Here is a 144,179-nt window from a genome sequence, read left to right as displayed (position 1 = left end):
TTGGGTCACCGTTATTAGTGGGATACCACAGGGGTCAGTATTGAGCCTTATTCTTTTCAATATACTGTATTTAATAATGAACTCGTAGAGTGATTGCACAGTAAAATATACATTTTTACTGATAATACTAAATTTTGTAAAGTAAATAACACAAAGGAAGAGATTATTCTATTACAAATGGATTTGGATAAGTTAGAGGTTTGGGCAGAGAAGTGGCAAATGAGGTTTAACACTGATAAATTCAAGATAGTGCACTTGGGAAGGTGAAGTGCATGCCAACATTACTTACTGAATGTCAAAAATTTGTGAAATACTGACATTGAAAAGAATTCAAGAATATTAGTTAACAGTAAACTTAACTGAAACAATCGGTGTCAGGCCAAGGTAAATTAGATCATTGGGGTGCATCAAAAGGGGCATAGATGCAAATGACGAGAACATAGTTCCACCACTTTATAAATCACTAGTCAGACCGCCCATGGAATATAGTGTACAGTTCTGGGCACCAGTTTACAAGAAAGACATAGCAGGGCTTCATGGCAGTAAACGCATCCTAGCATCTCATAGGCTGCAGGTCTAAAGTGGCCGAGGAGGTCTGCAGCTCTATTTGCCGTGAGAATGGAGATAAATGAGTATATCTTTCATTTAATAGGCCATTATTACTGAATGGGGGCACTAAGGGGCTCAATTACTAAGTGAGGACACTAAAATTATTAAGTAGTGGGGTGCACTTAGAGGCATTATAACTGAGAGGGGGCACTAGAAAACATTAATACTGCGTTGGGACACTAAGACACATTATTACTAAGTAGGGGTACTAGGGGGCATTATTACTGAGTGGGAGTACTAGGAGGCATTATTAGTAAATTATGGCACTAGAGGGCATTATTACTTTTGAGGCATTAGGGGGCATTATTACAGAGTGGGGCACTAAGACGCATTATTTCTGAGTATGGGTACTTGGGGGCATTATTACTAAGTGGGAGTACTAGGAGGCATTATTACTGGGACATTATTACTGAGTGGGTAACACTGGGATGCATTATTAGTAAGTGGGGGCACAAGAAGACATTATTACTGAGTAGGTGGCACTCTGAGGCATTATTACTCAGTGGGGGGGCACTTGGAAGGATTCTTACTGCATGGGGGCACTAAGAAACATTTTTACTGAGTGGGAGCACTAACAGGAATTATTACTGTGCCCCCTCTCAGTAATAATGCCCTGTAGTGCTTTCACTCACTAGGAAAAATTACGGAGTGGGGGGTACTAGAAAGCATTATTACTTAGTGGAGGTACTAAAGGGCATTAGTACTGAGTGGGGAGCACTAGGATTTATTAGTACTGAATGGGGGCACTAGGAAGAATTATTACTAAGATTACTGGATGGACTTATGTCTTTTTTCAGCTTCACATACTGTTTTACTATAAATAACATTTAGTAGTAGGGGGATTCTGTTACAGTTTGGCTAAAAAAAAAAATTTAATGTGAAAAAATAAATCATTTAGGCAAAACCCCCACAATTATGAACACTCCAATGCTGGAAGGATGTGGCCAAATGCTAGGTTATTTTCCCCACCCACTCACTGTACAGTGTACACGTCTCTCCGAATAGCATATTATAATGAGTTTATAAGTACAGAAACAAAACCAATATACAACCAAAAGTTTATGGACTCATTCTAATCAGAGGAGTTGCAGCAGATCACATGTAAAAATGACTTCAACACAGTTAATGTAAGGTATTGAGTGTAAGAATCTGCAGATACATAAGCATTATTCATTAGGAGTTTCATGGATTGGGTTTTCACGGTCAAGCAACCGCACACAAGCCAGAGCTCACCATGTGCAATGCCAAATGTTTTGGCATAGTGTTTTGTAAAGAACCTTTAGATTTTGCAGCAGTGAAAATGTATTCTGTAGAATCATGAGCCATGATGATTTGCCATAGGCTGTGCTGTACTCGGCTGTCTCCGTCGGCCCCATAGAAAATAAATGGAGCTGCAGCGCACACGCGTGACCCCCGAGCCGTTCAAAATCCTCCTCATGGAGATTGTGTAGTGAAAAGAATGTGTCACGTAGGGTTCGTGGACCCACTGGGCCGTACCGCCTTGGTGCTATAGCAGCTGGCCAACAGGGCACAGGTCAGAGTCTATAGTTCATATAGGGTATCTGTGGCAGCTCGGACAGTAGCAAGGCAGACTTGGCATGAACTAGGCAGCAGGTAGATGTCAGGCGTGGAGAAGCAGGACAGGCATGGTATACAGCACAGCTACAGCTCAGCACGGCACTAGAACAGGACAGAGGTTACAGGATACAGAAACAGGGAGCAGGAAACACTAGGTGACCATTTGCAAGACAGACTTGGAATATGACAACAACGCTCAGGCGTGGGAGGATGGGGCTGGGACCTTCTTATAGCCCAGGGTGCACTGGAGCAATTAGCTCAATCTCCAACATGCGTGCACTCTGTCTTCTTAAAGAGGCTCTGTCCCCAGATTTTGCAACCCCTATCTGCTATTGCAGCAGATAGGCGCTGCAATGTAGATTACAGTAACGTTTTTATTTTTAAAAAACGAGCATTTTTGGCCAAGTTATGACCATTTTCGTATTTATGCAAATGAGGCTTGCAAAAGTACAACTGGGCGTGTTGAAAAGTAAAAGTACAACTGGGCGTGTATTATGTGCGTACATCGGGGCGTGTTTACAACTTTTACTAGCTGGGCTTTCTGACGAGAAGTATCATCCACTTCTCTTCAGAACGCCCAGCTTCTGGCAGTGCAGATCTGTGACGTCACTCACAGGTCCTGCATCGTGTCGGCACCAGAGGCTACAGTTGATTCTGCAGCAGCATCAGCATTTGCAGGTAAGTAGCTACATCGACTTACCTGCAAACGCCGATGCTGCTGCAGAATCATCTGTAGCCTCTGGTGCCGACACGATGCAGGACCTGTGAGTGACGTCACAGATCTGCACTGCCAGAAGCTGGGCGTTCTGAAGAGAAGTGGATGATACTTCTCATCAGAACGGCCAGATAGTAAAAGTAGTAAACACGCCCCGATGTACGCACATAATACACGCCCACTTGTACTTTTACTTTTCAACACGCCCAGTTGTACTTTTGCAAGCCTCATTTGCATAAATGCGAAAATGGTCATAACTTGGCCAAAAATGCTCGTTTTTTAAAAATAAAAACGTTACTGTAATCTACATTGCAGCGCCTATCTGCTGCAATAGCAGATATGGGTTGCAAAATCTGGTGACAGAGCCTCTTTAAGTCTGGACCGCACCCTGGTGGTCACTGGGGAGCAGGACGGCCGTATGTGCAGACATCTCTTGAAAGAAGGGCGTCGACTGGATGGAAGGAGTTCGTGGTCGGCGACCACGGATGTTACAGAATGGAGGATAGGACTCTTGATCTAGTGATCTGTGGGAGTCCCAGCACATACATTTAGATCAATGTGCTTAGCGGGAGAACAACTTTAATGCTGCAGCATAAAATTACATTCTAAAGTTTTTCTGCACTGGATCGTATTAACTTTAAAACACAGTTATATCATGTTAAACAGGGGCGTAGCTAGGGGGGGAAGGCGGGGCATGTGCCCAGGGCACATATTAGAGCGGGGCGCCAGGGCCACCCCCTCCTGCACTATACTTGTACCTGCGTCTATAGGACACAGGTACAATTAGAAGCAATGAATAGCTGGGTACGTTCCGTGCCCGGCCATTCAGCGTATTCTACGAGTGAAACGACGCGATACTTTGCGCCGCTTGTGTCGTTGAAAGGCGCTGATTGACCGGGAAAGTCATTCTGCCCTGCCAATCAGCGCTTTTCATAGATGCTTCGTTCAACCCCAGGAGACCTGCGCAGAAGAGAGCAGGTCTCCATTGGACGGCGCGGGAACGGGATTAAAGTGAGTTTGTATAGTTGTTTTTTTTTTTATCATTATAAAAAAGTGTCTGCCATTATCTACGGGGGGGGGGAGGCTTTATATATGGGGGGCTTTATCTACGGGGGGCTCTATCTACAGGGTGGGCTATATACAGGTGTGGGCTATATGTGGAGCACTATATACAGGGGTGGGCTATATCTACAGGGGGGCTATATACAGGCGTGGGCTATCTGTGGAGCACTATATACAGAGGTGGGCTATCTGTGGAGCACTATAGGGGGAGCTATAAGTGGGACACTATATACAGTGGTGGGCTATATGGGGGGCACTATCTACAGGGGACTCTATGGGGGGCACTATCTACAGGGGGCTCTATGGCAGACACTATCTACAGGGAGCACGGTGTGTGTGTGTGTGTGGGACACGGTGTATGGTTCTATTATAATTAGAGGTGCAGTGTATGGCGCTATTATATTTAGGGGCGGAGTGTGTGGTATAATGAGAGCTTTATCTTTGTTTATAAGTGTAGAAATGTTTGAAATGTTTGAAAAGTGAGAAGCTGAAGACATCTGAGCGGCAAACTGCAAAAATGGTCTGTGACCGGGAGAAGTCATCATAGAGGTCTGGACCGGATGGAGAAAAATCTGAGACGTCACCGGTGAGTCACTTAATGTAAATGTTTATTCTGCCTCTAATCAGTAATGCAGTCACTGTATGATCTGCAGCGAAATGATGGTGCTATGATTATGATATGATTTTTTTTTTTGTGAAACAGCATCTCCCAGCATATCCTTACTATTGTTCGGGCCATGCTGGGAGCTGGAAACAATTTAGTGCAAACCTATACAGCAGGGGTTGCGCTAAACTGAGCTGTATTTGTGCTGGTGTTGTATATATGTGCTGAGCTTGGTTATGGGGCTGTATTTATGTACTGAGCTTGGTTCTGATGCTGTATTTATGTACTGAGCTTGGTTCTGATGCTATATTTATGTAATGAGTGTGGTTCTGGTGATGTATTTATGTACTGAGCTTGGTTCTGATGCTATATTTATGTAATGAGTGTGGTTCTGATGCTGTATTTAAGTAAAGAGTGTGGTTCTGATGCTATATTTATGTACTGAGCTTTGTTCTGATGCTGTATATACAGTGAAGGAAATAAGTATTTGATCCCTTGCTGATTTTGTAAGTTTGCCCACTGTCAAAGTCATGAACAGTCTAGAATTTTTAGGCTAGGTTAATTTTACCAGTGAGAGATAGATTATATTTACAAAAAAAACTGAAAATCACATAGTCAAAATTATATATATTTATTTGCATTGTGCACAGAGAAATAAGAATTTGATCCCCTCCCAACCATTAAGAGTTCAGCCTCCTCCAGACCAGTTACACGCTCCAAATCAACTTGGTGCCTGCATTAAAGACAGCTGACTTACATGGTCACCTGTATAAAAGACTCCTGTCCACAGACTCAATTAATCAGTCTGACTCTAACCTCTACAACATGGGCAAGACCAAAGAGCTTTCTAAGGATGTCAGGGACAAGATCATAGACCTGCACAAGGCTGAAATGGGCTACAAAACCATAAGTAAGATGCTGGGTGAGAAGGAGACAACTGTTGGTGCAATAGTAAGAAAATGGAAGACATACAAAATGACTGTCAATCGACATCGATCTGGGGCTCCATGCAAAATCTCACCTCGTGGGGTATCCTTTATCCTGAGGAATGTGAGAGCTCAGCCAAAAACTACACGGGGGGAACTTGTTAATGATCTCAAGGCAGCTGGGACCACAGTCACCAAGAAAACCATTGATAACACATTACGCCGTAATGGATTAAAATCATGCAGTGCCCGCAAGGTCCCCCTGCTCAAGAAGGCACATGTACAGGCCCGTCTGAAGTTTGCAAATGAACATCTGGATGATTCTGAGAGTGATTGAGAGAAGGTGCTGTGGTCAGATGAGACTAAAAATGAGCTCTTTGGCATTAACTCAACTCACCATGTTTGGAAGAAGAGAAATGCTGCCTATGACCCAAAGAACACCGTCCCTACTGTCAAGCATGGAGGTGGAAACATTATGTATTGGGGGTGTTTCTCTGCTAAGGGCACAGGACTACTTCACTGCATCAATGGGAGAATGGATGGAGCCATGTACCGTTAAATCCTGAGTGACAACCTCCTTCCCTCCACCAGGACATTAAAAATGGCTCGTGGCTGGGTCTTCCAGCACGACAATGACCCGAAACATACAGCCAAGGCAACATAGGAGTGGCTCAAAAAGAAGCATATTAAAGTCATGGAGTGGCCTAGCCAGTCTCCAGACCTTAATCCCATCGAAAACTTTTGGAGGGAGCTGAAGATCCGAGTTGCCAAGCGACAGCCTCGAAATCTTAATGATTTACAGATGATCTGCAAAGAGGATTGGGCCAAAATTCCATCTAACATGTGTGCAAACCTCATCATCAACTACAAAAAACATCTGACTGCTGTGCTTCCCAACAAGGGTTTTGCCACCAAGTATTAAGTCTTGTTTGCCAAAGGGATCAAATACTTATTTCTCTGTGCACAATGCAAATAAATATATATAATTTTGACTATGTGATTTTTTTATTTTTTTTTTTACATAATCTATCTCTCACTGGTAAAATTAACCTAGCCTAAAAATTCTAGACTGTTCATGTCTTTGACAGTGGGCAAACTTACAAAATCAGCAAGGGATCAAATACTTATTTCCTTCACTGTATGTAATGAGCTTGTTCTGGTGTTGTGTATAGAACTATATTGCTTGTAAAATGTACAAATGTTTTTATGCTCGAGTTACATAAAAAAAATGTGGAAAAGAAATGACACCTCATTGATTGGTAGAGAAAACAAACATGGCGTGTGGGAAGGAGATGTCGGGAAAGAGGTTGGGGGGGGGCACCAAACGGAATCTTTTCCCCGGTTGCTGGGGAACCTAGCTACGCCTCTGTGTTAGATATATTATCATATAGCATGGGTTCTAACCGCCGTGGCATTCATTTATGGGTTGATATTGACAATGTTCAAACAATATGCAGAATAGGGGCACTAGGGGTAATAATCGTTATATGGCATATAACTATACACATGCTATCAGGGCAGATAGTTACCACGTAATAGCAGCCAATGAGGAATAGTACATTAAAATCCTTTTTGTGTATGAACCCTTTTTATTTTATATATTTTATCCACCTACTTTTTTTATTCATTAACCCTATCTTCTCACACACAATGGTGGGCCCAGTGCAATCATTTCAGAATTGTCCCTGCCTGAACAATTGTCTTCCATCCTTTAAAAATGTAACAAAGTGTCATTTTCCCAACCAAGTGCCACTCGTATTGAAGGATATTACTACCGCAACAAAACTTAAAGCAGAACGTTATGTGCTGCAGAATTTTCTTGTTGCCACTATTTAACTTCAATGTTCCCTCAAAGGGATCTCCAAAAATTCTCCTAAACTACAATAATCAGTTAATAGCTGGATTCGGAATCTGTAAGTTGTATCTTTCTGCTCACTTGCATTCCCTCGCTATAAAGCTTGCAAACAGGCCATGCGCTGCATGCTGATGACAAGTCCTAGGAGTCCTCTCTATTACAGTATATCGCCGAGCTAAGTAGTCCTTTCTATGCATCAGCATGCAGCGCACGGTCCATATTCAGGCTTGCGGTGGGCGTATACAAGCGAGTAGAAAGATAATAATCGCAGATTCGGAATCGGTGTCTGTGAAGCAATTTACAGATTACTCTTTTGCTTTTTTCCTATTTCAAATTTCTGCAGGCTTAATAAAATGTTGCCATGTTTTTTAATTGTTTCAAAAAATTCTGAATAATACGGTAAGTAATAGTATACATAGTACAGTGCTATTATTTATATTCATCATTCTGGTGACCCAGACATTTTACATAAATTTTAAAAGGTAAAATAAGAACACTCTTGTATAATGGGCAATTCAGAATTTAACCACAAGGTGTCACCAGTGTCCTTGAAAATACAAAACTCGCTGAAATCACACAAAATATGTTATCCACTATAGGATTAAAGATGATTTATCAGTTCTGGGAAAAAAACTAAATGTGATAGTAGATTAAATTCTAAGAATTATTTCATATACAGTATGTTTTTGATACAAAGGTGTTTTGTATATGCATATTTGCTCAAGGGGTGAACGGCTGTTGATTTATTTTGTAATCTAAGCTTCTCTGATGACCTAATACAGAAGTAAGGTGGATCAGGGAGGGAGGAGGTGTTTCGTATATGGATGCAGGGCCGGCCTTAGGATAGATGGCGCCCCGTGCAAAATTATCTTTCGGCGCCCCACACCCATCATAAAAAATGTATAATGCCCCCAGAGTATAATGCCCTATATAGTGTCCCCAAACAGTATCATGCCCCTTTAGAGCCCCCATACACTATAATAATTAATAATATAATATACTGTACTATAAACCATTCAAGGACACAGTATTTTGTCCTCTAATTGTGCCCACTCAGTATATTGCCCCCTGTAGTACCCCTACATAGTATAATGTCCGCTTAGTGGTCCCCACACAGTATAATGCCCGCCTCCCCTGGCTGCCACCCCCCTTGTAGATAGTACCCCCCTGTAGATTGTGCCACACAGCCTCCCTGTAGACAGTGCCATAATACCCAACCTCCTCCTTGTAGATCGTGCATACAGCTCCCCACCTCCCCTTTGTAGACAGTGCCCCCAAACAAAAACAATAAATTGTACTCACCTAGGCCTCATTCCCACGACGTACTGAGCTGCTCCACGACGGGATCCTTGCGTAGGCTGCAGAGGCGTAGCTAGGGGTTTAGCACGGGGGGGGGGGGGGCAAAACATGAGTGGGCCCCAACCCAGTAGGCCCCCCTCCCCAGTGCAATTTCACTACTGCAGAGGAGCATCCTAATCATAGTGGTTATCATTGTGAATGAGCAGGAGTGCTGTACTGTATACGCTGCTATATTATCCATGATAATGAAAAGTTTGAGAGCAGTATAAAAGGCTGTCTTAAGTACATTACACATGTATAGCCTCGTTTAAATGCTATCTACTACATTATGCAAAACACTAGAAAAGAAGGGGACTATTACATTAAGAATGATTAACAGGAGAAGACACGGCAGCCGTCTCAATATCAGAGACACATCCTAATCTATAGAAGTTTAATAGCCGAATATAATACCAGTTCAGTGTCATATCCAAAGGAGATACACATCCAAACCAACTTGATACTTTAAAGAAGTAAACCAGCTAAATATAAGCAAGGAGAACATCGGCTCTAATCCGTCACATAAACCTCATCATATAAAAATCCCAGAAGCAGAGCAGGTGAGCGGCTACAAGTACATTCACAATCAGTCCCACAGCATGGAACTATTATAATTCAGATAGAAAAACACTTTAATATACTCATAGAAAATACATTTAAAAAACATGCTACTCACCAAGTCGATGTCCACGTTGGCTCAAACTCAAAAATAATCATGTGATTCATTTTTTTAAACTGATACAGGGATGTGGGGGTTATATACAGTTATATACAGGGAAGATGGCTGGTATATAGAGGGATGATAGGGGTTGGGAACAGAGATGATGGGGTTATATACATGGATGATGGCTGCTCCAGCTATCATCCTCATATATAACCCCCATCATCCCTGTATATATATCAACCATCATCCCTGTATATACTAGCCATCATTCCTGTATATATCCTCCATCATCCCTGTATATAACAGCCTGGCTGGTATATACAGGTATTATGGGGGTTATATACAGTGATGATGGGGGTTATATACAGGTATGATATGGGGTTGTGTACAATGATCAGCCCCCCACTCACAGTAAAATAACCTCACTTAGCCGGCCACTCACAGATTCCCCTTGTAGGTAGTGCTGCACAGCCCCTTGTAGGTAGTGCTGCACAGCCCCTTGTAGGTAGTGCTGCAGAGCCCCTTTTAGGTAGTTCTGCACAGCCCCTTGTAGGTAGTGCCGCACAGCGCCCTTGTAGATAGTACCGCACAGCGCCCTTGTAGATAGTGCCGCACAGCGCCCTTGTAGATAGTCCCACACAGCCCCCTTGTAGGTAGTGCCACACAGCCCCCTTGTAGGTAGTGGCACGCAGCCTCCTTGTAGGTATTGCCCACAGCCTCCTTGTAGGTAGTGCTCCACAGCCTCCTTGTAGGTAGTGCCACACAGCCCACTTGAAAGTAGTGCCACACAGCCCCCTTGAAGGTAGTGCCACACAGCCCACAGCCCCCTTGTAGATAGCAGCCCCCTTCCTGCAGATAGTGCCCTGTGGCCAGGGATTCCGCTCCAGGAGCGCTCAGCTTGATGTCTCTGTTTATATATGGACAGTGACATCAGGGGCAACTCCTGAAGCGGAATCCCCGTCCACAGTGTTGCCGACACTGTGACCGGGGATTCTACTCCCCATCAGCTATACCATATGAGGGTGGATTGAGAGCCGTTGAAATACTATTACAACAATCGGATTACTCTATTGAATGTAGATCCTTTATATTATCACTTTTGGAAATTATTCTATCAAAGAATTATTTCCTTTTTCGTGATCAGTTTTTTATCCAATGCCAGGGACCTGCCATGGGCTCCAACATTGCCCCTACATATGCCAACATATATATGCGTTCACTTGAGGAGGATCTCGTCTATGTGTCCCACCATTTTCGGCATGTGCTGCGATGGTGGAGGTACATAGACGATGTCTTCCTCGTCTGGACTGGCAGTTCCTCTGAGCTTACGGATTTCCATAATTTTTTGAATACCATAGATCAGACAGTGAAGTTTACATTGGTCAGTTCCAAAAGTACTTTGCAATTTTTGGATGTGCTAGTGGAACTGAGTGGAACTACATTCTACACTGATTTATTCGTTAAAACTAGGAATAGCTTACTGAGATATGACAGCTCACATCCTAGAAAAATGATTAATTCTTTGCCGGTTAGTCAACTTATGCGAACCAAGAGAATCATAGATAGACCTGACAAACTTTCTGTTGGCCATGATCAGATGATGGATAAGTTCAAAGCCAGAGGATACCCCAAACGTATATTAGAACAGCACAGACGTAGGGTAGATTCTATCCCTAGAGCTGATCTTTTACAGGACAGGATACACAGGGATCAAAAACGTATCCCATTTATTACCACTCATACACAGATGAGTAAACGGATATATGATGTTATACGGTTGCATTGGCCCATGTTGGGTCGATGTTTCCCACATGTAGAACCTTTCAGAAGACCGCCCCTGTTCACTTACCGTAGACCACCCAATTTGAGAGATAAGTTAGTCAAATCTGACTTTGGTCCGTCAAGAATTAAACGACAGACTTTTTTATCTTCCCCCAGGAAGGGCTGTTTCCCTTGTCTCAGTTGTACGAACTGCACGCTTTTGGTCAAGGGCAGTCAGTTTGTGCATCCTGATACTGGTAAACAATTCTTCATCAATTACTTTTTGACATGCAATACTGAATTTATTATCTATGTACTCCAATGCCCTTGCCATCTCCTGTATGTAGGAGAAACGACACTTGATGCTAAAACGAGACTGAACCAACACCGCTATACTATACGAAAAAAGAGACTTGACCTTCCGGTCTCTAAACATTTTTCTGATTTTAAACACGGTGAAAGAGACTTGAAATTTTGGATAGTAGATCATGTACCCCCACTACGCAGGGGTGGTGATAGTGTTAGATTGTTGAAATGCCGCGAGTTGCAGTGGATTTACAGATTGGGTACACTTAAACCAGGTGGCTTAAACGTTGAGTTTCCCCTGGGTACCGTTATTAAATAAATTTTGCATACAGTTACACCTCTTACATTGGATATTCAATCCACGTCTTCCTTGGTATTAGGATTGATTACCATTTCATGTCCTTTTCAAAATTGTATTACATGTTTTTAATACACTTCTCTTTATTCACAGATCACGTATTTCATATTATATCACGGCATTGATCGACTCACCGATACTGGGACTGGCTCATTTATACTAATGAAATATGCTTATTGTATTTTCTGTTGAAAATCTTGACAACTATAATTAGTATTTTCAAATGCATTGAGACGCGCCAATATTTGACATGTGGTTTGAGTTAGACATGTACAACTATGCAATATGTGCAATTTTTGCGCTATATGTGTGTATATATATATATATATATATATATATATATATATATATATGTGTATACACTATCAGGAGTTGATTTATCTTTTCAGAATACCCGTGATTTAGGGTTCTGTATTTAATCCTCTATGTAATAGACTGAGGTTTCTTTATATACACACATACATATTTGACATTCTAGTACATATTGTCTTCCTGTATCAAATAGGAGTGATAAAGGTTTTTTTCCCCTTCACTCCTAAAATTCCATTTCTCATTGTGGATTTTCTTCGCATGTCTATGATTGTCATTTGCCCTCTTCGGGTATGGCTGATTGGCGTTCCCTTCGTGACTGCGCATGCGTGACATGCGCAGCACGAATACTAATGCTTCCAATGCTTCTGACAGCTCCACAATGGTGATTGCAGCACATGTTTTGTGTTTACGTTGGAGCCAGATCCTTACTCTCGGTGAGTCCCTCAAGTGTAGTGATATCTACACATGTGCACGATCCTATCTAATTATATACAATTTAAAGATTGTTAGACTATATAACTTTCTGTAATGTATTATGTTATGTATTACTGTCCTGTTGTGATAGTATCTTTTTAACACATTCCTCACTCAGTTAATGTTACATATATGAATTCACTATGTACCTTTTGGCAACCTTATATGTGTTGTTGCATTTTATTGGCACTACTTTTTTGTAATATTGGTTCTCCTATAAATGTGTGGTCATGACATGAATCTGTTCACTTGAGAAAGGCTCCTGTGTTGAGCTGAAACGTCGTGTGTGTATGGACCAATAAAGCACCTTTTTCTACCTTGCCTATACCTTGGAGTGCTGCCTGATTTTTGGATTCTGTATATATATATATATATATATATATATATATATATATATATATATATATATATATATATATATATATATATATATATATATATATATATACAGTATATATATATATATATATATATATATATATATTTGTGTTTTCCACAAAATGGTTTACTAAAAAGTATGTGATTTAAAAAAAAAAAAAAAAACAAGTACTGGGCATAAATAAGTCTTAATTGATTCATTTTAGTTAATAAGATTCACTCACATGGAGCTTCCACGCTGTGTTCACACTTTACACTGTATGAACGGTCCATGTGAGGACTAAATATTTCTTGCTGAAAGTGGGGACTAATACCATTAGAGGAAAGCAGGGATTATTCATTAATTAAAATTATTCCTTTTAAAAGTAAGTGAAATATTTTATTAATTTAAGAGAACGTTCCGACAAGATGAAGCATTTGCTTCAAAGCTTTCCTTTCAGTTAATTCACAGTCTCTTGAACAGGAATATTGACAATGTATTCCCAGTTGTTGTATCACACAGAACTCACTGTCTAATTATTCCCAGAATAAAGGTCATCATCATCATAGTCTTTTCCTCGAGTTATCTTGTAATTGTTTGGCTCAGAACATTGGTTTGTTTGTTTAGATATAATTACTTATTTCTATTTTCTTTGCAGCTTAGCATAAAAAACATTGATACAATAATGTGTTCTTTTTAAATATTGTTTTTCCAATTAAACACATCTATTATTATTATTGTTAGTATTGGCAATGGTAGACATCTATGGTTTCTTATGCTATATAACTCACTATAAGGCCTACAAAGCACTATGCGGAGTCCATGTAGGGCTGTACTGCGGAGCCATAGGCTCCCTAGAGGCTTTGCTTAGCTATATCTCCATAATACCATATATCCAATTGAGCATGCCATGATTCTTTGTCTGTTGGATTTTGTATGAATCATTCTACATGCCCCCGTTTGAAATTGGGACATACCGAGGTACAGTAGGGCCTTTTAAAAGTCTATATATGTGTAGTGATATATTATAATCACCCAACTGACCTATTAATCATTTTTTAAATGTATTATAATATTATTATTTTACTTGCAGGAAAACATACAGAGAATTAACCCCTTCCCAACATTTGACATAACTGTATGTCATCGCCGGGAAGGGGGAGTATAGTGGGTGTCAGCTATAGGCCACAGCCGACACTTTATTGTAACAGCCTGGATCGGAGATAACTCTGATCCTAGCCATTCAACTACTTAGATGCAGCATCTAAGCCATTAGAAAAAGGGGGTGCCCACTCAGTCATCTCATTGCCCCTCTCCTATGATCGTGGGGTGCTGATGGTTGTCATAAATAAACATAATTGGTATTGTCGCATCAGTAAAGTCCCAAATATTACAATATGACATTATTTATCCCGCAAGGTAAACGGCTTAAAAAAAATAAAATTGCAGAATTGCTCTTTTATTACCATTTAACCTCCGAAGAAAAATGTAATAAAAAGTTACCAAAAAGGCATATACACCCAACAATAGTACCAACTTATGGTAGTCATAAATAAACATAATTGGTATAGTCGTGTCCGTAAAGTCCAAAATATAACAATATGACATTATTTATCGGGCATGATAAACGCCGTAAAAAAAAACCAGAATTGCTGTTTTTTACCATATATTCTCCTCAAAAAAATTGCATGAAAAGTTATTAAAAAGGTGTTTGCACCCCAAAATAATACCAATATAAAAAACTACAGCTCACCCCACAAAAAAACAAGCCCTCACACAGATCCACTGATTGAAAAGTTATGGGCCTCAGAATATAGCAACACAAGACATTTTTTTTTTAACAAATTGTTTTTATTTTGTAAAAGTGGTAAAACATAAAATTATGTAAATTTTGTGGTGCCGCGCCATTTAAAGTCTATCGCGATAATGGAGACAGCCGAACAAAGCACTTGGCTATTTCCGTCAGCCCCATAGATTCTGAATGGAACAGCACAGTGCATGCCCGGCCACTGCTTTATTCAATCTCCTCAGAGCCACCAGCTTGCTGCTGGAGGAAATGGGGGACTGGGTTCCCCCATTCTGGCAATTTGTGGGGGTCCTAAGCAGGGCCGGACTGGCCATCTGGCAGTTCTGGCAAATGCCAGATGGGCCGGTGAACAGTGGGCCGCCTGCTGGCCGACCAAGCAATTAGTGCCGGTGGCCCACTGCCTCTCTGAGGGGGCGGCGGCACCACTGAAACCAGACGCCGCCACCCCCTCCTGCACTAATTGTACCTGCCTTACAATGATGCTGATTGGCAGAGCAGAGTGACTTGCCTCGCTAATCAGCGCCTTTCAACAATGGTAGCGGCGTGATGACGTCATCACACCACTTCCATTGTTGAAAAGCGCTTATTGGTGGGGCAAGTCATTCTGCCCTGCCAATCAGTGCTTTTCAACTAAGCTAGCGGCGGGATGACGTCATCCCGCCACATCCGTTGTTCAAAGGTGCTAATTGACAGGGCAAGTCATTCTGCCCTGCCAATCAGCACCGTGGTTCAGCCACAGCAGACCTGCTCAGAAGAGAGCAGGCTTGCATTGACACAGGATGGCGTGGGAACGGAATCAAGGTGAGTAGGCAAAGTTTGTTTTTTTTCCAGTTAAAAGTGTCAGTAGCATTATCTACAGTGGGGGAGCTGTATGTGGAACACTACAGGGGAGGCTATGTGTGGGCCACTATATACAGGGGGAGCTATATGTGGGGCACAAAGTACAGGGGAGGCTATATGTGGGACACTATCTACAGGGGAGGCTTTATGTGGGGCACAGTCTACAGGGGAGGCTATATGTGGGACACTAAGCGGGGGCTATATGTGGGGCACTATATGCAGGGGGAGCCATATGTGGGACACCTTCTATAGGGGAGGCTATATGTAGGTCACGGTCTACACGGGGGCTATATGTGGGACACCATATACCGGGGGACTATATGTGGGTCACCATATACCGAGGGGCTTTATGTGGGACACCATATACCGGGGGGCTATATGTGGGATACCATATACCGGGGGCTATATGTGGGACACCATATACCGAGGGGCTATATGTGGGACACCATATACCGGGGGGGGCTTTATGTGGGACACCATATACCGGGGGGCTATATGTGGAACAAGATATACAGGGGAGTTATATGTGGGGCACTGTCTACAGGGGAGGCTATATGTGGGGCACTGTCTACAGGGGAGGCTATATGTGGGGCACTATCTACAGGGGAGGCTATATGTGGGACTCAATCTACAGGGGGCTATATGTGGGGCACTATATACAGGGGAGGCTATATGTGAGACATAATCTACAGGGGGGCTATATGTGGGGCACTATATACAGGGGAGGCTATATGTGGGACACTATCTACAGGGGACTTTATGGGGGACACTATCTACGGGGAGCAGTGTGTGTGTGTGTGTGTGTGTGTGTGTGTGACACAGTGTATGATGCTATTATAATCGTGGACACAGTGTATGGTGCTATTATAATTGGGGACACAGTATATGGCGCTATTATAATTGGGAACACAGTGTATGGTGTTATTATAATTAGAGGTGCAGTGTATGGAACTATTATATTTAGGGGTGTGTTTCACATTTACAGTGTGTGTCAAAAATAGAAAAAAGGGGGGAGGAATCCTCCAGCTCACCTGACACAAGGGAATGTGTCGCTAGCAGCGCCCGGATCCTCGTGTCGGCACACGGTAGGAGACAAGGAAGAGGGAAGGATTTGGATCCAGCGCTGAATGGAATGTAAAACGGAAGCAATTTCCAAGTTTAATAGTCCTTTTAAAAGAAGTCCAGTGGTATGAAGTCCCGGTGTGAAGAAAGCGGGTGGAGGTATCCTCAGAGCCTACGCGTTTCGGACGACTTCTGCGTCCTTAGACTTGGCTATGGTATGACCTGGACTTCTTTTAAAAGGACTATTAAACTTGGAAATTGCTTCCGTTTTACATTCCATTCAGCGCTGGATCCAAATCCTTCCCTCTTCCTTGTACAGTGTGTGTCACCATGTTCGTTTATAGGTGCAGAAATGTTTGAATAGTGAGAAGCTGAAGACATCTGAGCGGCAAACTGCCAAAATCTTCAGAAATGGGCCATGGCTGAGAGAAATCCATCATAGAGGTCTGGACCGGATGGAGAAGAAAATAGAAAAAGAACAACTAGAATCTGAGATAGTCACCAGTGAGTCACTTAATGTAAATGTTTATTCTGCCTCTAATCGGTACTGTAGTCACTGCATGATCTGCAGCGAGATGATGGGTGGTATGATATTTTTTTGTAAAACAGCAACTAGCTGTATTTTTACGCTGTACAGACATATATGGCAGGGTTTGCACTAAATTGAGCTGTATTTGTGCTGGTGCTGTATTTATGTACTGAGCTTTGTTCTGGAGATGTATATATGTACTGAGCTTTGTTCTGGTGCTGTATTTTTGTACTGAGCTTGGTTCTGGGTCTGTATATATGTACTGAGCTTGGTTCTGGTATTGCATATATGTGCTGAGCTTGGTTCTGGAGCAGTATATATGTACTGAGCTTGGTTCTGGAGCTGTATATATGTACTGAGCTTGGTTCTGGAGCTGTATATATGTACTGAGATTGGCTCTGGTTTTGCATATTTGTACTGAGATTGGTTCTGATCTTGTATACATGTACTAAGTTCTGTTCTGATGCTGTATTTATGTACTGAGCTCAATTCTAAAGCTGTATTTATGTACTGAGCTCGGTTCTGGTGCTGTATTTATTTACTGAGTTTGGTTCTGACACTGTATTTATGTAATGAGCTTGGTTTTGGAGCTGTATATATGTACCGGGCTTTGTTCTGGTGTTGCATATATGTACTGAGCTTGGTTCTGGTGTTACATATATGTACTGAGCTTGGTTCTGGAGCTGTATATATGTACTGAGCTTGGTTTTGGTGCTGGATGTATGTCAGAGCTCGGTTCTGATGCTGTAATTATATAGGATATATTTATAATAACAAAATTACAGGGCAGATGGAATTGTTTTCAATTCATAGTATATTTAATGGGAACCTGTCTGGTAGTTTTAATCTCTTGAACCGCCACCATGCAGTAATACATGACCTGACAATATTTCCAAACATTCCCCTGTATGTTGTTTTCAGATGCAGAAAAATTTATAAAATCAACTTTTAAATCGGTGCACACTATATGCTAATTACTCAATAAAGGTAGTAAAGAATGGGAGAGATCCTCCAGCTCACCTGATTTTATGTTCACATTGCCTGTAGCGCTCGGGTCCTTGTGTCGGCACATGTATTGGATAAACAGAAAAGATAGAAGGATGGATCCAGCGCTGAGACCAGGTGTGTCTGTTAAAATCGGAAACTTCTTCCAAGTTTTATTCCACAAGCAAAGGTTATTTAAAATAGACAATCCGTGTTTTTTCGAAGTACAATGGCTAATTGAAGAGTATAGGCAGGTGCCTACGCGTTTCAGACGCGGTCTGCGTCCTTAGTCATGGCTAAGGATGCAGACCGCGTCTGAAACGCGTAGGCACCTACCTATACTCTTCAATTAGCCATTGTACTTCGAAAAAACACGGATTGTCTATTTTAAATCATCTTTTCTTGTGGAATAAAACTTGGAAGAAGTTTCCAATTTTAACAGACACACCTGGTTTCAGCGCTGGATCCATCCTTCTATCTTTTCTGTTTACTCAATAAAGGGTCATGGTCCTGCCTCCAAACCCACCTTTTCATACTTGATTGACATCCCCTGGCTGTTATACATCACTACCAGTCTCCTCCAACTTTTTTTGGATGCGCCATTGCCTTGTACTACTTGGGCACACACCGTGCAGCGAGGTGTACTCTTTCCGGCTGCATCACGCATGCCAGTACAAGGCAACGGCACATCCGCAAGAGTCGGAGGAGGCTGCTAGTGATGTAGAACAGCCAGGGGAATGTCAATCAAAATCTGGGGGGCACCATTTCAATTTTCGCCTCAGGCAGCAGAAAAACTAGAATCGGCCCTGCAGACAGTGGTGAACACAAGCACCAATATTATAATAACTGCTGCCTCCTGGTGTTTAAAACCACATCTTTCCAAGATTTATTGCTGTGTGCTCTGCAATGATGGGAAGGAGCACTGCAGAAATGAAGTATAGTGCTTGTTGGCTGAGCCACAGCTAATCAGCTCTAGACTTGTTTTATGCACTGATGCATTGCTCATTAGTGCACGTCTCTGGCGCCGCAGAGGAAAAGGAGAATCAGTACCTGCCCAGTCTGCATGTACAAATCAAACCTAACGCTGGTTGGCTGAGCATCAGCCAATCAGTGATGGGCATGCTCTTTCTACAGCCCCCTGAGCCCAAATATGCTGTGTGAGTTTTGTGTCTTCTTCTAATGTATTAGTGGCATTTGTGTGCGTGTTGTTTTCAGTATGAGTGGTATGTGTGGTATAGGTCTAGTGTGTAAGTGTTATGTGAGGTATGTGTTTAGCATGCGGTATATGTACAGTGTAAGTAATGCATTCGATATGTGTCTAGGGTCTGGTACGTGTCTAGTGTGTGAGTGGTATGTGTCTAGTATGTGAGTGGTGTGTGCAGCATCTGTGCCAGGTGTGAGTAGTGCTTCTGATCTGCATCTGTGCGTCATGTGTCCAGCATGTGAATGTGTGTGTATATGGCTGAATATAAAATATAAATCATACTATTTAGTTACAGTATGGTGCTATTTTAGCATTGTATAATGGTATAATTTGCCATCTTTATACGTCAGTATTAGGCCATGATCACGCAATCAAGATTTGATTAGGGCTAAGTCCCTGATTCCCCGCCTAAATCCCTTATAAATCCACTAACATTCTGCATCTATTCCAAGTGAATTGGCTATTTTAAACCCCATTCACATGCAGCGGAAAGAAGTCTGCTTGCATTTTTTTCCGCTCTGCAAAATATAATCCTCTAGAATAATGAGCATGTTCATTATTCTCGTGGAAGAGCAGTGGATTCTTTGGAGTTGGAGCTATCAGAAACTATTCCTCTTTAATTTACACCTGTTTTAATAAATCTCCCCATGTCTTATATAGCTGATAGGTGGTCCCATGTACTCCAGCCCAACTGCCGGCTGTGAATGGCCTGCAGTGTGCTTAAAAAAGTCAGGACTGATTTTAAGTCCCAGTTCTTGCCCTAGTCCTAAGGGTCGGACCGTTCAAGTATTTATCACCTTCCAGTGGATAGGTAAAAAAATGCTGTAGGTTGGAATACCCCTTTAAAAGCTACAACTCGTCCTGCAGAAAACAAGCAAATAAAAAGTCCTTTCCTAACTGGTAGTGTATACATTTGGCCACAAGGGTTATAAACACTTCTCAGCAGAGAAGCACAGTTTATTAGCATGTTTCACCAATACAAATTGGCAATTTCAAGCAATGTAGCAATGGTGAACACGCACTCCTTTCGGACAGAACTTCAATTCTTCCCTGATGCAGGGGTATGTTCACTTTAAATCCATCCTTTTAAGTGGTTATCCGAATGATCGAGCCACTGAATGCCAAAATGGAAGTGAAAAAACAAAAATGGTTGGAGGAGGAAGGGGTTAACTAGAGAAAGTGGAAGAAAAACTTGTTTACCAACATTTAAAGTTACATACTGCCTGTAAGAAGAGCTTCTCTGCTTCCCCATCGGCAAGTTCCCAAACTGGGGAAATCAGATTAATTTCAGTTCTGTAACTTTTATTATCAATCAAGGTCAGTGTTAAGGCTGGTTTGGACGGAAAGATTTCCGCCCATAACGAGCTCCAATTAATATAACAAGTTGATTGGCGCTTATTTAAAGGCTTTTTTACACGGACCGATGCAAATTGTATGGGGACGAACGACTGGTAATACAATCAATTGGTCCCCATTAAAGGGGGTTTTACACAGGACGATTATCGGCAGACAAGTGTTCATATAACACTCGTTGCCGATAATTGCTCTGTGAAAACAGGGCAGTGATCAGCAGATGAACGAGCAAACGCTCAATCATCTGCTGGTTGTATAGTTTTAAAAAAAAGTGAAATATTATCGTTGTCGGCAGCACATCTCCATGTGTAAACAGGGAGACACGCTGCCAATATGATAATAATGTATGGGGACAAGTGATGGGCGTAACGACCTCGAGGGGTAAGTCGGAATGACGGTCCGCAGCCGTCGAGGGGTAAGTCGGAATGACGATCCGCGTAGTCTGTGTCTACTGTTAATTGACAAGAATATATTTACCATTATTATTTAGTTGCATTAAGCCTTGTGGGAGACGGTTTTGGGAGTTGAACAGTTTAAGGTGGTCTGTACCTCCATGAGTTCATGCCTTGTATCATACTTATAATTTTTAATTATTTTTATATATTGGTGTTTGTATTTCCATTACATGTTGAATAAAATGTCTATTTTTCTTACCTATTGAGTGCTGATTTCCATTTTCTCACTCCGCTTTCTTGTCTGCATACACCATTCCCCTCCAGAGAAATCGGCGAGTGCAGTTGGCTGGAGCCTACCCACAATTAGACTGTGAGAAAGCCGGATGGAAGTTGTTAGGGGCCTCCCTGTGATTGTGTTACAGAGAAAGGCTGGTGAAAATTGCCATGGGCCTCCCCATGATCGTGATTTGCTTAAAGGGCCAAAGACCTAAAGATAAAGAGTGTTAAGTGGTTACGGTCCAGGATATTTTGAGCCTTTAGAACATTGTTAAAGGCTATAACTTTTTTATTTGTTGGACTAGCGATATGATTTTTGCAACATGTTGACGTGCACAATGCAGGTTTATTTTTTCATCATTTTTATACACCAAATTTTTGATTATTTTTATTTTCATAGAAAGTTTTAGGCCTAGAGTTTGAAAAAAAAATATTCTAAAGAAAATGTACTTTTTACCTTTTATAGCAATTTTTTTTCTGGAAATAATAATATATAGCGCTACCTTTTAATTTGTAATCATCCTTGTCTACTGCAAATTTTGATATATAAAATGTCGATTTTAGGGTAATTGGGTCAGGACTAGCATTATGACAATGATTGGCAGGGGAGCAGTTTTTTTGGGTGGGTATTTGATGTGTGTATATTATTAAATTTATTTTTGTTTTTTTACTTTGACTTTTTTTTATTATTATGGTCTGTCCCTCAAAGGTCAGAAAAGGCCTTTCATTTTATTTTTTCTACACTATACCTTTGCACTGTAACTGGGGCTGCACAAAGACCCCCTTTTACAGGGGAAATCAACCCTGCTATAGTGACTACTGTCACTGTTAGGGTATGTTTACACGTGCACGTCCATTACGGCCGAAATTACGGGGCTGTTTTCAGGAGAAAACAGCCCCGTCATGAATAACGGCTCCAATTACGTCCCAAGAAGTGATATGACACTTCTTTGGCGCGGGCGTCTATTTACGCGCCGTCTTTTGACAGCGACGCGTAAATATACGCCTCGTGTGAACAGACAAACGTCAGCCCATTGCTTTCAATGGGCAGATGTTGACCAACGCATTCAAGCCGTAATTTCGGACGTAATTCCAGGCGTAAAACACCCAAATTACGTCCGTAATTTGGCCGTGTGAACATACCCTAAGGGCTGTGCTGGGATTAATTTAGACTCGGCCACAGACTCCTACTACCAGCATCCCAGCAATCATGTGGCCACAGGGACCAATAGAGGTGTAGTAAAAAACACTTCTGTCTTCTCTACAGGGTCCCCGGCAATCTCTGACTTAAGGGCAACCTACATTCAGCACCTCGTATATACTATGGTGCGTCCTCCAATTATATACAGCGGGTAGTCCTCAACCACTTGATGCATATATCACACAAGCCAGTTCCACCGCCCCCACCCGCCCTACTGTTAACCTGCCCCAGCCCTGAGATTGGTAAAGGACAATTACATAGAATAAAATAAAGTAGCCACAATACCCTGTCAACAAGGATATTTATACACAACGAGGAAATATTAATAGTACTTCGGAGGCCAAAATGATATTTTTAACCACTAGAGAAAAATCACATAGGATGGTGCTTATCAAGCAACTATTTTCTTTTTCAGCTTCCCTGTCACATAAAATACCTTGATTAATAAAAAATATCTCAACTTCCTGCCCACTCGAAGATTAGGGTTAGCGGACTGTTCATTTCTCCTGCTACCAAACATAATCCACAATTACAACTTGTCTTTATCTGCATTTTTATGATAATACTTCTAGCCTGTTCTAAAGATAACAAGGCTTATACTTTAGAAAATGTCAAAGGGCTACTAAATTTGCATGTGCATTAATGTAAATGCTATGCTGGTTTGGAATACACATTGCTCAATGGAAGGAAATTGTCTCTGTGGATTGCAATATTTTAAGTCTAAAGAAGCAATGTAGCATTCACATATTCTAAAAAGTTGTGAAAAACGATTCCCCCTGCCAATATCGCACATTTGTCACACTGATTGTTTTCTAATCTCAAAAATTGTAGTATTAGACAAAGGGAAGCTGATTAAACAGATAACTATGAACTATGAAATCCTACTGCATTTATTTATAGAACGTATATATGTATAACGCCTATATGACCCATGTAAAATAATAATTGCTCCCTTAAATGTAAAATCTGCTTTAAGCGGCTCTAACAGTAGTAATTGCAAACAAATGGTTCTTAGAATTTCATACTAGTCTTTCACATTCTTGAGGATTGTAGACATAACTATGTATCATTTTTTTTCCATGAAGTACTCAACACAAATTAACCACAATAACACTAGGCCTTATTAGTAGGTTGGGTGAACAACCTGGAGGTTGCTGTACATTTCCTGGTTGCTGACTTTTTCAAATCAGCTATTTTGCTATATTGCATCTACCTGTATATTTAATCTAACTATCCGCTTGGTATATGTTTGTATCGAGTCCTTATTTTTTGGATTTTATATTAAGATCTACTATAAATATCAAATGTATCTACAAGGAAATAATGGTTTTATTAACCTGTAAAGGATCTGCCAGACACAGCTTCTGTGTCGACGCCCGTGGGTAATCAGTCTGCACCTGCTCCTAAGTCTGAGAGAGTGACTCCATCTTCGACCAGTCAGGCTGGGAGGCTTAGGAGTGGGAGAGCCTATCACAGCCTGGCCAGACGGAGCTAGCTTCCGCCCTCTGTCTATTTATACCTGCATTTCCTGCTCCTCCTTTGCCTGTGATTCTGCCTGTGTCCTGGCTCTGCTGCTGCTGCTGCTTGAACTATTTGTCCTTTGCTTCATTTTGACCCTGGCTTTACTGACTACCCTCCCGCTCTGCGTTTTGTACCTCGTACACCCCTGGTTTGACTCGGCTCGTTCACTACTCTCGTTGCTCACGGTGCTGCCGTGGGCAACTGCCCCATTTCCCTAGCTTCTGTGTACCCTTGTCTGTTTGTCTGTCATGCACTTATTTAGCGTAGGGACCGTCGCACAGTTGTATGCCGTCGCCCAGGACGGGCCGTTGCAAGTAGGCAGGGACTGAGTGGCGGGTAGATTAGGGCTCACCTGTCTTCTCCCTACCCCGTCACTACATATATGTAGTGACGGGGTAGGGAGTAGACAGGTGAGCCCTGTTTTTTACTTTTCTATTATTCCCGCTAGGAGCCTTGAAGCAGCGATCATTGGATCGCTTGCATGATATACTGCAATACTAATGTATTGCAGTACATCGTGATTCTGATAGTCTCCTTTGAAGCCCTGCCGGAGGCAGAGCTTCAAAGGAGTACAAAGATGGCAGATCTGGGCACTTTTGTTCGGCCCCCAGGCTGCCATAGCAGCCGTTGTAACCGGCCGATCATGCCGCGGGGGGGGGGGGGGGGGGCGTGATCGCTTCTTTGACCCCTGATTCTAACACTTTAAATTCCGCGGTCACGATTGATCGCGGCATTTAAGGTGTTAAACGGGCGGACTCAAAGTGAACTTTGATTCCGCTCATTGCAGGGAGGTGTCGGCTGCGCGTAACAGCCGTCACCCGCTGTGTATGGAGCGAGCTCAGCCCGTGAGCTCGCTCCATACTTCCCCTTAACCTTCATCACGTACTTTTTTGTGATTTCGCGTGAAGGGGTTAAAGTTACATAGGTTGAAAAAAGACATAGGTCCATCAAGTTCAACCTTTCTCACTCAATTACACATCTTTCATTGCTAGATTAATTATAACCCTCAATGCCATTTGTCAGTAAATAATCATCTAGTCCTTTTTTTAAATGCTGACATAGTATCTGTCATTACTACCTCTTGGCGTAAGACATTCCATAGTTTGACTACTCTAACTGTAAAGAACCCTTTCCTATATTGATGTCTGAAATGTCTTTCTTCCACACGCAATGAATGTCCCCTGGTCCTTTGTAATGTCCTTGAAAATAACAGATTATGTGCTAGTTCTCTGTAATGACCACACATATACTTGTACATATTAATAAGACGTCTTTTTTCCCATCCCATTTGATAATCTAGTTTCCAGCCTTTTGAACCCTCTCCAGTTCTCCTATATACTTTTAACAATTTCTAGGCCAAAACTAAATTCCATATTCGATATGTGGCCTTACAAGAGATTTATACAGGGGCAATACTACATTTGATTGAATCACAGGTTTTCTTTTCTATTTTTAAACACCCTAAAATCCTATTTACTTTTGAAGCTGCTGCTTAACGTTAAGTAAAGCTGCTTAACCTATTTATAAATGTAATACCCAGGTCTTCCTCTTGTTCCATTATCTACAGTTTTACTTCTTTTCATGTATATTAATTAATACTATTATTGCGTCCTAGTTGCATCACTTTACATTTATCAACATTAAAATTCATCTGCTATGTTTTTGCTCATGCTGCCGGCTTATCTAGGTCTTCTTATAAAATATTACATAATCAAGCTGAGTTTTAAGTATCCTACAAAGTTTTGTCGTTTTGTATCGTCAGTAAAAACAGTCACCTTATTATCAATCCCACCCACAAAGTCATTAATAAAGAGGGTAAAAAGAATTGGACCTAACACCAATCCTAGTTGTACTCCACTCCAGACTTTAGCCTATTTTGAGTAAGTTCCATTTATAACGACTCTTTGTTTTCTATCCCTTAACCAATTCTTCACCCACGTGCATACGTGGTCCCTCAGCCTTCAATATTTTTTAATGCTTTTTGTTTTTGTCTTACTATATTCAGTACTTCCCTAGTCATCATATTGGTCTCATTTTATTCCTAGACATTTTTTTACCAGTGGGTATAAACTTACCACACGATTCATGTAATATATCTTTAAAAGCTCCCAATTTAGTGTCAGTATCTGTATTTACTATTACATGATTCCAGTCAACAAGACTAAGTGTTTCCCTCAGTCAAATTAAATTTGCTTTCCTAAAGTACCAGGTTCCCCTTCATGCTGTTTTCTTAACTATTATTTTGAAACTTAAATTATTGTGGTCACTGTTGCCCAAGTGCCCACGGACCTCCACATCGGATATTGTATCTGGTCTATTAGATAAGATCAGATCCAGCACATTGTCCCCTCTTGTTTGGTGAAATAATTCTCTTGAATTGTGTATAAAAACTTCCAGATTTTAGCACATCCATCAGCTTCTATGTCCCAATCAATGTCAGGATAGCTAAAAATCCCCCATTATAAGGACCCCATTATTATTTGCTGCCTTTTCTATTTATTGCAGCATTTCATCCTCAGCCTGTTCCGCTATGTTCAGTGACTTATAACAAACTCCAATCAGCAGTTTATCGTTATTAACCGTTCCATGAATATTTCCCCATAAAGACTCCACACTGTCAGTCTCCCACAATGTCCTCATTCAGGACTGGTCTTAGGCTAGATTTTATAAACAGACAAACCGATTCCCATTTTTTATCTTTTCTATCCCTTCTAAATATGGAGTAGACTTCCACATTAGTTATCCAGTCATGGTTGTCATCCAGGCAAGTTTCTAATATGCCCACTACGTCATCATCTATTTTGATCATTTCAATTTCCATATACTTCTTGCATTCCTCAGCATACATTTGATCTTACCAACACTTTTATTTTTCTTAGGTCCATATTTATTCCTAGTCACCTTCATACTTTGCTTGCTAAACCCAGTCCGCACTAAATCTCCATTAACCCCTGCTGTATTCCACTCCCTATATATTCTATTTAACCCCGCTTGTGTGTCCCCAACTTCCCTCCCCCAATCCCAGTTTAAAAGCTCCTCCATCTGTCTAACCATTCTTTACCCCAGCACCACTGCAACCTCCCCATTTAGGTGTAACCCTCTCCATTTAGGTGTAACCCGTCCCTACCATAGAGGCTGTAGCCGACAGAAAAGTCAGTCCAGCTCTTTAGGAACCCAAACTCTTCCTTCCTGCACAAATTCTAAGCCACTTATTAAATCCCTAATCTCCCGCTGTCTTTCCAGTGACACTCGTGGCACTGGTGGTAGTTCTGAAAACACTAACTTGGGGTCCGGGACTTGAGCTTCTCTCCTAATTCCCTAAAATAATTTTTAAAGGGGTTGTCCCAAGTTGATAAGTGTAGCTAGTTAGCTCCCCCATGTAAAAATAAGAAGAATTCTAATTACCTGTCCGTCGTCCAGCGATGTCGTTTTCTTGATATCGTTGATTGAAGTTGCGGTCGGTCCCTCTTTGTATCCTGCTCGTTGCCTAGGTTCCCGGCCACCGCTATTTACCTTTAGCGGTGGCCGCGCATGCGTAATGACATCCTCTGCGCGGGTGTGTTTGTGTATATGTGTTTGTGTATAAGTGTTTGTGTGTGTGTGTGTGTGTTTATGTGTGAGTGTATATATCTGTGTATTTGTGTGTATGTGTATATGTTTGTGTATATTTTTGTGTATATGTGTGTGTGTTTGTGTGTGTTTGTGTATATGTTTGTGTGTATATGTTTGTGTGTGTGTTTTTGTATGTGTGGGTTTGTATATATGGGTGTGTTTGTGTACATATGTTTGTGTGTATATGTTTGTGTGTATATGTGTGTGTTTGTGTATATATGGGTGTGTTTGTGCATATGTGTATAGGTTTGTGTGTATGTTTGTGTGTGTTTTTGTATACGTATACGTGTGTGTTTGTGTATATATGGGTGTATTTGTGTATATATGGGCGTGTTTGTGTATATTTGGGTGTGTGTGTATATATGGGTGTGTTTGTGTATATGTTTGTGTGTGTGTGTGTTTTTGTATATGTGTGGGTTTGTGTTTGTGTATATATGGGTGTGTTTGTGTACATATGTTTGTGTGTATATGTGTATATGTTTGTGTGTATATGTGTGTGTTTGTGTATATATGGGTGTGTTTGTGCATATGTGTATAGGTTTGTGTGTGTTTTTGTATACGTGTTTGTGTATATATGTGTGTGTTTGTGTATATATGGGCGTGTTTATGTATATATGGGCGTGTTTGTGTATATATGGGCATGTTTGTGTATATGTTTGTGTGTGTGTGTGTTTTTGTATATGTGTGGGTTTGTGTTTGTGTATATATGGGTGTGTTTGTGTACATATGTTTGTGTGTATATGTGTATATGTTTGTGTGTATATGTGTGTGTTTGTGTATATATGGGTGTGTTTGTGCATATGTGTATAGGTTTGTGTGTATGTTTGTGTGTGTTTTTGTATACGTGTTTCTGTATATATGGGTGTGTTTGTGTATATATGGGCGTGTTTATGTATATATGGGCGTGTTTGTGTATATATGGGCATGTTTGTGTATATGTTTGTGTGTGTGTGTGTGTTTTTGTATATGTGTGGGTTTGTGTTTGTGTATATATGGGTGTGTTTGTGTACATATGTTTGTGTGTGTATGTGTATATGTTTGTGTGTATATGTGTGTGTTTGTGTATATATGGGCGTGTTTGTGTATATATGGGCGTGTTTGTGTATATGTTTGTGTGTGTGTTTTTGTATATGTGTGGGTTTGTGTTTGTGTATATATGGGTGTTTGTGTATATGTGTGTGTTTGTGTATATGTTTGTGTGTATATGTTTGTGTCTTTGTGTATATATGGGTGTTTGTGTTCATGTGTTTGTGTGTGTGTGTGTTTGTGTGTTTTTTGTATATGTTTGTGTGTATGTGTTTATGTAATATATGGGTGTGTGTTTATATGTGTTTGTGTATATGTTTGTGTGTGGTTGTTTGTGTGTGTGTAGGTGAGTATAAGTATCGGTATTGTTCACATTGATAACTTTTTTTTATGTTGTTGCAGATTTTGATGTACCAATTGGACTACGTCTTCGATTCGTTGGACTACTGCGTAGATCGACGTTTTTTGAAAATTTTAATAAAATGGTTAACGAGGGTTTTGTTGGGGATTTCTTATTTCAATAAAAAAAAATTGCCTTTGTATTTTTTTTTCAAACTTTATTAGTGCCTAGATAATGGTAGTTGGCTGATTGACAGCGTCCATTATAAAGGCGGTACTTAGTGTTAGCCGGTGCAGAGGCTAGCACTAACCACCCATTATTACCCCGGTACCCACCACCACCAGGGGTGCCGGGAAGAGCTTGGTACGATCCAGTACCCGACCAGGGCCGCCATCAGGAATTTCAGGGCCCCCTACAGCTAAATTTTCTGGGCCCCCCTACCGTGGCACCGCCTGTTAACGGTACTCCGTCCAGCACTATATCATGGTACCCAGGGCCGCCATCAGGGGGGGTATTATGGGTACTGATGTGAGAGGCCCGGCCAAACCTAATTGAAAGGGGGGGCCGGCAAACTGCCGCGACTTGCCTTTAGTAGAAAAAAAACAGGCCCCTGCAATGGGGCCCGTTTTTTTCACCAAAAGAATGTCATGAGCTGCGGGCCCCCCTTTCAATTAGGTTTGGCCGGGCCTCTCACATCAGTACCCCTAATACCCCCCCCTGATGGTGGCCCTGGGTAGAATGGGGGCCGTCAAACACCGCCGCCCGTGCGACCGATCACGCGCACCCGCAAACTCCCGCGCATGCGCACCCGCGACCGCTTGGAACCGCGCACCGAATTTTGAGGCAGATTTTGACCTGCCCACACTATCTTGCCGCGTTTTTTGCCCGCGGCGATTGAGGACAGCAGACAGAAAACGCAGCGAAAAATGCATTTTCTGCCCCCCATTGATTTCGATGGCAGGTCAGAGGCGGAACCGCGGCAAGAAAGGACGTGCTGCTTTTTCTTTTTTCCACGACTGGCTCCCATTGATTTCAGATTAAATCAATGGGAGGCGGTTTTGGAAGTTTTTTGGTGCTGATTCTGACGCAGTGTCCGAGTCAATATCAAGGCCCAAAAACTCTGTGAACTGGGCCTTATTGTTAGGGCTTATTCAGACGAACGTGTAATACGTCCGTGCAACGTGCGTGATTTTCACGCGCCTCGCACGGTCCTATGTTACTCTATGGGGCCGTTCAGACTGTCAGTGATTTTCACGCGCCTCGCACGGACCTATGTTACTCTATGGGGCCGTGCGGACTGTCAGTGATTTTCATGCAACGTGTGTCCGTTGCGTAAAACTCACATGTCCGATATTTGTGCATTGTTCGAGCATCACGCACCCATTGAAGTCAATGGGTGCGTGAAAATCACGCCCAGCACTTCCGCAGCCGTATAAACTATGAATGAAAACAGAAAAGCACCACGTGCTACAAACATACAAACAGAGTGTCATAATGATGGTGGCTGCGCGAAAATCACGCAGCCACGCATCATACGCTGCTGACACACGGAGCTGTTATGGACCTTTTGCAAGCGCAAAATACCACGTTTTTGCGCACGCAAAAAGCACACGCTCGTGTGAATCCGGCCTTAGGGTAGGAACACACTAGGCATAAACACTGCGGATTTTATGCAACACATTTTATTGTGGATAATCCGCAGCGTATTACTGTCGCAGCAGAGCGGATGAGATTAGAACAAATCTCATCCGCACGCTGCAAAAATAATGGACCTGCAGTGTTGCTTTTTGGCTTTTTAAGCCGCAGCGTGTCAATGTATTCTGTGGAATCGCTGCTCCTCTGTTGCGGAAATGCTGCGGTTCTGCCGCAAAAATCACACATGAGAAGAAAAAAAAAAGGCACTTTTGTAAATTTATAAAAAAGTTTAGACTTACCCCGGCCGTAGTCCTGGTGACGCGATCCTCTATTCTTAGCGCAGCCCCGCCTCCTGTCATGACGTTTCATCCCATGTGACTGCTGCAGCGGTCACATGGTCTACAGCGTCATCCCAGGAGGCGGGGCTACGTTCAGAAGAGAGAGATGCGTCACCTAAACTACGGCCGGGGCAAGTCTAAAAGTTTTTTTCCCTGCAGGATTCCCGCAGCGGACACGCCTCACGAAACCTGCGCCACTATTTGGTGCGGTTTTGCTGGCAGAATTCCCTGTGGCTACCGGGGCGGATAAGCTGTGTAGTTTTACTCCGCATATCCGCCTAGTGTGTCCCTTATGATGTCGCTCCTGGAGCTGCTGCCGGTCTCTAAATAGGCAGTTGGTTCAGTAGAATTTGGAATTATTTTTTTTTGTGAACCAGCTTAAAAAAATCCAAAACTTTTGTGTTAGGGCCGGTTCACATCACCGTTCGCTTCCGCTCCGGGGTTCCGTCTGAGGTTTCTGTCGGGTGAACCCCGCAACGCAAAGTGAAAGTGATAGCACAGCTTCCGTTTCCGTCACCATTAGCGCAGTCGACTGCGCTATTGATTCCGTCCGAAAACCAGCCGGAATTGTGACGAACGGAAACCATTAGCGATGTTTCCGTCACCATTGAGATCAATGGTGACTGAAACGGAAGCTGTGCTGTCACTTTCACTTTCCGTTGCGGGGTTCACCCGACAGAAACCTCAGACGGAACCCCGGAGCGGAAGCGAACGGTGATGTGAACAGGCCCTAACACAAAAGTTTTGTATTTTTTTAAGCTGGTTCACAAAAAAAAAAAATCCAAATTCTACTGAACCAACTGCCTATTTAGAGACCGGCAGCAGCTCCAGGAGCGACATCATAAGGGACACACTAGGCGGATATGCTGAGTAAAACTACACAGCTTATCCGCCCCGGTAGCCGCAGGGAATTCTGCCAGCAAAACCGCACCAAATAGTGCCGCAGGTTTGGTGAGGCGTGTCCGCTGCGGGAATCCTGCAGGGAAAAAAAAGTTTCGACTTGCCCCGGCCGTAGTCCTGGTGACGCATCTCTCTCTTCTGAACGTAGCCCCGCCTCCTGGGATGACGCTGTAGACCATGTGACCGCTGCAGCAGTCACATGGGATGAAACGTCATGACAGGAGGCTGGGCTGCGCTAAGAATAGAGGATCGCGTCACCAGGACTACGGCCGGGGCAAGTCGAAACTTTTTTATCAATTTAAAAGAGTACCTTTTTTTTTTCTCATGTGTGATTTTTGCGGCAGAACCGCAGCATTTCCGCAACAGAGGAGCGGCGATTCCACAGAATACATTGACACGCTGCGGCTTAAAAAGCCAAAAAGCCACACTGCAGGTCCATTTTTTTTGCAGCGTGTGGATGAGATTTGTTCATATCTCATCCACTCTGCTGCGACTGTAATACGCTGCGGATTATCCACAATAAAATGTGTTGCATAAAATCCGCAGTGTTCATGCCTAGTGTGTTCCTACCCTAAGGCCGGATTTACACAAGCGTGTGCTTTTTGCACGCGCAAAAAACGTGGCGTTTTGCGCATGCAAAAGGTCCATAACAGCTCCGTGTGTCAGCAGCGTATGATGCGCGGCTGTGTGATTTTCGCGCAGCCGCCATCATTATGACACTCTGTTTGTGTGCTTGTAGCACGCGGTGCTTTTCTGTTTTCATTCATAGTTTATACTGCTGTGGAAATGCTGGGCGGGATTTTCACGCACCCATTGACTTCAATGGGTGCGTGATGCGCGAACAATGCACAAATATAGGACATGTCGTGAGTTTTACGCAGCGGACACACGGACACACGCTGCGTGAAAATCACTGACAGTCTGAACGGCCCCATAGAGTAACATAGGTCCGTGCGAGGCGTGTGAAAATCTCGCACGTTGCACGGACGTATTACACGTTCGTCTGAATAAGCCCTAACAATAAGGCCCAGTTCAGAGTTTTTGGCCCTTGATATTGACTCGGACACTGCGTCAGAATCAGCACCAAACAACTTCCAAAACCGCCTCCCATTGATTTAATCTGAAATCAATGGCAGCCAGTCGTGGAAAAAAGAAAAAGCAGCACGTCCTTTCTTGCCGCGGTTCCGCCTCTGACTTCCCATCGAAATCAATGGGAGGCAGAAAATGCATTTTTCGCTGCGTTTTTTGTCTGCTGTCCTCAATCGCCGCGGGCCAAAAACGCAGCAAAAAAACGCGGCAAGATAGTGTGGGCAGGTCAAAATCTGCCTCAAAATTCTTTAAGGAATTTTGAGGCTGATTTTTTTTTGCCTGCAAAATACTGTGTGAACAGGGCCATACATGATCAGCACTTTGAGATAATTTACTCACTGTGTCAGAAGAGCTGCTGCCACTCCAGTCCTCTTCCGGCGATGTCTTCCAGGCGAGGTCTTCGGTCCAGACGTCCAGGTAAGTTTTGTCCATGTGTGTCCGCGGCTGCACGCGCTTCGTTCGCGGGTGCGCGCGCGGCCGATCGCGTGGGGGCGCGTTCGCGAGTGCGCACGCGCGGGAGTTTCCTTGTGCGCGCGATCGGGTGCGCGCGCGCGGGCGGACGGTTTGACAGCCCCCCATGACGAGGGGAGGGGACCCGCAGCAGCAGCAGCAGCTCACGACATTCTCTTGGTGAAGAAAACGGGCCCCATTGCAGGGGCCCGTTTTTTCCTACCAAAAGAATGTTGCGGCAGTTGCCGGGCCCCCCTTTCAATTAGGTTTGGCCGGGCCCCTCACACCACTACCCCTAATACCCCCCTGATGGCGGCCCTGTACCCGACCATCTGTTGTGATGGTCGGGTACTGGGGCGGCCGTAGGCTGGTATTATGAGGCTGGGAAGGGCCAAAAACAGTGGACCTTCCCACCCTTGTAATGCTAGGCTGCTGCTGCTGTGTTGTATCGGGCTGGTTATAAAAATGTGGGGGACCCCCACGTCGTTTTTTTTTTAAATGTAACAATAGACGTTGGGTCACCCACATTTTTAATGACCAGCCATATTACAAGGCTGCAGCAGTCTGGCATTACATGGGTGGGAGGGGCCACTGGTTTAGTACATTCCCAGGCTAATAATACTGTGTTTGTGGCTGGTTATGATAAATTGGGTGGAACCCCATGTCTTTTTAATAAAAATAATAAATAATAAAAAAATATGACGTGGGGTCCCCCCCATTTTTATAACCAGCCAGATACAACACAGCAGCAGCAGCCTAGCATTACAAGGGTGGGAAGGTCCACTGTTTTTGGCCCTTCCCAGCCTCATAATACCAGCCTGCGGCCGCCCCAGGGCCCGACCATCACAACAGATGGTCGGGTACTGGATCGTACCAAGCTCCTCCCGGCACCCCTGGTGGTGGTGGGTACCGGGGTAATAATGATGTTTAGTGTTAGCCTCTGTACCGGCTAACACTAAGCCTCCCCTTAGTAATGGACCTTGTCACTCAGACAGCGGCCATTACTAAAGTGATAGTAATAAAACTTGAAAATAAAACACAAAGATATAGATAAAATATTTTATTGAAATAAAGCACCCCCAACACAACCCTCATTAACCATTTTATTGATGAAAAAAAAAGCGTCATCTAAGTAGTCCTCGAAACCGACGTAGTCCAAACACCAAACCTGTAAAAAATCAAAAATATAAAAAAAAATATGAAATAAAACATGTCGTAGGCTTAGTTTCACTTTCATGTGTGATACTGACTGTTATACCATGTATAGAAGCCTGCGGCAAAGTTGGCTTAGATACAGGGCGCCAGCAGACAGTATCATACATGGCCATACAGACATTTATACAAACAAACATACATACATACATGCAAACATACATGCAAACATACATGCACATAGACATACATACAAGCAAACATACATACAAGCAAACATACATGCAAGCAAACATACATGCAAGCAAACATACATGCAAGCAAACATACATACATGCAAGCAAACATACATACATGCAACCATACATACATGCAAACATACATACATGCAAACATACATACATGCAAACATACATACATGAAAACATACATACCTGCAAACATACATGCACATATACACATACAAACATGACAACATACATACAAGAAAACATACATACAAGCAAACATACATACAAGCAAACATACATACAAGCAAACATACATGCAAGCAAACATACATGCAAGCAAACATACATGCAAGCAAACATACATACATGCAAACATACATACATGCAAACATACATACATGCAAACATACATACATGAAAACATACATACCTGCAAACATACATGCACATATACACATACAAACATGACAACATACATACAAGAAAACATACATACAAGCAAACATACATACATGCAAACATACATGCATACATACATGCAAACATACATACATGAAAACATACATGCAAACATACATGCACATATACACATACATGCACATATACACATACAAACATGACAACATACATACAAGTAAACATACATACATACAAGCAAACATACATACATACAAGCAAACATACATACATACATACAAGCAAACATACATACACACATACATACAAGAAAACATACATACATACATACATACAAGAAAACATACATACATACAAGCAAACATACATACATACAAGAAAACATACATACATACAAGCAAACATACATACAAGCAAACCTACATACAAGCAAACATACATACATACATACATGCAAACATACATGCACATATACACACATGCACATATACACATACAAACATGACAACATACATACAAGAAAACATACATACAAACATACATGCAAGCAAACATACATACATGAAAACATACATACATGAAAACATAAATACATGCAAACATACATGCACATATACACATACAAACATGACAACATACATACATGAAAACATACATACATACATACATACAAACATACATGCAAACATACATACATACATACATGCAAACATACATGCAAACATACATACATGCAAACATACATGCACATATACACACATATACACATACAAACCTGACAACATACATACAAGCAAACATACATACAAGCAAACATACATACATACATACAAGCAAACATACATACACATACAAACATGACAACATACATACAAGAAAACATACATATACATACATACATACATACATGCAAATATACACATACATGACAACATACATACAAAAATAAACTCACCTAAGACGTTCCCACGAAGAGCTGAACGGTCCCGTCACTTTTCTTCTTACTGCTCCCATTCACAATAACATAGCGGTGGGCGCAGATGACGTAATAACGTGTGCCTGATATGATTACGTCATCAGCGCCACAACGCATTGTTACTATGAATGCGGGCGGCGCCAAGAAGAAGGAAGATGGCAAGTGACGGGACCGTTCAGAGCGCCGTTAGAACGTCTTAGGTGAGTTTATTTTTTTTATAGATTTTTAGTTGTTCGCCGGGTGCTGATGCAGCACCGATGCGGCGGATACACAAATTACATGTAGTGACAGGGGGGGAGAGAGACGTTGTTTGCCGAAACGGGGTGAATGTAGTGTAGTGTACTGTAGTGTATTGTAGGGTTGATGACATTCACGGTAAGTTCGTCTCAATCGGGCTTACCATGCCCGCTTGAGACGAACATTCTCCCGATGTTGCTAGAACTACAGTATCTAGCAACATCGGGAGCGCGCACACTGCAGAGCAGAGCGGCTTGATTGACATCGAGCCGCTCACGCCCCTTTTTAGAAAAGATAACCAGCACTTGCTGAGTTATCAAGTGTAAAAAAAAGGCACTTAGGAAATGAATTTTTAAATTTTTTTAACAGCAAATGTTTTCAAATTCATTTCCTGCTTAGAATGTTTAAAAAAAAAAATTTGAGTCAACTTGGGACAACCCCTTTAAGGACCTTTCATCTCCCACTGACTCTGTCATTGGTACCAATGTGTACCATGACCGCCAAGGCTTCCTCAGCCCCACCCAGAAATCTATCTACCCAAGCCGCAATATGCCGAATCCAGACAACACACTGTTCGGCATTCACTGTTTCGGCAACAGATGATGCTATTTGTCAACCTAATAATAGAATCTCCTACCACCAGCATCTGTCTGACTTTTACTGCACTCTTATTGCCATCCTTCTCACAGCACTCATTTTCCTGATTGCTAGGAGCAACGCCATGCTGCAGTGATGCTGGCCGTGGACTTGCATCCCTAATATCAGCCAAACAGGCACATTTACTAGGTTGTGCCAGCTCAGGACTAGCCTCTCTGGCACTTTTTCCCCTACCCTTTCTTTTAATTGTTACCCATCTACTGGTCTCTGGGTCATCAACTTGCCCACCTCCACCCACGTCCATCTCATGGCCCCAGCGAGTGCTTGCTAATTGTCCTCTAAATTCTTCTCCCGATTTTGTAATGCTCCTGAGTGTTGCATGCTGCATATTTAGATCAAAAACTTGGGTTTCCAAATACCCAACATGCGTGCATCTAGTGCAGAGATATTCGCCTTCAAACGGCTGTTCAAGGCATGCATACATTGCCCAAGACACACACCTAGTGGCATTGTCCGTGGAGCACATGTTTACATAGTTACATAGTTAGTACGGCTGAAAAAAGACACATGTCCATCAAGTTCAACCAAGGGGCGGGAAAAGAGAAGGGAAAAATTTCTACACATAGGTGCTAATACTTTTTTGTTCTAGGAAATCATCTAACCCTTTTTTAAAGCCATCTACTGTCCCTGCTGTGACCAGCTCCTGCGGTAGACTATTCCATAGATTCACAGTTCTCACAGTAAAGTAGGATTGTCGCCTCTGCAGGTTGAACCTTTTTTTCTCCAGACGGAGGGAGCGCCCCCTTGTTTTTTGAGGGGGTTTTATATTGAACAGGATTTCACCATATTTTTTGTATGTGCCATTAATATATTTATATAAATTAATCATGTCCCCCCCTTAGTCGTCTTTTTTCAAGGCTAAATAGGTTTAATTCTTTTAATCTTTCCTCATAACTTAGATTCTCCATGCCCCTTATTAGCTTTGTTGCTCTTCTTTGTATTTTTTCCAACTCCAGGGCATCCTTTCTATGAACTGGAGCCCAGAACTGAACTGCATATTCTAGATGAGGCCTCACTAATGCTTTGTAAAGTGGCAATATTACATCCCTGTCCCGCGAGTCCATGCCTCTTTTAATACACGACAATATCCTGCTGCCCAATACACAGATGTATAACTTTACATTTATCTACATTAAACTTCATTTGCCAACTGGATGCCCAAACACTTATAACCGGGGACCATTCAGAGTAGGAATCATTGACCACAACTCTCTGGATACGGTACTTGAGCCAATTCTCAATCCAATTACAAACTATATTTTCTAAACCTATAGTCCTTAATTTACCCATTAGACATCTATGAGGGACAGTGTCAAATGCCTTTGCAAAGTCCAAAAACACTATATCCACAGCGGCCCCTCTGTCTAGGCTTCTGCTCACCTCTTCATAAAAACAGATCAGGTTAGTTTGACAACTTCTGTCCTTAGTAAAACCGTGCTGGCTGTCACTTATAATACTATTTTTTGTCACATAATCCTGTATATAGTCCCTCAATAGCCCCTCAAACATTTTCCCCATGATGGATGTTAAGCTTACTGGTCTATAATTACCCGGGGGAAGACCTAGAGCCCTTTTTTAAAATAGGCACCACATTTGCCATGCGCGAGTCCCTTGGCAATATTCCAGTCACTAGAGATTCTCTGAATATTATAAAAAGGGGGACAGAAATAACTGAATTAAGCTCTTTAAGAACTCTAGGGTGTAACCCATCTGGTCCCGGGGCCTTGTGCACATTTATTTTATTTAATTTAGCTTGGACCATATCTACATTCATCCAATTCAGTATATCAACTGATATATTAACAGCACTGGCACCGGCTACATCAGCTGCTCTTTCTTCTGTTGTATATACAGAGCTAAAGAACCCATTTAGTAACTCTGCCTCCTCTTGATCCCCTGTGACCAACTCCCCGTTACCACTATCTAGGGGTCCTACATGTTCAGACCTTGGCTTTTTTGCATTTATATACTTGAAGTATTTTTGGGGATTTGTTTTACTATCCTTGGCCACCTGCCTTTCATTTTGTATTTTTGCAAATTTTATTACATTTTTACAGATTTTATTAAGCTCTTTATATTTTACAAAGGCTACAGCTGTACCCTCAGATTTGTATTTTTTAAATGCCTTTTTTTTTTCATGTATTGCCCCTTTCACAGAAGGTGTAAGCCATGTGGGATTTAATTTTAGTCGTTTATACTTGTTACCTATAGGAATAAATTTTGCACTATAATTACCCAAAGTAGATTTGAAAGTCTCTCATTTATCATTTGCCCATTATTTGACATAAGTTCTTCCCAGTCTATATCCTGAATTGCAGCCCTCATCCTGGGGAAATTGGCTTTCTTAAAATTAAATGTTTTTGCCCTCCCAGCCTGCGTTTGTTTTTTACAGTATAGGTAAAATGTAACTATATTGTGATCACTGTTACCAAGGTTTTCACGAACATTGACATTCCCAACAAGATCTGCATTATTAGAAATGACCAGATCCAACAGAGCTTCACCTCTAGTCGGGTCTTCCACAAACTGGGCCAGAAAATTTTCCTGCAACAGGTTGAGGAAATGTCTCCCCTATGCAGTTGAAGCCGAACCATGACACCAATTAATATCCCAGAAATTAAAATCTCCCATTATCACTACAGTACCCGCCTGTGCAGCCCGCTCCATCTGTTTATATAGCTGACCCTCCATCTCCTCAGTTATATTGGGGGGTCTATAGATTACACCAAAAGTAATTTTTTCAGTGTTTACCTCCCTTTCTAGTTCCACGCACAAGCTCTCAACCTCCTCACAGTATTCACCCACTATTGTCTCTTTCACACTCTCCTTCATATCACTTCTCACATAAACGGGGATAAACAGTATAATAAAATTAATAAATATAGTATATAACAAAATAGTTTTTTCCCTATTTTAAGTTTTAAACTAAAATACAATAACACTGCACAAAGAAAAAATATCAAACCTTAATGTACTTTTGTTAAACTTTGGCCCTGTGTTTAACTATACACGTTACTGCACACTCACAAACCTCACTCCAATCAGCAAATTCTCACTTGCAGTCCCTGCAGCCAGCAGCTCAGATAGTTGTTAAAGTTTTTTACACACAGCTGCAAATGTCCTAAAATAAAAAAACAATTAGTACTTACCTATTCTTTCCCAAGCAATCCAGCAAAGATGCCCCGGTGGTCCTCCTAGTATTTCCTTACATGTGAACAGTTTGTGACTGCTGCAGCCAGTCAGAGGTCTCAGCGGTGACGTATCATATTCTTGGCATCGTGGCGCCCAGCATTAAGTGTTCGTGCCAGAAACACAAGTCATGACCACTGAGGTCACTGCTGGCTGCATGTAAACAAACACAGAGAGGACCACGGCAGCGTCAGTGCCCGATCACCGGGGGAAAGAATATATGAGTACTGATTGTTTTTTTTTATTTTAGGACATTTACATTTGTTATCTGTGGGTGATTAGTTATTGTCCTGCTTTGTTTTAAACTGATGGAGACAGGAGATACTGCTTTTGATCTCCTGTATCCATATCTAAACTTCTCTCGTGCGCGACAGCGTTCTCATGGGTTGGTTGGCCAGTGACCACATATCACCGCGCCGACCCATGATAGCCGGGGGCGAGCGCTACTTGCCCCACTATGAGTGTACCGGCAGGGTTTAAATAGTCCTGCGTCGGTACACTCAGGAGCTGGGTCCTGCCTTTCTCCACCAACGACGAGCTACATACCTGCTCTCCAGCTCCACCACGGACCTCTCCTGCCCTGCCTCCTGCACCCTGGCTCCACCAACGGACTCCTAAACGGACGCTCACAGCACCGAGACTAAGTATCTACATGCAGCAATAGCTGCATGTAACCCTTTCTCTCCCCTGGACATACAAGCATTCCTACCTCTCTCTCCCTACACTTAACCCTTGCTTCTTCCCCCTACACAACGAGCTGGTGCCCCTAAATTAACCCTTTTCCACCTGCATACACATCCCCTGGAATATCTTTAGTTAACCCTTTCCAAGTGAATCCTTTCCCACCTGCCGGAACCCTTTACCTACCTGCAAATTACCTGCATATCTCCTGTTCCCATTGTTAACCCTTTAGCTGTAATGACAAGGTAGGGAGACAGACAGGTGAGCCCTAATCTACCCGCCACTCAGTCCCTGCCTACTTGCAACGACCCGTCCTAAGCGACGGGGTACAACTGGGCGACGGTCCCTACGCTCAATAAGTGCAAGACAGACAAAACAGACAGGGGTACACAGAAGCTAGGGAAACGGGGCAGCTTCCCACGGAGATACCGTGAGCAACAAGAGTGGTGAACGAGCCGAGTCAAACCAGGAGTGAGCGAGGTACAAAACGCTGAGCAGGAGAGTGGTCAGAAAGCCAAGGTCAATAACAAGCAGAGGATCAGTAGTACAAGCAGCAGCAGCAAGCCAGGAAACAAGCATAGAAGAATCACAGGCAAAGGAGGAACAGGAAAGGCAGGTATAAATAGACAGTGGGCGGGAACTAGCTCCGTCTGGCCAGGCTGTGATAGGCTCTCCCACTCCTAAGCCTGCCATCCTGAGTGGTGGAAGATGGAGTCAGTCTCACAGACATAGGAGCAGGTGCAGACTGATTGCCCACGGGCGTCGACACAGAACCTGTGTCTGGCAAATCCTTTACAGTACCCACCCTTTTATGAGGGGCCACCGGACCCTTTCTAGGTGGACCTGGGTTATTGGGGAAACGAAGATGGAACCTCCTGAGCAATACCCCAGCGTGAACATCCCGGGCGGGTACCCAAGTCCTCTCCTCAGGCCCGTATCCTCTCCAATGGACCAAGTACTGGAGGGAGCCTTGGACCATCCTGCTGTCCACAATCTTGGCCACCTCGAATTCTACCCCCTCAGGGGTGAGAACAGGGACCGGAGGTTTACTCGAGGGAGCCAAGGACAGGGAGCAGCGTTTAAGGAGGGAGGCATGAAAGACGTTGTGCACTCGAAAAGACGGGGGCAACTCCAGTCGGAAGGAGACAGGGTTAAGCACTTCAATGACCTTGTACGGCCCAATAAACCGGGGAGCAAATTTCTTAGACGGGACTTTAAGGCGCAAATTTTTAGAAGATAGCCACACCAGATCCCCGACCACAAATAAGGGGTTAGCAGAACGTCTTCTATCTGCCTGAGTCTTTTGTATGCTCTGGGACGCCTCTAGGTTCTTCTGAACCTGGGCCCAGACTGTGCACAGTTCCTGATGAACGACATCTACCTCGGGATTGTTGGAACTACCAGGTGAAACGGAGGAGAACCGTGGATTAAACACAAAATTACAGAAAAAGGGGGAGACCCCTGACGAGTTACTGACCCGGTTATTAAGGGAAAATTCGGCGAGGGGAATGAATGAGACCCAATCATGTTGACAGTCAGAGATAAAACACCTTAAATATTGTTCTAGAGACTGATTAGTCCTCTCCGTTTGGCCATTAGTTTCAGGATCGAAAGCCGAGGAGAAGGACAGATCAATCTCCAACGTTTTACAGAAGGCTCTACAAAACAATGAAACAAATTGTACCCCTCTGTCAGAAACAATATTGACAGGAACCCCATGGAGATGCAGGATGTGTTTGATAAACAAGGTAGCTAACGTCTTAGCATTGGGTAGTTTCTTGAGGGGCACAAAGTGGCACATCTTACTGAAGCGGTCTACTACAACCCACACCACCGACTTGCCTTGAGATGGAGGCAAATCGTTGATAAAATCCATGGAGATATGGGTCCAAGGTCTCTGGGGAATGGGCAAAGAACATAGTAAGCCCGCTGGTCGGGACCTGGGAGTCTTGAACCTAGCACAAACCTCACAAGCGGCGACGTAGGCCTTAACGTCTTTAAGCAACCCAGGCCACCAGTAGATACTGGCAATGAAGTGCTTGGTACCGAGGATGCCTGGATGGCCAGATAGTGCAGAATCATGATTTTCCTTAAGTACCCTTAGCCGGAGTTGCAGGGGAACAAACAGCTTGTTCTCAGGAAGGTTCTCGGGAGCTGAACCTTGATCAGCTGCAATTTCGGAGTCTAAATCAGAATCAATAGAGGAAATGATTATACCTGGAGGCAAAACACAAGCAGGATCCTCCTCCGAAGGAGGGCTGGCCATTAAGCTACGCGACAGTGCGTAAGCCTTAATATTCTTAGACCCAGCCCTATAGGTGACCAAAAAGTTGAATCTGTTAAAACATAACGCCCATCGAGCTTGTCTCGGGTTCAGCCTCCGGGCAGATTCTAAGAAAACCAGATTCTTGTGGTCGGTAAGGACCGTTACCTGGTGCCTAGCCCCCTCCAGGAAGTGGCGCCACTCTTCAAATGCCCATTTAATGGCTAAGAATTCGCGGTTGCCAATATCATAGTTACTCTCAGTGGGCGAAAACTTCCTGGAGAAGTAGGCACAGAGACGGAGATGGGTGAGGGACCTGGTACCCTGGGACAAGACAGCACCCACTCCCACCTCGGAGGCGTCAACCTCCACGATGAATGGCTCCATTTGGTTGGGCTGAACCAGCACTGGGGCCGAGATAAAGCACTTCTTAAGGACCCTTAAAAGCTTGGACAGCCTCAGGAGGCCAGTGGAGGAGAACAGCACCTTTGCGAGTGAGATCCGTAAGATTCTTAGCGATGACCGAGAAGTTAGCAATAAATCTCCTGTAATAATTAGCGAATTCCAGGAAGCACTGTAACGCCTTCAGGGAGGCAGGTTGGACCCATTCCGCCACAGCCTGGACCTTGGCGGGGTCCATGCGGAATTCATGAGGAGTGAGGATTTGACCCAAAAATGGTATCTCTTGCACCCCAAACACACATTTTTCGGTCTTAGCAAACAGTTTGTTTTCCCGAAGGACCTGGAGCACCTTCCTGACATGCTCAATGTGGGAAGACCAGTCCTTGGAAAACACAAGTATGCCATCAAGGTACACTACAAGAAATACCCCCAGATAGTCTCTTAAAATCTCATTTATGAAATTCTGGAAGACCGCGGGAGCATTACACAACCCAAAGGGCATGACGAGGTATTCGAAATGACCTTCGGGCGTGTTAAACGCAGTCTTCCACTCATCCCCCTTTTTGATGCGGATAAGGTTATAAGCCCCCCGTAGATCAAACTTAGAGAACCATTGGGCCCCCTGAACCTGATTGAAGAGATCAGGAATCAAAGGAAGGGGGTACTGGTTCCTTACAGTGACCTTATTCAAGTTCCGGTAGTCGATGCATGGCCTAAGACCACCATCCTTCTTCCCTACGAAGAAGAAGCCAGCACCTAACGGAGAAGTAGAGGGGCGAATGTAACCCTTGGCCAGAAATTCCTGGATATACTCTCTCATGGCTTCATGTTCGGGACAAGAGAGATTGAATATCCTACCCTTAGGGAGCTTAGCTCCTGGTACCAAATCGATTGCGCAATCGTATTCTCTATGAGGAGGTAACACTTCGGAGGCCTCTTTAGAGAAAACATCAGCGAAGTCCTGAACAAACTCAGGTAGAGTGTTCACCTCCTCAGGGAGAGAAATAGAATTAACAGAAAAACATGACGTCATGCATTCATTACCCCATTTGGTAAGATCCCCAATATTCCAGTTAAACGTGGGATTATGCAACTGCAACCAGGGAAGGCCTAAAACCAAATCGGATGATAATCTCTGCATTACCAGTACAGAGCACTGCTCCAAATGCATGGAGCCAACAAGGAGTTCAAAAACAGGGGTATGCTGTGTAAAATAACCATTAGCAAGAGGAGTGGAGTCGATACCCACTACCGGGACAGGTTTAGGCAAATCAATCAATGGCATAGCTAGAGACATAGCAAATTCCACAGACATAATATTAGCAGAAGACCCTGAATCCACAAAGGCACTGCCGGTAGCAGACCTACCACCAAAAGAGACCTGAAAGGGAAGCAAGATTTTATTAGGTTTCATCTTTACGGGAAATACCTGTTTGCCCAAGTGACCTCCCCGATGATCACTTAGGCGTGGAAGTTCTTCCGGCTGCTTAGTCTTACGCCAAGGACAGTTGTTCACTTGATGCTTGTCATCCCCACAGTAGAAGCAGAGACCATTCTTCCTGCGGAACTCTCTACGTTGTTGGGGGGACACGGAGGCCCCGAGTTGCATAGGTTCATCCGAGTTTTCCGTGGAAGAATGAAGCAACGGAATCTCGGGAGCCATCATGGGGGAGTCAGAGGAGAAGGCACAAAAACGTTCAAGTCGTCGTTCCCTGAGACGTCTGTCAAGTCGTACCGCTAAAGCCATAACCTGATCTAGGGAGTCAGCAGAGGGATAGCTAACTAGCAGGTCTCTTAGGGCATTCGACAGACCCAATTTAAACTGGCACCTCAAGGCAGGGTCATTCCACCGAGAAGCTACACACCACTTCCTAAAGTCAGAACAATACTCATCTACAGGTCTCTTACCCTGACGTAAGGTAACCAGCTGACTCTCGGCAAAGGCAGTCTTGTCAGTCTCGTCATAAATGAGCCCGAGAGCAGAAAAGAAAAGATCAACGGAGGAAAGTTCAGGGGCATCAGGAGCCAAGGAGAAGGCCCATTCTTGGGGCCCGTCCTGGAGCCGGGACATAATTATACCCACCCGCTGGCTCTCAGAACCTGAGGAGTGGGGCTTTAAGCGAAAATAGAGTCTACAACTCTCCCGAAAGGAGAAAAAAGTCTTCCGGTCCCCTGAGAACCGGTCAGGCAACTTGATGTGGGGTTCAAGAGGTGAGGTGGGGGGCACTACCAGGGAAGCATCACGCAGATTGTCCCTCTGAGCCAGGGCCTGGACCTGTAGGGAGAGGCCCTGCATCTGCTGAGCCAGGGTCTCAAGGGCGTCCATAGATGTGTCAGGGACAAGGGTAGACTAGGTATATGGGCCTGTGATTATGTAATGACAAGGTAGGGAGACAGACAGGTGAGCCCTAATCTACCCGCCACTCAGTCCCTGCCTACTTGCAACGACCCGTCCTAAGCGACGGGGTACAAATGGGCGACGGTCCCTACACTCAGTAAGTGTAAGACAGACAAAACAGACAGGGGTACACAGAAGCTAGGGAAACGGGGCAGCTGCCCACGGAGACACCGTGAGCAACAAGAGTGGTGAACGAGCCGAGTCAAACCAGGAGTGAGCGAGGTACAAAACGCTGAACAGGAGAGTGGTCAGAAAGCCAAGGTCAATAACAAGCAGAGGATCAGTAGTATAAGCAGCAGCAGCAAGCCAGGAAACAAGCATAGAAGAATCACAGGCAAAGGAGGAACAGGAAAGGCAGGTATAAATAGACAGTGGGCGGGAACTAGCTCCGTCTGGCCAGGCTGTGATAGGCTCTCCCTCTCCTAAGCCTGCCATCCTGAGTGGTGGAAGATGGAGTCAGTCTCACAGACATAGGAGCAGGTGCAGACTGATTGCCCACGGGCGTCGACACAGAACCTGTGTCTGGCAAATCCTTTACACCAACACCCCCAAAATTGCGTTTGACTGCGGGGCCCTATTACAAAATCCTACTAAAATTCTAAAAACATTCCACGACTTCTACACAACCCTATATTCAGCGCCATCTCACTTCGATGTTAGGAAAGCTGAAACATTATTAAATGCTGCTATACCGAAACAACTTACCCTCCCTGACAGAGATATACTTGATGCTGAATTCGCTCTAGATGAGGTGTCGGATTCTATCAAAACTTTGAAGGCTAATAAAGTACCAGGACCTGATGCTTTTTCATCAGCGTATTACAAAACATTTGGAGACATACCTCATTTAGTTTAATTATTCAATGCATATAGAGATGGCGACAGTTTACCACCCTTCTCGAATTTAGCATATATCCACCTCATACCTAAGCCCCATATGGATCATACAGATAGGTCCAATTGAAGACTAATTTCCCTTTTAGATGTAGACCTTAAAATTATGACTAAAATCCTAGCCACCCAGTTGAACTCCTTCCTCCCTTCTTATATCCATAAAGACCAAACGGGTTTTATTCCCCTTCGCCACGCAGTAGACTGGAAGACGAGAAGAGCTGTGGACATTATCTCCGCTGTTCGCTCGGTTTGGGATGGGACCTCTGGAAGACAAAATATGCTTTTGAGCCTTGACCTCCAGAAAGCTTTTGATTCCCTATCCAGGGAATATTTATTATTTATTCTTAAAAAAGATGGGATTTGGAAATAGCTTTCTATCTATTCTCACTGAATTGTATCGCCAACCCACTGCGCAAATTTATTCCAGGGGATATCTACCTCCCTTCCCATACAGAAAGGAACTCGTCAGGGCAGTCGCTTGTCCCGAGCATTGTTCTGGCTATTGAACCACTAGTTAACCTGATAAGAAATAACCCTGACGTCAGAGAAGTGAAGATGGGAGGAATTGAACACAAATGTGCTTTATTTGCGGATGATATAATATTATTTGTGTCTGCACCCATCAACTCCTTGCTGAATCTCTTCAATATCCTTGATAATTTTGGTTTGCTTTCTGGCCTCAGCGTTAATAATTAAAAGTCGGTAGCTATAAATCTCACCATCCCGAACAATGCAGTCAAGCTCCTACAACTAAACTTTGACTTTTAATGGGATAATACAAATTTAACGTATCTAGGTATCAAACTAACAGCTTCCATAGACTCCATATACAATGAAAACTTTCCCCCTCTTTAGACAAATAGCTGCGGATCTCACAAATTGGTCACAATACCATTTGTCGTGGTTCGGTCGCATTGCCTCAGTCAAAATTACATTATTACCTCGCCTCATATCTATTTCGCACTATTCCTTTATTGGTTCCCATAAAGGCACAGAGAGATATTAAAAAATGTATCATGTCGTTCATATGGTGTACTAGATACCCACGAATACAGAAGCGTACCCTATTTACACCTAAAATTGCAGGAGGATTGGGAGTCACTGATGTTTATATGTTATTACCATGCAGCCAGACTGGCAGGGTAGTATTTAGAGTTGGTGCTGCCCTAGGCACTTTTACTATTGACACCCCCATAACTCCCGAAGTTATGGAAACAGCATAGCTCGCTGACATTGCGGCTCCAGTGGTGGACCCTTGAAAGGTAAGTATGATAATTGCTTTGCTTTTTTATGTGTTAATGTTTTTTTTTGTGTTGGTTTGTGGCTTTTTACAGGTTTGGTTGCTGGACTATGGATTTGAGGACTACCTCGATTATGGCGTTTTTTATTTTCAATAAAATGGTTAACGTGGGTTGTGTGTTTTATTTTTTTATTTCAGTAAAATATTAGTCAGCGCGTCATCAATATTGGGAAAACTACAGGACTTCTGGCACCAATTCGCCGGGTTTTAGCTGAACGATACAGAATTAAAAATGAAATTCCATTGGTGACTTCTTTTCACAATAAAATATAAATCCCAAATTTTTGGTCCTCCGATAACCCTTTAACTAAGCAGTTATTGGTTAGTTGACATCACGTGATCCCAGGTTACCTCAGTTCATTGGCCTACTTTTATACATAAAAACCTACAGGGTTTAGGGTTCAATTAACACATGACAATGTAATATAGAGAAAATACAAACTTTATTCACGAAAATTGTAACAATGTAAATTAAAAGATGAGTCATTCAGAACTCCTGAATGTACCAATAGGTTTGTACTACTTTTATACATGGCCTACTCTATCCATGGACCAACTTATTGCTAAAGTTTCATGGATAATGGTCAAAGATCGCATTTCTCATATCTTATCTGGCACTTTAGACAGGTTTGAAAAGATCTGGACTCCTTTGAGGACCCATTTAACTTTGTCTGATTGGCTGAAGATGGTAACCCCCTTTCCCCTCCTACACTCTCCTTTCTTTCCTTTCCCCAACTTTCCCCTTCTTTTATTCTATTTCTCCTTTTCTCTTAATTAGATATGAGATAGATAGATAGATGATAGATAGATAGATAGATAGATAGATAGATAGATAGATAGATAGATAGATAGATAGATAGATAGATAGATAGATAGATAGATAGATAGATAGATGATAGATAGATAGATAGATAGATAGATAGATAGATAGATAGATAGATAGATAGATAGATAGATAGACAGACACAGTCAAATGGAACAAAACAATATATTTAACAGATAATTCTACGTAAGCATCAACACATACATATTACTAAGAAAAAGACGTTTCCAAAACTGGAGTTAAAAAACAGATATAGACAAAATAGGACTCAATGCCTTGGGTCTGAAAAGATGTTTAACTGTGAAGAAATTGCTACTGAGAAAAGGGAAATATCAAAAGGAAGAACATTTGTTCTAAGAAACGATGAATGACTTTTTGAACTATGTCTATAATCATCAGTAAAGCATGTCGGAGGATCAGTGCGAGTTTTAGGATGTATAATAATATCTGGAGTTAGCGATTTGTTTTTGACTGAAAGGATCTGATAAGTAGAAACACATATTAATAGATCATTGAATACCCTCTGTAAAATGTCTAACAACAATTCTATAGCAATATAACAATTCCAAGGTCATTGCTAGAAAGATCAATATGTACTTATCAATAAAACTGCTGGTGTTGGACAGACCTTCAAATAGTTCAGACCTCAACACCATTAAATACATTTGCGTTTACTTGGAAAAAAAAAAAAAGCAGAAAATTAATCCAACCACTAAAAATTGGAGGCGTTAACAAGAAGCATGGAAAATATCCCTGCAAATTTTTTTTAATGCAAGTCTCTTAAAATAAGTTTAATTATAAGGTAGATAAACAAAATACTAAAATAATTATTATATTTTGTCTGAGCAAATTTCTGTTTTAATACGTTACATTAAGTAAATGAGTAAAATCAGCTAATTTAAAGAGGCTCTGTCACCACATTATAAGTGCCCTATTTCCTACATAATGTGATCGGCACTGTAATGTAGATAACAACAGTGTTTTTTATTTTGAAAAACGATAAATTTTGAGCAAGTTATGCACAATTTTAGATTTATGCTAAATAGTTTCTTAATAGACAACTGGGCGTGTTTTTACTTTTTTACCAACTGAGCATTGTGAAGAGAAGTGTATGACGCTGACCAATCAGCGTCATACACTTCTCTCCATTCATTTTTAGCAGTACTCGCAACACAGCGTGATCTTGCGATATCCCGCTGTGCAGTCACATACTCTCATATTAACTTTACCAAAGTGTCTTGGGAGTGAATAGACATCACCTCCAGCCAGGACGCGATGTCTATTCACACTCCCGACACTTCGGTAAAGTTTCTGTGAATGACAGCACACGTGATCTCGCGAGATCACACTGTGCTGTGTGAGTAAGTCCCCAAGAAACTTTACCAAAGTGTCGGGAATGTGAATAGACATCGCGTCCTGGCTGGAGGCAATGTCTATTCACTCAAGTTAATATGGGAGTATGTGACTGCACAGTGTGATCTCGTGAGTACTGCTAAAAATGAATGGAGAGAAGTGTATGAAGCTGATTGGTCAGCATCACAGACTTCTCTTTACAACGCCCAGTTGGTAAAAAAGTAAAAACACGCCCAGTTGTCTATTAAGAAACTAATTAGCATAAATCTAAAATTGTGCATAACTTGCTCAAAATAAAAAACACTGTTGTTATCTACATTAAAGCGCTGATCACATTATGTAGCAGATAGGGCACTTATAATGTGGTGACAGAGCCTCTTTAAAGGGATTTTTCACTACAGACATTTTATCCACAGGACATGCCATTCATATTTGAACAATGGGGATGCCCCCTCTGGAACCCAGACGCATCAAGAGAGTTTGGAAACTTGACCTCCACTCCACCAGATACAGTGCCTTGCAAAAGTATTCACCTTTATTAGTGTTTTTTTCTGCTTGTGTTGCATTACAAACTTATATTAAAATGGATCTTTGGTGATTTTGTACTATTTGATTTACACAAATGCCTATGACTTTGAAGATGCAAAATATTTGTTGAATCTCTGATTATTCCCTCCTTCCTCAGTCTGTGTTTTGGAGGCCAATCTTCTCTTGTCAGGTTTGCAGTTGTGCCATATTTTTTCTATTTTCTTATTTTCTATTCTATTTTCTTATAATGGATTTATTGGTTCTCCGTGGGATGTTCAAAGTTTTGGATATTTTTTCATAACCCATCCATGATCTATTCTTTTCCACAACTTTGTCTCTGACCTGTTTTGAGTATTACTTGGTCTCCATGTTGCTTGCTTACTACTGGTATATTGATAGCATGTGACAGATCAGGGCTCCATCTATAAGACTTTATGGCATATCCTGTGGATAAACCAAAATGTCTATTGTCTACCTCTTTAAGTTAAAGAAATAGCTGGTCTCTGCGATTTCATTTTATGCAAATAACCTATTTTATTAAAACGAAAATCCTTCTTAACATAACAATAAGAATAATTATAATAATAAGAATAATAACAAATGATTCATTTTTATGATATGAAAATAGAGTAGTTTTCACTATATGAGAAATCATAATGTAAAGTAAATGTAAATAATATTGGACATATTATGCCTCACCCATCCCTTTGAAGCCCAATGTAGAAAATATTCTATCCTTTTTATTTTTGACTAAATAAATATTATCAATAGGCAGAATTGTAAAACTGTATAATTGGCTTCTTGTAGTCAAGAATGGACAGTAAGTTCTGATGTAAACAAATGGAGATGTCTTTTTGTGGTCTTTTTGGAAACAGGCTGATCAAAAAATTTTACTTCAATATTTCCATCACTGAAAGCTTCCCTCCTCGTTTCTTCACTTGTTGTATTAATTCTCACTTTTTGTTGGGTTAAGGTGATACCTGAATTTCCAGGTCTTCTTAAAGGAGAAGACGGGTCTTTCATGAAACAAAAGCATATAGCAGACAGGAAATTCTTCTTAAAGTTTTCATTCATAAAAGCATATACAATAGGATTGCAGATTGAATTAAAAAATCCAATGGTTTGTACAACAGCAAATATTATCTTGATTGTGACATCATCATACTCATTTTCAAAATTGCCTAAAAGATTAAAAACAGAAACACACAGAGGTATTAAACAAATTTAATATTTTAATAATTTCAAAATTGTGTAATATAAGTAACAAGAACGTAGTAACAGAGTTTGTATGGCTGAAAAAAAGACATCTATCTATTTCAGCATATTCTCCTGCAGGCTTGAAACAGAGGAAGGTTTTTCCTGTAGATAAGAATAATTTTTCTCCTGTCACATGGGCGGTTTTTCCCCCATGAGGCAGAAGACAATTTTCCTCTTCTAAGGGACAAATACTCTTCCTGTGTCTAAATATAGCAATCAGAATAAATCCCTGAAATTGAGGGGTGTGATATGACATTGGAGGAGTGATGACGTTTGTAAGCTCCAAGCCCGGACCGCATGTTGAAAAAGCCACCAAAGATGCCTAAAAAAGGAAGCTAAAGTGCTGTACTACATCTGTGTTATAATCTATACCCTGCTACAGCCCTGATATAGTCCAAAAACAGCCACATCACGCGACACCGGCTTGCGGGTCCCAGGTGGGCGGTTGCCTGAGCTCTTCTGCCAGCCGTGACGCATGGTATCATACACTTTTGCTTGGCCAGTTCAACCGGGGGAAGCCCTCAGCATGATGATCTTCCTGAGACAGGGTCAGCCTCAGAGTGGCTCTGCCCCACCAAGATTGGATGTCAGTCTTGCAGGGCTATTGCATGTGCCTCACTGAAGTGCCATTGGGAGACTCAGCAGAGCTGGATGGGTTGTGCAGCTTACCAGCAGTTGACAACAAGTAAGCATCAGGTTCAAACCGTTCCAGGGGGTCAGAGTTTTTCCACAGTTGCAGCCACATTGCTGGCTGACCAGTGGCCTATATTGGGGAAGATTCCACCATTACAATGATCCCATGTGCTGGAACCCCTGCAAACCCCTTTAAAGGCACTACCTCCAAAGGCACAACTGCTGGCCAGCCAGATGGAAAGAAATCTCCCCAATGATCCTCTATTTCAAAGGGACCAGGGCTCGCCGGTGCTACCTCTGAGGAAAATGACTACAAGAAAAGAAGGCTCGGATACGTTGACCTATGGCTTAAAGGTAAGTAATATCAGTAAAACCGTTCAATGCTGGTGTCACAGACAAAATGTCAGTCCTTAATACAGGGCAGACAACATAGTGATACTATTAATTTGGATACACTCGGGGATATTAGGGCACACTTCATGACTACAACCACAAGAGAAGTTAAGAAGGGATATGTCATAGGTCTAGAATCCGCTTATAGGTCAGAGATACTGGCCCTCCAAAATAACCTACAGCATCTTGCCGATCTTGCTACTGAGATGGAATCCTCCGAGAATTCTTTAACTGCCAATGTGGCGACCCATCAAGGACTTTTTGATATTCATACACGCAGATCCACGCAATATTTGATAATTGATGAAGCAGAACATAGAGAATGATGCAATAATGTGGGGGTTAGAGGCTTACCAGAAATTATAGACTCAATTGCCTAAAGCACTACAATTTATCTTTACTAAAATACTGGAGTTACCCCCTGAAACAAACTTCAAACTGGATCAGGCACATAGAGCTTTGGGACTACGTCAAACCCTGCGATCTGTATGATCCATCGATATCAATTGAAAGAGGCTTTATTAAAGAGTCTTAGAGAAGGTGCACCGGATATGTACCAAAATACATCACTTCAAAAACTTCCAGATTTATCCAGGACTACTATGCTAGAAAGAAGAGCATTATGACCATTCCTGGAAGTTTTGCGGCAAAAAAAAGATACAATACACATGTTTTTTAAAAATTTATTTTACAGGTACGCCATGGAGGGTGGATTCATATTCTTCGTTTTCCTTAAGAAACAAAATGTTTATGTTTGCTCTAACTAAATAGCCAGACATTCCGTCCTTGCTACAAAAGGATATCATGGGACAACCACGTATATTGAGAGATCATATGGAACTAGCCACTATGCCACCTGATTGAAATAAGACTTCGGGACAGATATCCACAGTGAACTTAAAGATACAACATTCAAATAAGGATGGTTTTCTAGTGTGTTACCTAGACTTTATTATCAATCATATTTGATGTTTAATAAGCTTCCGACTTGGCGGCTACTATAAAAACAATGTGCCTATCTGCACTAGAGCACATACGACACTTGGCTCTAGGCCTGGCAAGTACCAGCATGGGAGACTAGTTGGGAATATTTGCTTCTGTTGTTGAAAGAAAAAGATTATCAAACGCTCTGTTCAATTTGTTAGTAGATGATTTGTAAATACCTATACTGCTAGAAGAGAAGAGCTCACTTGTATACTATTGCCTAGATGTTTGTATAATAACTAAATGGTAATATAAAGCCCTCCCAAGACTAATTCTCCCTCTCCCTTAGCTTATTGAAAGTTATTCCCCCATTAGGACGTTTTTCCTCTTAGATGGAAAGTAAGGTAAAGTTACCATTTTTGTTCACTCCTGAGATTAGTATATTTTTTTTCTTGCCTTTTCCTCTCTTTAATATATATATGGCTCCAGTACACTTTTTCTCCTTAAATATGCGAGGAATAAATTTACCAGAAAAATATTATCATAAACTTAAAAAACTATCATAAAGGGGATATCCAGGTTTTCTAACTTTATGGCCTATCCTTTATGGCCTATCCTGCCGATCAGCGGCCGCAGCACTCGATTGTTTACATGGTTTTCATTTTGTACTTTGCATGTGCTGATACATTTGTCCCGCAACCCCTTCAAACAGCTGATCGGCGGGGCTGCCGAGAGTCGTACCACTACTGATCTTATAATGACGGCCTATCCTAAGGATAGGCCATTAATTTTAAAAACCCAGATAACCCCTTTAACCAAATGTATAAGGAAAGTGTACAAACTGTACTTTTCTCTTATAGGAGACCCGTTTCAGGGCCAGACACGTTCCCATCATACATGACATATGTTTTACTTCTTAGTTCCAGATCACCCATCTAGGTTCTAGGTCAAAAGGAACATAAATCACCATCCATAAATCCCTACGACATAAGGTATTGGTCGACTCCAAAGGTAGATTTGTTTTTTCAAAATTAAAACTGGCTAATCAAATCTCTACAGTGGTAAACTGATACCTGCCCAATCAAGACCAAATTAAAATTTGTATTGGTTTTCTATGCATGATAGCAGACTTTGCAAAGGGAATGGTGGGGGTAGGCGATTTTAATTTTACTTTAGTTCTTAAAATAAATTTCAACTTCACAAAAGGTCCATATTACTGCTTCCCAGAAGTGTCGGAAGCATCTGATAAATACAATTCAGCTAATAGACATCTAGGGAATTCTCCACTCTCAAGAGAGGGACTATACCTATTTTTCACAGATTCATCAAATCTATAGTCAAATTTACTTACCCCTGTTGAGCCACCACGCTCTAACTTCAAATCCAGCCTTACAGATTGGATACATATTATGGTCGGATCACACCGCAGTATCCGGACTTTAAATTAAAGGAATATGCTCTAGAGACAGCATTACCAAAAATACCACAGAGGTTCAGGTCCTCACTGGAGGAAAAATTTACTGAAATGGAGAGTGATTCTGCTATAAGATTGACTCCACTGGCTAATAAAGCTTTAGGGAACTCCTGTCCCCAATTTTGAGTGGGGTGTTTAATCAGATTTCTACATCATGTCCTTCCACCCAACAGTCTTTGACAGCTCTTATTACTATAAGGGTATGTTCACACGCTAGCTGGCTTTTACGGCTGAAATGACAGCCTGTTTTCAGAAGAAAACAGCTGCGTCGTTTCAGCCGTAAATGCTCCTCCTCGTAATATACGAGGCGTCTGCGACGCTCGTATATCTTGAGCTGCTCTTCATTGAATTCAATGAAGAACGGCTCAAATTACGTTGCAAAGAAGTGCCCTGCACTTCTTTGCCGAGACAGTCAATTTACGCGTCGTCGTTTGATAGCTGTCAAACGACGACGCGTAAATTACAGGTCGTCTGCACAATACTTCGTCAAACTCATTCAAATGAATGAGCAGATGTTTGCCGACGTATTGTAGCCCTATTTTCAGACGTAAAACGAGGCATAATACGCCTCGTTTACGTCTGAAAATAGGTAGTGTGAACCCAGCCTTATTGCTAAGCCTAATAAGGATCCCTCATTCTTTGTGAGCTATAGGCCTATCTCTTAGAAGGCTATGTACACCTTTGAGGGGCATTTTTATTTATTTTTTATAAACAGGTCAGTCAGCATGTTTGGTGTAACTTTATTTATCATTCGCTATGACCTGAATCCGTCAGTCCCGCGGACCTGACGGGTTCAGTGTCAGCGACTCAGAGACACGCAGGATCCACCTATAATCTATCACATTATGAACTTACACGCAGGACCCGCTTTCACTGAACCTGTCAGGTCCGTGGACCTGACGGGAACAGGATTTAGCGCTACAAACAGCTGCTCTGTATACAGAATACAGAGCAGCTGTATCTCAAAAAGTAAAAATTTTTTTAATAAAGACTAATTATAAAGTTACACCAAACACACTGACTGACCTTTTTATTAAAAAAAACAAAACATGCACATCATAGGTTTACATAGCCTATAATAAATATAGAAATCAAGCAATGTTCTATATAACCGCAAAGAGGTTGGGCCCAATTCTCTCGATATTTATATACAATAACCAAATTGGGTTCGCAGAGGAGAGGAAAGCAAGAAATAACACTAACAAGACTTTACTCTTGATACAAAGAGCCAAAGTACAAAAATCCCTGCTCCAGTAGATGCGGAGAAGGCTTCCTCCAGGCCATTTAAGAACAAATTGATTTTGGTCATGATTTTATCAGTAGGTCCTTATCTTGGTACAGTGACCTGATGGCCCAGGTCTGCACAAGCGGTTTATTATCAGATGTTTTTCCGATTAAATTACAAAATTTCACCCATGTTATATGTGTTTGTGATATAACACTTAGCAATGAGGAATAGCCCCAGTGTACACGGTCTTAAATAGGACAACATCATTATAAAACATTGCTCTGTGCAGATGACCTCCTATTGTTCGTTTCACAACCACATATATATATATATATTCCTTCCATTCTACATGACTTTCAGAGATTTGTAAACCTAAGAAATGTTAAAGTCAACTTACTTAAAACAGTAGCTCTTACTATTACTCTCCCTAGCAAAAAGGTTGTATGTTTGAATCAACGGTTTACCTTTAAATGGCAGAATTTGTGTATTAAATACATTGGAATTAAAATACAGTCGAATCTAACTCAACTATCTTCCCTTAATAGAGAGGACATTAGGGTTGACAATTGACGTGATTTCACAACTATTATACATGTTCCAGACCTTGCCTATTGGTCCCCCCAGCTTTTTTTATTCAAACGTCTCCAATCAGCTTTTATTAAGTTCACATAGAACGGCAGCTGCAGTAGGATATGTATCCACACTCTAGTTCATTTTAAACAGCTAGGAGAGGTTGGAGTTCCAGACCCAAAGGTATATCATACTGCAGCAGTCCTTTGGTTATTCGATTGGCATTTTTAAAGATCCATCAAGTAGTGGGTGAGCTTAGAAGTGGATTTGGTATATCCATAAGTATATTTCCTACTGTGGTTTTCGCCAGCCACAAGACCTAGTGGATTGAATCATTCTTTTTTCTCCCACTGCTACCTGGAAAGCAGGAAATTAATCAATCTCTGGCAGAGAGTTCCATAGTCTCACTGCTCTTCAAGTAAAGATGACCCTTCTATGTTGGTGTAGAAACCTTTCTTTTAGAGGTAGCGAATGCCCCCTTGTTATTGTTAAAGTCCTGGGTATAAATAGATCATTAGAGACATCTCAGTATTGACCTTTTGTATATTTATACACAGTTAATACGTCACCCATAAGTCATCTTTTTTCTGAACTAAATAACCCAAACTTTGATAATCTTTCTGGATACTGTGGTCCACCCATTCCATTTATTACTTTGGGTGTGCGTCTTTGAACCAGTTTAAGTTCTACTATGTCTTTCTAGTAGACTGTTGCACAAAACTGCAAACAGCAGATTTACTAATGTAATCGCGTCCTGACATTGCCGTAAAATGCACCAAAATGTGGTGCACTACTGGCACATCAAGTTTTAGACCTATTTATGAAGCAACTGGCCCAAAAAACACATATGCTGGTGCTTTACTAGACACTTTTCAAAGTTGTCTCGAAAAGGGCCTGTGGCTTAAAACGTGCAAAGTGTGCCAACATTTGGCACAAAAAAATTGTCGGAAACTTAGCCAACGAGAGGTGGCATAAGAAAGAGAATATTGTCAAACATGTCTAGCATGATATTACAAATTTATCATACAGCGTGCACCACTGTGATAAATTTGGAGCATCTTCTGACGGCCTTGTCTAAGTTTACGCTATCTAAAGCTTAGACATCATTAGTAAATCTGCCCACTGTTCCATGTGCGGTCTGACTAGTGATTGCATAGTGGTAGAACTATGTTCTCGTCATGTGAATCTATTCCTCTTTTCATGCATCCTATGATCTTATTTGCCTTGGCCACAGCTGGCTGACACTTATTGCTACAGATAAGTTTACTGCCAACCAATATGCCTACATCCGCTCCCATGTCAGTTTTTTCAAAGTTTTCCCATTTAGAAAGTAATGTTGTTATCATTTTGCCAAGTGCATAAGCTGGCATTTATTAGTGTTAAACTTCATTGCCACTTCTCTGCCCAAGTCTCTAACTTATCCAAATCCATTTGTAACATAATACTATTTTTTTTTGTTAATTACAGTTTATTATTATCTGCGACAATTTATATGTTAGTGTACAATCCCTCTAAAACTTCATTACATTATATATTAAAAAGAATATGGCCCAATACTAATCTCTGTGCAGGGGCATAGCTGGGGGCAGATGGGGCATTTGCCCGGTCACAAGAAGGAGGGAAGTTAGGCGGGCGCCGGGAGGCATGAGCATAGTTGCCAACAGTTCCAAATTTGTCGGGACTGTCCCGAATTTACAGAGACAGTCCTGGCAAATTACTGTCCAGTATGTGTCCGGCACCTGCCACATTCACTTGTATCTGCATCCTCAGGACGCACATACAATTGAATATTATGGCAGAGCAGGAAACTATCTGCTTCCTATTCTGCCATTCACTCCTCCTGGAGCGGAATCCCCGGCCAGAGAGTTGCCGACGCTCTGGCTGGGTATTTCGCTCCTAAATGGAGACCCTGTTGCCCCTGTCCATATATGGACAGTGACGTCAGAGACTCCTCCTGGAGCGGGATCCCCGGCAAGAGCATTACCGAGGCACTGGCCAGGGATTACGCTCCTGGAGTAGTCCCTGATGTCACTGTCCTTATATGACCAGAGTGGAGATTCCACTCCTAGAGGGAGCCCCAGTGGCGCCATCTACAGGGGGGGGGGTGGGGTTAGCGTTATCTACAGGAGAAAGGGGAGAGTGTGTGGCACTATCTACAGTGGGTGTGTGTGTCACTATCTACAAGAGGGGCTGTGTGGCTTTATCTACAAGGGGGTGTGTAGCAGTATCTACAGGGGTGTGTGTTTGGCACTATCTCCAAGGAGTTAGTATGACACTATGTACTAGGGGAGAGTGTGACAATATCTACAGGAGGGGCTGTGTGGCAGTATTTACAAAGGGGGTGGGACACTATCTACTAATTTTTTGTTATGTTAACTACCTTATATAACTATATTGCTTGTAAAATGTACAAATGGCTTTATGCTCGAGATACATAAAAAAAAGTTTTAAAAAAATGACAGCCTTATTGATTGGTAGAGAAAGAAAAACATGGCGCTGGGGAAGGAGAAGTTGGGAAAGAAGTTGGGGGGGTGCGCCAATCTGAATCTTTGCCCCGGGTGCTGAAGAACCTAGCTACCCCTCTGCCCTGTTGTACCCCACTAGTAACGGTGACCCAATCTGAATATTGTCACGATCACAGGGTATGTGGACCCACTAGGCTGCTCCGCCGTGGCAGAGGCAGCTGGTCAAGTCACAGTCTATGCGAGAGTCTATACCAGTTTGTAGCACAAGGGTACCTGAAATAGTCCAGACAGTGGCCAAGGCTTTAGCACGGATGGAGGTGGGTGCAGTAGGTTAAGCCAGACGTGGCGGATGACGCTGGATATGGTAGGTGACACTGGATGTGGCAGATGACACTGGACGTGGCAGATGACAGCAGGTGCAGTAGGACACTAATCAAACACTAACAGGCTCAGGAACAAGGACACAGCATGGGATACAGGTAACAGGGCACGGGGAACAACGGGAACAGGATAACACTAAGGGACCATTTGCAAAGACTATCATGGGATTAACTAACAATGCTCAGGAAGGGATAAGAAGGGCAGGGCCCTTTTTATAGCTCAGGGTGTTTAGGGAATAATGAATTATTTACATATGTGCGCGCTGGCTCTTTAAATCCGGGAACCAGCGCGTGCGCGCCCTCTAGTGATCACTACGGGACAGAGCGGGCGCATGTGCCGACGTCTCTGGGGAGGAAGATGCCGACAGGACGAGGAGGACATGCGGGAGGCAGGTAAGTGAAGGTCGCGGTCCGTGACCGCGGCCCTAACAGTACCCCCTCCTTATGCTCCCTTTTCTTGGGACCAGATCGAGAGAGGAATCTTTTAATGAGGGCAGGGGCATTGAGGTTCCCCTCTGGCTCCCAGGATCTCTCGCAGGACCAAAACCTCTCCAGTCCACCAAATAGAAAGTCCTTCCTCCTACCCTCTTGCGGTCCAGAATCTCCTTCACCTCGAAAATCTCAGAAGAACCACTGGGAGCAACTTCAAACCTAGGAGCTTTACTGTAGCAGTTCAGGACCACGGGTTTAAGGAGGGACACATGGAACAAGATGGGAGTATTCAGAGTAGGAGGCAACCGAAGTTTATAGGATACTGGGTTAATCCACTGTAGGACCTCGAAAGGACCGAGGAACCTAGGAGTGAACTTGTGAGAAGGCACCTTGAGCTGAATGTTTCTCGAGGACAGCCAGACCTTGACTCCAGGAGAGAATTGAGGGGGAATTTTCCTTCTTTTATCGGCATGCTTTTTCATGCGGTCCACTGCTTGGAGAATCGCAGCCTTAGTTTGCTGCCGGACGTGAACAAAAGAGCCAAATTAAGAGTTAGCTGCCAGTACTTGAGTCATGGATGGCTGGCATAGGAAGAGGAACTTGAGGATGCTGGCTGTACACAATGTAGAACGGAGACGAGGCGGTAGACTCACTTGTGTGGTTGTTGTATGAGAATTCCGCCCAAGGCAGGAGTTGCTCCCAATTGTAGTGTTCGGCAGAAGCAAAGTAGCAAAGATAATTCTCTAAAATTTGGTTGGTCCTCTCCACTTGACCATTGGACTGAGGGTGATAAGCAGAAGAGAAGACAAGTTTAACGTACAGCAGTTTGCACAGGGCTCTCCAGAACTTGAATGTAAACTGTACACCCCGGTCCGAGACAATATGTAGAGGGAGTCCGCGTAGACAGAAGATGTGCGAAATATAAAGGCTTGCCAGGCAAGGAGCAGACGGAAGGCCAGTCAGTGGGATAAAATGTGCCATCTTGGAGAAACGATCCACTACTACCCAGATTGTAGTACATCCAGCCGAGAAGGGAAAGTCAGTGATAAAGTCCATAGCTATATGCTGCCAAGGGGAATCAGGAACGGGCAGGGGAAGGAGCAGACCAGCAGGTTTGAAGCGCGACGACTTGTTCGATTTCGTACATGTAGAAACATAGTCCATGACATCCTTAGGCAGCGTGGGCTACCAATACTGACGGGCTATGAAGTCTTGAGTCTTTCGAATGCCAGAGTGCCCCGCCAATTCAGAGCTGTGTCCCCAGCTGAGAATTCTTCTCCGGTCCGTAAGGCTGACAAAAGTCTTTCCAGGAGGAATGTCTCAATTTGCAATGGGCTAGCGACAATAATCCTAGATGGGTCTATAATATATTGGGGAATCTCTTCATTAGTCATTAATCTCAAACTATTGAGCAGGGCGTCAGCCTTCACATTCTTATCAGCAGAACGGAAGTGAAGCAGGAATTGAAATCTAGCGAAGGACAACAACCACGTAGCTTGGCAAGGATTTAGTCGTTGTGCTGACTGTAAGTATGTAAGGTTCTTACGATCCGTATAAATGAGAATAGGGTGGACCGCGCCTTCCAACAAGTGTCTCCATTCCTCTAATGCCAACTTGAGGGCCAGCAACTCCCGATCCCCAATGGAATAGTTGCACTCTGCCGGAGAGAACAATTTAGAGAAGAAGTCACAAGCAACCATCTTGCCCTTAGAGTTCTTTTGACCTAGTACTGCTCAAGCACCAACGGAAGATGCGTCCAATTCCAGAAGGAACTGCCAAGAAGCATCAAGGTGATGAAGAACAGATGCTGAGGTGAAAGCGCTCTTGAGCTTAGTAAATGCCGATTCTGCCACTGGGGGCCAAATTTTGGCGTTCGCCCCCTTCTTGGTGAGAGCTGAGATTGGGGCAGTCAGAGATCAGAAGTTCGGGATAAACTGCCGATAGAAGTTCGTGAATCCCAGAAATCTTTGTATGAGCCGCAGGCCCTGTGGACGTGGCCAGTCCAAGACGGATCTCAAGTTCTCTGGATCCATCTTGAGGCCATGGTCGGACACGATATAGCCCAGGAAGGGCAGAGAGCTTCTCTCGAACACACACTTCTCAATTTTCATGTATAGGCGGTTCTCCCTTAACCGCGACAGAACTTTGCGAACATGCCTCCGATGCATCATTAAATCCGGCAAGCAAATCAGGATGACTTCCAGATAGACCACCACACAGATATACAACAGATCACGGAAAATGTAATTTACAAATTCCTGGAACACAGCTGGGGCGTTACAAAGGCCAAAGGGCATCACAAGGTATTCATAATGGCCGTCTCAGGTGTTAAATGCGGTTTTCCATTAGTCTCCTCTACGGATACGGATCAAGTTATATGCTCCGCGTAGGTCCAGTTTTGTGAATACCTTGGCCAAACGAATTCTGTCAAAAAGTTCTGAGATGAGCGGCAGGGGATACTTATTTTTAACAGTAATTCGGTACAGAACCCGGTGGTCGATACATGGCCGAAGAGATCCATCCTTCTTTTTCACGAAGAAGAATCCGACTCTGGCCTGGGAGGAAGACTTTCGGATGAACCCTCTTTCGAGATTCTCCCTAACGTAGGTGGACATGGCTTGGGTCTCTGGCAGGAAAAGAGGGTAAATACGCCCTTGAGGTGGTGAAGTGGCATGGAGTAAATCCACCGGGCAGTCGTAGATGAGATGAGGAGGAAGAGTCTCTGCTTCCCTTTTACTGAAAACTTCCGCAAAACTAGCATAATGAGATGGTGAATCGGAGAGTGACTGAGGCAGTGGGGGCAAAACAGGGCGAACTTGTGACAGGCAATGGCTATGGCATCTGGGACCCCATTAGAGAACTTTTCCGGACCTCCAGTCGAGAACCGGAGCGTGTAGATGAAGCCATGGCAGACCTAGCAGAATAGGCTTGATAGATTCAGGTAATACAAGGAAGGCGATCTGTTCATAGTGAAGAGCTCCGATTTGTAGTGTCAATGGTTCCATAATGAACACAATTGGATCGGGCAATGGTAGACCATTCACAGAAGCAACAGCCAGAGGTCTCTCCAGAAGAACTGTGGGTAGATGTAAGCGATCCACTAGATCCCGCTGGATGAAATTTGCAGCTGCTGTGGAGTCAAGATAGGTAGAGGAGGAATGTGATGTCTCTCCGGAGATGACAGGAATCGATAGTTTGGAAGGGGTTTTGACGTTTGGAGACGTCCCACCTAGAGTTGCCTCTCCAACCAACACTAGGTGCTGGAGTTTCCCGGTTCCTGTGGGCATTGGCGCACAAAAATTACCCTTAGGCTGGATTCACACGAACATGTATTGCGTCCGTGCGGGCCGCGTGGTTTTCACGCGCCACGCACAGACCAATACAAGTCTATGGGGCAGTACAGACAATCTGTGCTTTTTGCGCAGCGTTTGTCCGCTGCGCAAAAAGTGCGACATGGTGAATATCTCAGCGTATTTTGCGCATCACGCACCCATTGAAGTCAATGGGTGCGTGAAAACCACGCAGGTCGCACGGAAGCACTTCCGTGCAAACTGCCTGTTTCGCGCACCAGCTGTCAAAAGGATGAATGTAAACAGAAAAGCACCACGTGCTTTTCTGTTTACAAACATCCGAATGGTGTGTCATAATGATGGCGGCTGCGCGAAAAGCACGCAGCCGCGCATCATATGATGCTGCCTCACGGAGCAGGAAAGTGGCTTTTGCGCAGGCAAAACGCAGTGTGTTTTGCGTGCGCAAAAACGCCACGCACTTCTGAATCAGCCCTTAAGGCCACAATACAGACATAATACAGAAGAGCATCTGCGCTGTTTCTCTTGTTCGGACAACCGGACGCTGTCTACCTGCATAAGTTCTTCAGGTAGCGCATTAGGGGAAGGCAATAGTCGTCTCTGGGCCGAGGGTGCTGGTCTGTGACACCGACTCCCCTGTCGAACCTCCAGAGTGCGCTCCCAAATCCTCATGTCAACCCAAGTGGCCAACAGGATTAGGGCATCCTAGGTAGAAGGAAGGTCGTGGGCTGCAAGCTCGTCCTTGATGTGCGAGGATAGTTCGCCACCAATGCCTCATTGTTCCATGCCAACTCTGCTGCCAGGGTACGGAAGGAGATAGCATACTCTCCTACAGTGGAACCCTCTTGTTTGAGGGTTAGCAGTGTGGCTGCGGCAGAAGATGTTCGGCCCGGCTCCTCGAACACGGCATGGAAAGACTGCAGGAACAAGGCTAGGTCCGAGGATACAGGTCCTTGTTGTTGCAAGACGAGATTCACCGATACGAGGGCCTTGCCAGTGAGGAGGGAGATGATAAACGCTACTTTGGCCTCCTCAGAGGGGTAGTGAGCTTGTAGCCTAAAATGAAACGTGTATTGATTGATGAACCCTCTACAGGCTCTGGGATCACTGTCATAGCGAGGAGGAAGAGGCAGTCAAACTGTGGATCCGGAACAAACAGGAGTAGCAACGGGCAGTGGAGCGGCAGCAGCCTCTGGAGGAGGAACCGGAGGTAGAACAGTGAGTTGATCCAGACAGGCCATGATGGAATTTACAGCCTCAAGGAGTTGATCCTGACGTGTCCGTAGGTCATGCATCTTCATCTGTATCTTTTGAACTTCGGTCTTCGTCTGGCCAGTGGGTTCCATGGCCTGAGCGTACTGTCACGATCACAGGGTATGTGGACCCACTTGGCCACTTCGACGTAGCGGAGAGGCAGCTGGCCAATTCACAGTCTGTGCGAGAGTCTATACCAGTTCTTAGCACAAGGGTACCTAAAATAGTCCAGACAGTGGCCAAGGCTTTAGCACGGATGGAGGTGAGAGCAGCAGGTTATGCCAGACGTGGCGGATGACGCTGGATGTGGTAGATTACACTGGACATAGCAGTTAACACTGGACGTGGCAGATGTCAGCAGGTGCAGCAGGATACCACTCAAACACTAACAGGCTCAGGAACAAGGACACAGCATGGGATACAGGTAATAGGGCACAGGAAACAACGGGAACAGGATAACTCTAAGGGACCGTTTGCAAAGACTAACATGGGATTAACTAACAATGCTCAGACAAGAATCAGAAGGGCAGGGCCCTTTTTATAGTTTAGGGTGTTTAGGGAATAATCAATTATTTACATATATGCGCACGGGCCCTTTAAGGCAGGGAACCAGCGCGCGCCCTCTAGTGATCACAACAGGACAGAACAGGCGCATGTGCCGATGTCTCTGGGGAGGAAGACGCCGACAGGACGAGGAGGATCTGCGGGAGGCAGCGAAGTGAAGGTCGCGGTCCCTGACCGCGGCCGTAACAAATATGTACCGTTAGTAATCACTTGTTTTCTATCACTGAACCAGTTTGTAAGAAAGGCGGACTGTATGATCTCCATTTGCAGCCTATTGACTGCTTATGTTGATTGCATGTCTCTTTAAATGTACTGCTCAGGAGTTCACTGTAGATATATATATTTGTATATATATTGTGTTGCACTTCATATAGTGTCTACTTTTGCAGGTTCACTGCAGGAAAGGCCGCTGTGCCCTACGGCGCTGTCGGAGGTGCGGTGCTGTCACGGTATAAAGAAATGAGAGCCTTCTGGGGTACAGTGACAGGGGAGGTGCAGAGGATTTAGCACGGACCAGAAAGAGCCAGGTGTTGGCTCTTCCTGCTTCTCTGAGACGGGAGCAGTACGACTGCCTTACCAAGCAATGTCTGGAGCAGAGGGTGAGCAGGCTAAGTTACCACTAGTGTTCAGTAAGTTGATGGGGACAATCTGTGGGTTTGGCAGGCCTGTAGGTACACCATATAGTTTGCCACTAAAGCGGGAGTGATTAAAGAGTACCATGAGCCTACAGTTGTTAGCTTTGGGACTGTGGAAGTAGTAAGCACTGAGTGTAAACCAGAGGGCAGGTGTGCAGTACTTTTCTCAAACCCAGGGTAGGCTATAGTTAAGTCCTGGTTGGAACCTAGAAGGATCCGTGTCTTATTAGGCTACTTAGATAACTGCAGCAAGGACTCTTTACCCTGTTAACCTAAGCCGTGGCCTAGTAGTACAGTCCTGTAAACTTGACTGGGTGAAGTAGTCAGTGGGATGGGTGGCATGGTAGGAGCCCTTGAGTGTCAGTATCCTAGAAAGAAGGCTGCCTTATTCTCTTGGGAACTGAGTATATAAGAACAAAACTTAGGAGCGTTCTAGTAGTGCAGTACTGATATTGCCTACTGGACAAGGTTAAAATAGAACCCTTGCGAGAGAACACATGTGAACAGGGCTATAGGAGGGAAATAGATTGATGCCAGTTATATGGTGGAAGTTGAAAGACTGAGTGAGACTAAGTAAAAAAAAGTAGTTTGGGTCTGGTCTCTCTGATCCTAACAGAGACCTGCAGAAGAAGTATTCCTTGGTTGTGAAGAGTTTCTAATGGTTGGTTGTTCTACAATGTTAAGAAATTGCGCCATTTCGTGTGCACTGTAACGGCTATGATTGTGTACCTCTTTTTAGTGTTATAAACATTAAGCTTGCTGTGCCTCATAAGGAGATGGTAACCATTATGTTGTGTGCCACTGTATTTGCAGTTGTGTTCAGTAAAGTTGAACAGTTGAAATTTTATTTGGTCTGCAAATGTATTATTTTATTAGAGAACTCCTCCAGCAACCCCACGTTACAAGTTATTTACCAGCTTGCACCCACTTGCACACATTTAATATTGCAGAAAACTTTTTTGTGCCTGTGTCTTTGGAGAAAGCCATAACATTTGACCATGTTAAAAGCCTGCCAGTTTGACGATTTAATCAATTATGGCAATACTGAAAAAAAGTATAAGTGAGGGACATTTAAAATGGAAATCTTTATTACAAGGCCAATTACCTTGCACTTAATTAGATAATAATTCCAGATAAAATGTATGATGACTTGTGCATGTAAATGTAAAGTAAATTGAAAAGATAATATCCATATGTTTATCAAGGAAAAGACCTGATGGACCGAGCTACTTATTTAACAGATATGAAATCACTTACACCCTCATAGATGGCAGGGACAAGACACAAGACGGCTCAGCATTTTATTAACTATCTGATCTGAAAAGATGCAGATTTATTTAATCCCTGTCATCTATGCGATGATTACTCCCAGGGTTGGGATATAAACCATTAGACTGCCAGGGATTAACAAACCATTAGTCTACCTCACATTACACAAATTGACCACTAGACCACCATTAATTGCTAATTTCACTGGATTAGCAGGGATTACAAAAGGCATTGTTGATTAGTACACAAATTATTTTATGGATCACATTTACATGGTGCCACTATGAATTGCATATGTCTCATTGACCATGTAACACTTGAACTTTGAGTGTTCCCCTGAACTCCATGGGGGGACATGATGCTAATTGCATCATGGATAACCAGGGACCAAAAACTAAGGCCACATGCACACATCCTTCACCGTTTTCACGTCCATTTAAAACGGATCCGTGTGTCTGTTGTGATATCCGTGTGGTTTCCATTGTCACTCCACATCCGATCCGTTGTTCCGTTTTAAACGGACATTGTGCTTCCGTTTTTTAATGGTTAGTTAAAATCCACCTTGTGTGTTGAATGCAGGGAACTTTGGCATTCCCTGCCATTGTTTGACAACGGATCTGTAAATAACGGACAGCACAAGGATGCCTTCCTTGTGCCTCCCATTGTTTTGACGAACCCATAGGCTTCAATGGGCAAGACGGACACTGAACAACGGACAAAAGTAGGACATGTTCTACTTTTGACGAAACGGACGCACGGAACCGTTAAAACAACGGAAGAGTGCACGGCCCCATAGATATGAATGTGTCAGTGTGTTATCCGTTAAAAAAAACGGATAGCACCCTGAAGAAAATAACTGAAGTGGGCATGAGGCCTAACTAAACAACTGACTGAGGTTCTAGATAAAAAGAATAACAAGATATCAATAAACCATCGGGGATCTAGTGTCTGGACAATACCTGTACCCCCAGTGTCACTGATTATCATATACTGGGAGCTGCATATGCCTCTAACAATCAGTCACTGATGAAAGTATCATTGGTCATCAGTGCCCAAAAACTGACTGTAACCCCACAGATTTCTATTGTTATTTCATGTAAGAAATAGTTGGTGATAATGTTTGGCATAACTACATGGGTACTAATATGTCACACTACTATCAAGTGTATGTTATTCATCCATTGTTTTCTACTCCGTTTAAACGGACTTCTTTATTTGCCATTATATAAAGTATTTCACAACAGTCACAGAGAAAACTGAACTGTAGACGTCAAACAAGAACACAAAATGGTATGTAATACTCTATAGTCTCTAATAATACAACCTAAAATATGATAATGGAAGGTGACATTTCGGAAGCTAGAACTTAGAAGCCAATACAATTAAAACTGCAAGTCAGGAGGAAACAGATTTTTTTTACAAAAACACATGGTTTTATTAATTCCCTGACAAAAGCCAATAAGTATATACTGATAACAAAAATTTATGCAATCAAATATTTAAAAATTACTCATTCTTGGGCTCCTTTGTTTCTTCTAAAAAAAACAAATCAAACCTGTATGGATGCTCACTCTTTAGGAGAGCTTGCTATGTCTGCCCTGACCAAGAACAATACGGTACGTGTTTTAGCCTTTTTTTGGTAAATTTTCACTGCATGCAATGTACTTTGTACGAGCCCAGGAGCATCTGACTGTGCAATGATTGTATATGAGCATCTTGCCTTGGTGTCTTAAATTCTGTCCTGTTAATGTAAAATAACACATGTATTATGATAAGTCTCCAAGTAATATTATAAAATTGTTACAACTAGCAATTTTCTTCATTCTATTGCTAGAAATATTTGATGCAATATCTAGCATTCTTTGCTTTGTTATTCACATAATACATTTTCAAGATTTGTAAATTGCATAAAAATAAAAGCTGCCTGAACTGAAAAAAACCCCAATGCACAAGACTACTGCTTTGGTCTTGATACTAGATAGTAAGTGCAGAAGGGTGTGGAATCGTTATTACTTCAAGAAACTCCAGTAAAGAGAGTACATAGCTCAGCGCCAATTCTAGATTTTCTGCTGCCTGAGGCGCAAAATTGAAATTGTGCCCCCCAGATTTTGATTGACATCCCTCTGGCTGTTCTACATCAATGCCAGCCTCCTCCAACTCTTGCGGATACGCCATTGCCTTGTACTCCCCTGGTATGCACGGTACGGCGATGAAGCCGAGTATACCTCACTGCATAGTACGTGCCCAATTAGTACAAGGCAATGGCGCATACAAGAAAGTTGGAGGATGCTGCTAGTGATGTATAAAAGCCAGGGGGATGTGAATCATGCATGGAATGGTGGGTTTGGAGGAAGGACTATGTGATTCTTCAGGATAGCAGCACCGACCCATGACCCCTTATGACCCTTCATAGAGTAATTAGCATATAGTGTGCGCTGTTTTAATTGATTTTATAGATTTTGCTGCATCTGAAAAAAACATACACGGGAATATTTGGAAATATTGTGAGGTCATGTATTACCGCATGATGGCGGTTCGAGGGGTTAAAAACTACCTGACAGGTTCCCATTAAATATACAATGAACTGAAAACAATTCCATCTGCTCTGCAATTTTATTATTATAAATATATCCTATATAATTACAGCTCCAGAACCAAGCTCATACATATATACAGCACCAGAACAAAGCTCAAGACATATTTATATATATATATATATATATATATATATATATATACTCGGCACCAGTACCAAGCTCAATACATAAATACATCCCCAGAACCAAGCTCAGTAAATGAATACTGCTCCACAACAAAGCTCATACATATATACAGCACCAGTACCAAGCACAATACATAAATACATCCCCAGTACAAAGCTCAGTACATGAATACAGCACCAAAACCAAGCTCAGTACATAAATACAGCACCAGAACGAATCTCAGTACATAAATACAGCACCAGAACAAAGCTCAGTACATAATTACAGCACCAGAACAAAGCTCAGTACATAATTACAGCAGCAGAATGAAGCTGAGTACATAAATACAGCACCAGAACCAAGCTCAATACATATATACAACACCAGAACAAAGCTCAGTACATATATAAAGCACCAGAACAAAGCTCAGTGCATAAATACAGCACCAGAACCAAGCTCAAAACATATATACAGCATCATAAACAAGCTCTGTACAAAAATACAGCACCAGCACAAATACAGATCAATTTAGTGAAACAATGGTAATATATGCTGGGAGTTGCTGTTTCACAAAAAAAAATCATACCACCCATCTTCCTGATGCAGATCATACAGTGACTACAGTACTGATTAGAGACAGAATACAAAATATTTACATTCAGTGACTTACCGGTGACATCTTAGATTCTTGTTCTTTTTCTCTTCTCTTCTCCATCCAGTCCAGAAAATAAAACTTTACATACTCACCTGATCCTATTCTGTCCTGTGGCAATGCAGGCCTGCTCTCTTCTGAGAAGGTCTGCAGGGGCTGAACGACGCAAGTGGTGTGATGACGTCATCGTGACCCTGCGTCGTTGAAAGGCACTGATTGACAGGACAAGTCTTTCTGCTTGTGTCATTGAAAGGAGCTGAATGGCCGGGAACTTATGCATGTAATTGTATCTGCGTCCTATAGACGCAGGTACAATTATAGTGCAGGAGGGGGTGGTGGTGGCAGCGGCTGGTTTCAGTGGCGCCGCCGCATCCTGAGAGAAGCAGCAGGCCGCCGCCTGAGGCGAGAAGCTCATCTTGCCTCATGGACGGTGCGACCCTAACATAGCTGCTCTGAGTCTATATTCACAGGCTCATAATTGTCTGCAGATACAGATAATACTAATTACACTAAGCAGCGATTGCAAGACTATGGGTCCTTTTACCTGGGCCAATATGAGCCGTGAAAACAAGCGCCGTTCATCGGTGCTCATTTCACAAGAAGCAATGATTGTTTATGTATGGGGACGAGCGATTTCTATCATGTCAGCACCGCATCTTCCTGTTTACATAGGGAGATGGGCTGCAGACAACAATATTATTTAGTAATGCAAAAACTATGCGATCAGCCGATGAATGAGCATTTGCTCGTTCATCGGCTGATCATTACCCTGTTTATACAGGGCAATTATCGGGAATGAGCATTTTCCTGATCATTAGACTGTGAAAAAGGGCCTTAACTGTTTGAGCAAGGCTTCAGGGAAGCCAAAACACTGCTAAGTGTACATTTGATGGATAAATAAATATGGAACTTAGCAGAAATGTTGATGTCCAATTGCTTTCTCCCACTATATTGATTTTATGGATAAGAGCTAATCCATTGGGATGGAAAGAAGAAGGAATAAAAAGATGGATTTTTCCTCTGGCGCAACCTAGGTTGTTGAATTCACTTGTAGGAGATTCAGATAGGTAAAAACTGACTTTATTTGAGGTATAAAATGCAACAAAAAGTTTTGAGATCGAACAGATCTCTTCCTCAGGCAGTATACAAGTGTTTGACATGAAGAGATAGTCTCTGTTTTATAACACAGGCAGGGAGTTAACTTTTGGAATAGCTGCCGGGTCAAATTTGACAGGTCACACAAACGTAAAAGAATGGATGTATATAAACATATTGATTTGTAAAAACTTTTCAAAAATAGTAAAAACAAATACAAAATGAATAAATATATTAAAAATTCAATGTAAAATGATAAATCAGACACAGAATGCTGGATTTAAAACTGCAGAATCAGTTCCCCTTCTAAAATAATTAAATACATTAACATTGCATAAAATTATATAAAATTGGATAAACAGAATTTTTGGCATTTAACAAAGGTATGAAATGTGTAAATAATTTTTTTAATTTTATTTTATTATTATTATTATTATATTTAAACAGCAATACCCTTAATCACCTGTATTAAACAGTAACTCCACTGGTTCATGCACTATTATGCGCATTGTGTTTTTCTTTTGTATTCTATAATCCATTGGGATGGACTGCTGCATGTTAAACTGCAAGTGACCAAATTAGTGATCTGTTGTTGTTCCTACTCCATACAGTTATCTCTATTAGGTTGATCAGATGAATAATAGATCAAGGGATAAAGTCTGATTGTCATATATATATATATATATATATATATATATATATATGAAAATAATTGAGGCAGCACTCCAAGGTAGTGAATGAAAAAAGGTGCGTTTATTCACCCCACAGACAAGGGCTTGAGAAGGAGCCCAGTTAACCGTATCGAAACGTTGCCTGTGGGGTGAATAAACGCACATCTTTTTTTATTCACTACTTCGGAGTGCTGCCACAATTCTTTTGTTTGCTGTCTATCTGAGGGCTCTTAGCCTGAGCCTAGGAGGAGTTTTACCCACCACTGGAGCTGTGCTGTGCTGCGTTCTTATATATATATATATATATATATATATATATATTTATATATATATTTATATATATATTTATATATATTTATTTATTTTTTTATTTTATTTTTTTATTTTGTTTTGTTTTGACCTCTAAGGATGACATTTAGTATCTACTGTGAACAGGAGTTTGTTTTTTTCCGTCTTCTGAATTAACCCTCAGGGAGGGTATGGTTTTTTTCTGCCTTGAGCCCCAAGTCCCTTTCTGACATACAAGCAGAATAGAATAAAAAATGTAGTGAGTGTATTATCTGTAGAATAAGCAATAAGCACTGGATAGCAATCTGTATCCTAATTTACCTTGGAAAGAAAAGGCTTCTGAGGATCCCTTGATAATAAGCAGATCACAAAGTGTCCCCTTGCTGGCAAAATCTGTGGGAAAATCTATCAGAGTGTTTAATTTCCCTGCAGCACCACCTCAGGGAAAATTAAGCATCACACAATTCCCATTCATATCAATGGGTTGTGTGTGTAATGCAGGACAGGACAGGTCCTCCAGAGTGAGACATGCTATTTGTAACTGCCTTCCACTCTGGCCAAGAGATGAGGATCCTGAACAGAGGACCCCCCCCCCCTCTATTAACTCTATTAGAGTTTCCTAATTGGGTATTTGAAAATGGGTTTTATATATTGGACAACCCCTTTAAAAGTTGAACCAAAACTTTGCAATTTGTGGACACCATTTACTTTCTCAATACTTTCTCACTATACAAACTGGAATGCATTGAGCAACAAGCTACGAGCTATACTGATGTAGATCTGTTCTATAACAAAATAGACTTCCAACTCACACTGAGTTTGTACACATAATTGGTACTTGAGGAGATCACCTATTAACCCTGGGTACCTGTTATTGTCGTTTTGGAATTGCATTGGGATGCTTTAAAACCCATTAAAAAGCTATACAAATATTTCTAAGCGAAACACAATTTTCATTTTCAATCAATAGATAGCACTGAGTTATAAATGTGTCCTAATGTAGTATCAGCAGGTCAATGGCACTGTTAACAAGCACCAAATAAAGGGAGCCTGCTACATCAGTAATGTACTGAACACAAGAAGCACTTTCATGTTGTAAAACGGAATATATTGCTTAAGTTGGATAGTTACAAGCAGAGATTTTGTATTACACTATTGTCAAAACAAACTAGTAAATTCTGTGCCTATGATGTATTTTTGACATTCTTCTATTCATGAGTTACAAAAAATATATATTACAACATATTACACACTGCTGAATCGTATTCTCTGCTGTGTAACTATCGGTTTATAGCTACAAAGACCTTACCTTTCCAGTTAAGTATTTTATGCATTTTACACACGTACTGTAAACTTAGGGAACATTGAATTATTCTTCATTTATTTTATGTAGCCTATTTCGTTTTACAAAATAGTCACAATTATTTTTCCCATTACATAAAACTTGAATAGCTGTTGATGATGTAATGTCTTATTTAAAGTCTATTTATATACAAATATTCATTCCTAAGATGTTTGCAAAATATTGGAACAGCATAGTTACTTACTGTATTCTATCATCATGTGCACAACATGAAACGGTGCCCAGCAGACTGCAAAAAGAATAACCACTGTTATCATCATTATGATAGCTCGCTTCTTCTTCCTAGATGAATGGAATTGCTGTTAATCACAATCACTCATCATGCAATATCTATTATAGAGAATTAATTCTTTATGTTCAGAGAACCATTTGAAATACAACAATAAGATAAGCCTTACTATACTAGTCTATATAGATACAGTGAAGTTACACTTTGAAGCTAAATGAACTATTATTTAAGGTAATTCAATTATCAGCAATTCTGTTATATACAGCTAACACCTGAATAGCTCCCTTTCCCATTTGGAGTAAATTAGAACCATCAGCAGAAGAAGTTTGTAAGGGCATGTCCACACGTAACGGAATTGCTGCAGAAAATTTAGGCAGCAAATCCGCAGAAAGTTGCAGAAATTTCGCACCATTTCCTGCATGTTTTACTGCAGAAAATGGTGTGGATTTTGCTGCGTTTTCTTCAGTGCAGGGAGATGCTGACATCTCCTCTAAAAAACTCAGCAATTCGGTCCACTTTCCGCAGCAGGAATTGACATGCTGCAGTACGAAAAATACGCACCGCAGGTCAATTTCTGCTTGGAAATTTTACGCAGTGTGTTGATGAGATCTCACCCACTTTGCTACTACTGTATTCTGCTGCATATTTTCTGTCCGCAATTCCGGACAGAAAATACGCAACAATTCCGCTACGTGTGAACAAGCCCTTTGAGTGTGCATCGAGAGAAGATGGGGTCAGTTGCAATATCTGGCAGCAGTGATGGCTCCTCTTTCCATTTACGTAATTCAGGTGCTTAAAGTTGTTGTCCCATAATCATTATTTATCACCTAAATATCAGATCGGTGGAGGTCCGACCGCTGAGACCCCCACTGATCACGAGATCGGGCTTACCATGCCGTTGCTGGGAGCCCCATAGGAATGGAGCTGTAGTGTGAATGATCGGCCACCGCGCCATTCATTTCTATGGGCTGCCGTGCGTGATTTCCCATAGCCCCAGGGAATTAAATAGAGCGGTGGCTGAGCATGCGCACTACCGCTCCATTCCTATGGGGCTCCAAGGAAAGGCAAAATAAGTCTGTTCTTGAAATCGGTGGGGTTTCAGTGGTCAGACCCCCATCGATCACATATTTATCACCTATCGTGTGGATAGGTGATAAATATTGATTATGGGAAAACCCCTTTAAAATGACGCTTTTATTCTTCTAATAGTGCTAAGAAATTAATAACCAGTATCTGCTCTCTCTTTGGTTTAAATGCTTCCACTAGTAAAGGGTGGGATTTGGGGTATTAGAAGCATTTATTTTTAGGCTACAGATAAAATGTATGGTATGTAGATTTAGAATGTTTCAGAGCATTTAAGGCATAGTTTAGATTTGGTAGGCTAGAATTTCTGAATTTTGCATGAAATGGTAGTCTAGCTAGAGCAGATGTCCCCAACCTTTTAGCTTGTGAGTCACTTAAAAGGGAGTAATGTTATTTGCCAGTGATATGCCACCAGCCGCAGTAATAAGTTAACATGCCTGATGCTACTTGGGCACAATAATAGTTAGAGCGTTCACCAGTTGGGGAGTCACATTCAGGTCTCTGATAGTCACTGGTTGGGGAACACTGTTTTACAGCATGTTGTTACGTTGCGGCAGCCACTCCAATGTGGGAGCATACCATGCTGCATTCAATATAATTGGAGGGCATACATTTCAGAGCTCCCAAGATATGATCGCAAGAACATATGTTTATATGTACTCTTAACCTCCAAGGGCACACTGTAACAATATTATCATGCACATTTGGTGAATTGCTCTATTTATACCATTTTATCAGTCCCATCCTACTATTTAAGTACTTTTTGTATATGAGAAAAACACGTTCCAACTTAAGAAGCTTTATCTCTACATGCGCAAAAGAGAAACCACTAGTCTCAGTCACACAGTTTAAAACCAATTCTAAAATTATTCAATAGCTTTGCTTCTTCTTTAAAAATTTTGGAGATTTGGTTAGCAGCTCAATTTTACTTATCAGAAAGGTGCATTTCAGTCATTACTGTAACTCATAAACTGACCTGGATATTTTAGACATTTCATTGCCATGGATAGTTTGCAGAACTGACGCATCTCCAACTCGTTTTTTAATCCAGAGTTCATAACCAATTTTACTGTAGAGCAGAAGCATCAATGTTAGTGGAAGGAGGAACAGGATCACTAGAATAAAGGTTGTGTAGACTTTCTGGTGGACGTGGCTGGTCCATTTCTCGAGGCAGCATACATACTGTTTCTCATACAAAAAGTCATATTTAATCTGAAACATAACAACATAACATGTTAGAATCCTGACTAACCTAAAAAATGACTTTAATTAATTGAATCTTTTAAAGGGTTTGTCCGGAACATTTAAAAGACTGGCTGCACATTAGGGGATGTGATAAAAATAACAAAAAGAGTATCACTCACCTGATAAATCCCCTGGTGCTTCCCGCCGGTCTCTGTTGCTGTCCAGCAGGGATGACAACTACCCGCACGTAACTGGTGCAACCATTCACTGTCTTCAGTGCTCACGTGTCCATTGTGCTACCATTACCACTGAGGGCAGTGATTGGCTGCAGTAGTCATGTGTGGGTAGTCATAATGTCATTACTGCTGGACAGCAGCAGAAACTGCTTGGAAGCACCAGAGAGGCGGTGCTGGAGCGATGGAGGATTTACCAGGTGAGCAATACTTAGTGTTATTTTATTCCATCCACTGATGTGCAGGCAGTCTTTTAAATGTCTTAGACACGCACTTTAATTTTACATTGGAATAACAATTCTCCTTGTATTAACCCCTTAGTGACCACCAATACGCCTTTTCACAACGGCCCAGTCTAAGTCCTGCACGGGTGTCCCGTGCGGGCTGGAGCCGGGGCTCGGCTGTCTGATAACAGCCGTGCTCATGCTCTAATGGCCACAATCTAAGTTTAACCAGTAAATGCCACGGTCAATAGCAACCGCGGCATTTAAACAGTTTACAGAGGGAGGAAGCTCCCTCTGTCATCCATCGGCGGCCCGCAAATGCAATCGCAGGCCTCCGATGGGGTGCCATGGTAGCTGGAGGCCTGATAAAGTTCCCCTGGGTATATGCCTATTTGGCCAGAGGCACGTCCTAATAGATTGCCTGTCAGATTTACACTGACAGGCAATAATGCCCTGGTATACTAAGTATACCAAAGCATTATAGCAGCAATCTAAAGATCGCATAGTAAAGTCCCCTTGTGGGACTAATGAAATAAGTAATAAACGTGAAATAAAAATTATTAATAAAAACTACAGTAAAAAATTAAAAAAACAACATTTTTTTCCATAAAAACTGGATTTATTTTGTAAAAGTGTAAAAAATAAATAAAAGTACACAGATATGGTATTGCCATGACCGGAACAACCCAAACAATAAAGTTAATATGTAATTTAAACCGCAAGGTAAACACCGTAAATAAAAAACGCAAAAAAACAATGCCAAAATTGCTATTTTTTTCCATTGCCCCCCAAAAAAGTCATAATAAAAGTTAATCAATAAGTCCCATGTAAGTCCCATGTACCCCAAAAACAGTACCAATCAAAACTAAGTCTCGTCCTGCAAAAAACAAGCCTGCATATAAGTACATTGACGGAAAAATAAAACAATTAAAGCTCTTGGAAAGCGACAATGCAAAAAGCAAATCATTTTAGTTCAAAAGAGTTTTTATTGTGCAAAAGTAGTAAAACATAAAAAACCTCTACATATGTGGTATCAAAAAATGATATCTACCCCAAAATGGTGCCATTAAAAAGTCCTCATACAGCTATGTTGATGGAAGAATAAAAAAGTTATAGCTCTTTGAATGAGACTATAGAAAAACGAAAAAAATAGCTTGGTCATTAGGGCCTAAAATAGGCTGGTCACTAAGGGGTTAAAGAGGACCTTTCACAATCACAATAGGTAATGTTGCTATTTAGTGATATTAACTTGTAACAGTATAGCATACCCATCATTCCAAGTGATAGCCATTGGTAATTGAGTAAAAACTATATTTCTATTTCACCTGTATCGTGTATATTTCAACAGTCCCCCCCCCCCCCATCCCCGTCTTCAGGCTTCATCTCTAATTGTCAGTTTCTTATAAGTTCAGTTCCGGAAGGGTCGTGCACTACCCTTTCCCCCAGCCGCCCCTGGGCTAGTCCACCAAAGTCCAGCAACTCCTCAGCAAGAAAAATCTGATGTTTTATTATTCCATCTTAAGATACATCAATCCAAGAATAAAAATTGGCCTACATGTTTCAAGAGTGTAACTTTAGTAATGGCCAACTGAGGAGTTTCTGGACATTGCCCTATTCACACTGGATGTTTACTTGCTGATCCTCAAGCCCTGACCTTGCACCCTCACTTTGGATCATATGTTTTGGAGCTGCAGCCATTATATGATGTTACTGCAAGACTGGTGAGCTGTATCTACTCTTGTGTTTTCCTGTATCCTGCATATTAGCTTGTAGCTCTGTTTGCCAGGCAAGTTTAGAGCCTACAACTTCCTCCATCGCTCTCTCTCTAGAATTGATAAATTTGCTATGTTGCTGTCCCCTCACACCTCCTCATCCTTCCTTTAGTGTGCAATATGATATAGATGCCTCATTGAATCTCTATCTGAAGATGAGCTCAGGGCCATGTGCTGACAAAAGTTTACTTATAGTCTCTGCTGCTGAAGGATAAAAATGTTATACCTATAAAATCTATCTGCCATGAATCAACATAAGTGGATGGCCCTAGCTTCCTGATTCATCTATTGGAGAGGCAGTGGCAGAAATGGCTATCACTGTGGATTTTTCAGGTAGCGACGAAAAATGATAACAGGGCTCCTGGTATAGTAGAGAAGTCTTAGTTATGTATATAGGGCTGATGTACAATACTAGACACAGCCCATGGACAAGAATGGAGCAATATCTAAATAAAGAAAGCAGACTTTTATTGCTAATCTTGTACAAACCCTTTAATTTATTTATAGCTGAAGGCCGCTATCAAAGCAACTTGGGCTTCCATAACACCTCAGCAGTGCCACAGGCTGATCGCCTCCATGCCACGCTGCATTGATGCAGTAATTCATGCAAAAGGAGCCTCGACTAAGTATTGAGGGCATATACTGTACATACTTTTCAGTAGGACAACATTTCGGTATTAAAAATAATTTTTGAACTTGGGCTTATATAATATTCTAATTTTCTGAGACACTACATTTTGGGTTTTCATTAACTGCCACATAATCATCAACATTAAAAGAAAAAAATGCTGGAAATAGATCACTGTGTGTAATGAATCTATATAATATATCAGTTTCACTTTTTGAATTGAATTATTGAAATAAATTAATTTTTTGATGATATTCATTGAGAAGGACTAGTATGTGCCAGACGTGCTAAGACGTACTGATGAGAAGAACTACAGATGATCCATAGGACAGACGGAAATCCAACGTTGTAAGTATGGAAATTATTAACTCTTTTGCTGATAAGAGTAGATTAGAATTTAAGTTTGTGCCTAGTGATAAGTCAGATTTAGAAACTATTTGGTGTAGTTTGTTTGCAGAATGTGAGAATGAAAATAAGACAATAGACTGTAAACGTATTTTAGTTGGTAAAGAGAAAGAAAAGTTGAGAAATATTGTTTATATGGTAGAAGTCTTTCATAAGTTTGTTAGCTAAATCCATGTATGAATGTACCAGCACAATTCTTAAAATGACTGATCTGTGAAGATGTATGTCAAGAAGTAAAGGAGTATACTAATGATGAGAAAATCCAGCAGAATGAGATTAAACCAATATCTGTAGTCTCTGCTAAAGGTGACCATGTGAAGGGAATTCTAGAACGAGATTTAAATATAAAAGAAGCCAACATGTAAAATTGCAGAAGCAATTAATCAATTTAAGCAAAGACATTCCCACATATGATGCAAAAATCCATATGTGCAGGAATTCAGGGGTTTTTGAGAGCCATGTAAACAAATTTGATTTATCTAATGAACAGAAAATCAATTGTTTAAAATGTGGCTTCGAGGAACGCTATTCAGACGTGAAGCATTGAAAAGGTCTTTTGACAATGAGTCAAATAAATTGTTAAATGATAGTGATGTTAATCGATTGAAGGAATTAATCCGGATTACTACAGACGACAGCATACCAACGTATGACATTTTTGAAGAATTCAAAATTGTCCGAAATTAATGTACGTTTTCAACCATGTCCACATTTTAACGGACATATAAAGCACTCATTGACAATTTCTCTTCACAATCTATTGTGAAAACATTTGTCAATAAATTACATTTCTTAGATTCTGTCACTCTCACTATTGCATCAGCTAAAAAGCCATTATTTGAGGTTGCAAAATTATTAGACATTGCTAGAAAGTATCAGAGTGAGAATGTACCACAAAAACACATGGCTAATGTAAAACGAAAATGGGCAAATGTTTGTGTAAGGTCCCATAATCGACACGATCAAAATCAAAGGTCAGGTACTTCTAAGTCTTCAAATGACAAAGTCTATGAGATTCGTAGAAAATTACATGTAGTTTATAAACTCCACAGTATGATAAGAGAAATGCAGGTCCCACAAGAGAACATACTGTTGTAATTTATAAGCAAGAATTCCCGACAATCTAATTCTATACACTGTCCTCATCAATGCCGCACATAATCTGCGTTGCAGATTCCGTTGTGTCTTTGCCTAAGATGTGAAGGAAATTGCTGCGGATTAGTCGTTGCGGATTCAGGTGAAGAGTACATCCTGCTCTCTTTTAAAACATTCCATCATAGTCTGGCTATAGACCTCGAAACACATAGGTCCAGCCAGAATGAAAAAATATCCTGTTCGTAAAACCAATCCGCAACGCAACACACATAACATCTCCTGATTTCATTGCAGAATTTTGAAACTCCATTGAAGTCAATGGAGAAATTCCGCAACAAGTCCGCAACAGCCAGTGTATGCTGCGGACACCAAATTCTGCACCGCAGCCTATGGTCCGCAGCGGAGTTTTTCGCCACGTCTGCACGAACATAACTTAAAAGGTGAGGAAACCAATGGAGAAACCGTCCGCTACGGATTTCCGCAGCGGACTATCCGCAGCGAAATTCCAGAGCAATTCCGCCACGTTTGGCCGTGCCCTTAATCTTCTGAGCTATCTACAGCTTTAAAAGCCAAAGTTTTACAGAAACAGGAGTTTTCAAAATGGGATATTGCCTCAATTATTAGCAATAAATTGAGAGAAAGGCGTCATCTGAATTCATTTATAAAGAACCAATTGACTTTCCACTTCCTAAAAAAGAAACATTGGGTAAAATGTTCAAATAGATTATTGATAGAAAGATAGTTAGACGTGGATTAGGAAATGGCTAGAATTAAAGGCAATAGGGTAATTCTCAAGTTTAACCCCTTAAGGACACAGCCTGTTTTGGCCTTCAGGACACAGCCAATTTTTTCAAATCTGACATGTTTCATTTTATGTGGTAATAATTTCGGAATGCTTTTACCTATCCAAGCGATTGAAATTGTTTTCTCGTGACACATTGCACTTTATGTTACTGGCAGAAATTGCTCGATACATTCAGTATTTAATTGTGAAAAACACCAAAATTAAGGCGAAAAATTGCAAAAATTAGCATTTTTCTAAATTTAAATGTATCTGCTTGTAAGACAGATAGTAATACCACACAAAATTGTTGCTAATTAACATCCCGCATATGTCTACTTTAGATTGGCATTGTTTTTTTTAACATCCTTTTATTTTTCTAGGATGTTACAAGGCTTAGAACTTTAGCAGCAATTTCTCACATTTTCAAGAGAATTTCAAAAGGCTATTTTTACAGGGGCCAGTTCAGTTGTGAAGCGGATTTTAGGGCCTTATATATTATAAACCCCCGATAAGGCACCCCATTTTAAAAACTTCACTGTATACTCAATGTATTCAAAACAGCATTTAGAACGTTTCTTAACCCTTTAGACGTTTCACAGGAATTAAGGCAAAGTAGAGGTGAAATTTAAAAACATTTTTTTTTTTTTGCAGAAATTAATTTTTCATCTATTTTTTTTGTAACACAGAAAATTTTACCAGAGAAATTCAACTCAATATCTATTGCCAAGATTCTGCAATTTTTAGAAATACCCCACATGTGGTCCTAGTGTACTTATGAACTGAAGCACAAGCCTCAGAAGCAAAGGAGCACCTAGAGGATTTTGGGGCCTTCTTTTTATTAGAAAATATTTTAGGCACCATGTCAGGTTTGAAAGGCTCTTGCGGTGCCAAAACAGTGGAAATCCCTCAAAAGTGACCCTATTTTGGAAACTACACCCCTTGAGGAAATTATCTAGGGGTATAGGGAGCATTTTGACCCCGCAGGTTTTTTGCAGAAATTATTGGAAGTAGGCCGTGAAAATGAAAATCTACATTCTTTCAAAGAAAATGTAGGTTTAGCTAATTTTTTTTCTAATTTCCACAAGGACTGAAAGAAAAAAAGCACCACTACATTTGTAAAGCAATTTCTCCAGAGTAATACAGTACCCCACTTGTGGTCATAAACGGCTGTTTGGACACACGGCAGGGCTTAGAATGGAATGGTTTGCGGAGACCACGTCGCATTTGCAAAGCCCCTGAGGGACCAAAACAGTGAAAAAGCCAAAAAATGTACTCCATTTAGGAAACTACACCCCTTGAAGAATGCATCTAGGGGTGTAGTGAGCATTTTGACCCCACAGGGGTTTCATAGACTTTATTAGAATTGGGCAGTGAAGATAAAAAAAAATCCTTTTTTTCCAATAATACGTAACTTTAGCTCAATTTTTCATTTTCTCAACAAATAAAGGAATAAAAGAACCCCAACATTTGTAAAGCAACTTCTCTGGAGTACGGAAATACCCCATTTGTGGTCATAAACTGCTGTTTGGGCACATGGCAACTATCAGAAGGGAAGGAGCGCAATTTGGCTTTTGGAGCACAGATTTTGCTGGATTGGTTTCTTGACACCATGTCACATTTGCAAAGCTCCTAAGGTACCAGTACAGTGGAAACTCCCCAAAAGTGACCCGATTCACGAGCTACACCCCTTGAGGAATTCATCTAGGGGTGTAGTGAGAATTTTGACACCACAGGTGTTTCATAGATTTTATTAGAATTGGGCAGTGAAAATAAAAAAAATCATTTTTCTTCAATATGACGTCGTTTTAGCTGAATATTTTTCATTTTCTCAACAAATAAATGAAAAAAAGCACTCCAACACTTGTAAAGCAACTTCTCCTGTGTACGGCAATACCCCATATGTGGTCATAAACTGCTGTTTGGGCACAGAGTAAGGCTCAGAAGGGAAGAAGCGCCATTTGCTTTTGGAGTACAGATTTTGCTGGATTGTTTTCTGGGCGCTATGTCGCATTTTCAAAGTCCCTGTGGGACTAAAACAGTGGAAACCCCCAAGAAGTGACCCCATTTTGGAAACTACACCCCTCAAGGTATTCACCTAGTGGTGTTGTGAGCATATTAACCCCGCAGGTGAGTGGCAGAAATTGGTGTGCACTCGATGTTGCAGAGTGAAAATGGGATTTTTTCCATAGATATGCCAAGCTTGTGCCACCATAACAAGACAGCTCTCTTATTATTATTCTGTGTTTCCCGGTTTTAGAAACACCCTACGTGTGGCCCTAATCTTTTGCCTGGACATTCGACCAGGCTCAGGAGTGAAACATGTAAAATTAAGACCTAATTTGGCAATTTACAAAGTATTGGATCACAATTGCAGAGGCTCTGATGTGAAATAATAAAGAAACTGCTGAGAAGTGACCCCATTTTGGAAACTGCACCCCTCAAGGCATTTATTAAGGGGTGTAGTGAGCATTTTCCCCCCACAGGCCTTTTCCATGAATGATTGCGCTGAGGAAGGTGCAAAGTAAAAATGTAAATTTTTCCCTAGATATGCTATTTCAGTGGTAAATATGTTGTGCCCAGCTTGTGTCACTGGAGACACCCACCCCAGACACGGTTCTCCCGGGTATGGTAATGCCATATATGTGGAAGTAAACTGCTGTATGGGCACACTGTAGGGTTCAGAAGGGAGGTAGCGCCATTTGGCTTTTGGAGCGTGGATTTTGGTAGTAGTTTTGTTTAGAGTCTTACTGGTGTTTCCGTTTATAATGTGGGGGTACATGTAAGCCGGGCAGAGTACATCAGGGGCATAGTCAGGTGGTATAAAAATGGGGTAAAAAAAACCAATAAAATAATCCATAGGTATTTGTTACGCTGTGACACAAACCTTTCTGCACAGACCAGTGTCGCACTGATAAATGATGTCCTTACTTATACCCCTTTTGGTCCACACTCGCCATCTTTGCAGTTTGGGGAATTTTGCTGGAAAGTGTTGTCCTGGTATAATGCGGGCTCCCTCGCTTCCAGCAGATATGTTTGAGTCCTCCCCTTCCTGGTCCCCTAATTTTAGGGTCTTGATAATTCGCCACTTGAAACAGAAGAAATATTCCCCTCGGGTCGGCACAACTGCATATTTTTTTCTTTCCTGACTTATTGGAGCCTTAACTAATTGTATTTTTTCATAGACGTAGTGGTATGAGGGCTGTTTTTTTGCGGGACGAGCTGTAGATTTTATTGGTACCATTTTTGGGTACATGTGACTTCTTGATCACTTGTTATCCTTTTTTTTTTTTTTGGGAGGCAAGGTGACCAAAAAACAGCAATTCTGGCATCGTTTTTTAGTTATTTTTATATAGCGTTCACCATGCGTTATAAATTACATGTTAACTTTATTCTGCGGGTCAGTCCGATTCCGGCGATACCTAATTTATAGAACTTTTTTATGTTTTACAACTTTTTGCACAATAAAATTACTTTTGTAAAGAGAATGTATTTTTTCTGTCGCAAAGTTGTGAGAGCCATAGCTTTTTAATTTTTTCGTCGACGGAGCTGTATGAGGGCTTGTTTTTTGCAAGATGAGTTATAGTTTTTATAGGTACCATTTTTGGGTACATGCGACTTTTTGATCACTTTTTATTTCAATTTTTGGAAGACAAAGTGACCAAAAAATAGCAATTATGTCAGTATTTTTTATTCTCGACGTTCAAAGAACTCCTGGTAGGAAAAGGATCAAATGTCTAGAAGTAACAAGACATGTTAGATGCCCCAGAGGAAGCCAGAAGGGCGAAACCTAGGGTCAAGCAAGAGTGTTTGGCGTGCCGCCTACAAATTTTAAAGATTTTCACTTACCTTGATGCATTTATTTCTTGTTACTTCTAGACATTTGATCCTTTTCCTACTAGGAGTTCTTTGAACGTCGAGAGATGATACAGAGCTCTGTGGGACTACAGTGATAAGAATTACCATCCACACCCTCATTGGATTGCGGATTGTCCACTGCATTTTTCTGGGAGAGAGTGTCCATACTGAATGATATTGGACTGTTACCAGTGCCATCTGAGCGGTAAAGTTAACTGTACTCTATATAAGATATATTATTAATCTATAATAACAATGTTTGTCTAATATAAATAATGATTTAAGACAATAAATGAGTTTGTTGCTTGCAAGAGCATGGCATACCTCGACTTTGAGAGGTTTCTCCATTTTGGAATGAGCATGTGGAGACGCTTGGTCATTGATTGACAGGAGCACATAGTGACATTTTGATATTTTAGCTAATAATAAGTTTGCCTAGTAAATGATTAATGCTACATTCTGTTATCTGTTCGTATATCTGTGTCTGCAAAAATGCACATTTAGGCCTTATGCACACGAACTTAAAAACGCCCGTAATTACGAGCCGTAATTACGGCCTATAATTATGGGCCATAGACTTCTATTGGCCACGGGTACCTTTCCGTATGCTTACGGGAAGGTGCCCGTGCCGTTGAAAAATATAGAACATGTCCTATTTCAAGCAGTAATAACGGCAGGCCCATAGAAGTCTGCGGGGCTCCCGTAATTACGGGTGGCTACGTGTGTGCTCCCGTAATTATTTACATATACACACACATACATATACATACAAATATAAACATATTGGGAACATATTTGAAGAAATAAAAATGCAAATAAGGTAAACGTATTTTGTCTTGTGGAAGAAAATTAATATAATGGTCTAGTAATTGATATAATGTTGACACATATTAATTAAAGAAATATAGTTGAATATATACATCATAGGGTATTTATTAACTTGTTGATTACAAATATTTTTTGATGAGTTTTTTTTGATTGATATTTATTTTCTATATATAGTTTCTATTTTTTATGCGACACGCAAATATATATTCATAAATATTGAAAATATTTTAAAGTTTACAAAGAGGTTAAAGGAAGGGGAAATCAAATTTCAAGTTTATTCAAGAAAATCTTGAATAAAGTTCTGATTCTATTTATACTGTATAAGTATATTTTGGTCAACAGAGGGTATAAAGTTAATAATCACTCATTGAGAAATGTCAGTGTCAATGGTAAAAGCTGGTCAGAGAATAGAATAAGATATTACAAGATATTATAATTCAGTGGTTATCCATACAGAATGCAAAGTATGACGTGATTTTATTCTGCAATTTTTTGAATGTCAATAAAAGAATTGGGTATATACAATTATTTGACATCTCAAATAAGAAAACAATGCTGTTTAATAAAGTTATGTTTGATGTAGAAAATATTGCTTTATTAAAAGTGAGGGTTTGGTTTTATTTACAACTTTTTGTATAATTCAACATATGCATTGACTTAAATATTGTGTCTTTCTATTATGGTTTATTAATAATGGTGAAAATATCTACATACATTATGTCTGAAGATTGATTTCAAAGATGATTCAAAAGTTAAATATACATATGGTTATTGAATTTTACTATTTTTTTTGAATGCCATTGATTATCAATATGGTATAAATTCAGTGATAAGATACACTGTGATTACTAAAAGTTAGGAACCAATATTTTGGTATAGCGATGACTACAATCAAAGTTAAGTCCAAAATTCAACATTTTATAAAATATCAATTACAGCTTTAACCGATTATTGGAAGCTCCAAGAGAGGAAAGACTGATGGAAACAGATGTCACAGCTAGATGTTTATGCTGTGTTCATTAGATTTGATTGTCATCACTGAAAATTATTACTGGTGTTTGGAAACGTTCATATGATGCTAAATGGACTATGTTATTATCAAGTTTGTTGTTTTCAAGTTCCTGAGGAGAATAATACCAAGTTGGACACTTGAAAGAAGTGGCGATTGACTGTTGAGTGGAGTGATTGACATGGACTGGTGTGTCGGGATGCTACAACCTTGACATGAGTCCTGATAATTTAAGGAATTTACCATTTACTCAAGCAAGAAGGAGTATCAAATGTTGCAATGTTTTCCCATAACAACACAGCTGTTTTAAAGTGAAGTCCTGGAGATTACTTCTCAAAAAGAAACAGAGGAATTACTGGAATATTTGTAAGTCCAAGTTTTGTATTCAGGAAATGGATGACAGATACCAGAAGTGATATATGTTTAATATATGGACTTTCATATTATATTATATTATTAAACCCTTCCCGCCGCAGCCACTTTTTGACCAAATAACAGAGCCTTTTTAAAATCTGACATGTGTTACTATATGTGGTAATAACTTCGGAATGCTTTTACCTATCCGAGCGATTCTGAGATTGTTTTCTCGTGACATATTGTACTTTATGTTAGTGAAAAAATTTGGTCGATAAATTCAATATTTTTTTGTGAAAAACACCAAAATTTAGAGAAAATTTGCAAAAATTTGAATTGTTCTAAATTCAAGTGTATCTGCTTGTAAGACAGATAGTTATACCACACAAAATAGTTACTAGTTAACATTTCCCATATGTCTACTTTATGTAGGCATGATTTTTTGAATATCCTTTTATTTTTCTAAGACGTTACAAGGCTTATAAGTTGAACAGCAATTTCTCACATTTTCAAGAAAATTTTGAAAAGCTTATTTTTTTAGGGAACAGTTCAGATCTGAAGTGGCTTCGAGGGCCTTATATATTAGGAACTCCCACAAATCACTTTTAAAAACTGCACTCCTTAAAGTATTCAAAACAGCATTTAGACAGTTTCTTAACCCTTTATGCGTTTCACAGGAATTAAAGCAAAGTGGAAGGGAAATTTGCAAATTTCATTTTATTTTTTTTGCAGAAATTCCATTTCAATAAATTTTTCCTGTAATACTGACGGTTTTTACCAGAGAAACACAACTGAATATTTATTGCCCTGATTTTGCATTTTCACAAGGCCTTTAGGAGAAAAGCACCTCAACGTTCGTAAAGCATTTTCTCCAGAGTAAGGCAGTACCCCCACATGTCGTCATAAACTGCTATTTGGACACACAGCAAGGCTCTAAAGGGAAGGAGCACCATTTAGTATTTGGAGTGGAGATTTTACAAGATTCGTTTTTTGACACAATGTTGCTTTGAGCTATAGTACCAGTACAGTGGAACCCTCAAAAAATTACCCCATTTTGGAAACTAGATCCCTCAAAGAATTTATCTAGGGGTGTAGTGAGCATTTTGACCCCACAAGTGTTTTGTAAAAATGAGTACACAATAGATGTTGCAGATTGAAAATTGCAGTTTTCCACAGATATGCCATTTCAGTGCCCAATGTGTTGTGCCCCGCTTGTACCACCGTAGACACACACTCCATAAATTGTAAAGCGGGTTCTCCAGAATACAGTAATACCCCATATGTGGTCATAAATTACTGTTTGGGCACACTGTTAGGCTCGGTTGGACCACCATTTGGCTTTTGAAGTGCAGATTTTGCTTTGTGTTTTACTGGTATTTCAGCTTATAATGTGGAGGCATATGAAAGCTGGGTGGAGTACATCAGGATATATGTAATCTGTGCAGAGTACATCAGGGTATATGTAAACTGGGCGGAGTACATCAGGGTATATGTAAGCTGGGCGGAGTACATCAGGGTATATGTAAGCTGGGCGGAGTACATCAGGGTATATGTAATCTGTGCAGAGTACATCAGGGTATATGTAAGCTGGGCGGAGTACATCAGGATATATGTAATCTGTGCAGAGTACATCAGGGTATATGTAAACTGGGCGGAGTACATCAGGGTATATGTAAGCTGGGCGGAGTACATCAGGGTATATGTAAACTGGGCGGAGTACATCAGGGTATATGTAAGCTGGGTGGAGTACATCAGGGTATATGTAAGCTGTGCGGAGTACATCAGGGTATATGTAAGCTGGGCGGCATACATCAGGGTATATGTAATCTGTGCGGAGTACATCAGGGTATATGTAAACTGGGCGGAGTACATCAGGGTATATGTAAGCTGGGCAGAGTACATCGGGGTATATGTAAGCTGGGCGGAGTGCATCAGGGCATAATAGGATGATACAGCAAGACGATGGGTGTGATCCAGCGCAGGAGAAGAATCATTCAAAATTCCGAATGAATTAAAATGGAAACTGGTTCCGATTTTATTGAATATAAAGTAAAAGACAGGGAGAGCTTACTCCCATGGAGGAAAGGTGGATATATGGAGAGAAGATAGGTGTGTGAAGCCTACGCGTTTCAGACGATCTCCTCGTCCTTAGTCATGGCTGAGAATATAACCAGTTTCCATTTTAATTCATTCGGAATTTTGAATGATTCTTCTCCTGCGCTGGATCACACCCATCGTCTTGCTGTGTCTCTACCGACGTGTGCCGACACGAGGATCCTGGCGCTATAGGCATTGAACATTTCCTGCCCTAAGGTGAGCTGGAGGTTCCCTCCTACATTTTCTCTACCATAATAGGATGATGTAATAATGAGGTGAATGAATAATCCATGGATTGGTGTGGTACGCTTTGAACCAATCCTTTATTTGCAGGCCGGGTTGCGAACGCGGCGATAACTATTATGTATAGTTTTTTTTTCATGTTTTCATTTTTGTTCTTATTATAAAGGAGTTGATCAGGGAAACAGGGCGATTATTGTTTTTATTAGTTAAAACTTTTATTTATTTTTCTTTAACATTTTTTTTCACCTATTTCACTTTTTTTTTTACACTGACCTGGGGACTTGAAGATCTGGTCTTCTGAGCCCCGGTACAATACACTGGACTACTTATGTAGTGTAGTGTATTGTAACTGTCATTCTTCATCTGACAGTTAGTCTATTAGGACCTGCCTCGGTCAACCAGGAAGCCTAGCAACGGCTTCCTGGTTGCCATAGCAACCATCGTCACCCGCGATCCATGGCTGGGGGGTACAGAGGGAGTCCACTCCTTCTGTCAACCACTTCAATGCGGCGGACGGCATTGACAGCCGCATTGAAGGGGTTAAACGGCGGCGATCGGCGGAAACTGCCATCGCCACCGTTGCAGCGGGATGTCAGCTGTGTATTACAGATGACAGCAGCTGAAGATGAAGAAGGCACAGCTCCTGTGCCCGCTTCATCTACAGGGCGTGACTGTACGCCCTTGTGCGGGAATGTACTGTAAATCAGGACGTACAGTCACACCCAATAGCGGGAAGGGGTTAAAATATGGACTGTTATTTCATACTGAAAAATCGATGATGAAAACACTTGAAAGGCTGCACAGCCAAATCCATCAACAACATCTCAAGGTATGATTTTCTAAGCCTTTGCAAGGTGAAGAATGTGTACTACTGCATGGTTGACAACAAAGTTATGTGTTTGCAATATATGGACTTGCATATAACATAACATTAATGGACATTATAAATCTATTGCAATTAATTTATGGACATTTAATTTATTCGATCAATGGACATTTATTAATATATTCATAAAAAAGTAGAAGAGAAGAAGAAAAGAAGAAGACCCAATGACTATCATATTATGACTATTGTCTGAGGATAAATTTGTATATTTTGAGGGTTCCAATGTATCTCACTCTCAAGAGGGGGAAATGTTACATATGCTGTGTTATAATATAAATGCTATTCAATAGAACTAAAGATACAGTGCATTCCGAAATTTTTCAGACCCTATCACTTTTTTCACATTTTGTTATGTTGAGGCCTTGTGCTAATATATATATATATATATATATATATATATATATATATATATATATATATTTTTTTTTTTTTTTTTAAATTTATTAAAAATAAAAAACGCAAATTTTGCATGGACATAAGTATTTAGACCCTTTGCTATTACACTTGAAATTTAGCTCTGGGGGCCCCCCATTTCTCTAGATGATCTTTGAAATGTTTCTACACCTTGATTGGGGTCCACCTGTGGTAAATGCATTTGATTGGACATGATTTTGAAAGACACATCCCTGTCTATATAAGGTCTCACAGCTGACAATGCATATCCGAGCAAAAACCAAGCCACAAGGAGGAAAAAACTGTCTGTAGAGCTCAGAGACTGTGTGGAGGCACAGATCTGGAGAATGGCACAAAAACATGTCTGCTGCATTGAAAGTTCCCAAGAGCACAGTGGCCTCCATAATTCTTAAATGGAAGAAGATTGGAACAATCAGGACTCTTCCTAGAGCTGGCCGTCCCACCAAACTAAGTAATCGGGGGAGAAGGGCCTTGGTAAGAGAGGTGACCAAGAATCCAATGGTCACTCTGGCTGAGCTTCAAAGATCCTGTGTGCAGATGGGAGAAACTTCCAGAAGGTCAACCATCACTTCAGCACTCCACCAATCTGGGCTTTGTGGCCTGAAAGATACCTCTCCCCAGTAAAAGACACTTGAAAGTCCACCTGAGGAATCTCAAGCTGTAAAAAACAAGATTCTGTAGTCTGATTAGACCAGGAATGAACTTCTGACCTCAATTCTAAGGGTATGTTCACACGCAGTAAAAACGTCTGAAAATACAGAGCTGTTTTCAGATGAAAACAGCTCCTGATTTTCAGACTTTGTTTAACAACTCGCGTTTTTCGCAACGTTATTTACTGACTTTTTTGGAGCTGTTTTTCAATGGAATCAATGAAAAACGCCTCCAAAAAAGTCCGAAGAAGTGTTCTGCACTCGTTTTGACGAGCCGTCATTTTACGCGCCGTATTTTGACAGCGACGCGTAAAATAAAGGCTCGTGGGAACAGAACATTGTAAAACCCATTGCAGGCAATGGGCAGATGTTTGTAGGTGTATTAGGGGCCTTTTTTCAGGTGTAATTCGAGGCGTAAAATGCCGGAATTACATCTGAAACCACTGCGTCTGATCATACCCTAAGTGTCATGTCTGGAGGAAACAAGGCACTACTCATCACCTGCCCAATACCATCCCTACAGTGAAGAATTGTGGTGGCAGCATCATGCTGTGGGGGTGTTTTTCAGTGGATCGGACAGGGAGACTGGTAACAGTTGAGGAAAAGATGAATGGACCAAAGTACAGAGGTATTCTTAATGAAAACCTGATCTAGAATACTCTGGACCTCAGACTGGGCCGAAGGTTCACCTTCGAACAAGACACTGACCCTAAGAAAACAGCCAAGACAACACAGGAGTGGCTTAGGGACAACTCTGTGAATGTCCTTGAGTGGCCCAGCCAGAGCCCTGACTTGAACTCAATCGAACATCTCTGGAGAGACCTGAAAATGGCTGTCCATCCTGACAGAGCTTGAGAGGATCTGCAGAGAAAAATGGCAGAATATTCCCAGATCCAGGAGTGAAAACCTTGTGGCATCATGCCCAAGAAGACTGGAGGCTGTTTTCACTGCCAAAACTGTTTCAACTAAATACTGAGTAAAGGGTTTGAATACTTATGTCAATGCAATATTTTAGTTTTTCCTTAGAATGTTAGAAATCTTTGCTAATTTATTGATGTTTTCACTTTTTCATTATGTGGTATTGAGTGCAGAATGATTGGGAATTTTTATTTTATTTTAGCACAAGGCCACAACATAACAAAATGTGAAAAAATGTAAAGGGTCTGAAGACTTTCTGAATACACTGTACATTATGCTGATATTGACAGTTAAGCAATACATATATCCGCTATTTCAGTACCAGAAGGAATTGATGAGTAATGACAGTTGTAGATCTTCCAAATATAGACACAAATGCCACCTAAATGTTAAGACACGCCTATATTCTGGGGTATTTATGACAGACAGGGATAGACAGGGGGGTGGATAAACGAGGGTGACGCCCAAGGACATACACTGATTCTGACGATCAGAGCCGATTTCTAGCTTTTCTGAAGCAAAAATTTAAATGACGCTCGCCAGATTTTGATTGACATTCCCTTGGCTGTTCTACATCACTATCAGCCTCCTTCAGCTCTTGCAGATGCGCTGTTGCCTTGTACTCCCCTGGCATGCGCGGTGCAGCGATGAAACCTGGCAAAGTAAATCTTGCCGCATGGTGCGTGCCCAAGTAGTACAAGGCAATGGCGCATCCGAGAAAGTTGGAGGAGGCTGCTAGTGATGTATAACAGCCAGCGGGATGTCAATCAAGTATGGAAAGTTGGGTTTGGGGGCAGGACTATGTGACTCTTCAGGATAGCGGCACTGCCCTATGACCCTTTAACTGGTTCCCAACTGCTGGCTGTGTATTTACGGCCAGCGGTCAGGGTCCTTAAAACCCGCGCCATAGACTATTTACGGCGCGGGTTTTAACTTGCTGCCCGAGTGATCGGGCAGCTGAATGTCGGGTCTCCGGCAGTCAGTGACTGCCGGGGACCCTGAGGAGAGGATAGAATCAGCTCTCGCTGCTTCTGCCTTCTCCGATCTCTTTTACACAGCGCTCAATGAGCGGTATGGGAGTACGGCCCGAAAATGCAGCCCGCAGCCCGATTACGGCATGTGCATGAGGCCTAACAGTTGTAGGGTCTGAAAATATTTCAAATTAGTTTTTATCTGTTATTGTTGCTTTCCAACTGGAAACTCGCAATTTCTTCCTCTACTGACAAAATGAAACAGACTTCCGCCAAGTTGCAGGTGCTGTTTGATTCTATAATGCAGCACATTCCAAATGTACAGAAGTGAAAATGTAGGTAAAATTAAAATGATAAAGCCAAGTTTTAAAAAAAGTGTATCAACAGCTGGTAAGTATACTTCGTTGTCTAATGAGACTATCATTCAATGATAATGTGCAATAATTATATACTTGAAACAGTTTACTACACGTTTTATTTCATCAAATTTTAAATTTTCACGATGTTTAACACAAAAATGTTCATCCCATTTTTTTATAAAAAAAAGAGGTGATTTTTGAGTGAAAGAATATATTCTTTAAAAACATGTGTTTCAACCCTAATTATTATATGGACAAAAACTCTATTGAAACACCGTGATAATTCATGGTAAAATGCACTACCGGTGTCATTTGTCACATGAGAATACACCCTAAACAATATACAATATAAATTTGGGGTGTAATGTTTTGTAATGCTCGTTTTTGGACACGGACCTAGACATTTTCACTACAAAAAATGCTGTGATATCACTGTCCAAAGGAATGCATTGAATATCTCAAATAAAAAAAAAATCGCTAGCAAATCGCTTTACTGAAGCGATGTTGAAGAGTTTTTTTTATTTATTTTTTATCGCTACATGCTGGCATTTCAGAGCTACAGCAATTAATGCATTCCTATGGACAGCTATTTATCACAGCGACATTACAGAAATTTTTTGTAGTGAGATAATCTGTGGTAGCCCTAATCTACTGCTTTAAAATGCACAGTGATAGTAGTAAGCGATAAAAAGTGTAGGTCTAGCCCCAGCCTGTAGAAGAACAAAAATATCTTAAGACACCTGGCAAAAGCCATAGAGCAAAAACCAAGAATGGCATAACAGTGCCAACTAGCTTTAAAACTGCACGTTTTTGCGGACTTTGGCTGCGCATCACCCTTTGATTTCTTTATGGGACCAGAACATTCTTTGAATTGGGGGCAAATTGACAAGTCTATGGTCAACTCTGGTCTACAAACATTTAGACGCAATTTGTTTTTCTACAAAGACTTTAATTTATCAATGATATGCAATAGAAATAACATGTTCTGTAAAGTGCCTCAATCTATTGTGGAATGCAAGGAGACATCCATAAATCTACAACACAGCACTCAGTTGACTGTTTTTGAAAGCAAAAGGAGCTGATGTAAAAGAAGCAATGTGTTATGGAATGTCAATGTGTGAGCAAGAAATAGATGGGAGTGCTCAGAAGTGTTACTTGAAGCTCCAGGGCCCTAGTGCAAAATCTGTAAAAGGGCCTCCACCTACTCTGTGCCATTTATAATACTGGTGTCTTCTTATGTGGGGGTGTCTTCTTATGGTAGAGGGGCATTCGCGCCTCCTCAGGCACTGGGGCCCTGGACCAACTGCTTCCTATAGCTATGTCCATGGCAGAGCTTATAAAATGCTAACAATACCTTAGGTTCCAGTGAAAAAAAGAAAATTAAGTTTCCTAAAGATGTGTCCACTTTTAACTTTTCTTGAATTACGTTAAGTTATAGAATTTGTCATGATTCAAATTTAATACAATCTCGCGCCATCCAATAAAAAAAATGTATATATAATTTTTTTTAACATGGGCAACACATGGCATTCATCAGAGGCATCCATCCAGTAAAAAAAAGTATATGTTAAACATATACCTTTTTTTAGCATGGGAGTCTATGGGTGAAGCATGGCCGATGGATGGCGTTCGTAAGAGGCATCCGTCAGAGGCATATGTTGTTTTTTTTAACATCTTGCACCATTCATCTCAGGAAATGTTGGGTACGAGATAAGTTAAAGAAGGACACATCAAAATGAACATTGCATTACTTGTCACTTGATACTTTTGTTTCTTCTACACTCAAGCTTCTGGATTGAGATGGTTTCTAGCCTTTTTATGCCTGAGCAAAAAAGGAAAATGTCACACCACATATCCGAAATTGGAGATGGGAAAGTGCAGGGATAGACTGTGTATACAGATTTAGCCATCTTTATCTTGGCTGTGATAACTTGCTGCTGCGTGATATCACCCAACAACAGCCATTGAAAAGTCATTGAAAAACTCAAGACAAAGGATCTTGCGACTGTGTATTTAATTGCATTAAAAGTCAAGGTAAAGACGGCTACCCTGCAGCCTTGGAAGTTCTCATCTCACCCAATAAATGATACATCCTTGCATATTATATATTGTAATTTAAGACCCAAAATGAAAATGCAGTAAAGGTAAGTGTTATGGAATTGCAAGTTGAGTGATTCCCCAAAGGCTGCTTGAGACTGCTGGGAAAGAGCATGCATATAAAACCACAACCTCAAATCCATCACAACTCTGATCGACAGAGTCTAAGGTTACGCTAAGGTTTTCGCCAGACCGCAAGGTGGGATGGTCTTTTCTGCATAGAACCCAGGTTGTCTTAGCGGAGTTCAGTGTTGGATAAGAGGTGCAATGCAGGCAATACCTGAACAGGATAACCAGCCAGCCAGAGGTTAAACAGAAAGTCCAAAACAGAGCAAGTGGAAATCAGGCACAGCAGAGGTCACAACCAGCCGGGATTAGATAATCAAAATCGGTAAACAAGCGGTTAACGAGAGGCAAGCCAAGGTCAGTTTCCAAGAAGTCCAGAAGTCAGGAGTACAGGGAGTGTCAGAGCTTGATCAGAACACCAGAACACTAGGAGAATCACAAGCAAAGACCAGGTGAAGGAAGCAAATATAAATACAACCCCACACCCAATTGGCAGAAAGACAAGGAAAAGGGAGAGGCTCAAAGTTAAAGAGCACTACCCAGAAGCTAGAACAGTAGTCATGGTGATCTTAAGGGAACAGGCGTTTTCCTAACAGTACCCTCCTTTCTACGAGGGGCCACCGGACCCTTAAACCTCAGCCTAGTTTTCAAAGGAAACTTTGAATGAAAAATTTTAACTAAACGACTAGCATGTACTGAATGGGCAGGAACCCAAGTTCTTTCTTCTGGCCCATACCCTTTCCAGTGCACCAAATACTGGAGAGTATCCCTGACCCTTCTAGAATCCGCAATCCTCTGAACCTCAAACTCCATATCTCCTTCTACCTGAACTGGAGGAGAAGGTTTCCTGAGTTTATTAAATGGTGGAAAACATTTTTTTAGGAGAGATTTGTGAAACACATCATGAACTCTAAAAGACGGAGGAAGAGCCAGATGAAAAGACACAGGGTTAATCATTTCAACAATTTCATATGGACCAATAAACCTAGAGGCAAACTTACGAGAAGGTACTTTTAGTTGCAGATCTTTAGTAGAAAGCCATACCTTTTGACCCACACTAAACACAGGACCCACCGTACGTTTTTTGTTAGAATTTTTCTTTTGAATAACTTGGGAGTTCTTCAGGTTCAATTGAACATGAGACCAAACTGTGCACAATTTATTTGATTTAACTTCCACCTCAGGGTTATCACTAGGGGAGTTGGAAAATGAACCAAAACGAGGATGAAAACCATGATTACAGAAAAAAGGCAAGATATCAAGAGACACATGGTGGCGATTATTTATAACAAACTGCGCTAAAGGAAGATATGAGACCTATTCAACCTGGTTATCAGCAATATAACACCTAAGATATTGTTCCAAGGTTTGATTAAAATGCACGGTTTGACCATTAGTCTCAGGGTGAAATGCCGAAGAGAAAGATAACTGTACACCAAGTTTTTTACAGAAAGCTCTCCAGCAGCTAGCCACAAATTGTGCACCTCTATCAGAGACAATATTTTCCGGAATAACATGCAGACGAACCACTTGATCAATAAATAACTTAGACAGAGTTCTGTAACCAGGGAGTTGTGACAATGGAATGAAAGACACATTTTATTAAAACGGTCCACCACAACCCAAATTATAGTTTTCCCTTCAGAGGGAGGCAAATCGGTGATAAAATCCATAGACAGATGAAACCAAGGTTTCTGTGGAACAGACAATGGTAGTAGTTCACCCATAGGACGTATTTGAGGAGTGTTAGCGTGAGCGCTTACATCGCAAGCAGAGACATAGGAACTCACATCATTAGACAAAGACGACCACCAGTAGAGCCGTGAGACTAATATTTTAGTACCAGTTATCGCTGGATGACCACACAAAACAGAATTTTGTAACTCATTGAGCAAACCAAATCTGAACTGAGGAGGTGCAAACAACTTCCAAGCAGGAATGGTTTGCGGGGCGAGTTGCTGACATTCTTTAATCTCAGTTGCAAGATCAGGTGAAATTGCAGAAACCACTATCACCTTAGATAAAATAGGTTCAGGATGAATGTCGGGGACCTGTGACGAACAGAAACTTCGAGATAATGCGTCCGCCCTGACATTTTTAGACCCGGGTCTGTAGGTTACAATAAAGTCAAATTTGGTAAAGAGCAAGACCAACCTATCCAGTCTGGGATTAAGTCTTTTGGCTGATTCAAAAAAAGTCAGGTTTCTATGGACAGTAGGTACAGTCATTTGATGTCTAGCTCCCTTAGAAAGTGGTGCCACTCTTCAAACACTCACTTAATAGCAAAAAGCTCACGATTTACATACAAAAAAAAGCACAGGGACTCAAATTTGTCAAAACAGAAGACCCTTGAGACAACACAGCCCCCACACCTATTTCTGAGGCATCAACCTCAACAATAAAGGGGCTAGAAGGGTCAGGTTGAACAACTACAGGCGCTTCCATAAAACACTGTTTTAAGGTTTCAAAGGTAAAGCCCGCACTAGGCTTCAAATTTACAAGATCAGACCCCACTTTCATAAGATCCGCCAAAGGTTTGGCAATGGAGGAAAAATTATAAACACATTTTCGGTAAAAATTAGTAAAACCCAAGAACCTCTGCAGAGCTTTTAGTGAAGTGGGTTGAACCCAATCATGAATTGCCTGAAACATAGCGGAGTTCTTACGAAAATCATGAGGAGACAGCACATATTCCAAAAAGTTTACTTCCTGAACTCCGAAAAGACAATTTCCCTCAATACTTGAAGGACGGACCTTTAATGTTGAACATGAGAGGACCAATCGGAAGAGAACACAAGAATATCCTCTGGATACACCACCACAAAGCGTCCAATACATTTTCTGAAAATATTGTTAACCAGGTTTTGAAAAACAGCTGGAGCATTACTTAAACCAAAAGGCATGACTAAATACTCATAATGACTGTCAGGAGTATTAAATGCTGTCTTCCACTCATCCCCTTTGCGGATACGAACCAAATTGTAGGCCCCGCGTAAATCTAGTTTAGAGAACCACTTGGCTCCTGAGAGCTGATTAAACAGGTCCGGGATGAGTGGAAGAGGATATTGATTCTTTACAGTAATCGTATGAATTCACGATAGTTGATACAGGGTTTTAAATTGACATCTTTTTTTTCAACAAAGAAAGAATCTGCACCCACCGGAGATGTAGATGGACGAATATAACCCTTATGGAGACTGTCTTTAATATAATCTTTCATGGCCTGTCTTTCCAGAGCAGAAAGATTATAAATCCGCCCCTTGGGCAGCTTAGCATTAGGGAGAAGTATGATAGGACAGTCGTCCTGCCTATGAGGAGGGAGAGATTCACAAGCGATTCAAGAAAAGACATCCTCAAAATCTTGAATACACTCAGGCAACGATGGTGTGTTGCAATATACATTAGTAGTAGACAAAGACATGCAAGAATCATAACAATTAGAATTCCACTTAATCATATCTGCTTTTACCCAATCAGTAACCGGATTATGTGTCTACAACCATGGAATACCCAATATTACTTCAGAGGGGACATTTTCTAGAATAAAGAAAGTGATTTGTTCAGTATGCAAAGTACCCACTTCCAATGTAACTGGCGGAGTAGAGAACGTGACCGATCCCTGAGCGATAGAAGTATTATCAATGGCAGAGACTTTGACTGGGGTACTCAACTGAATAAGGGGGATAGCCAATCTTCTTGCAACCTGAAATTCTAAAAAATCTGCAGAACCACAATCTACAAAAGCTTGACCAGAAATCAAACATTATTAAACCATACATTAACAGGCAAAAGGATTTTTTTTAGAAAATGTGGGAAAAGCCTGACTGCCCAGATGGCATTCCCGGGGACCATGTAGGCTCTCAAGTTTTCCGGAACTGGACATTCTGGATGATTGGAAAAGTTCTTGAGTGCATTACCAGCGTCCCCACAATAGAAACACAGTCCCTTGCGCTTTCAAAACAGTCTCGGTTTCCTGAGAAGACGTAGTGGAGCCCAACTGCATGGGCTCCTGTGCATCAGATATAGGGTTCTCAGCGCAGGAAAGGGGAGCAGCCATCATTGATTTTTCATTTTTGCGCTCACGTAGTCGTCGGTCCAAACGCACAAGGGTCATAGTATCCTCTAGATTCAAGGATGGAGGGTAATTTATAAGGAGATCTTTCAAAGTCTCAGAAAGGCCTCGGCAGAAATGCCATCGGAGTGCAGCATCATTCCATTGTGACGAAATAGACCATCGTCTAAATTCCGAACAATATTCTTCAACAGGACGCAGTCCTTGCTGGAGAGATAACAGATTTGTCTCAGCCACTGCAGTAATATCTGTTTCTCCATAAATTAAACCTAGGGCCGCAAAGAAGGTCTCCACAGAAAAAAGTTCAGGGGCAACAGGTCCCAATGAAAAGGCCCAGGTTTGAAGATCACGCTGTAAAAGTGAAATGACGATACCCACTCGCTGTTGCTCAGTACCAGAGGTGATAGGTCTTAGTCGAAAAAATAATTTTTTACATTAAGAAACGACTTATGATCACCAGAGAAACGATCAGGTAAGTTCACCTTAGTTTCCCCCGGAGTTGCGACTGGAACGACTGCTTGGGCCTGTGTAGTTTTATGCCGTTGGACCCTCATGGCCAAACCTTGTACCAGCTGAGTCAGATTATGCATCTGATCCACCAGGGCTTGCATAGGTTCCATCGTGAAAGGATAACATAACTGGGCTTGTGATTATGTTATGGAATTGCAAGTTGAGTGATTCCCCAAAAGGCTGCTGCAGACTGCCGGGAAAGAGTGTGCAAATAAAAACGCAACCTCAAATCTGTCACAACTCTGATCGACAGAGTCTAAGGCTACTCTAAGGTTTTTGCCAGAGCCGACCGCAAGGTGGGATGGTCTTTGCTGCATAGAACCCAGGTTGTCTTAGCAAAGTTCAGTGTTGTATAAGAGGTGCAATGCAGGCAATACCTGAACAGCATAACCAGCCAGCCAGAGGGTAAACAGAAAGTCCAAAATAGAGCAAATAGAAATCAGGTATAGCGGAGGTCAGAACGAGTCGGGAGCAGATAATCAAAATCGGTTTACAAGGGGTTAATGAGAGGCAAGCCGAGGTCAGTTTCCAAGAAGTTCAGAAGTACAGAGAGTGTCAGAGCTTGATCAGAACACCAGAAAACTAGGAGAATCACAAGCAAAGACCAGGTGGAGGAAGCAGATATAAATACAACCCCACACCTAATTTGCAGAACGGCAGAGAAAAGAGATAGGCTCAAAGTAAAATAGAGCCGACCAGAAGCTAGAACAGTAGTCATGGTGATCTTAAGGGAACAGGCGTTTTCCTAACAGTAAGGATATGTTCACATACGGCAGACTTGTTTTAAAAATTTATGCAACTGTCATACATTTGAAAAGTGTTTGTTAAAATCCATACCCATGCTGCAGATTTCTACAACAAATCTGTGACTTGTTAACATACATTTATAATCTTCAACTACTAAGTTTTAAGGTTTTATAATTGTATTATGTGTATTACCTCCAGCTGCTGTACATGCCACAGTGGAATACCAACAAGTGCTGCTATTAGCCATACAATACCTGAAAAAAAAAGATATATAATAAAATTAGGTGGTCTGTATACATTCAAATATTCCCAAATCTAACAAGTGCAAATAAATAAAGTTTTCCTTGGCAACTGGATTGGGCATTATTTCATTTTCAAGCCTTTACCAAGTAAGTCCAATTGGAGGTTAACTGGTTGATATGAGCAACAACAATCAATGCAGTAAAGTAACTGCTCACTGCTGTGAAAGAACCTAGAACTCACATGAGACAAATGTCGTCCAAATGCTCAATCAGCCCACATCTAATTCTCCGACTTCCCCATAAACATGCACGGCCAGCTGTACAAGAAACTAAAACTTAAAGAGGCTCTGTCACCAGATTTTGCAACCCCCTATCTCCTATTGCAGCAGATCGGCGCTGCAATGTAGATAAGAGTAACGTTTTTGTTTTTTTCAAAAACGAGCATTTTTGGCCAAGTTATGACCATTTTTATATTTATGCAAATTAGGCTTTCTTAAGTACAACTGGGCGTGTTTAAAGTTATGTACAAGTGGGCGTGTATTGTGTGGGTACATCTGGGCGTTTTTACTTCTTTTACTAGCTGGGCGGTGCTGCAGTATTGCAGCTCTGCTCCTATTAACTTAACTAGGAGCTGAGCTGCAGTGTTGCAGCACGGCCTCTATACGGAGCGGTGTGGGGTCCGGTGTCGGACCCCCATCGGCCATATACTGATGACCTATGATGTGAATAGGTCATCAGTATGAAAAACCGCCCCATGCCCAGACAACCCCTTTAAATAAGTCTGCCCACTGGATTTCTAAGCCAAAATGAACAAGGATACAAATGAATAAAATGCAAGTTAGACTGAATCTTTCCCCACAAAAAAAATATATCAATCTGCTCAGCTCCTCCTGCTCTATAACATGCTGCCTGCAGATAGGACACCATGTTCAATATCAAAAGTTCACATAAATCATATCCTGCCTGCTCTCCTGTGTTCCATCATACCCGCTGAGACTCTTCCTGGCAGCTTTTGCACTGAATGTAGATCCTGAGCTATGCCGTATGATAATGAAAAGCTTAACATATGAGCAGGGGCGTAGCTAAAGGCTCATGGGCCTGGGTGCAAGAATTCAGATTGAGCCCCCCTACCACTCCCCAACACCACCATTATCATCAGACCCCTGCGCGTGCCTATGCCCAGACGCCTTGCCCAACAGCCCCCATAGTATAATGTTCCCACACAGTATAATTCTCCCGTAGCTGCCCCCACACAGTATAATGCCCCATAACGTATAATGCCCCCCCATAACAGCCCCATACCGTATAATGCTCCCCATATCAGCTCCCCATACAGTATAATTTCCCCATATCAGCCCCCATACAGTATAATGCCCCCCCCCGCACCACAATATCAGCCCCCATACAGTATAATGCCCCCATATGTGCATAATAGAAAAATAGCATAATTACTTACCTATCCCCGTTTCCACGTTGGGTGGAGGATCCTTCGCCTCCTCCAGTGTGTGCTATGAGTGACTCAGCGCAGGCAGTCGCGATGATTTTGGTCCATCACTCCTGCCTGCGTCGAGCCGCTCAGGGCACAGTGAATGCTGGATCAAGGCAATGTCAGCTCCTTGTTCCAGGATTGAACGGAACCGGGACCTCGGTGAGTGACTCGCGACCCCCCGGAGGTCTTCACACGAACCCCCAAGGGGACGCGACCCACAGTGTAGGGATGTCACGATACCAAAATTTGGACTTCGATACCGATACTTCGTTTACTTTGCCAACAGTAATAAAAATAAAAAAGTTCTTTTGTTTTCGAATGTGAAGCATGAGGTGTGATGAATTTTTAATGTGCCTCACATTAATAGTAATTAACCCCATCATGTTTCTCAGTCATAATGGGTTAATATGTAAGGTACATGATGGGGTTAATTACTATTACTGTGAAGCACATGGAGGTTAAATTCATCATCGCACCTTGTGCCTCACAATTAGGCCCCATGCACACTACCCATTCACTTTCATTGAGCGCGGACACATTTCCGTAGCGCTACGGATGGGTGTCCGTGCCGTAGAAATGTTCCGAAAATTATGGAACATGTCCATTCTTTTGCATTTTGCGGGCCGTGCTCCCATACGGGTGGCAGTCGACGGCCCGGTCGTGTGCATGGGGCCTAAGTGATAGAAAGCAGTTTTTATTTTACCGATTATGTGTATATCTTACTTTAATGTTTATTGTAAAAAAGATGTATGTGTATTTTTTTTATTTAACATTACTTAGTTTTTACTTTATTTTTAAACTTTAATGTACTGGCATATATCTATATACTGATAGTACACAGGCATATATCTATATGCCAGTACATTAGCCTGTGTACTGATAGTACACAGGCATATATCTATATGCCAGTACATTAGCCTGTGTACTGATAGTACACAGGCAGTTGTTAGGACATACCTCAGTATGCCCTAACAACAGGAAATATGGTAGGACAGCCCTGGGGTCCTTCAATGGACCCTGGGCTGTCTGCCCATATATGGTATGTCCCTCAATCGCGTCACAGGAATTCCCTGTGACACGATCCAAGGGGCATCCCCCCTTCTCATTTTCCCTTGAATGCTGCAGTCTGCTTTGATCGCAGCATTCACGGTAATAACGGCGGAGATGAGAGGTTTCTCTGATCTCCGCCGTTATAGAGCGGGGCTGCGGCTGTGTAATACAGCCATTGCCCCGCTCCTGACAGTAAGTGCGCGCGCGGTCAGCATGAGGTGATGCGGCCGGCGCTGCACTAATGAGCGGCGGTTCAGGCACGGAGGACAGAACATGGGGGTGTTTTGTAGTGCACCCGCCATGTTCTGTCTTCAGTGCCGCAGATCATTAGTGCAGCGTCGGCCGCATCGCATCATCCTGACGGCGCGCACATGTCAGGACTCAGGAGCGGGGCAATGACTGTCTTACACAGCCGCAGTCCCGCTCTCATAGTCATGTGTTACTATAATGTATTGTGTTGTATTGTGCAGTTTGCGGTGGAGAGAGGAGGGGGGCTGTGATTTAACGCTCCCCCCCTCTCCACCGCAAACAGCATAATACAACACAATACATTACAAGGCATCACAATACATTACATTACATTACAACACAATACATTACATTACAGACTGCAGTCCTCCTGGAGTCCTCCGCACCGACTCTTCCACTGCTCTGTCTGGAAGACGTGTCACGTGACAACACGGTCACATGGTACACTAAGTTTACCATGTGACCGTTACCAGGAAGTGCCGGCTTCACTGCACAGAAGATTTATTTAGGAAACATGCTGTATGGCAACGGGGGCCCGTGGGCCCCCAGGCTTAGGGGCCCGGTCGCAACTGCAACCGCTGCGACCCCTATAGCTAAGCCACTGCATATGAGATAAAACATTATAGAAATGACAGTAGATCTTCCTTAATCTACTATAATTATAGCTAAGCATATAGAATCCTGTCTATTTTAAAACATATAAACTGTGCTTTAAAAGGATCTCCATAAACATCCTATTTTCATGCTGGGGAGTTGCGGACCTTTTGCGTGCTAAGTTCTACATGCTGGTCATACACCTTGGATAAAAGGTGGGGGCCTGTGATGGCAGTTGTTGGGGGGGAGTAGGACTAGGCATCCACATCTTGCAGCGGCTCATCTCCCTCTCTTCACTGAAATAAACATGCATGTTCTGTAGAGCCGAGTGTGCATGTTTATGGTGGAGTCACGAGAGTTCGTTGTCAGCCAGGCAAGCCTTCACTTTTTATTTTCACACCATGTTATGTTGTGAAAATAAACCATGTGCTATATCTTGAAAAGTAAGCTAGTAAAAGGCTTAAACTGGGAAAAAAGTACAAACTAGGTAACATAAGTATAAAGCCAACTAACTTAATTTTTTTATGACCAAACGCTGTATGTGGTCCAACATATAATCTAATAATAATATAACAATGTTTATACAATTGTGATCCGATATTATTGCCCTGATCTGTGAACTTCCTTCTATTTCTTTCTTCTTAATAATACATCATTATAAAACCATATATAGAGATGAGTAAATCCTTTTCTACATGTTAGTTTCGCTAATTTGCAAATCAAGTTTGAGATTAATTTTGGTGAATTTTAGAAATTCTTAGACAATTGATTTTCCCATTGTATTCTAAGGACTGGCAAATCAATGACTTTGGTGAAATACAAATCAGTCAAAATGATTCGCTAATGTTTAATTATGTGGAAAAGAAAGCTTTGACCAACACACACGACACCAGCCATCAATCTGTCACATTTGTCAGAATTTATTAATAGCTTTACATTAAATTGCTTACCCAGCATTGTGAATGCTCTTCTATTAGTGTACTGCCATTTCATTTTTAGAGGATGTATGATTCCCTGATGTCTTTCTACGGCAATGCATGTCATTGTGAGGATTTCTGTGACAATGGCTGTAGACTGGACAAATGGAACCATTTTGCAAGCAAAGGCACCTGTGAAATTACCAAGGAAGAACAAAATAAAGTTCACCATCTGTACACTGCACCCTGAAAACATACTCAGAAGGTGATATTATGGTCTTTCAACACTACAGGAATGAAGAAAAAGGCGTTTTTTTCATTAAAGCGGTTTTCCCACAGAACACATGTATCCCCTATCCACAAGATCCGAAAAGTCCACCGAATCTCCAAAGAAAGTAATGGAGCACTGGTCGAGCATGCGCACCAACGCTCCATTCTCATGGAGCACTTCTGGGGACTTTGAGTCCCCTGTTCTCCCCAGCGGTCAGACCCCCAGCAATCACACATGTATCCCTTATACTGTAGACAGGTGTACATGTGTTTGTTGGGAAAAGCCGATTAAATTGATCCCTTTTACTAGTGGATAACCTGATAGGTCTCAAAAATGAATAAACAATTTTAACATTTAAAGAGGATCTGTAACTAGTTTAGTAATGCCCAATCTCTTAGCTAATCTAATAGGCGCTGTCACACTGATAACACTAGTGAAAATTGTGTACAAAAAAGTTTATTATTTTAAAAGTTATGAGCTTTTTTCAAAATATGCAAATGAGGCTATACTTGACAAGTGGGTGCCCACACCAGCCATTCTCCTGAGGAGTAGCTACCTCACAGCCTCTGACGCTGTCCTATCAGCATGAGGCTGCTTCACACAGTGTGAAAGACTGAGGCAGGAGGGAAGGGGGATCACTTTAAAAAGACGGGCTGCGGACGACCTAGAACAGTGGTTCTGGCATATGAAAGATGATGTTCTAATCTTTCAAATGGCACCAGGATCGTAGTTCTAGCTGTGAATCAACCGGAGGTATCACCAGTTAAAAACACAGTCGGGAATGGAAGCTGTATACTATATGATCAGGCTGTGTTGCTGGGCTGGGAAGAGTAGAACTGTATAATGCTGATTGGACAGCATCATACAGAAAACATTACACCGCCCAGAGTGAAAAGAAAGAGTAACCTCCCATTTGGCAAGTATAGCCAAATTAGTATATTTAGAAAAATGCTCAAAACTTAGCAAATAATAAACGTTTTCGAAAAAAAAAAAATCACACTGTAGTTATCAGCATCATAGCGCCTATTAGATTAGTTAGGAGATAGGGCATTAATAAACTGGTGACAGATCCTCTTTAAATAAATGTTCTTGGTGGAATAATCTTTTAATCATACAGTACATATACTTTTACACACAAGACCTTAAGCTGCAGCTAAGGCTTCTCATTCTTTTTACACTTAGACGTAGTCCATGTCAGAATTTTTAAAATCACTTTAAAGGGGTTTTCCCATCAGGGACATTTAAGACAAATACACCTATTATGATCCGTACCTATCTCTGGAACGGGGCCCCTTAACGCCTTCCCGCTTTGGCCACTTTTGACCTTCCTGACAGAGACTCATTTTTCAAATCTGGCATGTTTCACTTTATGTGGTAATAACTTCGGAATGCTTTTACCTATCCAAGCGATTCTGAGATTGTTTTCTCTTGACACATTAGACTTTATGTTACTGGCAAAATTTGCTTGGTACATTTAGTATTTAATTGTGAAAAACACCAAAATGTTGTGAAAAATTGCAAAAATTAGCATTTTTTAAATTTAAATGTATCTGCTTGTAAGTTAGGCAGTTATACCGCGCAAAATTGTTGCTAATTAACATCCCCCATATGTCTACTTTAGATTGGCATCGTTATTTGAACATCCTTTTATTTTTCTAGGAAGTTACAAGGCTTAGAACTTTAGCAGCAATTTCTCACATTTTCAAAAAAATTTTAAAAGGCTATTTTTTCAGGGACCAGTTCAGTTATAAAGGGTCTTTTAGGGCCTTATATATTAGAAACCCCCAATAAGTCACCCCATTTTAAAAACTTCACCCCTCAAAGTATTCAAAACAGCAATTAGAAAGTTTCTTAACACTTTAGGCGTTTCACAGGAATTAAACAAAGTAGAAGTGAAATTTACAAATTTCATTTTTTTTTTGCAGAAATTACATTTTAATCCATTTTTTTTGTAACACAAAGTTTTACCAGAAATAAGCAACCCAATACTTATTGCCCAGGTTCTACAGTTTTAGGAAATATCTATCACGTAGGGTTCGTGGACCCACTGGGCCGTACCGCCTTGGCTGTATGGCAGCTGGCCAACAGGGTGCAGGTCAAAGTCTATAGTTCGTATAGGGTTCCTGTGGCAGCTCGGACAGTAGCAAGGCAGGCTCAGCTGGGACTAGGCAGCATGTAGACGTCAGACGTGGAGTAGCAGGACAGGTGTAGATACAGCACAGCATGGCTAGAGCATAGCACGGCACTTGACCAAGATAGCACGGGATACAGGATACAGGAGCAGGGAACACTGGAACTGGGAAACACTAGGAGACCATTTGCTTAGACAAACTAGGATATGACAAACAACTCTCAGGCAAGGATCAGAAGGGTAGAGGCATTCTTATGGTCCAGGAACATGTGAGTTGATGAAGATGATTGTTTTCATGTGCGCGAGCTGGCCCTTTAAGATCGGGCACGAGTGCGCGCGCGCACTCTACTGGACACAGCGGACCGGAGAGTAAGTGAGCGCTAGTGTCTCATAGGAAGGAGATGGGGACCAGCGCTCACAGATCCATGGCTGCGGGTGTCAGGAGGTAAGTAAACCAGACGGCCCGCAGCCATGGACAATACCATACCCACATGTGGCCCTAGTGCGCTACTGGACTGAAGCACAGGCCTCAGACTAAAAGGAGTGCCTAGTGGATTTTGGGCCTCCTTTTTATAAAAATATATTTATGCACCATGTCAGGTTTGAAGGGGTCTTGCGGGGCCAAAACAGTGGAAATCCCCCAAAAGTGACTCCATTTGGGAAACAACACCCTTCAAGGAAATTATCTAGGGGTATAGTGAGCATTTTGACCCTACTGGTTTATTGCAGAAATTATTGGAAGTAGGTCGTGAAAATGAAAATCTACATTCTTTCAAAGAAACTGTAGGTTTAGAAAAAAAATTCTCATTTCCATAAGGGCACTGCAACATTTGTAAAGCAGTTTCTACCGAGTAAAACAATATCACACATGTGGTCCTAAATGGCTGTTTGGACACACGGCAGGGCTTAGAAGGGAAAGAGCGTAATTTGGCTTTTGGAGCTCAAATTTAGCAGGAATGGTTTGCGGAGGCCATGGCGCATTTGCAAAGCCCCTGAGGGGACAAAACAGTGGAAACCCCCCACAAGTGACCCCATTTTGGAAAATACACCCCTTGAGGAAATTATCTAGGGTTATAGTGAGCATTTTGACCCTACAGGTTGTTTGCAGAAATTATTGGAAGTAGGCCGTGAAAATGAAAATCTACATTCTTCCAAAGAAAATGTAGGTTTAGCTAATTTTTTCTCATTTCTACAAGGACTGAAGGAGGAAAACCACTGCAACATTTGTAAAGCAATTTCTCCTGACTAAAAAAATACCCCAAATGTGGTCATAAACAGCTGTTTGGACACACGGCAGGGCTAAGAAGGGAAAGAGCACCATTTGGCTTTTGGAGCTCAAATTTTGCAGGAATGGTTTGTGGAGGCCATGTCGAATTTGCAAAGCCCCTGAGGGACCAAAACAGTGAAAACGCCCAAAAAGTGACTCCATTTAGGAAACTAAACCCCTTGAGGAATGCATCTAGTGGAGTAGTGAGCATTTTGACCCCATAGGTGTTTCATAGATTTTATTAGAATTGGGCAGTGAAAATAAAATCAATCCTTTTTCTTTAATAAGGCGTAGCTTTAGTTCAAAATTTGTAATTTTCTCAACAAATAAAGGAAAAAAAGAACCACAACATTTGTAAAGCAACTTCTCTGGAGTACGGAAATACCCCATATGTGGTCATAAACTGCTGTTTGGGCACACGGCAAGGATCAAAAGAGAAGGAGTGCCATTTGGCTTTTGGAGCACAGATTTTGCTGGATTGGTTTCTTGACACCATGTTGCTTTTGTAAAGCCCTTAAGTTACCAGTACAGTGGAAACTACCCAAAAGGGACTCAATTTGGGATACTACACCCCTTGAGGAATTAATCTAGGGGTGTAGTGAGCATTTTGACACCACAGGTGTTTCATAGATTTTATTTAAATTGGGCAGTGAAAATAAAAAAAAAATTTTTTCCAATAAGACGTAGCTTTAGCTCAATATTTTTCATTAAAAAGGACTAAACGAGAAAAAGCACCAAAACATTTGTAAAGCAATTTCTCCCGAGTAAAACAGTATCTCACATGTGGTCATAAACTGTTTTTTGGGCACACGGCAGGGCTCAGAAGGGAAGGAGTGCCATTTTGCTTTTGGAGTGACGATTTTGATGGATTGGTTTCTGGTCGCTATGTAGCATTTGCAAAGCACCTGTGGGACCAAAACAGTAGAAATCCCCCAGAAGTGACCCCATTTTGGAAACTACAACCCTCAAGGTATTCACCTAGGCGTGTAGTGAGCATGTTAACCCCGCAGGTGTTTTGCAGAAATTAATGTGCACTCGATGTTGGAGTGAAAATGGGATTTTTTTCCATAGATATGCCAATATGTTGTGCCCAGCTTGTGCCACCATAACTAGACAGCTCTCTAATTATTATGCTGTGTTTCCCAATTTAGAATCACCCTACATGAGGCACTAATCTTTTGCCTGAACATTCGACAGGGCTCAGGAGTGAAAGAGTACCATGCGAAATTGATGCCTAATTTGGCGATTTACACAGTATTGGTTCACAATCGCAGAGGCTCTGATGTGAAATAATAAAAAGAAACCCCTGAGAAGTGACCCCCATGGCTGAAAATAAGTGCTGCGACCATTTGGTAAGATGTGTGTCTTAAACGAGGAAATATTGGTAGGCCTATGATAACCCAACTTAAATCGAGGCACTGGGCAAATGGTGCATCATGTGGTCCACTAATTTGCTGGCGAATCTTGTGTATTCTGAGAATGTCTCTACCTAGCAGAAGTGGAATCTCTGCACTCTTGTCAAGAGCTGGTATTTCATTGGCTATATCTCTGAGATGAGGGTGTTGAAGAGCTGCCTCTGGTGTAGGAATCTCTTCTCTGTTGAATGGTATCTGGTTGCATTCAACAAGTATGGGTAAGGGTATCTCCAGATTATCTTTGAGAGAAGCTACCATGAGTCCACTGGCTCTCCTTCCATAAACCTTTGTAACGCCACTACAAGTACTCAAGGTATATGGGTAAGCATCCCCATTTAAGTTAAACAGATCAAAGAGTTCGGACCTTGCAAGTCATCGGTTGCTCTGGTCATCCAAGATGGTGTACACTTTTAAAGTATTTTCTGGCTGACCCTTGGGGTATATATTGACAAGACAAATCGTGCGCAGGACTTGTCGCAAAGGTCTTCTTTGGGTATTTTGTATATGGTCACAAAAGGGGAAGATCTTCTCACATTCCCACCATATATGTAGATATGTTCCCGGGGCTTTTTTACACCTCCAACAGTCAGGGGAGATTCCGTTACATATTTTATTCAATACCCATGGAGTCTTGTACCATTTAGAGGTCAGTTTAGTTTGTATGAGGATTCTTGTAGTTTAATACATCTAGAGGTCTCAAGGGAGTTTCTAAAAATTTCCTTGGTGTCCTTGTCAGAAAAGGTAGTATTCAGTTCCAACTCCCAAGATTTAATAAAGGAAGGCTGTACCGATAAATTCATCTTAATGAGATTGTTATAGTATAGTATAATAAGCTTTTTAGGTGGTTGGTGAAGGAGGAGGGCTTTTTCCAACCAAGATGACGGGCGGTCAAGTGGTCCCTGTCTAAGCGCTCCCAGGTAACATCTTCTGAGGTGAAAGTAAGAGAGGAAATTGAGGGACGAGAATCCTGGCTGAGACCTCAGTTTGTGGAGGGTAGGAACGGAGACATTAATCAGTATGAAATCGTATGTGCTGCAGGACGCTGCTCTAGGAAGGGAAGGGCAGTCCCCAAATCTCTCAGTCCGTGACTGCACAAGGTCTCTGACCGTCATCAGGGGATATGGAATTTGGTGCAGGGATTTCATCCCCTCACCCGTAGTCCATGTCTGATAAGAAACCGTAGTAAGAGAGTTACTAGACAAAAAGTAGGCTGCATTAGGTTTGTCAAGCCACAGAAGGGAGGTAAGGGGGATGCCTATGGTAGAATCCTCCACGGGAACCCCAAGTCTACTTGACTAATGGTCAAACCACTCAGTAAGCCTGGCTAGTTGTACGGAGTGATAATAGGATTATATATCCGGAAGCCCTATCCCACCTGAGCGTTTAGGAAGGACAAGTGTGCTAAATGCTATTCTGGGTTTAGTATTGCTCCAAATGCATTTAGAAAACTGTTGTCTGATGGCCGCAAAAAAGGTTTTTGGAAGGACAATCAGGAGAGTTTGGAATAGATAGAGAAGTTTAGGGAGTTTGACCATCTTCAGTAAGTTGGATCTACCAATTCAGGAGATATATGGGATTTGCCAAGACAAGATAGTGTTTTTAATATCAGAGAGCAAGGGTGTGTAATTACTGTGATACCACTTGTCAGGCAAGGGAGTTAAATTAATTCCCAGGTATTTTATGCTGTCCGAACGTAGTGAGAAGGGGGAGTTTCGTTTCAGAGACGTTAACAGAGCCGGAGTGCAGGAAACACAAAGCCCTTCGGACTTGCTAGAGTTAATTTTGAAATTGGATAGATCACCAAATTGGGTAAATACCTCTTTAAGTCGCGGTAGAGCTATGGAGGGGTTAGTGATGAAAATAAGCAAGTCATCAGGAAAAGCAGCTGTGGAGTGCACTTTGTCCCCAATGGAGACCCCTTTAAGAAGTGGCTCCTGATGCAGGCTCTGGATCAAGGTCTCAATTTTGAGGACAAAAATCATTGTGCAAATTTTTTTTTAATGCAGTTTTCCGCTGTAACTGTAGCATGTACAGGAGCCCCAGCTACATGGGTCACAGCCTACTGTGGTGGCATTAGTCACACACAGAGTTGAACTCGTTCTGCCAAGACCCAGCAGTTCTGCCATGCCAGTGGGCACCCAACAGAGGCAATGGCAATATGTGCTGTGTAAGCAGAAATGGCTTCTGTCTTCTCTTCAGGTTCTCTATTTCTTAACTAAGGAAAGCCACAGGGAACACTGTCTCACCTAGCACTAAGGCATACTATGCTGTTTTCTGCAGCTAATAAACTACCTTGACCTAGAGGGCCATTGGATCCCAACTTTGGAGACAGAGTGCACTCCAGGTAGACTCTGACCATTGTTACCATCCTAGTTGTATGGTCATCCATCCAGCTCAATGTGTCAAGTCAGGAAGCATGCCACCAACATATCAATACTGCTATATTGCCTGTTGGTAGTGATTGTGCTACTTTAAATGATGGTGGTGGTGCTCTATCAGATATCATGACAGGGGAGAGACAATGTAGTGTAGGGGGCACAGCCATCAAATCTTTAAAAAAAATCAACATTGTCTGGTTGTCGTATGGTCATGGAATGCTTCCAATAACATGAAGTCCAGCAGACAGTATGGCACTCAGTGGCAGCACTGGTGTCTTAGGTTTAACTCCAACTAAGGAAAACATCTGCATGGATTTAATGTTATCACTGTGTTTCCATGGATTTCCCCCAACATTTCAAAAAAGGGCAGTTGTGCAATTGGTTGCCGGTGTGACAACTTATATTTGACACTGCTATTTAGGATTTATTGTTTTATGGTTTTATTTTATTGATTTTATATTCATATACTGTTAAAATATACTTTGTATACTTTGTATACTATTATAATATGCTCCGTCGCACTGCTCCTTGATTAAATGCTTTGTTGGAAATTTGTATTTGCCATTTTTGTCTTTGCCACTAGCAACTTTATAATATTAATACCATCATTAATATCTATAATACTTTTTTGTAATCTACAGATATGCCATCATGGCTGCTTAGTTGGGTGTTCAAAATGTTATAAAATTAAAGGGGTTTTTCACTTTTATCCTAATAAAGATCAAGGGTATGTTCCCAAACAAGATACGCTGAAGATTTATTGCAACAAAAAAATCTGCAGCAGAATCTAAAAAAAACGCTGGTAAATCTGTGACAGAAATCCACACCAAATAGTGCGTTTCTGCTGCGCATATTGCTGCAGATTTTGTGTTAAACATTGATTATAGCAAAGTATATGTGCACCTGTGGATTTCCAGCGGTTTTAACTGCGTCTCCGTTATGTCTCCTCTGTAAAAACCAGAAGAAAACAAATCTGTTGCAAAATTTATGCTCGCCATTGCAGTCTATGGGCCAAACACGGGGCATCTGTGCACAGAACCCGCAGCATAAATTGACATGCTGCGGAATTAAAAGTCGCATCGCAGAACACTTTCCACACAACTTTTCTGCATTTTACTTTTTCACAGAATTCCGTTGCGGAAATTATGCAGCGTTTACTCTACGTGGGACACCAGCCTACTGACTATATAAATGAAAAGTTTGTCAGTGGTCTTGGTTTGGTGAAGCCATAGAAGCACATGGACACTGTGTTTGATACTTTTCGAAGTTGCTGAAGCTGTTGTCACTAAAATCTTTGCGAAACTGATCGGATATTTACTTTTCTGAGAATTATACAAAGAAATTCGGTGGTTGGATAATAATGGTTTAATCACAGACTGATTATAGCTGTTAAACCATTCTGAACCAAGGAGCAAAGTACCCACTGGCTGTAATCCTCCTTTGCAGACCAGGTTCATCCTGGTTGTTTTCTGTCTGTGACTGTCGGAAATTAACTGTGGGACTGGGAACTCTGACGGAAAGTGTGGGTTTTGAGAATATCTAGTAGCTGAAAGAGTAATCTCTATAAGCGCTATCCTAGTGGTTTGTCTATTTTTCTTATTTAACTAAAACTTTGGGGGGGATTTGTCTGTCCTTTGTTGAATGGGAACACTCCTGCCCTAGTTACATATTTTTTATAGAAGTTATTTATTTTTAATTTTTTTAATATGCTTCACTCTAAATTTGCATAAAAAAAATATGTAATTAATTGCAAAAAGTTCAACCCAAACAGAAAGGTACCAAGGTGGATGAGGGAAGTAGAGCGCCCCACTCGCCTATTACCACTATGAAACCTAAAGGGTTTTGCCACGCCAATCTATTGGCCTGGTATGGGCTATAAATAGCAAACCTGATGCCTGCGAGGATCAGGTTCCTAAATTTGATGGTTCCAGTGAACCTGATCTAAGTAAGTCCCGAGATGAGACAGATATAGAGGGATATCAATTGTCTGAATCTTATCGTCATTTACCTAGTTCCTCTGAACCTTCTTTAAGGGAGATTCTCTCTGCTATTCAAACTTGTAACTCTAAAATTGAAAACCTTGACTGATCTTTCACTCCTGAATAGAAAATGTGTTGGATTGGCATATCATTCTTGTTTTTCAGAGTATGCTTGAGGAGTCTCGATCCTGATTCACAAGAAATCTAATGTCGAAGTTATTAAATAAATGGTCGACAAACCGGGAATTTTTATTGTAAACTGGAAGGAATATATTTATATACAATTGATACAATTTATCTTCTGCCTAGATACAAAACATCTATTTTAGATGCTATCCATCAATTTGTTGCGGCTAATCCTAAATGTCCAGAATATATTATAGGTGATTTTAACAAGGTTATGGATGTCAGCTTGGATAGGTGGCCCATTGACTCTAATTTACCCGAGACCTCTGAATACAACTTCAACAAATATATCAGAAATTTTGGGTTATTAGATGCCTGGCGGTTGTTGAATCCGAATACAAAATGTGTTCTGCATCTTACAGTGCAATCTCTCGAATTGATTATTTACTAACAGATCATTTGGGCTAGGCAACTGTAGGATGTATTAAATACTGTGTTAGATGTGTATCGGATCATAAACCTATAGAAGTATCCGTGTGGTTAGTTCAACCAATTGGCCTTCGCGCATTTAGGCTTCAACAACATTGGCTTGAGGATCGGAATAATTACTCTGAACTAAGAGAACGGTATCAGAGATTCTTTCTGTCGAATAAGGGTTCATCCAATGCTTTATGGGTGTGGGATTGGTTTTGAAACTTATGAACGAGGGCTTTTTCTGAGAAGTATTACCTACCAGAAAAAATTTGCTCTTGCCCCATATGGCATAATTGGCAGCTGAGGTTCAACGCAGGGAAGACATATTTATCCTTGACCCGTCGAAATGTAACTGGGACTCTATTCAAGATAAGTATAAAAATGCTAGGTTAGAAGAAGAACAGAAACAAGTTCTAGAAATCAGAAATGAACAGGGAATTATATGTCATGAAACGAGGGATGTTATGAGGGAAATGCTCTGTTATTATACAAAGTTGTATGCTTCCAAATCCAATAATAGTAATGACATGAATAAGGCACCTGGGAAGTTACATTTTACAAAATTATCTTTAGACCAATCCCTGAGACTGAAGTCCTTTTCTTGTGCTGAAATTCTAGACGTATTAAATTACATGCCAAGAAATAAAGTTACATTAAAGTTTGTAGTCAAATATGAAATGCACTACATACAACTGCATTTTGGTTTGTGGCATTTTTGATGAAATTTTGTGGTTCATGGCGTATTTTTTTAAAACGCAACATGCTTTGGGTATGGCGTTTTTTTCCCATAGGCTTCTCTATAGGACTTAAAAAAAAGCTAGAAAAAACAAAAAACATGTACAAACTAACACCAAATGAAAAACACCACTAAAAATGCTACCAAAAGGGGGGGGGGCGGACAAGCATGGAGTGAGATGTGTTTACCTCAGTAATGTAGCACTGGGCATTACAGGGGCTCTAAACGGCAAGTAACAGGACGGATAGATTATCCAAGCAGGATTGAAGACCTATCTTACTGCCCTATATCATGGGGAAAGACAAAAAGAAAGAAAGCTCTGCGAGGCTCACAGAGTTCTTTCCCTCCACAAGGTCCCAACATGGCGCCGGCAGCAATCAGGATGCCGTAACGGCTGATGGGGGACCCTCCTCCCCAGCTTCTTCACTGCTTTCTTTGGCCAGTGTTCCAGGACACCTCCAATCTCCTCACGGCTCTTCACTTCAGTTACGAAGCGACACTTCTAGGAGTCAAGTGAGTACCTATGCTACTCTCCCTACTCTATCTCCTATGGTACAAATGAGCAGCACAGAGACATGTGTATCACCAGCTATACATACCTCACAATCCCATGCTACGCTTGTATCTGAGGACACTCTTAAAATTCTACTGGAAGGCCTGAGAACCTCTCTCCAGACAGATATTCAAGTAGCATTTATGAATATACAAGCAGAATTCTCCACACTAGGAGAACGTACATCTCATATGGAAAACAAAATGGCAGAATTCTCTGCAGCACATAATGAGCTAGTGGATCTCAATAGCTCTCTGGAAGAGGAGGTGGGGACACTGCGCATGAAGATAGCAGACTTAGAAGATCGCTCACGGCGCAATAACGTGAGGTTTAGAGGCATTTCTGAATCGGTTAAACCAGAACAACTTGGTGAGTTTCTTACTGACTTTTTTGTGAAGCTTTTACCTGAGGCACCTCCATCAGATTTGCTCATTAATAGAGAGTATCGTTTACCAAAACCCAAAAACTTGCCTGCCGCCATTCCGCGAGATGTGATTTCTCGTTTGAACTTTTATCATTTTAAAGGGAAGATGATTAAAGCTGCCAGACACCCACCGATCCTTCCCGTCAGTATTCACAGATTTATCTGCTGTCACATTGGCTAGACAAAGAGAGTTCCAAAAGATTTTGTGATCACATAATATTCAGTATAGATGGGGATTCCCAGTAAAGCCGGTTATCACAAAAGACGGTCGAAAAGTGATTGTGAATACTCCAGCTAAAGTCATGCAAATAGTCCAGGAATGGCGACTATCTCCAAATGCTTCTTTACCCAACTCGCCAAGATCAAGATCTTCACCCGGACTAGAGGAGGAGTGGGTAACTAAGGCCCCTGATTGACTGTTATATTTCTCTAATTATTCTGGATAAGATCTGCTATGTATAGAAGAGTTTTGTACATGGTCATGCAAACGTTATGACATGATTTTCTATCACAACTTATTGTTATATTTTATTAATGCCAAGGTACGGTTCACAGTGATACACTGCAAGTGATGTGTTTCACCTCCCCCCCCCCCCCCCCTCACATCTAACCTTAGGTTTTGATGTCCTCTCCTTCGGGAAACTGTTTGCTTGTTTGTTATGTATTTTTATTCCTACTGGTCTATACCAGGCATGTAGAATATATTATGGAAATTCCTATTTTGATGTTGAAGTAACAGAGAGGGTACCAAAAGAGGTTATTATTAGAAGTTCACTTCATATCTTAACATAGTGTTACAGATAGTTTTGATTAATACAGAGGGACATAATAGTCTGTTTAAACGATCTATGTTGTGGAGAGAAACACAAAAATCCCATGCGGATATTATCTGCATCCAAGAAACTCATTTAAATAAGACAGATATATGTAGACCGCATCATAAACAATTTTCGAATATCTATATATCTCTGGCAGTACGGAAAAAACGAGCAGTAGCTATTGCCATTAAAAACTCTGTGGCTTTTCAGTTCAGGGCTTCTTACATTGATCCACATGGACGGTTTGTGATGTTTATTTGCAACATCAATAATGTCACATACACTTTGGTTTCGATATATGCTCCAAGTCAGAAATAGATGCGTTTTTTTCAGTTGGTATTTAAACTCATTAATAAGCACAGGTTAGGATCGTTGTTACTTATGGGAGATTTCAATAAAATATTGTGGCCATCCCTAGACTCCATAGCCACCTCGGGTTCGGATAAACCTTCTGATTTATACATTATCACCCAAAAAGAGATGTTTCTGGATGTTTGGCCACTTCAACATCCCTCGGAAAAAGACTACACCTTTTTTTCTCATCCACATAAAATGTACTTGCATATCAATATGTTTTTTGCGGATAGCTTACTATTCCAAAATGTCATATCTACTAAAATAGGAACTATTGACCGGTCTGATTATGCGCCAATCTATTGATCCATTGCGGAACAATATAATAATCCTCCTACATCTCGATGGCGACTTAACAATTATTTTTTACTAGCCCCTAAATTTGCCAATGCATCCGCAGACTTATTACAAGAATTTTTCTTGACTAACGACACTACTGACATATCTTCGGCTACACTTTGGTGCACACACAAAGCTTATATACGAGGTCATTTTATAAGTATGGCAGCTAGAGTCAAAAAACAGAGAAATTAGTTAATATTTCACATATCCTCTACGATTACTCAATTAAGCGCATCTAACATACAGCTTTACTGTCAGCAAAAGGCTGATTTGATTAGAAATCTGCAGATTCAACTTCATCAACTCGATCTCTATAAATATGAGCAATCATTGAGAAAGGTTATAGCACGAAATTATGGATATAATAATAAAACTAGTGCTTTATTAGCTTCAAATCTCAAGTACAGATCGTCTCAATCTAGGATTCCCTTCCTTTATAATAGTAAAAATGAAAAGGTATTTAATCCCCAAGACATAGCTAATGTGATGGCAGATTATTATACAGATTTTTATAATCTTACAGATAATTTAGATACTCCACAGCCTACTATATCCGATATCTCCTCATTTTTAAAAGATATCTTCTCAGCAATTGGAAATGCTTTCTGCTTGTATTTCTGAAACTGAAATTCTTCCCGCCATCAGATCCTTGAAACCTCATAAAGCTCCAGGCCCGGATGGCCATACCACCGATTATTATAAGACACTCAGCTCTACTCTACTTCCCCATTTGCTTAGTTTATTTAATATTGTGCAGTAAGGTAGTAAATTTCCTGAAGAGATGTTACGGGCCACAGTAGTTATCCTACCCAAACCTGGAAAAACCTTGGACAGACCAGGTAACTTTAGACCTATTTCGCTGTTGAATACAGACTTAAAACTGTTTTCTAAAATACTTGCTGAACGCCACACTTCTATTTTAACTAATTTAATCCACCAAGATCAAGTGGGATTTTGGAAAGGACGGCTTTCATCTGATGGAACGAGGAGGTTTGTAGATCTGCTGGGTTTAGTGGAGCGTGATCGGATGCCTTCTCTGCTTCTCTCCTTGGACGTGCAGAAGGCATTTCATCGGGTCCATTGGGGATATCTGAGGGAAATTTTGGAGGCATTTGGTATTATTGGAGTAGCACAATATAGTATTATGGCCTTATATTCTTCTCCTTCTCCAATCGTATTTACTTCAGGATGTACATCGAAAATATTTAATATCACTAACGGGACTCGGCAAGGTTGCCCTTTATCTCCACTTATTTTTACATTAGTGATGGAGCCCTTAGCAATGCCAATAAGGTCTTCAGTTGACATCAGCGGGATAAAGGTAGGAGACGTCACTCATAAAATCGGCTTGTTTGCGGATGATGTGCTCATTGCTATCTCGGGTTCCTGAGACATCCCTGTTAGCGGTTACTAAAATACTAGAGAAATTTAGTGCAATTTCGTATTGTAAGATTAATGTTACTAAAGCCATGATTTTGAGTATGAACATTCCACATATAACTCTGGAATCTCTTCAATATAAATTTCCCTTTGCTTGGGCCAAGGAATCAATCACTTATTTAGGAATACAACTTACATGTCCCACCTATCTCTTCTACAATTATTTACCTTTGGTACTGAAAGTAGAGGCACAATTATCCACTTACCTGAAATATGACGAATCTTGGGAGGGGAGAATATCTGCTGTTAAGATGATGGTCCTACCAAAAATACGTGCCTATTTTATTACTGGTATCTTACCTCAAAAAGTTCCAATGTATAATTAATAAATACATACGGAAACATTCCCATCCTAGAGTGGCGGCAGAGGTTCTCTACAAGCCAATTGCTAAAGGGGGCTTGGGTCTTCCGCAACGGTCTTATTATTATTATGAAGCAATCCTAGATCAAACTAGATTGTGGAAAACCAAAGTTCCTGTAAAACAAACTGGAATTCCTGCAAAAACATTCCCATAGGCTTCTCTATAGGACTTCAAAAACGACAGAAAAAAAAGCATGTACAAAGTAATACCACATAAAAAGCGCCACAAAAAATGACACTTAGGGCACGTTCAGACGTGGCGGAATTTTTCCGCTGCAAATGTTGGTGCAGATTTGGGGCTATTACGCAACGAATCTGCACCAACATTTGCATATTTGACAGGTAATTCAGACGTTGCAGAAATCACAGCGGACTTGCCACAGATTTCAGTTTTTGCATTGTAAAGGCTGAAATCCGCAGTGAAATTCCGCTTCTTCTCCACAACGTCATGTGCATGCTTCGGAGGGAAAATTCCGCACCACAGCCTAATTTCCCCACAGTTATTTTCTGCATCGTCTGAACTAACTTTCCTAAAAATGTATAGAAAGAAATGAAAAAAACGGCTGTGGCAGAATTCCACTGCGGACTGTCCGCAGCGGAATTCAACAGCACAGCAATTCCGCCACGTGTGAATGTGCCCTTAAAACGCCATAAATAACGCATGTTAAATTTCATAACTGCTAGCGTTTTCAGAAGCATTTTTTGATGCCAAACATTTTCTGTGTGTGAAGGAGGCCTTAAGGCTGGTCTAGACTTAGACTTTTTTTTTGCAGTGAGTAATTTAATTGCTGTCCATAGGATTGCATTAGGCTAGGGCTATTTGCCTCACTACAAAAAATAAATCGCTACAATATCGCTGTGATAAATTGCTGCCCAGAGGAATGCATTAAGTAGCTTCAAAATCTCTTCAAAATCTCATTAGTAAAGTGATTTGCTAGCATTTTTTTTTTATAATCGCTACATCCTGGGATTTCAGAGCTACATAGTTATGCCAGTTGCACACGACTGATGTGCCACTCGCATCCGATTGGCACCCGATAGTCTTCACGGACCCATTCACTTTAGCTGGTGAATCGGCTCAGTGAAAACTGACCCGATTCTCTGATGGCGCACACGGTCGTTTGCATGAGGCATTATTTGGAGTGATTTTGAAGAAATTTTCAAGCATCTCAATGCATTCCTATGGACAGCGATTTATCACAGAGATATCGCAGTGATTATTTTTTATTTAGCTAAATTTCCTTAGCCTAATACATTCCAATGGACAGCAATTAGAGTGATACAAAAAAATGGCATAGACCGGTTATATAGTGACATGGACAGGATCAAATCCCATCCTGAGAGAGCAGGAAAGCCTTTCTTTGGAAAAGGCGAGCACCGATTTGGATCCTGCACTAAATATTTACCTTATACACAGAGCCATAAAATAGATGTGTGCATGAGCCCTACGGCAAGTCCTATAGCAGCTAAATGTTCAAACTAAAACACAGTAACAGATTTAGTGCCCTTCTTATGAACAAACCTATTTAAATTGCATAATAACTGTTGCATATGTCCAATATCCAAAAAAGAATTTGGATGGTGTTCCATATTTAATGTGAAAGTAATAAAAATGATATATATGAGCTTTGATCAGGCTTTGGTGAGACAGGACGGCATTTAATAACTGACAGTGCAGTATTGGTTATTCTTGACTAAACTGACTATAAAAATGGGTGTATACTATACATGATATACTATATCCCAACTATTGATGAACCTGAGATGTAATTATACATTGGCCTAGCTACTGCAGAACCTCTTTGAGAAAAATGAAGCTTCAAGTCAACAGTTAAAAGTGGATTTATTTAACAGACAGATTGATAGATTTGGAATTCTATCTCTCTACTATCTATCTATCTATCTATCTATCTATCTATCTATCTATCTATCTATCTATCTATCTATCTATCTATCTATCTATCTATCTATCTATCTATCCATCTATCTCATATCTATCTATCTATCTATCTATCTATCTATCTATCTATCTATCTATCTATCTATCTATCTATCTATCTATCTATCTATCTATCTATCTATCTATCTCTCTCATATCTATCTATCTATCTATCTATCTATCTATCTATCTATCTATCTATCTATCTATCTATCTATCTATCTATCTATCTATCTCATATCTATCTATCTATCTATCTATCTATCTATCTATCTATCTATCTATCTATCTATCTATCTATCTATCTATCTGTCTGTCTGTCTGTCTGTCTGTCTGTCTGTCTGTCTGCCTGTCTGTCTATCTATCTATCTATCTATCTATCTATCTATCTATCTATCTATCTATCTATCTATCTATCTATCTATCTATCTATCTATCTATCTCATTATCTATCTATCTCATTATCTATCTATCTCACTATCTATCTATCTATCTATCTATCTATCTATCTATCTATCTATCTATCTATCTATCTATCTATCTATCTATCTATCTATCTATCTATCTGTCTGTCTGTCTATCTATCTCATATCTATCTGTCTGTCTATCGATCATGTTGAACAACAAAGCTCTACAAGGCATTTCTAGACTGGGATTTATGGGTTTGTACATGAAAACAACATTTTCTGATGGAAGAAGTACATTTATGACATAGTAGTGACTACACTTTTCAGCAATATAGCAGGTATGTTTAGTTGGCAGCACCGTATGCAGTAATTTTCTCTGATAAGATTCTTCCCATCAGAGGATAGCTGTGTGATATGACACTTGATGAATCTCACTACAAGTAACAGCATGCTTTATCCTTACTGTTTCCAGATGACAGATACCCACCTCCCAGCCAGTTGGATGAGATGTTCTGGAGCATAGTGAACGGGATACAGAAAAAAGCAATAAGTAAGTCGCTTACAGCCAAAGAGCAGATGAAAATGTTGGTGACCGTCCTCATGGCTTTGCTTCTGGTCACCACGTAGAGGACTAAAGAGTTTCCGAACAGTGCCAGCACAAATATAAGCACACATATTGTCACAAAAGCAACCTTAGTGCGGACAGGGAGCTCCGGGATGTAGACAAGTGGCTGCAGCTGGTAGAGCTCAATGAACTGCTCCCGGGTGACATTATTCTCCTGCAGGAGCCTGGCAATAAGCTCAGGGGTGATATTGAGGGACTGCATTCAGACAATGCACTCTGCTGTGTGATCAGATCCACTCTGCTTCATACAGCTTGTACAGCATCACACTTTACATACTTTCCAACTTCTCCTTAGATCCATTGAAGTCTGAAGTGTCCAGGGCTTGTAATCCACCATCCACAAACAGCACCCTCTATCAGATCCAGGTCCAGCAGGAGGTTACAGGAATGAAAACAGGTGAATAGTCATAGCAAGAACAAAATAGTTGTTGTTTTTTAGCACTAAGAGGTATATATATATATTCTACATGAATTAACACCATCATGAGTAACTAGGAAAATACTAAGAAAGTAAGAAGAAAGATCCCAAGTGCAGAGCTGCTGTTCATCAGTGCAAAGCACTGCACTGTCCATGGTGCTGAAGGACTGCTCTTCTTCATGTATAGCCAGGCGACCAATCAGAGCTCAGCACTAGGCTGCATCCTATTCAGTCCTGAAGGCTACAGGAGCCTGGCCAATTCATCGCCCAGCATATGCCACTCCATTATATGTATAGACTTCATCGCCACCCCACAGAGTCGCAATGTCTTATCTGGAGGAGTGGAGAATTACTCGTCAAAGAGCTAGTCAATTTACGTCTATACGGAGACAACATACTGGGTGATCTGCTACTTAGGAGGCATGACTGGCACTGCTAAATGGAAATGTGAGTACTGTATCAAGATTGCTTGCAGCTGGCAGGCGTCTACAATTATTAACTCAGCTACAGGCTACATACAGTACTACTAAACGCATAGCAGAGCTGAATTTGTCATCTCATTCTTTGCATTATTTCTGCATTCTTAAAACTCACTTGGTTAAGAAAATTGAATATTATGTATAGCTACTGCTAATAGTTGTGATAAAATGATGCATTCAGTGCTACTGCATGTGACAAACTCAACCCTAAGCATCTCCATATAGATGATATTTAAACTTATAGAAAACCAAATAGATGTTACTTAAACTAATACGAAACCTGAAGTAGAAAAACTTAAGGAAAGGTACAGATACGTCTACCCTCACCTTTGCTTGAATTTTGTAAGGATGCCAGTTTCTCAGTACAAAAATTGAACACAATATTGTGGCAGTCTAGCAAAACCTTTTACAGGATGTATTTCACATCACAACCATTGGGTTACCACACATAGACACACAGAGAATAGACATCTCGTGACAGAGTATCACAAAATCATGTTTATGTCAAAGCTAGTCATCTCGTGCCACACATCTCAGGATATGTTGCGATAAGAGAAAAGGTAAGGAAGGACCTATCTGTAGCATGCAGCTGGCAAGCACTTACTGTCCTTAAAGGGGTTGGCCAGTTTATAGGAGATTTTCCTAAATCTCACATGACCACTTCCCTGGCTGTCCCTGGCTGCATCTGCTTTTGTGCAGGTGCTGAAGAGTAACTGAACATGTCTAGTGCATGCACAGATACAGGCAGCTGGATCTTGGGCTTTCAATTTACAGGGCTTTTAGCTGGCAGGTTTAAAGACCGTTATAGGTTTATGTGCCACAACTTAACAGCATATAGCCTTTTAGTAAATTTTCCTATAAAGTGGCCACCCCTTTTACTGTGCTACAGGCTATATGACAGTTATATTTGCTCTATAGATTTAGCAGAGTTGAATTTGTCATTTAAGCCTGCATTATTTCTGTATCTTCAATGCCTACTAGGTCAAGATAATGCATTTATATAATGTAGCATTAGGTGTAACTCTTTTATATGGCTGGCTGTGGTGCTGCTTCTAATATACTTGCTGACATCACACAGCTCCTGGCTGTTTTCGGCTCATGTCTGATATTCTCTATTTGTTTTATTTGAAGCCTTCTTGCTATGTTTGGATGTTTGCTTCCCTACTTTTCCTGAATAAAAATTCTAAAATAGCAAAAAAGGTGTGTATAAAAACGATAAAAAATGAAACCTGCATTGTCTACGGAAAAAACATCGCAAAAATCACGTCGTTAGCCCAACAAATAAAAACGTTATAGCCATTTAACTAACACGTGCTAAAAATGGCTAAACGGTGTCTGGTCCTGAAGGCGCAAAATAGCCCGGTCCTGAACTGGTTAAATTGGAAGTAGTCCCATTGTGTTCTGGAATCTTCCGGTACTAGATCCTGTAACGTTCACAGTCGCGGACTGCCGCCTCTCCTTACCCTCTGACGGCCGCCACCGCAGTCTCTTGTCTTCTGTCCGATGTCTCACTCCTCGGAGACGTCAGCACATGCTGCCGCTCTGCCCTGTAGTGTCCTCTAGGGTGCGCGCACGCTCGTGCCCGGCCTTAAAGGGCCAGTACGCGCACATGCAAATAATGTCTAATTAGCCCCAGTTCACCCTGGACTATAAGAAATCCCCTGCCCTTTCATTCCTTGCCTGAGCACTGTTGTTGTCTACCCATGTTCGTATTGCAAATGATCCCTTAGTTGTATCCTGCTCCCAGTGTCCCCTTATCCCGTATCCTGTATCCCGTGCTCTGTTTTTTCCCGAGCCTTATCTAGTGTTGGAGTCGTGTTGTGCCATCTGCCACGCCTGCTGTCATACAACACGTCTAGTGTCATCTGCCACGCCTGCTGTCATAAGCCACATCTTGTGTCATCTGCCACGTCTGCTGTCATCCACCAAGTCTGGTGTCACCTGCCACTCCTGCTATCATCTGCCATGTCTGGCGCCACCTGCCATTTCAAGCTCCATCTGTGGCAAAGCCTCTGCTACTGCCTGGACTTTTACAGGTACCCTTGTGCTAAGGACTTTCAATAGACTTTGTATAGACTGTGATTTCTCCGGCTGCCACTCCGCTACAGTCGAGTGGCATAATGGGTCCACATACCCCTAGATCATGACAGATCCTCATATGATTTAAATTGGCCAGATGATAAAACATGTGTAAATATCAAACCTATGTTCGTCCGGGACTTACCCAAGAAAGAAGGTTGCAGGCCCGGAACAAATTCCTTGTTACCCATGATCGGTGTCAGCAGGCCATCCATATAGAAAAGCATTGTGATAGAGAGATGCATCTTGCAAGTTGCAACTACTCTCCCAACCACACATGGCAGATCAACAACACTGGACTTGGACCAAGCCACTCCCAGGAACCAGGGAAGAGTCATCACGGGTAAGTCTGTGTGAGCACTCTCTAGCTGTATACACAGTTTACATGAGTGGCTATGCGATGTGTCAAGTATTCTTGTTGTGGTTGCAGCCATATCGTTTAGGAGGCAATCAGGTAGTGTCAATTCTCCTTTCCTTTTTTTCTGTGTTAGAATGTGATGTGCTACGCTAAGCCGCTTGGACGCCCATACAAACTGTTTGAACAGTTTGTTTACAGCGTGGAATAGTGTTTTAGGGCGCGTACCGGGCATTGTTTGATAGAGGTATAATAAGCGTGGTAGAATATTCATCTTCAATACATTTATTCTGCCTAGCCAAGATAAAAGTTTACCCTCCCAGTTAGAGAGATCTCGCTGTAAAGTGCATAGCAGAGGTAAGTAATTGAGAGTGTGGGTGTTCGTAAGGCCAATGAAAACGATAAGAAGACTTGAAGGATTGCACAAGGCGAGTATACAAAGATATATTTAGAGCAGTGCTTTCAGTAAGATTGATTCTAAAATTGCTATAATGACTGTATTGCCTGATAGTAGACATGAGGGCGGGCAAAGTAGTACGAGGTTGGGAAATATACAATAAAACATCATCAGCAAATGCTGAGCACTTAATCTGATGTTGTCCAATCTGCAAGCCTTTGATATTGGGATTGTTTCTTATAGCATTCAGAAGGTGTTCCATCACTAAAGCATAGAGCATCGGGAAAAAGGGGACTTCCATGGCGTGTGCCATTGCTAATTTTAAAAGTAGGAGATAAAAAACCATTTACGTGGACTTTGTTCCTTGGGACCTGAATAAAGAGCTCGAACACATTGGAGCATTACTGGACCCACTCCCAGCTACACCAGCATTTCTTACAGGAATCCCCAGTCCGCCCGGTCGAAGGCCTTCTCTGCATCTAATGAGAGTAAAATGCATGGGATAGAATGCCGCTTGGCATAGTTAATAAAAGTAAAAGATTTTAGAGTATTATCACGAGCTTCTCTTGAAGGGACAAATCCTACCTGATCCGGGTGGATTAGGGACTCAAGCATACCTTCCAATCTATTTGCTATCAATTTTGCATATATTTTTGCATCAGTATTTATCAAGGATATGGGGTGGTAGCTAGCGCATAACTGAGGATCTTCTTCCCTCTTTAGGTATGACAGTGATGTGGGCAAGTAAGAATGCTGAAGGGGTTGGTGCACCCTGGGACAGGACTTGCAGGGCTGTGAGCAATGTCAGCGAAATTTAATCTGTGAAAATTTCATTTTGTAAAAAGCCACTGTAAACCCATCTGTACCAGGGCTTTTACCCGATGGGAGATTTTTAATTACACTAGACAATTCCTCTAGGATAAAGGGTATTTCCAATTGTGCTGCATCTGCCTCAGGAATGGAAGGTAATGCTGTGTCACGTATATACTGTGAGAGAGAGCGGGGCTGTGAGGAAGTGGAGCTCACAGTATGGGGAGGAGGGAGATTGTATAAGGATTGTTCATACTCTAGAAAAGCCCCAGGTATTTTATTGGTCAAATGCACTACGTTACCAGAGGGGTTTTTAATCAACGGTATATATGAGGCAGACATCTTGTCTTTCAATGCTAAAGCTAGGATTTTACCCGGATTATTACCCCATTCATAGAATGAGTGGGAAGATAAGTGTCGAGCACTATCATGATTTCGGTTAAGCGTGTTTTGTATCTCTTGGCGTGTTAGCAAGAGTTTTTGCAGTGTGTCATGTTGTAATGTGCGTTTATGCTGGCTTTCAAATGAGTGGAGGTCTGGTGCAGAGAGCACAGTTTAGTACTCACTTCTTTCTTTAGTCTGGCATCATGTTTGATCAATACTCCTCTCAGAACGCATTTTAGGGCTTCCCATTCAATCGGTATGGAGGTGGTATCTGATACAAAACACCAGCGATTGTCTGTCCGCTGTCTCTAACTTCATTTCCTCTCTCTATCTGAAACTGAATCTTTCTAAAACAGCTCCTTGTGTTCCCACCGTCTACTAACCTACCTAAACCGGATATCTCCATCTCAGTGTGTGGCACTTTCATAACTCCTAAGCAGCATGCCCGCTGTCTCGGGGTTAGTTTTGACTCAGATCTTACCTTTAGGCCCCATGCACACGACCGTGCCCGCAATCACGGCCCGCAATTGCGGGCACGGCCAGCCGCCGACTGACAGACGCATTTTCGGGCCGTGCTCCCATACAAAGTATGGGAGCGCGGCCCGTAAAATGCAAAAGAACGGACATGTTCCATGATTCACGGAACATTTCCACGGCACGCACACCCTTCCGTAGTGCTACGGAAAGGTGTCCACGTTCAATGAAAGTGAATGGGTCCGTTTTTGCGGACCGCAATTGCGGTCCGCAAAAACTGAGGTTTTTTAAGGTCGTGTGCATGGGGCCTTACTCCTCACATTAAATCACTTTCACTCTCCTGTCATTTTCACCTCAAAAACATCTCCAGAATCCACCCTTTTCTTACTGTGGAAACAGCAAAAACTCTCATTATTGCTCTAATTCACTCTCGTCTTGACTACTGTAACCCATTACTAGTCGGTCTTCCCGTCACTAAACTCTCCCCTCTCCAATCTATCTTTAATTCAGCAGCCAGGGTCATCCTTCTTATCAACCGCTACACCAACGCCTCTACCTTGTGCCAGTCGCTACACTGATTGCCCATCCCCTTCAGAATTAAATTCAAACTTATTACTCTCACCCACAAAGCTTTCCACAGTGCTGCACCACCTTACATCTCCTCCCTCATTTCTGTCTACCAACCTACTCGCGCTCTACGTTCTGCCAACGACCTCAGATTTACATTTTGTGTCTCCCTTATTTCCTCATAGATTGTAAGCTCTTGCGAGCAGGGTCCTCACTCCTCTTGTTTGAATTGTAAATTAACTTTGTCACTATGTAATGCCTGATATTGTCTGTTCATGTTCCCTCTAAATTGTAAAGTGCTGTGTAATATGTTGGCCCTGCATAAATATAGATTATTATTATTATTATTATTAATAATCCTAGAAGGAGCAGCCTCTGGCCTTGGCGGTATGGCAGCTGGCCAACAGGACGCAGGTCACAGTCTATAGTTCGTATAGGGTACCTGTGGCAGCTCGGAAAGTAGTAAGACAAGCTCGGCTGGGATTAGGCAGCAGGTAGACATCAGGCGTGGAGTAGTAGAACAGGCGTGGAATACAGCACAGCATCACTACACACAGGATGGCACGGGATAAAGGATACAGGAACAGGGAACACAAGAAACTGGAAAACACTAGAAGACCATTTGCTTAGACAAACTAGGATACGACAAACAACGCTCAGGCATGGAAGCAAGGGGCTGGACCCTTCTTATAGTCAAGGGAACTCATGGGATGATTTCACATTAAAGTCCGGTGCGCGCGCTGCCCCTTTAAGAGCGGGCACGAGCACCCTACGGGACCCGGCCGAGGTGAGTGGAAGTGAGCGCTGGCGGCTCCTCAGGAGGAGACTGGGGCCAGCGCTCGCAGACCCATGGCTGCGGCCATCAGGAAGTGAGTGAACCTGACGGCCCGCAGCCACGGACATGACAGTCTTACGCCCCCTCTTCTTGGGGCCAGAGCGAGAGAGAAAATTCTTCAGAAGGTTAGGAGCATTGAGGTTCTCCTCTGGCTCCCAGGACCTCTCTTCAGGACCAAACCCCTCCAATCCACCAAATAAAAAGTCTTTCCTCTCACTCTCCTGGTGTCCACGATCTCCTTAACCTCAAAGATGTCTGAAGGGCCGCTGGAGGCAACCGCAGGGCTAGGAGTCTTGGTAAAGCGGTTCAGAACCACTGGTTTCAGGAGAGAGACATGGAAGGAGTTGGGGATTTTGAGGGTAGGAGGCAGCCGAAGCTTGTAGGCGACAGGGTTGATCTGCTGCAGGATCTCGAATACCAAATATGGTATCAGTGCGACACTGGCCACAATACCATTTATCAGTGCGACACTGGCCACATATCTATGAATTATTATTTATTTACCGCAATATTATAGACTCTTATTATTCCCTGATGTACTCCGCACAGCCTACATACGCCCCCACATCATAACCTGAAATACCAGTAAAACTCCAAACAACTACCAAGCAAAATCTGCGCTCCAAAAGCAAAATGGCACTCCCTCCCTTCTGAGCCCTGCAGCGTGCCCAAACAGCAGTTTGCGTCCACATATATGGTATCGCCATACCTGGGAGAACACGCTTAACATTTTACGAGGTATTTGTCTTCAGTGGCACAAACTGGGCACAACATATTATGCACTAAAATAGCATATCAGCGGAAAATTGCAATTTTCACTTTGCACCATCCGCTGTGCATTAATCCCTTTGCGCACTGTGACTTAATAGCATGTCATGGTGCAGGGATTTATGTATGGAGCCAGCTCACATGCTGAGCCCACTCCATGCGTTGCGGGTGTCAGCTGTGTATTACGGCTGACATCTGGGACTAACGGACAGGAACAGCGATCGCGCTGTAAAAATAACAGTATACTGCAATACATTAGTATTGCAGTATATTGTACCAGCAATCCAAGGTTCGCTGGCTCAAGTCCCCTAAGGGGACTAATAAAATGTCTAAAAAAAATAAATAAAGTTATTAGTAGTGAGAAAAAAACGAATTAAATAGTTTAAAAAAAAAGTTTTCCCATTTTTCTACTAAAGTAATTTAAAAAAAATAAAGAAAATTGGTATCGCTACGTCCGTAAAAGTCCGAACTATTACAATATACTATTATTTAACTCGCATGATGAACACCGTAAAAAACGAAAATAAATAATTAAAAATGCCAAAATCGCTCTTTTTTTGTCACATTAGGTCTCAAATTTTTTTTTGATAAATAGTGATCAAAAAGTGGTATGTACCAAAGAATGGTACCAATAGAAACTACAGCTTGTCCCGCAAAAAATTTAAAAGTTACGGATCTCAGAATGTGGTGAACCCAAAAAAAATGTATTTTAACAAATAGTTTTCTTTGTAAAAGTAGTAAAATATAAATAAAAACTATATAAAGTTGGTATCACCATAATTGTATTGAGCCGCAGAATAAAGTAAAGTTTTTGTTTTGACCACACGGAGATAGCCGTAAAAACTAAACCCCCAAAAAATGGAGGAATCACAGTTTTTTCCAATTTCAGACAGCAAATAATTATTTTTGAGTTTCCCAGTACACTTTATGCTACTTTAAATGGTGTCAATAGAAACTACAAGTCCTCCCGCAAGAAATAAGCTCTCACACCACTCTATTAACGGAAAAAGTTATGGCTCTTGGAATGTGGGGAGTGAAAAACTAAAATAAAGAAGCAAAAAATGTATCAGTCCTGAAGGGGTTAATTCATTTCTAATTTCATTTTAGTGGAAAAGATTTTGATATTCATTTTCGCTGCCTAATTCTAATAAATTCTGCAAAAGACCTGTGGGGTCTAAATGCTCACTATACCCCTAGAAAAATTCCTTGAGGGTGTAGTTTTCAAAATCGGGGTCACTTTTGGGGGGCTTCCACTGTTTTGGTCCCTCCAGGGCATTGCAAACGCGACATGACACCGAAAATGATTCCAGCAAAATCTGTGCCCTAAAATCCAAATGGTGCTCCTTCGCTTCTGAGCCCTGGTGTGGGTCCAATCAGCAGTTTATTACCACATATGGGGTTTTGCCGTAATTGGGAGACATTGCTTTACAAATGTTGTGGGGATTTTCTTCTTTATTCCTTGTAAATATTAAAAATGTCCATGTTTTTTCAGATAAAAAGTAGATTTTAATTTTTACAGACTAATTCCAATATATTTAGCGAAAAGCCTGTGTGGTTAAAATGCTAACTATACCCCTAGATAAATTCCTTGAGGGGTAACTTTTGGGTGTTTTCCACTGTTTTGGCACCACAAGACCTCTTCAAACCTGATATGGTGCCTAAATATATTCTAAAAAAAAAGGCGACCCCAAAATCCACTAGGTGCTCCTTTGCTTCTGAGGCCGGTGTTTCAGTCCATTACCCCACTAGGGCCACATGTGGGATATTTCTAAAAACTGCAGAACCTGGCCAATAAATATTGAGTTGTATTTCTCGGGTAAAACCTTCTGTGGTACAAAAAAAATGTATTACAAATGAATTTCGGCAAAAAAAGAATACATTTGTAAATTTCACCTCTACTTTGCCTTCATTCCTGTGAAACGCCTAAAGGGTTAAAACACATTATGAATGCTGATTTGAATACTTTGAGGGGTGCAGTTTTCAAAAAGGGGTGATTTATGGGGACTTTCTAATATATAAGGCCCTCAAAGCCACTTCAGCACTAAACTGCTCCCTGAAAAAATAGCCTTTTGAAATTTGGTTTAAAATATGAGAAATTGCTGCTAAAGTTCTAAGCCTTGTAACGTCCCTGAAAAATAAAAGGACGTTCAAAAAATGTTGCAAATATAAAGTAGACATATGGGGGATGTTAATTAGTAACTATTTTGCATGGTATTACTATCTGTATTTCAAGCAGATACGTTTAAATTTAGAAAAATACAAATTTTTGAAAATTTTCCGTAAATTTGGGTGTTTTTCAAAAATAAATACTGAATTTATCGACCAAATTTTCTCACTAAAACAAACTACAATATGCCACGAGAAAACAATCTCAGAATCATTTGGATAGGTAAAAGCATTCCAAAGTTATTACCACATAAAGTAACACGTGCCACATTTGAAAAAATCGGCTGTATCCTGAAGGCCAAAACAGGCTGGGTCCTGAAGGGATTAAAGAGGCCCTCTCACTAGGTCATATAAGTTGAACTGATTAGCTGACCTGAATAGCGCTGTCTCCCTGATTCCAGTGCTATTTTTCTTTTTTTCCTGTTACAGAGATATGGCCACTGTTTTGTTAGCTTCCTCTACACTAATTTGCTGTAGTTAGCAAAAGGGTTGGAGCTAGCTTCCATGCCGCTTATGCTGACCAATCAGTGCGAGGCACCTTGACAGTAGTCTATGCCCTGTTGGCTGTCTACAGCAAATTAGCATACAGGGAACAAACACAACAGTGGGCCATATCTCTGGAACGGGGGGGGGGGGGTCCAAGAAAAAAAGAATTACAGCGCTGGAATCAAGGCGGCAGCGCTATTTGGGTCAGTAAACAAGTTACATTTACATTACATAGTGACAGGTTCTTTTTAAGGTAGTGATACATAGAAGGTAATGGAATATCTGTAAATTTTTTAGTTTAAGCTCAGACTACACGGAGATTTTGGCCGGGACACAGGTCGCGCGTCCAAAGGATGCTGTTTTGTACTGCATACATCGCAGTAATGAAAGTAAATGTGGTTGCTTTGCGACCCTCAAGTTGCCGCAACCGCGAGACCAAAGTAGCAAGAAGTTCAGCCGGTTTAGCTTTCTTTCAACTGTGTAGTCGCAGTCATGGCAACTTGAGGGTCACAAAGAGAAAACATTGAATTTCATTACCTGTTGTGCAGGCAGGGCGACACAGCAATCTTTGACCGTGCAAGCTGTGCCTCAACCAAGTCACCACGTAGTCCTAGCCTAAGGGTATATTTGGAATTTTGAGGCAGATTTTGATCTGCCTGCATGCCGCTTGCAGCGTTTTTCGCGTCGTTTTCTGCTCGTGGCCATTGATCGCCGCGGGCAAAAACGCAGCGAAATACACTTTCTCTGCCTCCCATTGATGTCAATGGGAGGTCAGAGATATAAACGCCCGAAGATAGGGCATGTCGCTTCTTTTTCCCGCGAAGCGGTTTATCCGCTTGCTGGAAAAAAATGCCTCTGCCTCCCATTGAAAACAATGGGAGGCATTTTAGGCAGTTTTTTGGCGCATTTTCCGACGCGTTTTCCGTGTTAAAAATATCGTGTTAAGACACTCTGTGTGACCTGACCCTAAAGGTGAAAATTACCCTTACGCTAGGGCTAAGGATGCAGATTACAGTTGACAGTTAAAGGCCATACGATTTTGCTGGTAATACTGAAGTATGCCCATATATTCAATGTTAATGGCCGCGTGGTTTTGCCGATAAAACTGCGGTTTAGCGTGCAAAATCGTGTACCCATTAACTACATCTACATGTATTTTCACCCTAATTAATTATTGCAAAGTCCATTTGTTTTTGTGTAAATACCTTAGGCTTCATTCACATCTGCGTTAGGGTCCCATTCTGATGTTCCGTCTGAGGTTTCCGTCAGAACAGCACCCTGAACAGACACAAACTGACATGAACGGAAACCTGAGGTTTCCGTTTCCATCACCATTGATTTCAATGGTGATGGATCCGGTGCCCGTGGTTTCCGTTTAGTGTCAGTTGTGCACTGGACCCGTTGTTTTGCCAGAAGTAGAGATGAGCGAACCGGGACAACCGAACCCGGTTTCGTTCCGAACTTCCGGAAAAGTTCGGTTCGCAGCGAATCCGAACTTCACCGGGTTCGGCCGAACCCGTTTTGACCGAACCCGGCTACATTTTGGCACCTGCCACATGTTACATCTAAAATGGAGGATTTCACAAGATCACCTGACATCAGGCTACCCCATAATGCCTTGCAAACGGCTCTCCCAGCCAATCGGAAGGCAGCATAGGGGCGGGCTCAAACCTGCAATAAAAGTCTATGCACGGAGCTCAGCGGCCATTTTACAGACAGGAGCTGTAGGGATAGCATCTCTGTGCAGTAAGGGAAAGCTTTAGGAATCTAAAAGGCAGGAATCCAGAAATCGAAGGGGCTCATCCACTACTCACTACTCAGCCAGTGTGTGAATACGCTTTTATAAGGGGCTCATCCCCATTGCATCCAACTTGCAATACAGGCAGCCTTTGTAGTAGTGGTAGTAGTAGTACTACAAGGCCCAGCATTCCCTGAGTGCACTGCGGCGTGGCTGATAGAAATTCTCATTCATTGCCATTTGGCAAGCCAGTGTCAGTGTGTGAATACGCTTTTAGAAGGGGCTCATCCCCGGCCATTAACATAAATAACAATCCAACTTGCGATACAGGCAGCCTAGTAGTACTACAACGCCCAGCATTCCCTGAGTGCACCGCTGCGTGGCTGATAGAAATTCTCATTCATTGCCATTTGCCAAGCCAGTGTCAGTGTGTGAATACGCTTTTAGAAGGGGCTCATCCCCGGCCGTTAACATAACAAACAATCCAACTTGCAATACAGGCAGCCTAGTAGTACTACAAGGCCCAGCATTCCCTGAGTGCACTGCAGCGAGGCTGATAGAAATTCTCATTCATTGCCATTTGCCAAGCCAGTGTCAGTGTGTGAATACGCTTTTAGAAGGGGCTCATCCCCGACCCGTTAACATAACAAACAAATAACAACACAACTTGCAATACAGGCAGCCTTTGTAGTAGTGGTAGTAGTAGTACTACAAGCAGGGGCGTAACTAGGAAAGACTGGGCCCCATAGCAAACCTTTGACTGGGGCCCCCCCTCTGCTGGGTATCACACAGCACCCCCCCCCCCCCTTGTAGATAGTGCCTCCCTATAGATTCCACCACACAGCGCCCCCCTATAGATAGCACCATACACAGCCCCCTGTAGATAACGCCATACAGACCCCCCCTGTAGATAACGCCATACAGACCCCCTGTAGATAACACCATACAGCCCCCTCTGTAGATAACACCATACAGCCCCCTCTGTAGATAACGCCATATAGCCCCCCCCCCCCAAAAAAAAACGGCCTATAGTTTGTCCTACAAAAGACATGCATCCCCTATCCACAGGATAGGGGATACATGTGTGATCGCTGGCAGCGATAAGGAGAACGGGGGACCGAAAGTCCCCCGAAGTTCTCCATGATTAACCTCGGACTTCTGGTGTCTGCGCAGTTCAATAAAAATGAAAGGAGCGCTGGTCACGCATGCGCACAAGCGCAACCGGCACTCCATTCATTTCTACGGAGCTGCCGACACAGACCCCGGAAGTCCGAGGTTTGTCATGGAGAACTTAGGGGGGACTTTCGGTCCCCCGTTCTCCTCATCGCTGGGCGTCCCAGCGATCCCACATGTATCCCCTATCCTGTGGATAGGGGATGCATGTCTTTTGTAGGAACAACCCCTTCAGTGGCGTCGCGCTGTAGCAGCCATAGCGGCTGCTAGCGGAGCCTGCGACCATGGGAGGGGGCCGTGCCTGCGGGTGCCACGGGCCCCCTCATGCTGCAGGCCCCGTAGAAGTCGCTACGGCTGCTATAGCGGTAGTTACGCCACTGCGTATAGGTTTGTACGGTGTAAAACTACAGCTCCCAGCATGGCCGGAACAATGGTAAGGATATGCTGGGAGATGCGGTTTCACAAAAAAAAATCATACCACCCATCATCTCGCTGCAGATCATACAGTGACTACAATACTGATTAGAGGCAGAATAAACATTTACATTAAGTGACTCACCGGTGACGTCTCAGATTCTAGTTATTTTCTTCTCCCTCCGGTTCAGACATCTATGATGGATTTCTCCCGGCCATGACCCATTTCTGCAGTTTTCCGTTTAGATGTCTTCAGCTTCTCACTTTTAAAACATTTCCGCACCTATAAACAAAGTTAAAATTCTCAACACATCTAAATATAACTGTCACACACGCACACACACACACACACACACACACACACACACACACCTTGCCCCCTGTAGATAGTGACCTACATAGAAGCCCCTGTAGATAGTGCCCACATATGGACTCCAGAGCTGCAAGGCAATAGTGCTAACCACTGAGCCTCTGTGCTGCCCTACATATAGCTTCCCCTATAGTTAGTGCTCCACGTATAGCCCACCTCTGTAGATAGTGTCTCACATATAGCTCCCCCTGTATATAGTGTCCCACATATAGCCCACCCCTGTAGACTGTGCACTACATATAGCCACCCTGTTGCTAGTGCCCCACAGGTAACCCACCCCTGTATATAGTGTCCCACACATAGCCCACCCCTATAGAAAGTACCCTAAAAAATAGCTCCCCTATAGATAGTGCTCTACATATAGCCCACCCTTGTATAGTGTCTCACATATACTGCCCCACATATAGACCCCCCTGTAGATAGTGGCCCACATCCCCACATACAGACCTCCCCTGTAGCTAGTGCCCCACATATAGACCCCCCCCTGTATATAGTGGCCCACATATAGACCCCCCCTGTATATAATGGCCCACATATAGAGCCCCCTGTATATAATGGCCCACATATAGAGCCCCCTGTATATAATGGCCCACATATAGAGCCCCCTGTATATAGTGGCCCACACCCCCACATATAGACCCCCCTGTAGCTACTGCCCCACATATAGACCCCCCTGTAGCTACTGCCCCACATATAGACCCCCTATATACAATAGCCCACATAAAGACGACCCCCCCCTGTAGATAGACCCCCCCATTATAGATAATGCCATTCACATTTTTGAGGAAAAAAATAAATAAACTTGACATACTCACATGATCCCGTTCCCACGCTGTTCACTGGCGATGCAGACATGCTCTCTTCTGAGCATGTCCGCAGGAGCTGAACGAGCGTCCTCCAATGACGCTGATTGGCGGGGCAGAATGACTTGCCCCGCCAATCAGCACCTTGCAAGCATGGAAGCGGCGCGATGATGTCATCGCGCCGCTAGCCAATCAGTGTCATTGTAAGGCACTGGATGGTCAGGCACGGAACATGCCCGGCCATTCAGTGCTAATACATGTATTTGGCTGCCGCTAGCACTGGGGCCCCCTCCGGTGCTAGCGACACCTACAGGCATGATGAGAGGGCCTGTGTAAGGCTCGGCGGCGCGGGCCCCACAGTAGCGGCGCTACCGCTGTAGCAGCCATAACGGCTGCTAGCGGCGCCACCGGGCATTTGGGTGGGCATGTCGGCTGGCGGCACGGGCCCCCTCAAGCCCTGGGCCCCGTAGCAGCCGCTACTGCTGCTACCGCGGTAGTTACGCCACTGACTACAAGGCCCAGCATTCCCTGAGTGCACTGCGGCGTGGCTGATAGAAATTCTCATTTATTGCCATTTGCCAAGCCAGTGTCAGTGTGTGAATACGCTTTTAGAAGGGGCTCATCCCCGGCCGTTAACATAACAAACAATCCAACTTGCAATACAGGCAGCCTAGTAGTACTACAAGGCCCAGCATTCCCTGAGTGCACTGCTGCGAGGCTGATAGAAATTCTCATTCATTGCCATTTGCTGAGCCAGTGTCAGGGCAGATACAGACGGACGTTGCGTTTTTGCGCGTGCAAACAACGCGGCGTTTTGCGTGCGCAAAAACCATTTGACAGCTGCGTGTGTCATCCGTGTATGATGCGCGGCTGCGTGATTTTCACGCAGCCGCCATCATAGAGATGAGGCTAGTCAACGCCCGTCACTGTCCAAGGTGCTGAAAGAGCTAACTCTTTCAGCACCCTCGACAGTGAATGCCGAACACAATATCGAAAAACCTGTTGAAAAAAAAGAAAAAGTTCGTACTTACCGAGAACTTCCCGGCCGTTGCCTTGGTGACGCGTCCTTGGTGACGCGCCTCTCGACATCGGGCCCCACCTCCCTGGATGACGCGCCAGTCCATGTGACCGCTGCAGCCTGTGCTTGGCCTGTGATTGGCTGGAGCTGTCACTTGGACTGAATTGTCATCCCGGGAGGTCAGACTGGAGGAAGAAGCCGGGAGTTATCGGTAAGTCAGAACTTCGTTTTTTTTTCTACAGGTTCATGTATATTGGGATCGGAAGTCACTGTCCATGGTGCTGAAACAGTTTAACTCTTTCAGCACCATGGACAGTGACTATCTCCTGACGTCGCGTACCGATAATTTTTTTGCCGGGTTCGGCCAAAACGAGTTCGGCCGAACCCGGTGAAGTTCGGTTTGCTTGTCCGGCTTCGCTCATCGCAAAGACACTCCGTTTGGATGTTCGGAAACAGAAAAGCACGTGGTGCTTTTCTGTTTACATTCATCCTTTTGACAGCTGGTGCGCTGTTTCAGTCGGTTCGCACGGAAGTGCTTCCGTGCAATCTGCGTGGTTTTCACGCACCCATTGACTTCAATGGGTGCGTGATGCGCAAAATACGCAGAGTTATTGAACCTGTCGCGCTTTTTGCGCAGCAGACAAACGCTGCGCAAAAAGCACGGACTGTCTGTACTGCCCCATAGACTTGTATTGGTCCATGCGTGCCGCGTGAAAACCACGCGGCCCGCACGGACCGAATACACGCTCGTGTGAATCCCCCCTCAGTGTGTGAATACGCTTTTAGAAGGGGCTCATCCCCGGCCCGTTAACATAACAAACAAATAACAATACAACTTGCAATACAGGCAGCCTTTGTAGTAGTGGTAGTAGTAGTACTACAAGGCCCAGCATTCCCTGAGTGCACTGCGGCGTGGCTGATAGAAATTCTCATTCATTGCCATTTGCCAAGCCAGTGTCAGTGTGTGAATACGCTTTTAGAAGGGGCTCTGAAATGTCTGGGAAAAAAAAGGTTGTGAAAGGACGGGGTAGAGGAAAAAACACCCATGCCGTCTCCTCTTCCAGTCCAAATGTTGGATCTGTTGGTGCCAGACCCAGTACCAGCATTTGTGGCACAAGACATGTGCCCAGTTCCACTAGTAGCAGCTGCCATGTGCCTGCTGGTAGTAGTATCAGCAAGCCAGACTTGTCCATCTCCTCCGGTGGGCGGGTTACTTTAGACAATACGGCCATTGTGGACTGGTTGGCTGGCTCGCGGTCATCTCAGCAGGAAGACTCTGATGATCTGGCTTGAAGCCAGTTTTCGTTGGATTCCAGATCCTCTACAGTTCCTTGGCACAGTGACAGTAGTAATATAGGTATTTCTAGCGTTTCCATTCCATCATCTATGTCTTCGCTCCCCCTTCCTAGCGGGAAGCCATCTTTCCTGAGAGTCCTAAGAGACATCTCCTCGGGTGCGAAGGAAGATACTGAACAACATAGTGATGATGATGATGATGATTTGTTTTCTGCGAGTCAGCCAACGGAGTGTGTTGCGGCGGTGGTGGAGGTGGAAGCGGTGTCCGAGACGCATAGCTGCGGTAGTGGGGGTGTTGGTGGTGGTAGTCGTGGTGGCAGACGCAGTAATGAGGGGGGGCATGGAGCCCACCATGATGTCACATCACATTCACAACACAGTGACAGAAGTGGCGGGGATGATGAGGAAGGCTATGATGATGATGTTGTTTTAGACAGGACGTGGGAACCAGGTGATGAGGTGATGACGGCGTCAGAGGAGGAGGGTAGTAGTGGCGGCACTGGACGTGATAAACAGCCAAGCCGAGGTAGGGGCAGAAGTCAATCTGCAAAACGTTGCAGCGGTAGGGTCAGCTCAGGAGCCGGTGATGGCGACACAGATGCTGGTGTAGGCTCCCGAAAAAAGCCTGCCAGACAAGGGGCAAGCTCGGGTGGTTGTGGTGGTGGTGGTGGACGTGGTACTACCTCTTTACGGTACTCTGCCGTGTGACAATTTTTCTGTACCTTCCCGGAGGACGAAAACATGGCACAGTGCCGTATCTGCAAGCAGAAAGTAAGGCGTGGGCATGGCAGCAATGTAGGAACTACCGCTCTACGTAAACACATGAAGCGGCATCACAAGGCCATGTGGGACAATCGACATGCCCCACCATCATCATGTACATCTAATGAAGACCCCTCTTCCGCTGCTGCTGCTGCTCCGAGTCCCTGTCATCTAAGTAGTAGCCAGGCCTTATCCACCATGTCGTTGTCATCATCATCATCACTGTCATCTAGTGCTCCTCCTACGTCCCGTCAGTTATCCATTACGGAATCGTTGTCCAATAAGCAACAATATATACCCAGTCATCCACTTGTCGTGCGGCTTAATTCACACCTGGCTAAGTTGTTGGTGGTGCAGTCGCTGCCGTACCACCTGGTCGACTCCGCCGGCTTCAATTAATTGATGGCGTGCGCTCAGCCTAGGTGGCGAATACCTAGCCGACATTACTTCTCCAAAACAGCTGTCCCTGCCTTGCACAAGCATGTGGAGGAAAAGGTGTGCCAGTCCTTGCAATTATCCGTGTGCAGCAGGGTACATGCCACCGTCGACACGTGGAGCAGCAACTATGGGCAGGGACAGTACATGTCTTTCACGGCCCACTGGGTCAATATTTTGCAGTCCGATGCACCACCGCAGCAATACCAGGCATTACCACCTCCACGCTTGTATCTTTCTGGTTCAACTCCGGACACCAGGCGCCTACCATCCTCCTCCTCCTCCTCCTTGCCTTCCTCCTTGGAGGTCTTCCCGTCCCCGACAGGACACAACGTATCTTCCACTCCTCCTCCCTCCTCTTTTCATAGGTGCAAGGTGAAGCGCCACAACGCTGTCTTACACCCCTGAGCCTGGGAGAGAAAAGCCACACAGGGCAGGAGCTGCTGCTGTGCATCAAGGAGGAAATCGCACGCTGGCTATCTCTTCTGAAACTCACACTGGGCAATGTTGTCTCTGATAACGGCAAGAACGTTGTGGCTGCACTGCGTCTAGGTCACCTGACACACGCTCCTTGCATGGCACATGTGATCAATCTGGTCATAACACGCTTCTTAAAGTCATATGTTGGTTTGAAGGGTGTGCTGGCCATGTCCAGGAGGGTTTGCGTTCGCTTTAGACGTTCGTATGCATTTAAGCACGCCCTCCTGGACTTGCAGCGTCAAACCAATCTCCCAGAACACAGCCTGATTTGCGACGTTCCAACACGCTGGAATTCCACCCTGCACATGTTGGACCGTCTGTACGAACAGCGGAAAGCCGTGAATGATTTCCTGATGCAGCAGACGGGCAGCGTTTGGAGCCAGTGTAATTTCGAGCTCAGGCACTGGCAGCTGGTTAGAAACGCATGTGGCGTTTTGAGGCCCTTTGAAGAGGCCACACGATTTGTGAGCCGTGACTCTAGCGGAATGAACGATGTTATGCCGCTGATATTCATTATGGAGCAAACGCTCACAGCGATGATTCAGCAAAGGATGGAGGAAGGATCACATCTGGCTATGGATGTTGAGGAGGAGGAGGAGGATGAGGATGAGGAAACAGGACCTGAAGAGGAGCTGGAT

General features: G+C 42.1%; 1 protein-coding gene across 1 annotated transcript; it reads right to left on the bottom strand.

Moving 5' to 3' along the window:
- Window positions 1-51,668: 51,668 nt before the first annotated feature.
- Window positions 51,669-125,653, bottom strand: QRFPR (pyroglutamylated RFamide peptide receptor). Its single transcript, XM_075849721.1, has 6 exons — window positions 124,697-125,653; window positions 106,828-106,986; window positions 102,446-102,507; window positions 76,828-77,063; window positions 74,724-74,821; window positions 51,669-52,163 (listed from the first exon to the last, which is right to left on the bottom strand). The coding sequence occupies exons 1-6, from the start codon at window positions 125,034-125,036 to the stop codon at window positions 51,790-51,792; spliced, it is 1,269 nt and encodes a 422-aa protein (XP_075705836.1). The 5' UTR covers window positions 125,037-125,653; the 3' UTR covers window positions 51,669-51,789.
- Window positions 125,654-144,179: the final 18,526 nt, after the last annotated feature.

This window comes from Rhinoderma darwinii, chromosome 1, assembly GCF_050947455.1.
Source record: "Rhinoderma darwinii isolate aRhiDar2 chromosome 1, aRhiDar2.hap1, whole genome shotgun sequence".
Classification (NCBI taxonomy): Eukaryota; Metazoa; Chordata; class Amphibia; order Anura; family Rhinodermatidae; genus Rhinoderma; species Rhinoderma darwinii.
This window is presented reverse-complemented; position numbering and strand designations above follow the sequence as displayed.

What these genes read in the sequence shown, in the direction of transcription:
- QRFPR (XM_075849721.1), bottom strand. Translation starts at nt 125,036, where the DNA reads ATGCAGTCCCTCAATATCACCCCTGAGCTTATTGCCAGGCTCCTGCAG. An exon ending in GAAATGTCTAAAATATCCAG is followed by an intron (nt 74,822 to 76,827) that starts GTCAGTTTATGA and finishes CCATTCATCTAG; the next exon opens with GAAGAAGAAGCGAGCTATCA. An exon ending in GCACATGATGATAGAATACA is followed by an intron (nt 52,164 to 74,723) that starts GTAAGTAACTAT and finishes TTAATCTTTTAG; the next exon opens with GCAATTTTGAAAATGAGTAT.